Here is a 111,225-nt window from a genome sequence, read left to right as displayed (position 1 = left end):
TTTAGAGATTTTGTATTTCTATTGTTTAATATTGACTTTAAGCTTAGCAATAAACAGAGTAATTCACACAAAATGAAAGAAATGGAAAAAGATTCATGTTGTGTTTCTGCCTGATCAGTGTTTGCTGTGACTTCCTCTTATCAGCACCTGTGTCAGCTAACTAATGCTACAGCAGATCAGGGGTGTGTTCAAGATGACAGAGTAGTTATGTGTGTGAGCCTGTGTGAACCTGGAGACCCACGGCCACTGCTTAGCTTGCCAAGTAGAGGGGCAAATATTCCTAGTGTGAGTAAAGTCTTACAAAGTCTCCAAGTAAGATAATTCTATTATCATTAATGCAATATCTTCAGAAATTTTATAAACTGGTCCCTGAAACAGACCCCACGGATATAGTACAGCATAGCTCTTAACTGTACTGTTTTATATCCTCTGTGCTGCTACTCTCTTGAGAAACTTATGAAAGAAAAATCTAATGACATTATATTTCATTAATTAAAGCCAAATGTGTAAAAAAAAAAAAAAAGAAAAGGAAAGAAAAAAAGAAAGGAAAGAAAAAGAAAAAGAAAAAAGAAATGAAAAAAGAAAAGAGAACAAAAAAAAAAGTACCATTTGATTTTAAATCTAAATAATCAGATACCCTTTGAAAATTATTTCGTACATGCATGAAATTTTATCAAACTTGAATCATTTTGAACTCTCTTGATCAGAATCTTCCACTGCATTTTGTTTACATTTCAGCTCAAAGAACTGGTTTAAATGTTTTTTTGTCAAACTATCTTGCGCATAACTGAAAGACAGTTCTTGCATCTGTAGCCCCAGCTGTCGATATGAGAGTGATTATAATTTCACAACCCTCAGAGCTTTTTTTCCCCCAAAATAGCTAGAAAAGCTGCAATGCTGAAATGAAAGAATGTGGCTGTAAACTACATTTGTTTGAAGTTTTGCACAGGCTGCATGAATGGCTACATAATCCTGTAGGTGTTTTACACAGTGTTTTCTTCCCACATGCACAAGATGTCAAACCCAAATAAGTCCATATGGTGCATTTACTTGGGCTATGCATACAAAATTACCCAATAAATTTATATTAAATTATGTCTCAGATGTGATCATTTCTTTGTTGCAGATTTGTGGTAAAGATATACATATGATCCATAAGGATGAAAGACTATATTGCCATATACTTCTTTGACAAGCTTTATCTCTACACTAAACACATAGCTGTCTTTAGCACCTTTTGGGGTATTAAGAGAGATTGTGCATCTCTGTTGGCTGATAATTATGTTCAGTAAACTATGGCTCATGGTGCAGTGGTGGGTGGGGTGGAGGATGTCAGATGTTGCTGCAACTGGAGTCAGATAACAGACTATATTGAACAGGCTGATGGCTGCTGGCACAAAAGAGTGTCTGAAGTGTTCCTTTGTGCACCATGGAGGGATGAGCCTACAGCTAAAGGCAACCCTAGGCTGCATGCGCATTGTAGAGAGGCTTGGAGGAATTATCCAGGATGGAGTAGATCTTTGCTCTCATCCTCCTCTCTGCAACCTCTAACAAGCCATAACTATCCAGTCAAACGAGCTGGCTTTCTTCACCAGCTTTTTCAGCCTGTTGGTTTCAGTCTGAACACCTCCTCCCCAATAGACCACAGCAAAGAAGAGCACACTGGCAACATCTGACTGATAAAACATCCAAAGGAGTCTGTGCCTCCTTGGGAGGAACACTGGCTCTGTCCTGGCCTGTAGAGTATTTCAGTGCTGCGAGACCAGTCCAGTTTATTGGTCAAGTGCACACTAAGGAGCTTGTAAGTCTCCAACAAGTATCAGCGGCTTCCTGTTCTGCTGAATATCCATCACCAGCTCCTTGGTCTTGCCAATGTTAAGCTGTAGATTGTCGTAGCCCACAACAGAGGAGTCACCAGAGAACCTCTGGAGGTGGCATGACCCAGAGTTGTACCTGAAGTCTAATGTATAGAATGTGAACAGGAATGCAGACAGTACAGTTCCCTGAGGTGTGCTGATGTTACTCACTACCTCATCAGAGGTTTCCCTTAAGGCATATGTACTGTGGGCTACATACCCATGATCCAGGCCATCATGCTGTAGTCCACCTATATTGCTGAGAGCTTCCTCACCAGCAGGAGGGGCCAGATGGTTTTGAAAGTGCTGGAGAAATCAAAAATATGATTCTCACAGAGCTTACCAGGCTCTCCAGTTGGGAATATGCTCTGTGAAACAGGTAGATGATAATGTCTCCACTGGAAAAATGTAGGAAGTGTTCCACAGGGTAGGGACGCTTATCTGATGTGCAGAAAGTCTGAAGAAATGCTGGGGACCTGAGACCCAGAGACCTGAGAATTTATTCAGCCATACGTGCTGAACAGCAGTGCAGTGCAAGCACAAACCACAGGACTAACTAATAGTAGATAAAAATTTTCCACGTTATGGAATTCTCCAAAGCTGAATTATGAATAAGAGTTAACAATACCCCCCCCCCCCCCCCCCCCACACACACACACACACACACACACACACCACACGCACACACAGCTGCAGCTAAATCTAAATGCCAGTAGATGGCATAGTTAGTAATTAAGAACAGTAGTGTTGAACGATGGCAATCCACTCCTAGCATTTTTTCATTTTACATGTTACACAAGAACGGTGTGATTCAGGTGATGCTGATTTGTTGATGAATTAAATAAGGTCTGCTGCACTTTTTTTTTTTTAAATAAAGTGCTCGGCCATGTAACTCTGCATTCTTAAACACACTCTCACTTGATATTTATTACCTAAATGTGCTATGTCTAGCTATGTCACCAGATGGAGGTAGACAGTTGTATTAGTAATGAGCTTCAGAGAGTGACAAGGTGGAGCTCGATTAAAAGGAAAACATTTATTAAAAAAAATAGTCATTTGTGTGTGTGTGTGTGTGTGTGTGTGTGTGTGTGTGTGTGTGTGTGTGTGTGTGTATGTTAGGGTGGTTATACTGTAAATTCTTAATTGTGGGTTGTAAATATATACTGTAAATACTTGACCTATTCTTTGTGAAAAAAGAATATGAAATGCTTCACTTGTACACAAGACAATAAAAGCCATCACAGCTTTTCAACCTCATGAACTTTGAGCAAACCATGCTGTGTCTACTACCAAAGTGTACAACTTGCAAACCAGAGACAGTTGATGCTGTTGTTGATGCCTAAATCAGAGATTATAGAACACGTTACTGAAATGTTTTGATAATATGGATTCTTTACTCCACCAGCCCTAAAACGCATCAAAGAATATATAAAATGAAACACTGTCGACAGCACACATCAACGGTCTTTGGAAAGTGAGGGTAAATTACTATACATCCCCACAAAATGTGCCACCAATTCCCCATCTCTCAGTCCCACTGTGAGTTTTTGGATGCTGGCACAGCTGAGGGCTGTGATGTTGCCACCCTACACAGAGGCATGAAGAGGAATTCTCTTCATGCCTTTGTGTAGGGTGGCAACATCACACTGAGTGACAGTGAACAGAGACTGAGTTAAAGCCCCACAGGACTGAACCCACAAACACACAGGCTTCCGGCCATATACCCTGTCACAAGTTTCTCACTCTCACACTCTGTTCTTTCTTTCTCTCTCTCTCTCTCTCTCTGGAAGCCTCGCTCCAAAGGCCTTATACAATCAGTCACTTGACCACACACTCACACACAAATAGTCACATTCACCTTCGTTTACAGTCTCACGGTGGGACGAGTGCCGGATGTAAGAGGAACAGCTGACACACACATGTGATGGCCTGCTGCGGTTCAGGAGAGCATATCTCCAAAAGCATATTACCTTGGTTACATCTTGTGTTTCTGGTCTTGGTTAGAAAAGAGCAGTGGCTCTTGATCCAAGGACAGCTGACATTTTCTCAGATATAGGTCAGACAGGTGATTCTGGGCAGAATAACATGCTCTTGGTTGCAGAGCATATTACATAACCTCTGACTGAAGGGCAATAAATAGTTAGTTGTATGTATTGGTTGACAGCTGAAATCATACAGTCACTGTGAACCGAAATTAAGAATATCTTCTCAAAGCATTTACAGGCACAGCTCACTGGCAGTAAAGACACACAAGTCCTCTTTATTTCAGAGAGACGCCCTTTATGAATGTTTTGTACCTCTTTTAAATTGTAGACATCCTTTACTGATCAGTATCAGTGGCACAATGATTGCTGCGCAGCTAAATGACTCAAATTGCCATCACTGACCTTAAAAGCAAGCCTTAAAAATAACCTTAAAGCATACTAGACTACAAAAATGGTCATGGACTCCACTCTGGTTCATGTTCAGTATTTGGCTGTTATATGGCTTAGTTATAGACTGCTACACAAAGAGGGCAACAAACCATTCTCTTACAGTGTCTGAGCTGTTGTAGCGCTGTGTGAGAGGAAAGGCACAATAAAAGGGGGTGGGGGGGCAGCAGCGACTTGCTTAGACATCACCTATACTGGTAGCCTCCCATGAGCTTGGCCAAATGGAAGAATCAGTCTATGTCTCAGGGGCTGGGGACCAGGCTCTCTCTCTCCCTTTTTCACAACCCCAACCCCCCTCCACCCCTCCCCACCTGTTTGTGGTAGGATCTTCCCTCGGCCCTGTATCAGGGACATCTGCCGGAAGCTGGTCACCCACAGTGGGATGTGCGTTGCCTGAGGCAGGCCCCTCTCAGCATAGACGGCTGAAGCCACAGCACTTCAGGGTCTGTTCGGGGCCCCTACTCTGGCCATGCAGACTGCTGCTGTTGGCTGATAGGAACCTAGCGGAACCTGACACTCGCAGCAGACAGGCGTCACGGCAAGGCCGGTAAACCAAAGCCTAGTTATTTCTGTTGTATTTCGGCTTGCGGTAGACATACAGACAGGGAGCGGGCAGTCCACAGAGGTTGCCACCTGTTAGCACCAGCTCTCTGGTGTATAGATTTTTTTTTGATTTACTGGAAACAGCAACAGAGAGGTTGGTTGACCTCTACAGCCTTGTCAGGTGCTTTAACTGTCATCCACTGCCTTCAGGTAACTGTGATCAGATTCCAGCCTCTACTTACAGGTGAACCAAAGTTAGTTATTCTTTTTGGCAATCACAAGTTTGGTGCAAAAACTTTAATTGACATACTATTCAGACTCATTAACATCAAAATTAAATCTCAGTAAGTAGCTAAGAGCAGAAAAGAGACATGACGTATTACTAGGGTCCAGATCTATACATTGTAACAGTCTAATATCTAAACATATACTTAAATATGAATGTTGTATAATGCTGACATTGTGTAACCTGAACTGTACCATATTCTGATTAAATTAACTTTCACAGAACTATCACAGAAAGGAAATCTTTTGGTGGAGGGTCTACTTAAAGGTCTACTTAGAAAAGAAAGAAAGAAAGAAATTCTCAACACTAAAACACATACTCTTGCTTCCAAAATCAAATAAGCTTAACATTGGGGTCAATGATATGTGTTAACCACAGTGTTAAATAACAGGGAAGAAGCAGTGTGATATGTGGTTCAATATATAATTCATTATGCAATGGAACAGTTGCCAGTTCAAACCACCGGATATCCAATGGAAGTCTATACTGTCTTCCCTAGGCCCTATGTGGTTGCCCTGCGGTAGAGGCATGCAGGCTACTGCACACTGCCTGAGAAGGAGCTGTGCGCCAGTCAGTGGGGGGCTGTGAGAGAATCCATCAGTCAATGTATGAGAGCTATCTCCACAACTGGCAAAGTACCAGAGCTTAAGTTTATGGGTTATGCTTACTACACCTCTGAAGACCATATGCAGTTCAGCAAATATAAATGGACCATACAGTCAAAGGATAAAAGGCGTGGGGGGGATGGGATCACATGATCACATGGCAGTGTAACTAAAAAGTGTAACTAAACAGTGACACTGGGCAAGGGAAATGGAAATATGAGACACCCAAAGATTTTTTGCTGACTTAGACTCTTGGACTGAAGTTCTGAGACATTCCTGAAATGAAATGGAGAAACAGAGGAGAACGGCCAGGGTCACAGAAAGAGCATGATGAATTGACACTGAACAATAAGACAATGTTGAGGAGAATACGGGAGATACAGGAAAATCCCCCAACTCATAAGTTTTGTGTCATAGACTTGGATTACTGCTATGACAGGGGCAAACAGTTCAGAATTTTTTACAACAGACAATGTCAATTTTAACTCAGTAATTACGCATAATTTCTAGACAGGGGTCATATCTTTGTTTGGAGACTAAAAATGTGATCTATTTGTGGTTTATTCCATAACATTGCACACAAATTCACAGGAGGACAGCAAATGATCAGGTTTATGAACCATCTTCTCATTTTGAGAGGCACTTGGGTAATGGAGTTACATTCCTAATCCAGTTCCTCTTGATTTACTCAAGAGGGCGTAGATCTACAGGGGAACAGTCCTCAGTCCATTACTGAAGACCCTCCCAAACACCCCCTCTGGTGAAATCACTCACACACCCAGTAGAGTTCAGTCTCTCACACATCTTTAGGTACAGTCTAACTGGTCATTGTTTAAATGCACAAAATTTTCACTTCAAACTCTTTATTTTACAAATGAGCCATAGGAGGACAGTAACTACAACAGTGTTTTGTTGATCAATATGCACCTTATGAAACTATGTAGTGTTTTTGAAACTTGGCAAGTTTTCTTTTTTTAACCAGACTGTAATTATTCTCATTGCCCCCCCCCCCCTCCCCCCCATTCCCTTGCAGAACATGAATTCTTGTTTCACACAGCAGTTATAAGAGTGGGTTTAAGTAAGTTATATAATGTATTTAACATAACACAGCCTCCAGTAAGTCCTGTAACTGTCTCAGACAGTTTAAGACTGGGTAGTAGTTGCAGCGCTGCTGTCGCACTCTGTGGCTTAATGGACAGGAAATGAATGTTGACATGGGCATGCAATACATGCATGATTCACTGCGACGCTATGCAAATACACTGAGGCTCTCTATAGCTAGTCTTGAAACATTACTTTAACAATGTCGCTTCACTTATCTTACAACCCAAACTACTCTACTTGTCAAAACAAGCAGCGTACCTCCTCAGGTTGATAATGACGGAAGAGCTATGTGAAAATATACACAAGAATTGACCTGCGTTTAAACCTCATTCATGCCACACTGAAAAAAACGTGTTTATACGCTCAAACGTCGTGCCTGGTATTAGCCTTTCTCACATTCAATCAGATTAAAATTCTCTCAAGCATACAGGCTGATTAGCCCCAATTATACAATCATGCTTGTACTACTGCTAAAAGCTCTTCGGCAAAAATCAGTTACAATAGTTACAAGAGGTATTTACATTAGATTCCCAGATTCCCGCCATTTCATTTCATTGCATATGCTCCTTTCCCATGTGTAGTTTGTAATTCAGGACCAGAAAAAATCGCAAGTATCAGCCTTAAAAGAAAGTGTCGCACTCAGTGCTCAGAAAACAGAAGGATCAGAAACACGTTTCACACAAATCATCAGTTATTCTGTTTGATAAACACTGCCCTTGATAAACACATCCTGAGACTATATCGAATGAACAGTTGTCCCACCGTAAAAGTAAACAAGGCACTGTAATAATGAGATTAACCTACATTTGGTTATAAATAACAGCTCATACAGATGTAAAATCCAACCGCGAAAAAAGGGTCAGCCGACTCTTTGATTACGATCATTAAATAAAACTTTGACAGCCAAAAAGTTTTTGAAGGCCTATGGTGTCTTCACGCACGCAGAGTAAAAAGTTCTCTATGAAACAGGTGGAAGTGGAGGAGGAAGTAGAAGAAGACTAATTTCATTTGGATACAACATCCACCACAATATTTATTCTATTTGTGTTAGAGACGGTGGCAGACATCCAACTGTGACAGAAACTGACCAGATTGTGTTTGATAAGGCGCGATGGTGTTTTGGAGGCAGCCTGTTTTAGTACCTGTAGCCCAGTGCGAGCCCTGTGATCTGGGTAGTCGCGGCACTATTGCATAATGGGGCTAAACGTCCTGTACCTCCCTGCTTGTGGAATTGAGGAATTAACCCACATCACATGCTTGCGTTGTGTTTACGTCTCCCCATTGGAGCTCACGTGGCCTATGTATTGTCTGGAATTCAGCACTAAATTTGGCTATGAAATGCCGTCCAGTGGGGGTGGGGCAAGGTTAAATAAAACTAGCGAATTAAATATCACGTCACAAAACTTGCACTTTTTACAGTATCGAGAGAACAGATTTGGTCAGTCACTAAAACTGATAGCAATAATCAGTTAAGTCTTTCCTCCTTCAAGATTCTTGGCTGAGGGCATGTAGGACTATTACTTCCTTAAGCTTCGCGTGTGTTGCATATAAAGATGTGCCTACATTTCTTTTACAAAAATCTATTCATCAGTCATAATTTAGCCCACGTAGAGTGACCCGTATACCACCAGACATTCCATCAACAACATGCAGCGAATAGACAATATGCACAGGGAGTGAACGAGAGAGGTGGCAGAGCGTTGCATCTATGTGTTGTTAAACCCATTGGCCTCATACAGGCGCACAAACTGGCCTGATGGTACGGCCACGTGAGACGGGAGATACATGGTCGCTTCGCGTAGGCAGGATTAGGTGTCGGCTCTTGGAAATCTGCCAGGGGATCACCATTAAATTCTGGCCGCATTCAGCACAATGGGCAGCTAATGTGCGCGGCTCAACTTTGCATCAGAGCGACAGCACACAGCCATCGACCCACGGCTAAAATTAGGTCAGCTCCAAGCAGCTGCTTAGTGCTAAAACAATGCGGATTCGCAGTATGATAGTGTGTGGTTGTCTTAATCTGAAAGTCGAGACATCGACGAGTTTTTCTACAATGCAAAATTGATGAGCAGCAGTTTAAAAATGTTGGCTGTACATGAATGTTTGTAGTTCATCGGGATTTCCATGAAACATTGTGAATAGAGCATGTCCAAGAGGTTTTTTAAACTAATGTGGTACATTAGTTAACCGGTCCTTGTGTGGTAAACCAGGTCTTTGACAGAGGACAGTGTGTACATAGTCTGAAACTGGAGTGGTGTTTAGTGGGTGACTCACTGTTTACTCTGTCCGACGTCAGCAACCCCCATGAGGAGGGCACGGATAAAAGAGAGGAGAGTGAGAGAAGAGCAGAGAGAATTACAAGCTAAGAAGAGCAGCTGAATCAAACCTGAAATCAGGCCCTAAACATTAGCTGTAGCTGTAAACATTAGCTTTCACTTGAGTGGCCAATGCCACACTCTTCACCTCCATATTTCTTCTCTGTCAGCAGTCAGTCTGTCTCTCCATCCATCTCAGACAGTATGGTCTGCAATGGTAATCTGATTTACAACATATAGATAAAATTGTCCATCAAATGATGGTGTGCTGCTGGACAACCTTTTTTATTCTTGTTATATTTTCTCACAGCAAATGTAATAGCATATTTTACATCATTTGTGATGTATTATTTTACATAATATAATCACAACTGTTTCTCCACAAGGATAAATAAGGTAAGCATAGTTTAAAAGCAGACCCCATCTTTCATAATAGCTTAATAATGTCTATAAATGTAGTGGCAGTTGCTTTGAGTTAATGATTACTTGTGTGAGACATTTGCATCTAAATTATAGTGTTTTGTTATTTGTTCTATATTTTTTTCTTATGTAGAGACAGGTAGATTGCGGCAGCTGAAATATACCTTTCTACCAGCAAGTTAGAGTCTATTTTTTATACAATGTTAGGTTATTGTAATAAATCTCTAAGTGTTATATTTACTGGGGAACTTGCTGTTACCAAAATATAGTGAATGTTAGACTACTGAACAATTTTGTAAAACATAGTTTAGATCAGACCACCAAAGATCTATTGATGTAACCCGTGTTGCCTCTATGAATGTGAATGTTTTCATTGCACTACAGACCTATCAAATGTTAGTCAAATGATAAATGTTAATGATCATACTGGCCAAATGGATTTCACAAGGTATTTTATATTACCTCCAACAGAGACTTAAATTTCCATGTGTGATTCCGAATAGTCCAGACCTGACTCATTTTTTAATGACAATGAAAAAGCTGACAAAGTGGAATTAGAGAAAACTTCGAAGTAGAGATTGCATAGGTTAACAAACCCATGCCAGCAAAGAACATGATTCACTCATAAATTTAAAACTAAAAGCTCTTTGCTGTGACTAACTCTGCATTATTATCTTATTTGTGTTTACACTCAAATCTCAAGTTTTACCTTGACTAAGCTGGAGTAGTGCTGTGGGTCCTAACAGTTACCTAGAAGTTGGCTGCCAGGTTGCCATGGTGACCTGAGCCTTGCAGTTTGTCTTGGAAAAGATAGAGATGTGAGTTTGGCTTTTGAGTTTCATTTTGAAGCTCCTTAGCAGAGTAGAGGTTAAGAGGATCAAGCTAGATAATTGGTCACCCCCTCATATGGAGAACTGAACGACGATGACAAATGCAGTTTTGCGTCATTCAGCATCGCTACTGCACACTCCCACTCCTCATGGTTGCTGAGCAACACATCTTCACCTAGATCCACACACATGTGAAGATAAAGTAACATGGACCAGCTAGGGTGCCTCTCCAGGTGGCACACCTATTTTTAGCATTGAGTTCAACAAGGTTGTTTACGAAAATAAAGACTTACACTGCAACAAAAGCATCTAGAGACTAGTTTGCTGAAAACATGCCCCATCTCCACTACCTCGCAACAGCACCGCATGTAAAGCCTACCAAAAACAACAAAAGCAAAAAAACAAACAAACAAAAAAACATAAACAAAAGCAAAAACCTAGACATATGGACACTAAAGGGACAAATGTAAAATACTACTACTAGTGGTGCTACAACTACTACTAAGAATAATTATGATAATACTAATAAGAGTTACACTATCTAACATTAGATTATATACTCACTCACTCACTCTCAAAGCCACTTATCCTAATTAGGGTCGCGGGGGACGCTGGAGCCTGTCCCAGCGTACACTGGACGAAAGGCGGGGAAACACCCTGGATAGGTCGCCAGTCCATTGCAGTTAGATTATGTAATATATTATAATTATAAATTAATAATATGGAATGTGAAGGCCCAAGTCATCCTAGTAGTCGTTGAAGCCCTGGGTAGCCATTATTTAGAACTGAACAAACACCTGGGATACCCGCCAGTAATACACAAGGCAGCAACCCTCATCAAAGCAACGCTGCTTGGAAGCGGATACATCCTTCACAAGCTCCTGGATCTCCCAGAGGATCGGTAAGAACTCCAGAGGAACAACAACCAGCTCAAGGAAGTGTCATGGTGAAAGGACAGATAATAATAACAATAATAATAATAATAATAATAATAATAATAATAATAATAATATCAGCTGTTGTTGTGGTCTTTATTATTGTTTTTTTACATTAAAGCCAATAAAGTTTTCAATAAACATTGATTCTTACTGTGTCAAGAATGATAGTATTCACTGGTATGGTTGGACATACTGTTGTCTAAGTTTTGCCTTATTCCTAGATATACTCCATAAATGTGGGCTGCTTCTGAAAAGGTACACACTCTCTATGGGGCTTTATGCTATTACCTAAGTAAAGAATGTAGCTGCAACGATGGGGTTTATGAGTAGGATAATCACATTCCCCTCCTGTGTTACTCCTGACCTGTCAGCGTCAGATGAATCTGGAAAGTGTGTTAAGAGCAGAGGACACACAGGCACAGGTTTAAGTGATAACTGAGGTGTCAGATTTCACTGCAAGGCACACACTGCGCAACTCAAGTACAACAGAAACCCACGGTCTTCTTCTGCCCCTCCCACAGAAAAATACACTGCTGAGTGTGAGCTGAAGTAAAAGGGACACAACATATAAGAAATAAAGGTGCATCTTACATGCACAAACACAAATGGAGAGAGAGAGAGAGAGAGAGAGAGAGAGAGAGAATGTTCTATTAAGACAGTATAGCTGTGAGAGGAAAATAAAAGTACATGATTGCAATGACAAACTGAGGAATAAGTGCATAATCTTTATATTTTCAATTTCAGTCTCTTAAATCACACAACAATAACCTCCTGTGGAGCAACCACTGTTTAAAGGCATCCAGGAAGACCACACACACACACACACACACACAGACTGCACTTCCAGTTAAAAGGCTTTCTTGAAAATCACATGGGTTCAGTTACTCAACCTAGGGAGAGTTGCTGGCTATCTCTCCACCCCCACCCTTTCTCCTGGTTCTCTTAGGGCAGGAGGGTGGAGTTGCCTGCACGTGTTCCTGCGAGGTCGTCATGAAAGCCTGCTATTTTCAGCCGGTGGCCTCGGCAAGCCCAAGAATAGTGTGCACGTGAGGCAGGAGCAGCTGGACTGGGACTGAAGGCTCTGGGACTGAGGAATGTAATTCCACAAGCTGGGCCACAGAGCTTAGGCTGTTCCCTTCTCTCATTCTCCCTCTCAATCATGGCCTTACATTTCAGCCCAATACTTCAGCAACAGCTGCTGAGGTCCCTCTGCCCTCATGTATCACACACACACACACACACACACACACACAAACATGTATATGCGCTACATACCACATGCAATCACACACTTCTTGTCAAAATTATGTACATACTTCCCACACAAAAAACACGCACATACACACTCGCGCACACACACACACACACATACAGGGGTACAAACCTTATCAACAATAGAAAAAAAATGCAGTGAACAGACAGAATACAGCGAGTGACATAATACAGTGATGTTGTCATGCGCCTTGAGCTGCACATTGCTGCTCCAGGAAAAAATTCCATCATCAATGACAATGTTTTACATCATTTTGCTTCATGTGTCAGAGGATGACGTATTCTAAATCCCAGTCCATTCACAGTAAATCTAATCATTCATGATCTGATCTTGAAAAACACATTCCCCTTTTTATATGTGCCTTTGAATCTTACTCAATAAGCAGTGAGGTGGATTCCTAACTGCCAAGGGCATGCGGGAAATAACAGGGGTTGTGGGTTTGAACCCCAGGTATGACAGCTCTCTTTCCTAAATGCTCCTGAGCAAGGCATTTAAGCCCCAGGGATGCTCCAGAGGTTTGGTACTTTAACACAGTAAGTAACACTTGTAATTTGCTTCAGATCAGAGAGCCCAGCTAAATGAATGTGTGTCTGTGTACATATGCGGGGATTTGCTTCCAGAAACTTTGGTATATGCACATGTTCCTTGTCTTTTCCATACAGGAAACCAAATGCAGTTGGTGCAGTTGAAACTCAAACTATGCCTTTTCCTGTGTTAAACATAACAGTAGGACAAAGACAAACCGGCACTCCAGTCTTTTATGTCACACTGCCAAATCAACAATGTGCAATCTTCCTCTGTGAATTCCCGGAGTATATTTGCCTATCAGTAGCAATAAGCACAATTCTGAATTATGTGCTATGGGTGTACTGAGCATTCAAATATGTTATACGAAGTAGGTCATGTTTAAAAACCAAACAGCCACATTAGAATAAACAACATGGTTTATTTTTAGGGAGCTTCCTCACCTTTCAGGCGTGTCTTTGCGGAAACACTCTGCCATACAATCAGAGATCAAAGGTTAAACAATCAAACACACACACAAACATTCCTCACTCTTTCTTCAACACTCTCTCACGTGCAGTCAGACATATACACACACACACACACACACACACACACACACAAACACACACTTCACAGTCGTTTTCAGTTTGGCTGTGTTAGACTCTTAGGATCGGCTTGTCTTTATGAATCTCCTTTTTCCAGGAAGGAACATGAGCCATTTCATCAGCCTGGGTGAGGAGCACGTAGGCAGAGTCCTGGGTCCCAGGGTTTGCTAAAACATTGCCCTCCCTCCTTCACCCTGCTTTGCCAATGTAAGACAACAGAAAGCTTCCCCATAACAAAGATTTTGGATTGTTCAAGTGTTCAAACAACAGAAACTGCCAAGAGTCTCAAACACAATGCAACCATTGAGTGGGAACATTAAACAGAGCTCCGAGAGTGTGCTTTTGTATGTGTGTGTATATAAGGGCGTTTGTGTATGTGTGCGTGTGTGTGTGTGTGTGTGTGTGTGTGTGTGTGTGTGTGTGTGTCTGTGAGGCCCTCTGCTCTAACACAAGAGTGAAGCCCAGAATTCTTGGCAGGGTTATGTGCGTGTGTATGTTTGTATGTACATGTATGTACAAATGTAACGTGGCAGTCTGATGGTGACTCAATCCTAGCTGAAACAGAGAGCAGAGGGAAAGGGGGGGGGTGGAGGTGGAATTAGGGGAAGTTCAATGTGATGTGAGCTAACTACATTTATGAGAAACCTACATTACTCACACATCAATTGTTCACCAACCAGATGGATCCTGCTCTCTTGTTTAGACATCTGGTCTTATGAAACAAGGCAGTGATGTATGCATTGCCTCAGGCCTCTGTGAAGTCTGGAATCAGTCTTAAAATGCTTACCATGAACAGGAGGTGTGAGATCATAACTCATAAAGGAAGCCTGTGTAAGCAATACAAGACGGCCTGAGGTTTTTCTAAATCATTTAGAGCATTTAGTGTGATACAGATGTCTGGATTTGAAATGGTTCTGAATTGGTTTAGTTAAGAAAGTACAGAGCACTGTAACAGGTCCTACAATGTGCTCAATCCAGTTTTCATGCACAGTTTACGTATTGTCCGTCCAGTCATTTTTAATAATAATTGTCTCATACATCCACACTATATGATTGTGTATAGTAGGAAGGTATTTCCAATATAAGGAATGAGTACACATATCAGGTCGTTCCAGCACATACATCAGATATTAAATGTTTATAAAAACAGGTCAACATATTCCAGACTTGCATACGTTCAATTATGTTAGACTAGGAGAAAAACTAGGGCACACTCATCCAAAACAGGTCAAAGTACTAAAAAGTGTTTAAGAAAAAAGAACAGAGCTCTAAGTTAGCCATGAAACATTCCTTTTACCTACTTTCAGACAGGGCTGCATTTCACCCTGGGGAGATAACACACAGGAAACGACAAAAAAAAAACAAAAAAAAAACACAACTGATTGAAGCCCAGTCACAGAGTCAGCACTTCTTAGTGTTGCTCTCCTGGCCAAGGGTTACATGGAGAAAATGAACTGATTGTGTTGAAATATTTTCAGGGGCTGGGAAGAATGTGTAAGCTTTGCCAAAAAGACATGGGTGTTGTTATCATTCCTAATGAATAGCGCTAACGCACTAACTGACAATTTGTCACATTCCAGGGGTTTCTTGAGGCGTGACACAGCAGAACACTTCAACGAACAGACAATGGGTCTTACTGTACGTGAGACAGGGGACGGAAAACTGCAGCACACTGAGCTGACATGTATGGACATGAAAATGTCAAAAATGGGAAAAGGAACCTGACTAAGCCCATTTGGGTTAAGAAACTGTGGTTATAAAAGATATATGTGATGCAAGCTCTGGAGTGAAAACTTCTTGCTTCTGCATAAAGCTACACCCACACAAATCCCATTAAAGGATGTTAACTTCTCATTTATGGCATTACATTTTGTGTGAGCTATACCTTTCCAAACCGGTCTGAATACATCTAAAAGGATATGACAAACATACTTTTTGATGCCTCTGATCGAATGAATGAGAGTACACAACTAAGCTTAGAGAAATCCTCTGTGAATAATACATTATTACTCACCACAACACTTAGTCTATGGGACTTTTATCCTCACAGATAACAGCTCAGTAGGCTCTGTGAGTAATCACTAAAGATGCTCAAGAGAATAGCATACATGGCAAATCTTTTTTTTTTATGTTTCCTGCTTTCAGTGTTTATTGGGTAGGCATTACATCATTGGGTTAATCATTTCCAGAACGCAAGATTCTCACGGCACACTGTTGCCAGTGACCCTCGCAGGGGGTGGAGGTGGGGTTGGGGTAGCGGACTCCTACTGAATGACACAATGTCCCTAATGCTGGTATGGGGTTTTTCCTCTGAGCTGCTCTGTTCATGACAAGGGTTACCATTGGTCCTCTGAGTAAACAGCGTGGACAACATTTCCTCTGATGGCTAATTTGCTGAGGACACTCAGTTCAGCTTTTCGTTTTACACACTGCAAACAGGGCCAGGAGGCAAAATAAGAGACAGGTCTGTGGACAAGTCTGTAGCTATAATGCTTAACTACTTAATCCACTTCCTGTGCCAAGTATGCAACCATAAATTAATTGCAGATAGGCTGTCCATTACACAAAGAGTGTTGGGTGCTTGCTAAGCTGCTGTCAGCTTCCTGTGAAAGGGAAGTTCCTGTGACCCTCTTCACTGAAAACAAAACGAAGTGCGTCCTAATTCTGAGTTCACCTTTTAGTACGGGACAGATTCTGTATCCTAATCACTGTTCTATTCATAAGAGTTACAACTAAGCTCAGACTGGTGAATGTATGGCTGGAGATTTGTTTTATTATTTAACATAGTGAACATTAAAAAGCTGTATAACATTGCCTCATACTTTCACATATTGTTCTCTCTTGTTTTATTCACTTGCATCAGCTGAGGCATGGAGGCTTAGGAAGACATTATCTCACTTACTCCCTTAGGCCATGCATGTAATCAACTCCCAAAACAAAGTATTTCAGTGGCAGGATGAGACAGGTTATGAAAGAAATAGACTGTACTTTAAAATGTAAATGACCATAGGGTTCACTGTTATGTAGGTCATCAAAGTTTTTTTAATGCAAATTCTTGGGAGAGAGTCACAGGATATTTTACACGATATGACAGGTTTGAAACAATTCTTTATTGTGTCTATTTACAAATGAGCTCTGTAGAAGTTCATCTCACATACGACTAAACAGCGAACAGTGGAGGTCAAAATCTTTTGGAAAAAAAAAAAAAAAGAAAAAGATTTCTTTGTGTAGCATTAGTGCTCTGTTGTACATTATGAGTTATTACTTGTTATTATTCACTGAGTTACAGATAGAGATGCATTTGATGCAAAGTTAGATACAATCTCTGATACACTGAACAAACTGTGACATTTTACACATAGACAGCAGACTGGGACTGATAAACAGACATAAAGGCAGGTAAAGGCAACTAAAGAACTTGAAAAACTTCTTTTCCAAAAATGAAACATCACGCCAGAGAGAGAGAGAGAGAGAGAGAGAGAGAGAGAGAGAGAGAGAGAGAGACGGAGCTGTTCCACAGGTCGCGACCAGTCACAGATTCCGGCGTCTTCTTCCTTAGCTCATTAGTGCTGGCTCAGTCCACGTGAAGACCTCCACTGCTGTATCCAACAAGTGTGTTAGCAGAGCCTCGGCCCTTTTAGAGAAAGGACAGTGCTGTCTAGCAGTTCATGCGGACTGAGAGAAGCAGTAGAAGGCAATTTGAAGGCAGCGGCTTGTGATTGCTTTCAACTGGGCAGATTACTCTCCCTTATAACGAGGGGGCCTCTTCTCCTTGAACGCTGCCAGACCCTCCAGCCTGTCTTTCGTAGGAATCACCTAGGAAACCAGGGAAGGAGAAGAAAACTATTCTGTCCTCAGATATCCAGGTCTAGTCTTCATAACATTGTTTACCGTTTCACTGTCAATCACACATTATAAAAATTTATTAAAAAAAAAAAAAAAAAAGAAAAAGAAAAAAAAATTGTATGCAATAAGCATTACAGGGTGTATGCTGTTACGTAATGCCATAACTTCTGTTTGAAACGAGAAGGTGAACAGTAGCTAATCTGAACTTGTGAAACCTGAAGTGATAACTGTACCATGGAACTTTACAGGGATACAGTGCTAGACAGAACTAAAGGTCATACCTGAGCATAGCAAGCTTCTTCAATAGCCAACCCGGTAGTTAAATCCACCTACAGGGCAATAAACAACATCATTACAACACTAAACATTAACAGAATCATTTTATGAGGTGTAGAAATGTTTTTACTGTTCTTCCGTTGTGCTTTCAATATTCTATAAAAAGCAAGCAGTTCAGAGATGTTTTTTTAACACGAGAATGTTTAAACACATTGTGCAATAAAACAGGAAAAAATAAAAAACAATCTAAAAATCCCACAAAAAATAAACAAACAAACAAAAAAACAAGAGCATTCACTGTGACACTGGAGATAGGCTGGAGACCTATTTATATAGGTTGTCCTGGCATTTCACTGAACCAGAAATGTCTCTCTGTCACACTCCACGCAGGAGAAATAATCTCATTTATAAGTACATGGGCTTTGAAATGAATTTCAAGAAGAATCCAGTCCTCAACAGAGCCTCTTTTCAACCATTATTACAGCTCCAATCAAGAGGGTCAAAGACAGACCAGCCTATTCAGTGAAGAAATTAAAAAAGCAGGACCATATTAAACACATTAGTCAGTGTAAAATGACTGAGTTCTACAGTGTGTCTAAGTGAGGGAAGAGAGTGCTCTTTGCACAGTAAAACTACTGATAAAAATGACAGCACCTGACAGCAAAGCGGGTTTATAACCACTCTCTACTGGCCCCAGGTCTGGGATGCATTGGTTTTATGCTTCAAGGTGATGTCATTAGTCAAACTCCAACTACTATCATAAACGACTACTGGATATGACCCTGCACACAGCCACTTTCACCAAAAACGACTGTAACAGTGAAAGCATGATACGTGAGCATTCAAAGCAATGCCATTTAGAGCAAGCAAACAAAGACCACGAAATCTGGGTCATTAAATCAGTTTGGTTCTAGTAGACCTATCAAAATTGCACGTAATGGCTGGAGCTGATTTTAGGAAAAGAAGTATTTGAGAGCTTTAACGTTCAAATGTGATACAAATACATTAAAACCTCAAAAAGTCAACAGAAAAAATGCCCACCCAAAAACAGGACAAATAAAGGATAATAAATTTAATACTTGACTAACATCAAGAATATTTTAACACACTCACTCACTCACTAATATTTTAATGTTTAAACTGTCTTGAAGAGTGAGGGGAGTATAGTACATTCAGTAGTTTACAGACTTACCTCTATGCCCTGGTTGATGGCAAGCTTAGCCATCCTGATTGCAATAGGCCCCTGTAAGAACAAGCAGTGCTGTTCATTAGAGATGTGTGGCTCTTACTGCATTATCTATGAAATTCACAAGGCAGGCACCTGCAGTTACTGGACTGAGTCTTAACACAGATACAAACTGTATCACTCAATATATATACAGTATATATAGCAGGTCAACACATTATTTTCCACTTAATGCTCATTATACGCTTCTGTTTCACAGCCTTTGCAATATTATATTGTATACATACTTAATTGCACTGTGTGCCGCATTTGAAATGATACAGACTGCATTGTCTTGTAATCCTGTGTACCACACTGTATGTTTTTTGACTAGTGATCCATTCCACGTTAACTGTTTATCATAGGACCACTGCAAAGAGCCGTGCTGTACCTGTGGGTTGAACTCACGGGCCAGCTCAAGGGCTCTCAGGTATGCAGCATCACCGGAGTTATTCTGTTCTACAGCGTGATTCACCAGACCCAGAGACTTAGCCTCCGAGCCGTCCACCACACGAGCAGCAAAGATCAGCTCTTTCGCCATAGACACACCTATTGCACGAGGTAACCTCTGAGTCCCTCCTACAGACACACAAAATATACGCCAGTAGGACAGATGAAAAGAATGTGTGAGAGAGACGTCAATGGGCCGACAGTGTACAGGTGAACCTGTTGACCTCACATGTGAGATCACTCAATATGTCAGTAGACCGCAAGACGAAGACAAACATGGAGCGCGATGCGCAAAACAAAGAAAAAAAAGATTGTATAGTTTTATGTTTTAGATTTATTTTTGCAATAAAAAATGGTATGTGATGGCATCTGTGGTTGCTATGTGATGGCACCCGTGATTGCTCTAACATGGCACAATGGGCTTGGGCAAACAGACAACACGCTAAGGAAGTGTGTGGACAGCCAATCCCTGCCTGACCAAATACAACCCTATACTGTTGGGGCAGTCATGGCCTAATGGTTAAAGGAGTGGACTTGCAACTGGTGGGTCGGTGGTTCAATCCCTGGGATACGCAGGAAAAATATGGGTACTTAAAAACATGGGTACTTAGGTACTTAACCCCCCCGGGCACAGGCATGCTGCCCACTGCTCCTGCTCCCGGTGTGTGTATGCTCACTACAGGTGTGTACAGGATGGGTTAAATGCAGAGGTTAAATTCACTGCTCACAGTGTGTGTGTGCATGATCACAGAGATTCTAATTCCCAAAAGGAACCAACAAAGTCAATTCATCTTTACTTTTTCCATGCCGTTTCAGAAACAACCGATCAATTTCCTGTCATTCAGGTGAGCATTAAGCCTGACATTTAGATCAGTACACCACTAACATAAATTGCTACTGTGAATACAGCATTACATTAGTGGAACAGATCAGTAAAACTCCCAGTTGTGGATTACAGAGATAAATTGGCCTTAAGGCAAGTCAAGATTATCAATTTCTCACTGACTGAGACAAACAGAGCTAGGGAGGACTTCTCATTTCTTGGCAGGAGTCCCATAAAAATGGGGGTGAGGTCAGAATCTTTGGAGACAAATTTTGACTGTGAATGTGCCTAAGCAAGCATTACAACACGAAGAATTCTCCTTTATAACATACAATCATTTGTGTACAATCATTTTGACAGAGGGAATGGTGTTCTGAATGCAAAATTTTGGGTAAAGTGTATAGCATTTTACTTTTTGGTCAATCTGCACTCAGAACAACATTCACATCACTAAGAATTAGTGTAGTGAAGGAGGCACTGACCTTTAAACTGCTCTGCCTATCTATAAACACCTATTTAAGAGCCTGTCCAGGAATTTCAATTTTGGGATGATGGCCTGACAGAATCTAAAATGTGTTTACATGCTTTACTTGTTTTTCTGTAAATATTTTTCTGATATTACATCAGCACTGTAGCTTTTTCAGTGACGCATCAAACATCATGAACAGCTGTCAAAAATAGCACTGAAAACAGCTCTGTGGGGTGTTGTACAGTCTTTCTGAAACGCTCAACTTCAAAGCTCACAAAGAGTAAGCTGTTTCTTAAAGCTAACATATGAGGTGTCATAATAGTCCTACAAGGCTACTTGGTTTTTCTATCGTCAACATTCTTATTAAAACAAACAGACCAAATGTCATACAGCACGTAAAACATACAGCAGGACCTGAGAAAACATCATAATGGAACATAATCACAGAGTGAAATATTAAAGTCCATGCCTAATTTAGGATTTGAGCCTACATTATTTGATCACGACACGAATAACAAGAACAGATAACAGTAATGAAGAAAGTGCAGCTTGTTTCCCACGAATGTGGTCTTAAATTACCACTGTCTGACCGGCCTTTCAATGGGGGTCAGTCAGCCAATTTGCGCTGATCTATTCAGCAGCACTTTCACATCTTCATTAGTGCCAGTCCTTAGAGAGGTTTTATTTAGTTTAATCATTACACATTTTCACTTCCCACACTGAAGGCTTACGCAAATTCAAACTAATAAACAATTAAGGCAAGGACTGGCATGTACAGAAATAGCAGGACTCAACCTGACTGCAACGACTGCTGCTTAGCAATACTTCTAAGAAAAAGCCATGAGAAATCTCACATTGTCCAAATGATGATGTGTCTGGAACAAAAATATGTGCCCATGGAAAACACAGAAGTTAGTGAGTGTGTGCGCACGTGTGTACGCGTGTGTGTGTGTCTGTGTATAAGCTAGGAAGATGGTGTAGTGTTAGGCTAATATTTACTTCTGGTGACACAACTATTGTTTTGTTCATTTTCATATCAAAACCTGACCCCTCTCCCAATTCTTTCATGTAAAATATAACTTTTTTTTTTAAAAAAAACATCATCACGTAATGAATCTTGTCATTTACAAAAACTCTTGGCATTAACAGAAGAGACAGAGGCATGTTGACTTTCTCAGGAATTTCAATTCGTTTATCATCACTTGATTCACTTGCACAATTCTTACTCAAACTCTTGGGGGAAATGTGTTTACACATGAAGGAGCAGAGACATGTTGCATAAGAGGCCACTGATGAAGCAATTCCCAATTCTTCCTGTTTAGTGTTGGCTGTCTGTCTCTCAGCCTTCCACTCTCTCTGTCAACAAGTATGTACAACCCCTACCACATTTAAACTGAGGCCAAGCCTGACTGACTGACTGTTGCCTTTCCAGTTTTGACTGTTTCTGTCTGTGGATATTTTCCATACCTGCCGCAACATCTGAATTTGATGTAATCACATGCTTAGTTCAAATGCATCATCAAACACAATAATAATTCAGGCAAAGCAAGGCTGCAGAAACAAAAATCCAAAAGATTTGAACTTTGGTCAACTTTGGTACAGATGACAGCGATCAGAAGCCAAGGGGAGTTATGAGCTGAAGCAATGAGTGGAGTTAATCAAATATAGCTATACATCTCTATTACCAGCATAAAAACAGTCACAGACAAAACTAACAGCGATCTCATGATTTCTGGCATTCACAGTTCCTGGAGAGTTCATCGGGCTTTTGATGATCTCTCTTCCACTGAAAAAAAGTGCAGAGCTTCACAAATGGTGCCCTTGTGCAACACTGAGCAACAAACAAGTTTTTTTTTTTTTAAGCAGAAATTTTGTAAGAAATTCTGGGAAAGCCTTGCATCACAAAATTACGCTCACTGTAAGAAAATGGGCATGGCCAAATATAAAGTACAATTTTTTACTTTTTGGAAGGCAAACAGAATCACTCTGTGTCTTGACTTGCCCCAGGAAAAGATCAATGTTAAAACCATAAGAACTGTGTGCACAGAGGCCTCACCCTAAGGGTGAGTTTTGAAATCAGCTGGCTGGGCCATACCAGCCGAGGCCAGTGAAGTGGAACACGTTGCATTCCCAGAGAAGCTCAACCAGGAAGCATCTGGTTTTCCTCCATACATGTGCCAGAAGTGAGATTCCAGAGAGAAGCAGCTCTCGGGATCACAGCACAGTCCCTGGAGAGTTTAACCTCATCCTGCCCAGGAACAAGACACATGTCATTAATGCTGCTGTCTACTACAGCTTCACTCGTGTGAAGGTAAGAGAATGACGGAAGGGCAGTCTGTAGGGATCCCTCAGCATATAGGTCCAAATCCTGAAAACTAACCTAAATGCTAAATCCTGAATACCAACCATACATCAGCACTTAAGATCCTCTGCTCCTGATCTGACCACAAGGTGTGTGTGATGTCATCTCTCTCCACCCCAACCCCACACACAGTTTCAGACCTCACGTGTGCATCAGATTAGAGGCCTACATTCCAAAAGCCTTAGTGGACCTCGCCAGACATTTCGCAACAGTGTACAGTTACAAAAAAAAGTATGTGGTAGGGCAAGGCATATTTATACTATCAGTTTCTTAGTAGGGTACAGTAATTTTTAACTCAGGATTCACTATTCAGTATCTGCATACATGGACAGTTGGTCAAATTTCAGATTTTGGTAACAGTAGGTCTGTATGTCACAAGTACTAAAACATCAAGATTTCAAGATCTCTTTGAACCTGCCAAAAAAAAAGTAAAAAAAAAAAAGAGAGAAAAGTCTGCTCAGCCTAGGTTTCTGTAGCACAACACGCAGGGAGTAAACCATCCCTGTGTGACTGACATGAATCTGCAAACCGAACACCAAGTCTTTGCTGGTTTGCTAATTGATGTGCAACAATGCTACTTGTGTCCCGTGAGGAGGGAACATTCATGCTGTCCACAGCGTTACAATGCAGATATGTATTTGCCTAAGAGAAGTGTGATCAGTCGTTTGTTTATGCTACACACAGCGTGAGTATGGCCTAGTTTTCTGCTGTAGTTTTACTGTCCCCTTTTTATAGCTTTGGTTACCGACACTCATCACCGAGCAGCAAAGACCTATTCCTGGGAATCATTCACACTAGATTTATTTACACTTTGACCTCCTTAAACCAATCTCTTCTGCTCTCCAGTTTATGACTTGGTCTCGCAGGTGTCATGAGTTGCCATAACAAACCGACCGCCTCCTTTCTTAAAAGAGAAATTCATATTCATTTTTTAGACTGGAGATCTGATCACATGTTTGAAATTCCCTCCGACAACAATGTGATGTATTCCCACTGAGCAAAGAGTAAGGCAGGCTTAAGCATCTGGTCTCCTATTCACAGAGGGTTGAAATAAGTACTGCTTGACACTCTTCGACAAACCATTGAGTTTGTTTGTGGCGGTGTTTTCTGTGCAGAGGTAAAATGTGTGCATGAACAAAGGGCCAGCAGTGTGAAGGAAAAGCGCTGTAGGAAACATACAGCAGCTCTGTTTAGGGATCTGGGCCAGGCTAGTGGACGCGTGGGAAGGACTAGGAAGTGGGTCAGTGGGTCTGTACAGTCACACTCTGATGGGTCAGCATACAAAATGCTTTAGTTTCCTGTCTCAGAAATGAGGAATGCTACAGAATTCAGGGCATCCTTTCATTTCAAAAGAAAAGATGAACGGTCCTGTGAGTGTGTGGCGTGAGCACGTGCATGCGTGAACTAAATTTGTACTCAGGAGTACAGGTAGCTTTTCAACAGTTTGTCGAAGCAGCTGGCTCAATTTTATACTCTGTTGAGCTAGCTAACAGAGCAAAACAAGACGTGAAACACAGTATAAAGCCCTGATACTCTGTGAGGAATAAATTAAAACCCTGACAGGAATATACTATTTTATAGTCCAGAGAACACAGCATAATTCTAGAATTATTTTATGGAGGTGAGTATATTAGGTTACCAAAATTAAATTTTCGACAAAGAACCAAATTAACTGACAACGAAATGGGTCCAGCATTTACACTGCCTGTATTTTAGTTGCAAGAAAAAAAATGACTAAAACCATTCACAATCCTTTGAGTGGTTCTTAGCACTAGTTTTAGGTGCTGAGACATACTGATTTCAGCCTATTCTCTATGCTCTTTTGTTAGTCACCTTGGACAAAAGCTGGACAAAAGTAAATATAAATGCAACCAACAACTTCATGAAGCAGAGTTGATTTGTCCCAAACCCAAGAAGTCAGTGTTGCTTAAATCTGTGCTATATAATGTCATTTGATTATTTAATATTCAACCAAGGCCTGAGAAACCTATTAAGTTAACCCTTTTACCAATACTTAACAAATGTGCCTCAGTCATTCCTATAAGGAATGGATGGGCTGAGAGTTCTTAAGAGTTCTCCAGATAATTTGAACTCAACCAGGTCTGTTTTCATAAACAATGTATGACCTGCGAATCATGCACTGAGAACACACTTTTTCCTCAGAACTTTTCTGCTGAGTTAAATCAATCCTACAGTTAGCATCTGTGTTAAATTGCAAATGAAAATAGCTCTCATTCTATTACATAATTTCAGAGAATGCTGAAGATTTCCAACAGATATTGCATTTCGAGAACTTCATACCCCTGCACCTGGGATGATAAAATTATTATGTAACTGTAATTATTATGTAACTGGGGAAAAATTACCTTTTTCACCACACAAACATAACTGAAAATGGCCATTTCTAAGAAATATGAGTCATATACTCATGGGAAACATAGGGTGATTTACCAACCCTATTTCAAAACGTCTGTGGGCAACCCCCTCCAAGGCCAAGCCTTAGAGAAACTAAGGAGTACTTACTACCTAATTTTAGAGCAAAGGTCTCTTGCTGTTTGACAGGTTTAGGGATGTTAAAAATCACATTTTGCCATTCTCACAATCCAAAGCTATGGCTAATATCACAGCCTATTAAACTTATACGTAAAACATGATAAACGTACAACATTTTAGTACAAGTATGCATTAAAGTTTCAGGAAAGCTACACAGAGGACCAAGGACAGAGCTTTTGGAAACGTCTGACATCACTGCGATTCACCTAACTTGCTGTGTCACGGATAGCATCCTTCTTTGGGGCAGTCATACTTAATCAATTTCTTTGGTCAAACTGACATCATTGCTCCATCTTTTGAGGTGGAGGTGTGACAGTTCAGTCCTCAGTTTCTCACTGGAACATAATTTAACATTCATCATAAATCAAGACACCTTGCTGGCTGATTCGTCTGTTCAGAACATAAATCTGGTCTCTCAACACTTAGGGTTAGGGCTTAATCATGGGAAAGTGTGCATGGGGCCAAGAGGGTAGCTGGGGAAAAAAGGCCATAAGGCATCATGTCAACAGAGGGGCAAAGGTGACAGACATGCTTCTGCTCATTCTCATCAAACCCAAAGCAGCAATCCGCATTACTATCATGGTTTATCAAGCCAGTTTTACATAAACCAACAGTTCACCAAGCTAACTAAGACTTGGCAAAACAACTGGTTTTAAGTAAGCTAAAATACTGCTAAAATGAATGTATCAAATCACACATATGCCCACTAAGCCTTTCTGATGTTGCACCAAGCATTTGGGTCATGGCGTCTCGATGAGGTCTTCCTTTGAACGTGTTTCTGACCAACGACACCTGAACTGCTCAACTGTAGTCCTCCCTATAGATTTGAATTAATTTAGTGATTTCCCCATTTAAAAAAATCAATGCATTAATTATAGAAGTCCTTCTGAGATTTCCTAGAACAGAAATTTGGTGGAAATAAGAAAAAAAAAAAAGCAACCTTTCTAATTGGGCCGCCTTTGTTGACTTTCAGCTGTGCAAAGCTGGAGTAGATAAGGAGAAGGGGAGGGGAACAAAAAGCAAGAGAGAAGTGGCAGGTTCTTGGATCTACACATCTAAGGAAAAAAGCAGGGGCTCTGTCTTCAGACGGATAATGCTTACCAACAGGTCAGCGAGCAAATTCATTCCAGGGCACATTACAGAATGGCTGCCAAACAAAAAAATGTCTTCTCCCAAAAAACATCTCCGCCAGGTCTATTTCCAGGGAGTGGACCTCACTGAATAAACCTCGAAAAGCTGGCGCCACGCCAAAGCTTCAATGACCTATTTTCATCCAGGGGAGAAAGTCTAAAACCAGCTGGGCAAAGACCCACTCATGTCACACTAACCGACTGTGTACAGAGCACTACTGGCTGTGACACACATCAAACAGAACGCTCCAGTGCAGCTCAGCCATCTAACCCCTTGAATTTTACTCACATTTAGAAGAATCGATACAAAAATATGATTGATTTTCAGCACCAAAGCACCAAACCACAGTGAGTGTGAAAATGTGGTTTATCAGCTTCTCTCTAATGATTATTTCTGATTATTTTTTCAGAGTTTTGCCATAAAGAGATATGTTGGAAAATAAACAAAAGGGTGAAAAAGAAGGGATCTGTCTAAATGAAAAGGTACGACTCATCAATTTTAAGTGAGAAAAATTAAAATTCAAGCCATGAACTTTAAGAGAACACATAAATCTAACCACTTTGTCTGTATAACACTGTATGTATTAAAATAGAGAAAAATATATGTCAGTCTACAATTGCTGTTATTGCCAAACTCCCAGGTGAGATCAAGCGTTCAGAAAATAAGTCAAGAGAAAAAGCCAGTAAAATGTCAAGAGCTGAATCCCTTAGGCTGCACATGGGAGGAAAAGAAAGGTCACCTCAAGCCAAGTATAAGCACAAACACACAAGCAGACAAAACTTTTGCATCAGCTTAATTCCATCATAAAGTCCTCCCCAATCTTAACCACGTAACAATCCATCAGCACTACGTTGTGCAACGGTCACATTCATGCCCCCGGTGACAGTACACCCCAGATAACATAGAGATCTTCAGAGCATCTCAGACTCTGCATGTCCTCTCCTTCATTTTCAATAACTTATGCCTTTATCGCCGTCAACAATGTTCTCTGAGACAAATCTTTTTTTCCTACATTCTCCTGATTTGATTACCATATGCTTCCTGCATATATATATATAAAACAATACTGCAATACTGAAAATATTCACCATCTATTAAATACATAATGAATACAGAGAGACACTTTTGAGAACCATGCATGGTAAGTCATGAAGACTCAAACCAGAGATTACAAATAGCACTCTTTTTTTGTTCTTCTTTTCTTTTTCTTTTTTCCTTTTCCATCTTAATGACGCAGATAGAAAGCCCTTTGATGGTAATTTGAGATGTGGCTTTATTTTTAGAATGAGTCAATAGGACCAGTAATCTGATTTTATTAAAACATTCCTTGGATGGGCTTCAACTTCAGTGAAGTGCTGTCAGAAATGGAGTGACCTATTTCCCCCAACCCACAATCCAGGGCTCAATCCCTCCAACAGCTGAGGACATCAGATCCTTGGAAGGATGCCGTGAGAGAGGCCAAACTAAAAGCCACTTCATTCCCAGATGATACCTCACCCATGTAGAGTGGAACAAAGCCATCCTTTACAACGTGTGAGTTTAACTTAAGACACTGAAGTCATGCATTTCACAGTGGAAAAGTGTACACAGGGAAAAACAAGTTTATTTAGGAGGTGCATTAATTATAATTCTCAAAAGAAAGGTATGGCATTACATCAGTGGTACCCTGTCTTGTGTTATGTCTTGAATTTTGGTACAGTGACTTCAAATGGACTGCATGTGCCATGAGCAGACTCATGTAGCAGAAAGTGAGGAATAACTCAATGATATGTGAAGCATATAAAGAATATAAGGGCTATTACAATAAAAACAACAGTTCAAACTGTTTTCACAACTAAACTGTTGGATTACAAAACTGTTTACTCGGATTTGTGATTATGTTAAATGTGAACGAAACCCGGGTGAGATAAAAGTAAAAGGAGCCCTAACGATTACATAGCATTATTATTTAAAGAAAGTGAATCTCACCTGCTCCTGGGATAATTGCTAACTTGGTCTCTACAAGGCCCATTTTTGCAGAAGTAGCTGTAGAAAAAAAGCATAGGCGGTAAGCTACATCTACATAATTCAACAACTGGTGTATTTTATTAAAACCACAACTAAACAACTATCTGAAACACATGCACATATAATATACTGTCTTTCAATATGGAGGAGTAATTCAATAATACATAATTGACAGCAAGGTCTCATCAAACTTCTGGGCTTTGACGAATATTTTAATGCAGCAGATACATCAGGAAGAAATGTTATCAAACCCTGGCCAGCCTTCATACTCAGGATGACAGTGAGTGCTGAATCTATGATTAATAAACGTGATGTCTTTATCAGAACTGACTAATTTATGCGGATAAACTTGTGATTTGAAGTTCAAAAAGGATTTAGATGATTCATTCAATAGCACAAAGAAATCCATATTTGTATTCCTAATGAACCTATGTCACAAAAATTTGGTTTAGCTTGGAAAGTTACGTTCTGGGGAGGTGCGCGTCAGGCTATAGCATAGGGTACACAGTCACTGTCAGTAGTTCATGACAGAAGGAAAAAAAAAAAGGCTCTAAATCATACTTGTCTACACAGTTTGCAAACACTCGTCATAAAAAATAAACACTTATATTCACCTTGATTTCAAGAATTACATATACAACATTTATGTATCCACAGCAGATCTTGTGCGACAACACAAACTGTCAGTAAAACAAATCAGACACAGATTTTTTTTTTTTAAATTGAACACCACATCTCTTTGCTCTTGCATTTTTATGGAAAAACAAACAAGGATGCCTTTGTAGGGACAATCAATGCAACGCTCCCTAAATACGTTGTTTAAAAGGCTGATTAGCCATTATGATTCATAGTAATTTGGTAGGTTCCATGTGAATCCTAAGGCTAAATACACTAATTCATTCAAAATATCTCAAAAGACTGCAAAAAAAATTATATTAATACATTTGTTTATACATATGCCAGAGTTTAGTATCCATCATGTAATGTGCATTAAAAAACAATTTTGTTTAGTAAAATAATTATCCAGCAGCATAATTTGAGTAATATGTAGTAAATGAAATGGAGGAATACCCCTGCACTTACAAACACAGACTTGTCTCTCATCTGTGCTTTCATAGGAAGGCTTGTCATAATTAGTTTCTTATCATTTTAACCATCATCTCTCACGTCTTGATGGTGTAAGACTTTTATCCCCAGAAACCATGAAAACAACAGATTTGACGAGATTAGATGAGAACAACCTGTACACTATACTGATGGTCTAGAAATACATAACAAGTTTTACTTTCATATTTTATGACTGGTCAACTCTGGTGCCAACCGTGGACTTACATCAATTACAGGAGTCTAAAAATAGCCTGCCACACTGAAGTATATGTCAGCAGCTTGTAGCATCACTGACTTGTGTGTGAAGGATAAAAGGAAAAGTGTGAGTTCAGAGGGAGATTTATCAGGATGACCTTGCCGGACAGAGGTGGAAAAGCTGAAGCAAAGACATCTGTCCACTTTATACGTAATGTGTGTTGCGAATTCACTCTATGATTAAAAGTGTTTCCTCATAATACGGTAAATACAGCTTCATTTTGAATCAGAGACTCTGCCCATCCAACAGTTACCAGCTACGAAGTGGGAATGCTGGTGCGACTGTTCACTGCACCAAGTAAACGCAATATCCAACTGGCACAGCTCTTTTACATCACTTACGAATGACACGTACCATGCAGCTTCGCATTCATTTGGTATTTTTAAGCCACTGGGAATGGGTTCTGCTGTTGTACACGTGATGAACCTCACTAACAGACATATAAGCTACACCAATACATCCTGTTATTAGACATGTACCTTATATCAATCTTACCTGCTACTCTTATGTCACAAGCCAAAGCCATCTCAAGCCCTCCCCCAAGAGCAGCTCCATCTATAGCAGCAATAGTTGGCATGGGCAGACTGCCTGAAAAAAAGACATATCGATAACACTATGAAAAAGTGAAGCTGTGTTTTATATGCATTTTTCTTTTTGTTTGTACCTGCTATTGGAGCACAAAGCATCCATTACAAGGTCAAATGTCAGTAGCGAAATGTTGCTCACTTGTATAGCAAATCTTCATCAATTACACGGTACTATCCAACCAGTTCTCAAATTTTAGAACACGTGTGGGAAGAATACTCATGGCATATGTCAGCATATTTTATGTTGCACTTTCAGAAACTGTAAATGAGGGAGAAATAACAGGAAATGGAGACAGAGGACATGATAAGAGAATTCTAGCCCTCACTGTGGCAGATGGCTTCTGGTGAGTAGTGTTAAGAGACATATGTCTATGCTACGAGACATACCAGTTCTAATTGACTTTGGCAAACAGCCACTAGAAATTCTCAGAATTTAGGGGTTGGGCGTGCTGTTGTTTGCCACTCACAGATAATCTCAAAAAGGCTCAGGCAGCAAGACTTAAAGATTAGACATTCTGATTCACAGTTCAGGTGAACAACAACGGAAAAGTCCTTATTCCATAATCTATAATATAAGTACAACTACAACCACGGCATTTTAACAGAGTGCCTAATCTCTCTAATAAGAATAATGATAATGATGGTCAAGTACAGGTCAACCACTACTCATTACTGATAATCTAAGTAACAATTCATACATGAAGAAACTATTTGACAACATTGCTCCACAATAATGGCAATAATCTTTTTTTTTTTTGACTGATAAGAAACTGTAATATCATTTGTTAGTATATGATGACTATCTTGATGAATGGAAAATCACGCACCAGCAACTTAAGACACACCCCAGCACCGCAACAGTCTCCAGTTGCATGTTAGACAACTTACTTACCCAGTTCTGTTATAAGTGCCCTTGCTTTAGAAACAAAAGGTCCCACTTCACTCTGGTGCATCTTTGCCCTCTCTTTCAAATCTGCACCTGTCCAGACACAATCACAAGCAGGGCCATGTAATGTTAAAAAGGGCTGTTTGGGGAAAAAAAAACAAAAAACGGTAATGTTCAACTTTTCAAGTATGACTTCCATGAAACTCTTAGGTGAATTTAAAGAGAAGCAGAACCTCAACAGAAATTCTACATTTCTGGGCCACATCAAATGCTTCCCTGGCACATTCTTGCAGCTGACACCAATATGTCATTCTCAAAAATATCGCAGTTGATATGACATTATGGATGTCACAAGATGCGATAGATCAGTACCAGGTTCAGAGAATGTAATGGTACTAGTTCACAGTATCGGTAGAACCAAGCCTAAATCCTGACTGAAATCAGAGGAAGAACTTGGGTAGGCCACCGACACCTGAAAGACATGAGGGATAATAATAGAAGAAGAAGAGGAGAAAGTACTGTATTTGTCACACACAAAGAGCAGTGAGATGCAGCTTGTGCATTTAACCCATCCTAATACCAGTGGCACACACACTAGAGCAGTTAGCACACACACAGGGACCAACACCAGGCCCTTTTTGCCAGTACCTTGGTCAAGGTCACCGACAGGAGTACTAATCCTAGCATATGGTGGGAAGAAACCAGAGCACCTGGAGGAAACCCACACAAACATGGGGAGAACAGGCACACAGAGAGGACCTGGGACAGCCTGGATTCAAACCCAGGGCCTTCTTGCTGTGAGGCAACAGTGCTAACCACTGAGCCACTGTGAAGTTCCAAAAACAACAACAACGATTATAATAACACAGTACTGTTTCCTGGACTAACAGAGGAGATACTCTAAAGCTGCTGTTTATCGTCGACTGTTAAATTCTTGAAGGCTACATACCATTGTCCTAGTTTTTATTCGTTAATGTTAATAAAAAGTTTTTTGTTTAAGTAAACATACTGAATGGGATTTCTACTTTCACCTGGGTATCAAAAATCATGGAATTTCACTGCTATTGGTATTAACTACCAAAGTCTGGTATTGTGACATCCCTACATGGAATGGATTTAAAATGTAAGGAAATCCAAACATCATAGGAGGTATACAGGCAATGACTGGAACTATACAAAGTTAGAAAACTATCTCCATCTTCTATATTTAGAAAAAATAATTATATGCTACTTATAACTATGTGCAGCTGCTTGTATACAAATTGTAGGGCAAAGATATTCGCTGTACTGCACTGTCATGGTATAAATACATCAATCTCTGCTTGCTAAAAATACCTGCACAGAATATTCCAGGCACCAAACTGCACAAGATGACACTCCTCACTTTGTTGTTCTTCTTCACTGACTCAATGGCCTCAGACATCTAGCCAAGGAAATAGAAAGGACACCATAAACAAAAAAATGTTCCTCTTAGTCATTGTTTCTTAAATTTTCTACATTCTTTTAGATCATTAATGCATCAGGGGGTATTCCAGAAAGCAGGTTTAGTGAAAACTCTGAGTTAGTTAAATCAAAGTAGTAAACATCCAAATAGACCTATGGCTTTGTTTTGCTAGGAGAATGAAGCCATTAACTAACTCAGAATTTTCAATAAACCACCTTCCTGGGATACCCCCCAGATGAGATTTCTAAACAAATTGTGAGTATTCCATTGTGGAAAAAAGACTAGCCTAGTTTAAGTTTTTTTTATCAGTCTGTCAGCTGCATTTGTTCCAGTAGCACCAACTACTAATACAGAACTATTTACAGAGAGCAGGTGACTGCATGTCTGATGTAGCAGCATAGCTTTGTAGTACACTCACCATTTTAACGAGATTTTTGCTGATAGCATTTTTAGCTTTTGGTCGATTGATCCCAAAGACAACAATTCCTGGAATATATAACAGAGTATTCAAGTGAAGTTGAGACCACAAAGAAATAAAACATTTAACCTAATAGAATTAAGAAGATTAAGTGATATAATGTCATAACATATACCTGAGCAGAAGGTAGCAATCATTAGATGAGGACAATCTATTATATGCAGGCAGGTTGCCATGAGTGGGGAATCTTGGCAAGCCACCCTCAACTACATAATTGCATTTTTCCCCCCGATGCTTCTGAATCTAGTCTATGATGCTCCATGTTTTAGGCCTTACCTGTAGGCTACAGCCTGCAAACTCATACTCATACCAAACTACATCAGTAATACAGTAGCCCTGTGTCCAAGGCAGTGTATGACCAAGCATGCGATCACTGGTCTGTATGACACAACCTTGACAAACTTGTCCACCAGCTATCAGTGGAGTCCAAGAGGTCAAATGCAAGGAGAAGAAGGGGTTAGGTTTAATCTGAACTGCAGACAAACTGACCACTGCAAAAGTGAAAATACAAGCAGGCTGACGGTATGGTGTGCTTTTGTGTGACTTCGAGTTTATGGAATAGTGATGCCCGACACTCCATTTGAATGGAGTGAAACGACAGGTCGAGAAATGTCAGGCTCCGTACAAATCTTTGACAAGGGATATAAGATTCCATGGGACGTAATTACGTAACAACCCTCAAATATTTCATAAAATGACCTCTTAACTTTATGCCATAATGGTGGTCCAAGACACCATTATGCATTCTGCAGTATGACCACCGAGCACCTTTATTTGATGAACGGAACTATAACGCACTTTAAACATTTGCATGAAATGCATACTAAAAAAAGCATGTGGAGCAGAAAATTCGGCACTATTTCTGATGACTAACACACACCACCGAAACATTTCTCTAATGTCTTTGTACGTCTATTAGTTGTATCTGCCGAGTCCGTAACTTCGCCTTCCTGTCACCGTCTGACGTTACTGGTGATTGGGGCTAAGGTCCTGATGAATTTAGTATAACGCTTGTTCTCACATAATGATTAATATTATGTTAAGGGATGCTGAGTCGATCAAACTACTATCTACCTGAGTCTTCTCCGTCCAAATACCTAACGCTTAGGTCATCCCCCGACTTGAAGTCTGAGCTGTATTGTCGGATCCCTCCATTAGCTGTCGGGCGAACATGTTGCAGTTTCTTGGTACGGGCATGAGGTATAAAATCATGCAACCTGCGAGCCCCTTCAAGATTCGCCGTTCTTGGTCGAAAAGCTTGAAAGAAAACTCTGCACCCCACGAGAACCGCCATAATGCTAAGCTGCAATGTTTGTTTTGACTTTCAACTTTGAACTTCGAGTGACGTAATTCTAGACCATGTGCTCCCGCCCCTGCTGCGGTGCAAAGATCCCTGCACAGGCGCGTAAACAGCCCGCTTTAGCTTCTAATTAGTTCAACTTCTCCAACGATTGGGGTGACAGGAATTGCTCTGCGATATATAAATCTGGTTAACCAGAATATTTGGTGATTTGTGTAGTTAAGTTATTTCATTATGAAATGACAGTCCGTCGGGTCATTATCTTGCTCATGCCTCAAACCGGCGGTACTCCAGTATAGGTAACCACAAAAAAGTAATTGAAATATGAATTTAACTGCTATATAAATCAGAATACATCACCAGTTTATTATCATTATAATAGAGTGAGACATGATATTCCAAATATTCTTGCTGTGGACAGAAGTAAATGTTATTACACATTAATCAATAGAAATGGTTAAAAATAAGATCCAGAGAAAGAGATTTATCTGCTTTTGAAAGACGTTTGAACAAAACCTTTTCAGTCAGAGTGCATGTCAGTCTCAGCCAGGGTCTTTGCCTCTTATTGCACAATAGCGGCCTTTCTCAGTGATGATACAGACCTCTGGATGCGGTACATGACCTCACTTTACGACCAATAGTATAGACGCGACTGGTTTAATAGATGGAGGAAGCGCGTACCTCTTCTGGGGGGGGGGGGGGGGGGGGGGGGGGGGGGGGGGGGGGGGGCATAATGTTTTTAATTGTACATTCTAAATTTAGCAGAATCTAGGACTCACAGCTGTTTGCTAAAGTTAAGATCAATGACAAAGGTAACATTGTTTACATATCATAACCCTGAACTGGTCCAACTGGTAATACTCTTTGTTTACAATTACATCTGAATAGAAGGTTCTTTGCTAATAATATTTCATGATTCTTGTTACACATGATGCCACATTGTTTTTAGAATCATATTTTGAAATCTTAATTGTCTGCAACAGTGCTCACTTCAACTTTCTCCTTGATACCTTTTCATTTCAAACTTGCCTGTGATGGAATGTCTTGCGGGCCTATAGGTCTTTCCAAACAGTTGAACAACATTACATGTAGTGGCAAGTTACTCTTTTCAACAAGATATAGCCAAAGACCAGTACATAAAAATATCAGATAGACAATTTGGATTAATATATTTTGTTCCCAACCCATCATGATAGAGAACAGTCAGAAAGCTATATTTTCCCCAAACATTGTAAGGAGAATAAAACACGGAACAGTCTTTCAGTGCTTACATACATTTATTGTAAACAAACAAACAAAAAAACTTACATTGTACAACAAATCTTAAGAAGAAGATAACAACAAATTTGCATGTACAGTAGCCTGTCATTTTGGCTTCTGGGCTACAGATGGAGTTATCAAGAGGACACGCCAAACTACAACACAGTAAGTGCACAAAACACCATTCATCTCATCTAACTGCAGCTTTTGACACCATTATCCACCGCACAGTGCTGTAGCAAACACAATGAAAACAGGTGCTGTGCAAACAGAGGGCCCTCAATTTGATTAACATCCTTTTACCAGGTCATGTTCCGTAGTGTTTTTGGTGGACTCGATAACAGACCCCTGCCGTGTTGTGATGAGTCTTTTCAGGGAGGCCACCTCTGCTGACAGGTCAGCAATGCCCTGTTTCAAGTACAAGTTCTCAGAGTCTGCACTGGTGTAGGAACCATCTTTAAGGTCAAAAATGAGTTTATTAGTAATGGGGACTGGAGAATCGGAGCACAGTCTTTTCTTTGAGTCAGCTGGTACTGCCTCCCTGTGGTCTTTATGCCAGTGCTCTGGCGGGTGGGCCCAGTCTTGGACATTAGTGACCTGCAGGGACAGAGGGCTAAGGGATGACTGAATGTACTCGGGTGTGGTGCTCGGACCCATCTGATAGCAATCCCTTGTAGACATATCGATGGGAGAGGAGGACTTCCCTGAGGAGTCATAGTCAGGATCAATAGCCTCCACTTTTATCTGGATTGCCCGAGCTTTGATCCGGAGTTTGTGGGGGAGAGCTGACGCGCTGGCGTCTGGCACTTTGAGAGTTGAGACAATGACACTCTTTGGGTCAACTGTTGTAGTCATGGGGCCTTTCGGAACCTGCTGTTCATCCTCTCCATCTGAGGACTTGCTCACAGCCCCATCATCACCATCTGAAGTACGAGGTGAGTTGCTGGATGACCTGGTGATCTGTAGGAATGGGGAGGGCTGGGAGTAGCTTCCAGTAAAAGGGCTGGTCAGGTAGTTCCTGTACAGTTCATATGGGCTGGATCTATCTCTTGCATAACTACTGCTCTCCATCGGCTCCTGTTTGATGACCTCTGGAGTCCTGCAGATGTTCATCAGAGGGCTGCTTTGGGTTATAGTGCTGGCATCGGACCCATCTGATAGGGTGCTATGAGGTGAATGCTTAATGACTGATATGCAACTACTGCCCAGTCTTGCTGGCTCCAGCTCTCTAGGAAAAGAACATTTGGCAGTGCCCGGTGAAACAAAGTCCTGGTAAAGTGAAGCAGTGGAGCTGGAGATCTTCTGCACCTCCTGAGCATAGGCTGCTGAGCTCACCAGTCCAAACTTAAGCTTGAGGGAGAGTAGCTCTGCTTTGAGAGAGGCGTTCTCCTCACCTAGGGCCATAAGCTTGTTCTCCAGCACCATATCATTGAGCCGTCGCTTCTCCCGCGAACGCTTGGCCGCTTCATTGTTCTTGCGCCTCCTCTCCCAGTACAGTTTATCCTTCTTTTCCTCTGGGATAAACTCTCGTTTTCTGCGACAGGCTGTGGTCTTAGCCTTGAAGGGAAGGGTAGACAGTTTGTGCCCTATCAAGTCTCTGTCTGCCCCCTGCAAGGCCACTGCCAGAACCAGGGCATCCTCACCACTGTAGGACGCGCTGGATGAAGGCTCTTTCTTAATGGCCTGCATATTACACAATGGTGTGATCTAGGTTACATAAGCTCATTAGTGCTCACTCACAATGAGCAGACATTTCCTTATCGTATGCCCAGTGGTGCAGATGTCATGTGTATCCTTTAACTAAGAATATATCCGGTCAGTGACTTGTGCCTTGTGGAATATCTGATGAGAAAAGGAAAAAAAAACATTGTTAAGAAAGTAGACAGAACACCACAACCACTTTTAAGTAATACTAATCTGCCCTCGCGATATTTGTGTCGGTAAGGTTTTGTCATGGCAGCCACACAAATTACAAATAAGTATTGGCAAATAATAAAATGTAAGCATCTTTTATCTGTAAACGCTTACAAAAGTTGACATGTTATGCATATTTTTCTCAACAGTTTCCAGTACAAAACAGCTTCTGGTGCCTTTCATTAGTCACAAATTTGACTTGGTCTGATGGACCGTCACTATCACTTATAAAGCACGCATAGACAAGCAGTAAGGAAGCTTGAAGTGTAGCTTACTGGTTAAATTTAGTTTACAGCAAGGTAGAATAGCCTTGAGCAAGAAGATTTTTGTTTGCTTAAATGCTTAGTATTATGTATGCTAGACCAGATGTGGATATCTAACACAGTCAACAATTTATGCTGGTGACAGCTAAATTAAAGGTCTAAATTATCATCAACTAAGTTACACAACAAAGACTAGGGTATGAAATAATACATATGCTGACACTGGCAGTTCTCATATGTGAGAGCTGATGTGTGTATTACAAAGTTATTAAGTAAATAATAAACACATCTATCTTATTTGAATCTTCTTTTAACCCCCTAGTCTCTCTCTCTCTCTGAGCCAGGTGCAGTCAGCACTACACAACCCCAGAGGACAAATCGATGATCACAAACATCTTTCAGTTTCTCTAAGCAAACACTTAACAAACTGACTTATGGCTAAAAGAGTACAATCAAAGACCCTGTGAAGAACATCTGAGAGGAGACAATTATACATCACACTTTGAGAGAAAGTATGTGCACCAACTGAAGCACATACAACATGGCATTCTGGCCCCAGACATCCACAAGCCATGAGCCATAGTTACCCAAATCACAGTTCCAAAAAAAAAAAAAAAAAAGGAATTTGAGCATGATGAAGGGAAAATAATAGCCACGGCACCGGTAAAAGAAAAACAATTAGATACATATCATGATTATGTCCACTATCATATGAACGTGAATCAGGCTTAGGGCATCATTCATGTGGTTTTCTCCAAGACAGTGATTTGTGGTCTTGGAGCTTACATTTCCCTGTCCTTTTGAGCCACGAGGATTTGCTGTCTCTCAGATACATTCTTTCCATTTGATTACTTTGTGATCAGTTGCTAGTTAACTTATAATTTGAGACTCATTCATAAGTTAATGTTAAATAACTAATGCCATTTTCAGTTTCATTACAACTAACTGTGGGCAACTGGCAAAAATGGCCATTTAAAGTTTTGTCAGAATGGAATCTCAGAGTTATGTTAATTTGATTATACTGATGAAGGAAAACAAAAGGACTTTTCTTATCAATATCGAGGCTCAAAGTCTATCTAGGTCTATCTTTTGCATCTTTGATTTGTAGACTATACAAGCACTTAAGGTAATTCGTTTTACTGTGTGGAAGCATTATTTGACATGCCAAAACACGCTAGCCTATTGTCAAATGAAACTGTGCATAGAAAGAAGACCTCTTAAAAAAAGAAGAGATAATGTTGAGCCAAAATACTGAGTTTATTTCCTTTCCGTTAATGATTAATTAACTTGGGTTTTTGAAGAAACAAAAATGACACGCCTTACTGCTAGTAGTTCAAACGGGGCTGCCACAGCACGCGGCCACATTTAAGCTTTAGTCAAATGATGTCATCGCCGGCCAGTTACGCAGGAAGTAGCTATAGCAAACAATACATGCTTACGGACATTTAGCAAAAGAATTAAGCCAAACAATATTATTATTCTGTGCTGCATAAAAATGAATTATGCCCTTGGTGTTGCATAGAAGGCACATCTATTATTTATGGACTAGGTCAGTCAGAAGAGCCGAAAACTAAGATGACTGGTTGTTTGGTTGGCAATGACCTTCAACATGCTATTCGAAAAGAATCAAACGGTTTCTAGATCATCGGCGGCAGATGGAACCGAACTCTGCGGTGGTGTGTACACGTATTTTTGCCTAAACGTATTTTAGTGAGGTGTTTTCGCCTAACGGGACTTAGGGAGTATGAGTCCGCATCAAATTCACAATCTGTGCTCTCTTAACTGAGTCTATCAGGCTCCCGTATCCTACCTCCCAAGCACAAGGAACAAAGGAATGCGACCAGCCATAATCATCACACGTGGTTGAGCAGAAACAACAAAATCAAAACAAATAGGATTAACACAGAAAAGATCGTGGGACACACTAAAATGAAACTGTCTTGTAGTGCTATATTAAGGAACAACGAGCAAGATAATGTTTTTAACACCTCTGGAACACGCTCAAGTCTATTACATCGTAGTAGGCGAAGTGAGGTTGCGTCTAAGACAAAAAAATACCCAGTGGGAATGAGTGAATATTTACAAATCCGTAGCTTACCTTACTTAACCAAATGGTACGCACTTTACATGGTTTTAGGTCTACCCGTCAAAGAGCCATAAAATGCGATGAATTTTCTGTTGCCCTCAAATCAGGCCCTTCGGGAAGGTTGGTGTGTCAGAGCGTGCAAACGTTGACAACGGGGCAAATTACTGCAGGTGAACAGGATATTCGGGCAATGGCAGCTCCAAAAGTTTGCCAAAGATCAGTATGTTATAGAGTGTCTCGACAGACGCGAAATAGCTCGGGCGGAATGTTCACCGTCATGTCTAAATGCCCCAGATTCCCTTATTGTGTCAGGATTATAAAATAAGCGTGATCAGCCGCCCTCCCCTGACTGCCAGCAAATTGTCTTACTGTGCATGTTACGCAAGGTTAACTGGAGTAGGCTAATTATTTAGCTCAGGGTTTCCGTTTAAACATAAATGAAATAACAAAAACAATTCACGGTAGTACGAGACCAAAATCCGAGGACAGATTTAGCTTAAAAAACACTAATGTCATAATGTAAATCTGGCCCCATTTGAGAGATCACATGTAGATTTTCTGCTCCAGATTCACAGAAAGCACAGGTTCACTGAACTATTGTAAACTCACGATCAACTGTATAAATATGACTATGAACATAAATTTCAGTAAGCATTGACTTTGTCCAGTCACAGAGCGTCGGCAGCACTGATACACCCACCCACACCGAATTCTGGGTCACTATGCCATCCCGTTTGTTTTATGAATAATGCTTAGAAGATCTGATATGTAACCAGAGAGCTGATATGGAGGAGAAATACTGGAGATATATTTTCCAAGACAGCAAATACCAGCAAACCCGTAAAAAGTCAACAAATTTGTGAAACTAAAGATGTTATCGGAACGTTGTTAAACTACACAGATGAAATACTACGAAAAGTTCTTGACACAAAAGGGAATGCAATCCATTATGAACAAACTGGATATATAGCAACCTAGACATTACGGCTACCAAGCCTCGCCAGTCACCAGTGCAAACAGTCCAAACAAGTCACTATCCCACAATACAATATTTACCTTTAAATAACACCAGCCTGAATTTGCAGATGCCTGTTTCAGGAAACGACGTGTCAAACATTTTACGTATGATGGACAAGTCTTTTTCACAAATGAACAATTCCACTGTTCTTTTCCGAGGTTTCTTTTCCCAGTTTCTCCTTAGCTTTTTCCTCCCGGAGTGACTGTTGCCTCATGGATCTGTGTTAGTAGGTCAGTGAAGAAGTGTATTGGCAGCATGCAGTTAGTGACACCCCTTTCAGCCAATTGGAATCCAGCATTTTCTGATTTGGGCCAATGATTCGTTATTACAGCAGACATATCAATAGTCTGATGCAAACGAATGAGGTCTGCTTCGAAATACACAGAGCCCTCGATCTAATGGAGTCTATCAGTTGCATAAGTCGTAAGGACTCTACCAGCTACCCTTTCATGTATGGAACATAATTCGCGTCACATTTATTTTTTGTTCACCGAATGAAATGTTGCCCTCATGTAGTAACCTGAATACGACTCCCCCCAACCCGCCACAATATCGAACGAAGACTGTAGTTTATTCATTATCCTACAAACCAGAGTTAATGCACTGTTCAACAAACACATCGTTGTCGATGCTGATATTCAATGAGTCAAAAATGTTCGCATGACGTAAGATCTTGCAGTTTCGTAAGACAGTCTTGTTTTTTCAACGTTTTCAGATAGCATTTCTGATGGAGGTGTAAACTTAACTAAATTGACTAAATATACCTATTCAGTGGATATGTCTTTCTCCATAAAATGATTTTAAAAGGCTGTCGGACCACCGACTATACAAATGTCACATGTCTTAAAAATTTGATGACGTGTTTGCTACTCTTACAAAATAGCAATACTGACCCCCTCTGTCCGACAGAGTCAGATTACATTTTATTTTAAAGAGATAATCGCGTTAATAAAAAAGACATTGGGGATGCACGATTTGCTCAAAAATCATATCGCAATTGTTTTGACATGTATCGCGATTGCGATTTGAACTGCAATATGATAAACATTCAAGTTAAAATCTCATATTGCTATTTAAAGGATAAAAGTGCTTAAGGGCATAAAATTACAATCAAACTGTTATTTTAAAATATGTATTTGTCAACTAGATGAAAATTTAAATAACTATTACTGAATTACAAAAGGATAGAAAAAGTTTAAAATTTGTAAAAAGGGTTTCTCATAAACCGTTACGCTTACAAAGACACAAGCACTTGTTTGTTTTGGTTTAGGCCGACTTTCGTCTGTGTCCTTTTTACTTGAATGGGCCTTTTGCCATACATTCATCACAAAGTTCTTTGTGTAGGCTGAGATGTAAGGGATAATGCCCGAGGAGCCGCTTTGCGACGTAGTTCTTTGCCTGCCCTTCGTCCTATGTTTTCCTGTATCTGGACACCTCCGAGGCCATTATCCCGCTTATATCATGGACACTTACCAGAGATTAAAAACCAGCCCTGAATGCGTTTTATATATTTTGCTTATTCGTAATTGAAAGTATTAATATAAAAACAGAGAACAAACCCTGTGTTGTCATGGTAACAGCTTCCTGGTGCCCCCGCATTACGCCCTTAGCTCAAAGGGTATGCGGACATGGCCCAATTAAAGTATCCTGCAGCATCTGTAAACATGACTCTGCTTATGTAACGTAATCTGTCATAAAAATAATTCTGAAAATAACTTCATGCCTCGATAGGGGTGATAACGTTTATTTTCTTGACAGTACTTAAACTAGTCGCAACGTTTCTTGCGATGTGAATGCGGGACATGTCTAGCACATAGCCTATTTAGAAATGTAGCCTACACTCATTGAGTGACCTCATTGAAAACCTTTGCCAAAATATCTACGTTTTGTATCCCCCAAGAAAACTACAACTGATGTGAATATCCTTGTTCATTTTGTTAATCTCGTTTGGGTGAGGTACCTTAGCTTAATTTTATATCAAACAGCTGTTATTTATCACTGTAGTAATGATTAGGCCAACATGCCTTTTAATGAATGAGGGACACTGATTTAGAACGGTGATTAAACTCATTAGCCTACCTGATCAGTGTTTAAAGTGTCCCGACATAAGCCTACGATTTTTACGGACACTTGCTAGTTAATAAAAAACGAGTATTTTCTGTGGCCAGAATATAAATAGGCTACATTGAAATAAATCGCAGTCTTTTGTGGTTTAGTAGGCTAATTGCACGTGGCCATGAGGTTTATATTCTATTAATTTTACAGACCTAGAAGACACGTAGCCTATAGGCTCTCACAAAAAGCTTGAGAACAGGTTTAATAACTATTTTGTACCCGTCATTTAATGAAACAAAAACCATATGTAAGAGACATGGATGAACAAGCCTATAGTATGGATTTGCTAAATTGGGATAAAATTTCATCACAATCATGTGTAACTGAAACAAGCAAATAAACAAAGGCTTCGAATAGAAACAACCACAAAACTCTATAGCTGTACAAGGAACACATTAAAATATAGAACATGTGACATTTTTACGTTACGTCCCCTGTGCACTGCAGTAGGGAAGTATTCGTCCTCAGCAAAGCACTTTGTAACTGTGTGTTTTAAAAAGCGCTATACAAATAACGCTTATTCATTTTATTAATATCAGAGTGCTCTAATTTAACATCTGCTCGTATATTTCGGTATATTTAGAGCTATAATCAGTTAAACTGTCATCGATATGCTAACTTTAATGAAGTATGACAATTTTGTGGTACATGATATAATTATTTTCAACGTGATATAACTGCAGCAATTGCGTGGCGTTCACACAACAATGATTGCAGTCTGTGAAACACTTTGAAAGAGCGACATCCTGTGGTGTATACTTACACAGGGAAGCGCAACCACGAGTGAGATAAAAATTTACCAATAAGGTCTGTTTCGTTATAATCGAGATCCAGCTGCTGGATTTTATTGACAAACAGATAATACGTAACTTATATGTTTAAACTGATCACCCATTTTTGAGTGCGCGGTTTTAAGAACAATTGAGTCGGTTTTGAAAGCTCGGGTTTTTACATGTAACTGCTGGTCAAATGCATTTTGACATTTATGGATAACATTGATAGGTACTGTGTATCTGTTTTAAAGAAGTCTTGGAGAAAATGAGGCATATTTTTCGCGAAGACCAAATTAATGAATAGACTAAATGAATATAAAACACAAGTTAACAAATCACTATTCTCTCCGTATAATGTATTCTACATTCAGACAAAATAGGATGTCAGCACGACGATCTTGTTAAAAGCATTTGTTTCAAGTTATTCACTTCTGTGCAAAGAGACGCTAATTGATATCTTAAAAGTCCATTTTCGTTCATTTCCTCCAACTCAGAGGGAAATGTTGCAACTGAACCTCTTGGTGATCCAGCTGCACCTGATGGTGAGAAGACTCCTGATGAGGCAGGCTCAGGTGCATGTAATGGGGTTGTGTTTGAAAAATGCCATTGTGCCTCAGCTCCAAGACCATTTTTTGCGTCGAGTGGCTCCACTGATTTTGCACGTTGCCATTGCGCCTCTGAGTAGGAACATGTGTGTCCTTTGGTTGCATTCGAAGACTTTTCATCAGTTGTTACTTTCTCGTATGTTTCTGTCGGAGTAGTTTTGGAGTATTCGGCACGTTGCGCCCTAAATTTGTATCGCAATTTGTGAGGTAGAAGTGACAAAAACGCGTCAAAATCCGACTTTTTAGTGGTTGGTTTCACAGCTCCAGTTTCGTCCTTCTTGGTCATTTCTGATATCTCTTGAAGAGGCCGTGATGTCGACCCGTGTGCGTACTCTGTTGTCCCTGGGTGTCGTGAGGAATTCTGAGGTACTTCATTTGGCTGCATGGAAGTAAAACTGTCGCTTAGTAATGAACTCCTCATTGGATATGCATGGTCAGTGGATCCATCTCGACTCGAATTGCATTCGAGAAATGTGTTTGCACAACTTGTGCCGTTACACAAGGTGAATCCTAAGTGGCTATCAGCATTAGGTTGATATGTGTTATCCAAGACAGGTATGTGCGTAATATGTGAAACAGTAGGTAGATTGCTTTCACCTGGAACACAGATCTTAGGCAGCATTTCAGAGACCGAGTTCAGATGGTTCGCTTGGCAGATGGTTTGTGGGTATACTAGCCCCCATCTATCAGAAAATCCTTTCTGAGAAAAACATTCAGCACTTGAACCGGGGCACGCCGCAAGTGTAGCTATAAATGGTATCGGAACAGGTGAGTGAGGTGTCAGATCTTGAATTGTATATTTAGACAAGTTTCCGACAGAAGAGTTCTCTGAAGTAGCGTCGTGTGTATTTCTCGCATCCATGTTATTGTTTTGAACTGCTGATAGTGCTGCCTTCAGCTGCTCGTTTTCTCGCAGAAGTTCAACTGCTCGAGTCTCTAAAAGGTATTCCTCCATTCGCTTGCGTTGGCGAGATCTCTTGGCTGCCTCGTTATTTCGATTCCGCTTAAGCCAGTAATTTCTGTCTTTCTGCTCTTCGGGTGTGAACTCCCTTTTCCGTCGAGTTGCACCTGTCGCACTGACTACCGAGTTCGATCTAAACGCAAGAACGGATTTTGCATTAAGCGTGTTAGAGTTCCGACGACTGCCTCCGCTTGTTTCGTTGTACTGCGCGCAATGGGCCAGTGATGGCATTAGTAGGGACGCCGGGGACCACATACGTCTCTCGTTAAAGCTGGCCGTTGATATCCAAATGGCTCAAACTAACCTCCAGATAATCTCTCAATGTTAAGTGAATTCGGCGGGTCACCCCAGTGAAAAAATACTTGTCAGGTGTCAAGTCACGCCTACTGCACATCTCTAGCAACGCACGAAGACACCCACTCAGCACTCGCTGGTTAATAGCTTTAGGAATTAAAAGTGGTCTCGCAGGCACAGAAGTCAGTATGTCAGAAGAATGTATCAGAATTATAAAAACAAGCCAATAGCTTCTATATTAACTTTATGAATATATGCGTATACATGAGTGTTTCATATGTACACGTGTGGCAAAAAATAGTTTGAGAACCGAGTACTTCTTTTCTTAAACATACTTCTCCTGTTTTGTACAAAAAGAAAATCTGGTCTCATCAGTACCTCTTTCCACTATTTTTTTTATACCATATCTATGTGACGTTTTAGTCTAGATCTGCCTGTGGTCACGGGGGGAACAGAATTGTCGTGGTTTTACCCAAGGACACTGCGTATTTTTTGCGTCTCGGATTCTTCCTCCCCATAGCTATACCGTATATTGTTGCTCCCCTCACCTGTACCAGATCACTCTCTCTGCCCCGCGACGCACACATCCTCACATATGCGTATATTAAAATGCGGTAAATATTTTGTACCACATATCAAATAAAATTATTCCAAATGTGCAGTTTAACATGTTTATCGCGGAGTTTTATTCCCGTGTCAAAACAACAGAAAATGAACGAAAACCTGGATTTCGCGTTTAACAATAATGTAAACTAAAACAATGTATCTCTTGTGCTTTCTTTACATGGATCTGAAATAAATTTGGATGGTCAACATGCACAACAGCAAGCCAAACGTACACTTCTGCACTTCCTGAAATTTTTCACCTCAGTTGCTCCTTCTTCTCAAAGTTAAATGTTATTTACCACGCTTTACATGCAATGTTACAGCAAGCATAGCTTGGCAAATGCACCATACCATTTTGACTTCCTGAGGACTTCAACATGCAGAGAACTGGCTGGTAGGACCTACTGCAATATTTATGAAGATGTATGGGTTGCCAAAACTGTATAACCTCTGACAAGAGCAGCATAGCTCAAAGACAGTAATTTAGTTCTCAGTTGTAGAACATGTTACAATGTACTTTGAGAAAAATGTGTTCTTTAAAAATATCAGAAAGAAGAACCCTTCTAAATATTTGGTTATGTATCGCTTTATTTGATACTCCATCTGCTTGAATGTACACAATATATGGTTAACTTCTATCATAACATTTTGGCAAAAAAGCAAGTATCTGGTTGTAAGGACATGAGAGAAATACCTTTCACTTAACAAAGTTTGCCTGAAAAGAAAGGCAAAATTGGGAAAACAAAACAAAAAAAAAATAAAGAGAATCAATTACATAAATTACAGAGCTTTACAAAAGGATATCAATGTTGAAAAACTTCTAACAGGAGTTTCAACAAATATCTTGAGGGCTATAATCAACCTCTAACTGTCCAACATTTGTAGTTATCCATAAAGTTTTTGTCAGTGATACAGAGGGTTATATGCCCATATTCTGGAAGCCAGTGATCCGTTTTGCCAACCCACTGACAAGAAAGAAAGGATCTCCGTGGATAACAAGCTTCAGTGAGTTTCAGAATCGATTTAGGCAATGCGTTGATGTGTTTAACGTCATAAAAAACAAGGAAAAAATATTTCAGACAGAACCATAGCACAGTACCTGGAGCATTAAAACGAAAGTTGTATAAATTTCAAACTGCAAGTTCCGAAATCCTTGACAAAAGCAAAACAAAAATGCTTTGTGTTGCACAGCAACAGTAAGAACATGAATTCTTCTGAATGGCTTTGCAACAATGTGAAAAACATGTCCATGTTTCACGGCAACACACATCAATAACAGGTGGGCCAAAACTTGATTTTTCATTGCAGACCACTGACTGACTACTTGAAGGGAATCATTTCCCAAAGCCTGGACATGGACATCCAAAAACAACGCTCCCATGTTTCTTGTCCCCATGTCACTGTGACCGCTGAAAAACCTATAAATAACATTCATTAATTGTTTCATTCAATGGTTTCCCTTCACTTCATTTATTCTGATCTGGTTTAAGTTAAGATGTCCCATTTCACAGAGCATTTTTTGTTCATACTTAGTCCAAAAGGCCTATGCTTCTGAATGAATTTCATTGTCCTCTGACTGCAGAATGTCGTTGTCTCCCAGCAGCTCCGTCTCTGGGACAGACGGGTCCTCACTGTGCAGGCCTTTCTGGGATGACCCATCTGCCAAGTCCTCCTCAGCTGCTTTGGATTCCTCATTCAGCAGGGCTGCCCGCTCAGTGCCAGATGCATTGGAGGGTGCTGTGGTGACATAGCCTGTGCTAGTGGAGCCACTGCCACTGTGGTGTGAGCCAGCTTTGGCCACCATCTGTGGGTGCATTTGCTGTGGGGGCATCTGCATGGGGATCTGCATGGGGTAGAAGTTCTGGAGGTAGGGATAAGCTGGCATTGGTTGGTAGCCATTGACAGGGATATAGAGTTGTGGCGGTACCATGGGCCGGATTTGACCTTTCATGGGGATGAACTGGGACTGAGGGAAGGGTGAGGCCTTTTTGGGGCTGACGTAACGAGTAGCACTGATATTACTGACTGGGCTAGTACTGAGAGAGCTGGTCTGGGTGGTGTTACTTGTTCCAGAGGTCTGAGCAGAGCTGTTGTAGTTGGACAGGCTCTCCCATGTGCGCAGACGTGCATGTATATCCTTGAAGCGAGGTCGACGTGCTGGGAACTCACTCCAGCATTCCAGCATGAGTGAGTAGATCCAGGCTGGGCAGTCATCAGGACAAGACAGCACTTGCCTGCCTCGCACCATCTCAATCACATCCTGGTTGGAGTAGCCACAGTAGGGTTGCAGGCCATAGCTGAAGATCTCCCACAGTACCACACCATATGACCAGATGTCTGAGTCTGTTGAGAACTTACCATACATGATGGCCTCTGGAGACATCCAGCGGATAGGGAAGGGGCTGCTGCCCATCAGCTTGTAATAGTCAGCTGAGTAGACCTCTCTGAAAAGACCAAGGTCCAAGATCTTCACATTGAGCTTGTCACACACCAGGATGTTACGTGTGGCCAGGTCCTTATGCACCACATGGTGGCTGGAGAGGTATTCCATCCCAGCTGCAATCTGTGTGACAATGTGCAGGAAGTCAGCCTGCTCCAGAGCAGACTTGACTGTCTTGTCATCATCAGAGCTACCCACGTCTGAGTGAGGGGAGCGCATCACCAGGAATTCATGAAGGTCTCCATGCCCAGAGTAACTGAAAATCATGCTGATTGGCTGTTCCTTGGTAACCACACCCAGCAGACAGACAATGTTGGGGTGTTGCAGGCGGGAGCGGAGCATGGCCTCATGGCGGAACTCCTCACGCAGGGTTCCATCGTCCTTGTCCTTCACAGTTTTTATAGCCACTACCTGCGTTTGTTCTCCAGGGGCTGTGCCATAAAGGTGACCCTTGTAGACCTTTCCAAAGCGGTCTTCCCCAAGCTCTTCCATGAAGCGCACAGCAGAGAGGTTGACCTCTCTGAGCTTTGTCTGAGGATCACAACAAAGAGGATCTAATCATATAATCAATTTTGTGACTAATAAATACATTTGTGGATGAACACAGAAAAGTCAAGTGAAGTGGTTAAGTGCAACAAAAGTCCAAATGGGCTGTACCTGATGCTTGTGCTGGTTGAGTAATGGCAACTCCATGTCCTGACTGGGAGATGCTGTGAGCTGTCGGCGAGGGGGAGTATCTGAGGATTCCTTCTGTTTGTTCCGGCACATGCAGACCAGGAAGAAGAGGCAGGCTATGACCAGAGGAATGGCGATACTAGGTATCAAAATGTATAAAATCTCCTTTTTCACATTCTCTGGTGGTTCTGGAAAACACAGACATATTTCAAAAGTTAACATTTGCATTCTCTGAAACATTAGCAAAATAAGTCAATATAAAAACTATGTTTTCTGTGCTCTTTATGATGCTAACTGAAAGCCACGACAAAGTTCTTTTAAATGAGCAACTGTCAAGAGACCACATGAAAAATGTGTTTGACATGATGACTGTGATGACGTGATGATAGAGAGATGAACCGTCTGTACTCACTGCAGGGCCTGATGTCACAGAGATCAACTCTAACATGAGGGTCAAGGGTGAAGCACCAAGGAGCCTCCATTTGTCCACCAGGGTTCCTGCAGAAATTGTGCCCACCTCTGAGCTCTGGGTACTCCATGGGTGTCAGGTAATGGTTGTGGGGAAACTGGGCAGTCCAGGGCTGGCACTGGTAACCTGATTTGGTGACACTAACTGTGCCCCTGTAGTTCGCCCCACTACCATTGTAACAGCTATGATCTAGAGGAGAATCTTTCACAAAGATTGACAATTAGTGGAGCTGCGAATGGAAACTAGCTTATCATCTATATCTGAATTTTTCATGGTTGAAAAGTAGAACAGTTTGGTCAATTAAGACAGACTTTCTGGTTCTTATATAGTGTCTGGTAAGTATCATTTAGGTAACACTTGTACCATGAGAGGGCACTCTTGATTAATTTTGCATTAGTTTCCATAAACTTGCTTTCTATTATGAATCTAAAGGAGTCGGTCGAATGATAATGGTATAAGGAGGACAGTGGCTGATGCCATATTATACAGTGTTTTTGGTATTGAGGTAATTCAGCTTTTATCACAGATCAATTTTCATTCAGTTGTGTAACTGTACATCTGTCACTGAAAAGAAGGCACTCATGTAATACTCTCACTCATGCCATAATGTGCTTTTCCACAGAGGCACAGGAACTTTTTCAGTTTCTGAATGCGTTCATGTTTGCTTTCCCACCGAACAACAAGAGCCATGAAGATTATGTAAAGTGACGCAAAAAGTAAGCTCTGTTTGCACAATTAAGGTTATTGTGGTCTTTTTTTTTGTAATTCTGTTTCTTTTTTAAAATTTTCTCAGCCCTGCTTTACAGTATGGTCTATGCCCACTTCAGCTGAATGCAATGAATTTTTTGAATACACCTTTTCTTTCCAGGCTGACAACTCAAACTCTTTAAATCTCATCCTCCAAACAGATACCAAATAAGGTTTAAAAAATGGAGGTGTGAAAATGGAGGTCATTGGTCATTCCGTGAGGCATGCATTTGACCAGAAATGTTGTGCTGCAATCTCCATCCAATAGCTCTTGAACCATTGAAAAGTACCTACTCTGCAGAGGTTACTAAAAATGGTTCAGGAACTATGGCTTAGAAACCAAAATAAGGCGTGGTTCTTGCAGTTGAAAAGGAGGGAAAAGTTCCTGGTTCCACAAAACATTTCAGAGGTGGAAATGTACCTTTACTGTTTTGATCCTACATCTTTGATTCACCCTAACAGATTTTTTAGAAGTGGCAAATTCTTTATTACTAAGAGATGAAGATTAAGTTAATGGTAGAGTATAGCTGTATGTCCACATACATGTCTCTAGTCGGTCAATAGGCACACCAATACGCATGCAGCTGGCAGCCTCAGGGGAGCCAGGGTGTGGCAGGAGGTGGCATGCAGGCAGTTCCAGCTGCATGAGGATAAGGGGGTTGGAGCGAGCAATGGTGTACTCAGCATGGCACAGGTCGTTCTCCAGCGCCTCACACTCGTCCCGGCAAAGCTGGCGCCGACGTGGGCCTCTGGCCCCCTCATCACACAGGGGGAAGACATAGTGGCAGAAGGATGGGATGGCAAACTGGGAGCACTGATCTGACAGCTGCGTGGATGTTCCGATCATAGTGAAGGCAGCTGTGGAAGGGTGAGAATGTAGAGTTAAATTATGTAAGAGAGTATTCTGTTAAAGATGTCACATTTCAAGTCTGATGTCCAATTTGGCAAAATTGTTTGCTCCGAATCTGGTAACAATGACTGTATATAAATTGTTGCACAAGTCACAGATGAGTAAACAGAAATGCAATCAAAATCAAAATGTATTTTTTTTTCTTTTAAGACAGCAGTATTTAAAAAACAGATGGACACACTGAACCAAACTATTTTGCACTTCACATTCACCCCTGAATCAAATGGCACTTCAGTGATGTCAGATATTCCTTCCCTTCCAAATAACTTGAGTCAAACTGCCAAAGTCTAAATGAGAAAGGTTACTGCAATAAAGGTCATATTGCTGTTATTGTTATTTAGGTGTTGAAATTGTCAAAGAGAAATGGCAATTTCATCTGGCCATTTATGCCAGCTATTGCACAGAGATGACTGTGCTGCTCTCTAGTGGACTCACTGCACACAACAACTACCAAAAAAACCCCCAACTTATAGGTTGCAATTACAGTTATCTTATACATTTTGCTGAGCTTTTTTGTTTAGGACTTTGATTTAAATGCCAAATTGGACATTACGTAAAAGAGGACACGCCTAGAATATATTTTAGGCCACATGACAACAAAGACAAACAAATATTTCTGATTGCTTAATCGATTTACTTCGGTTCTGGCTGTTTCCCGTCGTCTGTTTTAGGGATCCCTTGCCAGCAGCTTTTCTGAGAAATGTTAACCATCTACATTATGCCCAAAAAGGCGTAATATGGATAAATATGGATAATGAGTGTGGATGTAGTTTTTCAGCTTTCCTCTCTGATATTCTTCAAAGGGACATAGCTGAGTCAAGAAAAACACTCTCACACATAAATTGTGTCTTGTTTGGGGCATTTTTCCACTTGAGGTAAAGACACTGAGCCTTCTGCTGAGATTACATTCAAGTCAACGTAATGAAATTAAATGAACTCAATTTCCTGAGAGAGCAGTAGCCAGCCATGACATCAACAGAATCATTTCAGAATGTTGGGACAGTGATGTTCTTTGACAGAGCAACCGCTGAGAATTCATTTAATCCTGTGGCTTGGTGGTAAGATTAAATTTCTAATGGTTTGTTTCAGTGTTTGAAAACCGGGAAAATGATTGGTAGATTGCTTTCTTAACAGGTGAGCTTGCTATCGTGAACATACAGGATTAGTGTGATTATCTTGGAGAAGATGACATTATCAGCCTCTCAGTGAATAAGAGGCATTGTAGTGTATAGCCAGAGGAGATAGGGGAGACATTTGAGAACACTCTGCTCAGTGGCTGCCCATAGGCATTCTTCTTACAGCATCAAATGTTTAAAAGTGTTCAAATCTCTATACATCATGATAATGCTCTACTAGCATGTGAAATGTGTTGTGTGCTATAGTCCTAAAATGTATTTTAGACATTGGTTTCCCAGAAACCAGTGTGTAAATTTCCTGCCTCTAATTGCAGAGGCTGTATTTGCAGCTGTAGTATGAGAATAGCACTTAAATTTAGATTTAAAATAGATTTGTTACGTACCTGTGATACGATTTTCGCTCTCACCCTGCATTTGCAGAGACTCCACATATATACTTCTGTTGCCAATGAAGCGGGCACAAGCGATGCCACGGTATGGCTGGCAAAAGCCGTTCTCATGTGTCCTGTTAAGAGACAAAAAAAGGCACTGAGTGTTACTATACTATAATTTAATCCTCCATATCTAGCATCCAGCTTGTGTAATATGAGAAAAGGGGTACAGGTCCTGTCAAAGAAGGTTTTTGGTTACATTCTACAGGCTAGAGATGCATTCAGATGCATTCAAACATGAAGTGGTGGTCTTGTCTGTCTGTTAAACATCAATATCTGAACTCATTAAAATGTTTGCTTGTCTCACAGAGGTTTCATCCATGAATTCCATCAAGACAATAAGTAACAGCACAGTATTCTCTTTCATCTTGGGTTTACATTTAAGTCAAGGTTGTCAAGAACCGGCCATGTCTAAACACTAACCACTGTGCCAAGATGAGAAGGGTAATTTGCGTATTTTTCATGGCTGTAGTAAAGTTAAACTTCCCAGGTTTCCCAAATAACAGCAAAGGGATTTAATCCATATACCCCTGTGAGAATAAACAATTACTCTCTACATGTAATGCAATCTCCCATCTAAGAAACCACCATCAAATTGGCACCAGTTTGGTATTTTAATTAAACAGCTTGCTTAACAGGAAGTACTCACAACAAGGCCCACATAAAACTAAAGCAGAAAATATACAAACATGCATGAACACACATGAAACATAAGCACTCAGTCAGTCACTCACCAACAAACAAACTAATTTCCTCTAAATTGTTTTTGTCATGTTTTACACTATGGTCAAACAGACACTTTTGGTTAAATAGGAGCTACTGCACAGATTCTGAGAGCTAATCAAACAATGGATGCAAATGAAACAGATACACCCATAATCCACACAAGAGGTTCTGTTTTACATTCACTGAAATTTATGAATACCAAAATAAATGAAAGCAGACTTGTGGTCTAGGACCAAATGTGATAATGGGTTTAGGTGGCTGGTATACTTTTAACCAATTAGGACCTCTCTGAGGGGCCATTTTAAAGAGGGGTATGGAGAAACTGAGGCAATATTAGAGAGGTATATAACATTGTACATTATATGAGCATTATGTAAGCATAATATGACTTAATAATACTCTGGCATTTCTATGTCCACTAACACTGATTCACTTTTAATGAGACTGACATACTGTGCTTCCTATGTCACTTAAAATAATGTCAGTATGCCAGTGCTATCTTTGTTCTTTACTTTCTCATTTATAGGACAGCAGACGTAATGAGAATGCATTTTAAATGCCTTCATTCCACTGAAGTTATGAGCATGGGTAACTTGGGTGTCCAAAGAAAAAGTGAAAAAAAAACCTTCTCCTGCATACTAGTCCTATGACTTTTGCATGGTTGAACTGTGAGACACATGTGTCGTTTACAACAAATTCCCTAGTGAAATTCTGAGAAGCCTACAGAGTGATTCACTTTCTATTTAATGCTGAAGCACAGCATGAGCTGCGAAAGATGGTGAAAAGGCTTAAAGAATAAGTAGAGAGTAAAATAGGTAAAAGTGACTTAAAAATGAGAGTGAACAACAGATATGATGGCTGTACACAGATGCTCTCAGGATCTAAGAGCCAGAGCACAGCAGGCTTTCGGCTGACCACCCGGACGCTGAGACAGCAGCCCGCAGCCGGAGGGAAGCCACAGTGACGTACAAAAAGACTCCGGCAAGCCAGTATGTCTCATGACCTCCTCAGAGCAGGGAACTTATTCTGGGATGATGGTAAGAGCCAAAATGGTGGAATGCTGAGGTCACTGGACTGATGTTTGCGGGCTAAGCTGAAGGTTCCAGCAGGACTCGCGTTAGTTGGCACAAGTTTGCACTGCGCTCGGCTGTTTCTCCCATCATGCTGCTATCGAGTTCACCCAAACACAAATCCTAAGCCTTCGGATAGGAATAACCGATACTAATCTCTACTGACCGAGATTCACCAGCCATGGACGAAATAGGAACTGGAATGATGAGATTTAACTTGGAGTACACAAAAGACCATCTAAACACCATCAGTCAAGCTAGCAAAGAGAGGTCTGGTGGAATACACTGAAGAGCCTGGTGTTGACTCTCTCAGTAATTATTTTAAGAAGGCATAGGAACCTCTCTGTGCAGTACACTTCACAATGAAAACAGAATCAAAGTGTAACAGAGTGGGCATATGCTCATGGATCTGACTGTATCATGCATCACCTGGGGTTCGCAAGTCTTGAGAACAGAATTATATTTTTCTCTCCACCCTTTAAAATGTTTCTCTTATGCTTCATGGCTTATAAAAATTAAAAATCGAAGCAGGTGAGAAACAATTCTTGAAACCCTAAATGAAATAAGGAATATATGACTAATTCTGCACTGCACTTACACAAGACTCATTCAGTTTTATGGTATTGTATCTGGCTAGTTATGGAGAGGAGGAAACATAAAAGTAGATTTCAGAGATCAGCTGGGAATCCAATCAGAACGCAAGGACAGCTGAACTCAACATGCTCCTGCCCATGGGGCCGCATCTTACCTCTGTCTTTAGTGGAGCAGAAGTAGGTGACTTTATCAGAAACAGATTGATCAAAAATACATGGTCACATCATGGTTTTTAATTGCATTTAGCAAAACATTTTCTATGACATGCACAACCTTATGCTTCCAATTCCAAGACTGTAACTTGTGAATGAACACTGTATGGGAGTTTGAGGGAGAAAAAATCTTTCCAAAAGAATTCTGCATCATTCAGGTTTCTTTTTCATGAAGTCAAACAGTGGCTCTGGGCCAGAGGAACTGTCAATAGCCAAAACCCAAATCCCTTCCACACCAATATCGCATATGGTTACAATTTCATTGCATTCTGGATTGACTGCACAGTTTTTTTGTCCCATCTAATGTTTGGAGACTTGGGTTTAGCAAAGATTAGATTTACTTTTATGGTCAAATATGACAGAGGGTGAAAGCAAAATAACAATAACAAACAAACAAACAAACAAATTCAAGAATACATGCAAAAGAATAAATGTGTTCAGAACACTGCTTGAGTGTTGAAAAGGTTACTTCCAAATAAGGTGAAGTAACCCTTCACATAACAAACTAAAATAATGGGAATATTAAGCAGTTCCAAAGAACATCTTTTACTTATGAGGGAATGGAAGAAACACAAACCAAATGTTTGTTGTAACAATGACACAACCAATGTCCTATCTATAAAATTTTCACCACCGTCTCTTACCATTATCTCCTCACGGCGTTCAAAGGTCACAGCATGTGCTCAGGCAACTAGAAGTAACATGAACTCAACCTCTCTAAATGTATGCAGACAAAAGACATTCCTCTCAAATATGCCTTCATGTGGCCCATGCATTTTAAATAGTATATGCTGAGACAATCCACTTAGACAGCTATGCTTTTTTTCCCCCTGACTGAACTGTTTACTATCCTTCTCACTGTGAAACATATGTACACTCTGTAGCCCATACCTCCATAAGTCTTGGACAGAGAAACTTCAATGCATTCATTTAGCATGCATTTTTCTGCTCCACAATATGACAGCAACAAAATCCTCAGAACATCCCCAGCTGATACTTTTGCTGTTTTCATGACATTCCACACACAGAAACAAAAACAAATTTGCTTTGCAGTAAAACAAATATCTTATTCATGGAAACAACTTTTTTTTCTTTTTTTTTTAACCTGACCACAGGACATATGTTGGAGAGTAGCGTTGATGCTCATTCCATGTCATGCTTTTCTCTGAAACTCAATGCCCAGAACTAGCATTCCAAGATTTCACAGCAAAGATTCAAACCGCTGTTAAACAGAGAGGCTCTTGTGTGACTGAAGGAGGGGTGTGTGAACAGGTAAACAGGGTGCACACCAGAGGCCGGAAAAGCACAGATGTACTAGGCTGTTACTATCTGGTGACAGTTCACGCTGGAGAGGTACAGTGACCAGGGTCTCACTCAAACTAAGTACATGTCTTATTCTAAATTTTGATTATACTACCAAAACCATATTCCTAAATATGCATGAAAGTTTGTTATTCATCAAACTGGCGTACACAACCCCAGCACATTTTTCCTCTGATGAACTGCACACATCCTAATCATGTGCACGTGTGTGAAATTTAAAGGCTCTCATAGTGTACTTACACGTATTCCACTCTAATCAACAACATGGGTGTAAATGCAAGGCTGTCTAAAGTCACGACTACACGTTTGTTAGAAGTGAAGTTGAAAGTTTCAAGTTGAATTACACATCTATAACAATAAAAATAGTGGAAAACTGACTAAAACGAGCAAAAAGCCATGGCTTATATTCTACAAAGAAATCTGTGCAGTCTTGCTACACACTCACATTGCTCACAGCATCCTCAAGGAGCAATGATGTAGTCATGTCAGATAGAGAACAGCACAGGGCTAGCAGCGATGCACTGCAAAGCTGTTTTAATTGAATTCTTCACACCAAAGCAGTCCTGTATAGTGTCTGAGCCTGTCTGAGTCATCAACAACAATTAAATCGATCTGTCTTCCAGGACATAGCCTTCAACATTACCTCATTTGACCATCTTAACATTACGGTCTATTTATTTACTTGCGCTACTAACAAAGCAAGCATCATGTATACATGCTTCTGAATTTACATAAAGATAAGCATGTACTGGGATAAAGTTGAAACTTTATAATGCACGATATCAGCATGGGTTTAAGTGTATGTACCAACTAATGCATACATATGCGTGCTTGATGAATAACCACAGAATCCCAGAACCTCATCAGTATCCACCCTGCTATTGTGGCGACAAGCTTCCAAATCGACTGACAAATTCCATATTAAAAAGGAGGAGGTCTGGATTGCTGTTTTTTTGGTTGAGAGCCTTTTGAAACTTCAGCCATTGGTCTATGTAATATAATTAAAGATGAACACAGTGCTTGGAAACAGAATGATGTTTGGAAAAATACGGCCAGAAACAAACATCTGAGGATATGATTGGAGAAAACTCCTTCTGGGCAAGCGTTTATGCTCTTCAGAGCAGAGTGAGACGTTCAGGAGCCCTGACAGCCTGCTGTTTAATATCCACTGATAGAAGCACAAAGGCCTATATTTTACAACAATCTACCCTGTGTAGGCTGGTCATGATTTACAATATCATCAACAATGTTAGTTTCTCATTCTCCGTGTTAGAAATATCTCAGTGAAACAGATTCACTAAAATCCTCCACAAACAACAATTTCTTAATTTCTTGGAACCTCTGTGAAGATCAGAGGGCTCTGTAAGGTATGATCAAAAAGACTGTGGTTATTGAACAAAGCACAGCCTGAGTTAGGGTGAGTGCATGATTGTTTTTCTCCTTGCAGCACTAAAGGGAAAAGCCGCTGTGCTCAAGAAGAATGATCACCATACTTCACCAGATTTGAGTGTTGATTTTACATAAGGATACTTGGGAAGGGAGAAACGGACAGAGAGGGAGAGACAGAGGAGAAGGTGCATCGTGCCAACTGGAGGCTGGAGGACTATATTTACACTTAAGTCTTGTTACATGGTATAGTCCTTTGACAGTACGAACTTCAGAAATATGAATGGAATAGTGGCTCAAACTGTCCACAAACTCAAGCAACATTTATTTTGCGGGTCTGAGGAACACCATTGATTTACACCACAAGATGGCGATAATCAACTCCAAAATAAGGGTTAAAATTCCAATCCATTGAAACACTGTATAGCAATGAGTAAGTGAGATGAGCATTTTTGTCACTTTCAGAAGAGTAAAAGTGAGTTTGGGATTTAGATATAAAATAATGGACTGTGTGAAACTGCCATCTATAAATAAACCCGTAAGATTTCAACTGTCTTACTGAGGGTTAATGCCCTACAGAGCACAGGTTTTTTGTGAAGCTGCACTAGATAAAGGGGCACTTCGACATACAAAGGCACTCCTTTGGGCTGGAATTTATGACATGGGCCTAATCAGTCTGAACGACCTATGTCTGAGGACTGGTGCAGCCTTGGGGACTAAAGTCATGGAAATTACATCACTATCAGGCGCCTGCGAGTCACCATGTACATGACCCCTCTCATCCCCCTCCTCTTCTCCATACCCTGTGAATGTGGGAAAACCTTTTTGGAGCTACAGCCAATCACAGCTTTCAGCCCCTCCCTCATAGCAACACCAGTGCTCCAAAGAGGTAGTTCATCTAATCACTCCACTGGATGCAGATTAAAAGGAAGAAGTCTTTCAGCAAGCTGGAGAGGGTGAACACTGAATCATGACCTTCATCAGTATTTCAAGTTGAGACAAGGAGGATTGCAAGATTACTTAGCCACATTGCTACCTAAAAACAATGGCAGCAACTGAAAACACCCAGCTGAAATTCAAGCCACTAGTTAAAGAGCTGCACTCCTTATTCTTGAATGGTGACTTTCAACAAAACATCTAAAATCCCATGGCAAACGTTCAAATCTGGCAGCCAGTTGCATGCCAGGTTAAGATAAGCAGGGTCCATTTAAATTCACAACTATCCAAAGAAAATAATTAATTTCCCTCATGCAAACACATTTTAGAAATACTCTGGCAAAACATCACCAAGTGTCCGCATCTGGCAATCTGTTCTAGACCAATACGGGCCCCTTAACCAAAACCATTGAGAAATGTTTAACAACTCCTGTCCTTCCTCTACATCCTCACTTTAAATGGCTGCTTCCTGAATGTTCAATCAGACATTGTGTTCTTTATGTGAACTAGTGGAAAGGACAATTTGGACTATGCCAAACCCTTTTTGCTCCCAACCTGAAGGTGACTGCCAGGTTTCTTGGGCACTCTGGGAAATTAGGCTAAAGACTGAGCTGTGCCAGAAAGGCTCTGTATCTGGTGAAAGACAGCTCTAGTTCAAGACCCTGCTACATGCGGCATCTATGGTGGTCCTTACTCACTAAGCAACTTATTCTCCCTCTGCTGTTGTTCTAGTAAAACACAACCGTGGCCAAAAAATATCAAGTGCAACATGGTGCCAAGTAGAGAAAGAAAAAGCAAGGAAAGGAAAGGAAGGCATACAATTAAGATTATACTGATTTTAATGAAACTTTACAGAAATGATTGCAAGAAGAACATACGCCGCAAAGATTCACTGCATTCTTAAGCCCTTGTTTTAATAGCTGTTTGGTGGGGCAAGCTGCTTATATACAAGGACTCTAAGGGTTAATATCAGAAGCACACACAGATGACAGGTCATCCCTGCGAATGACTAAGGATTTTTCCCAGCTCTGCCCACATCCCCATGAACATTTGACTCTCCTGTACAAGAATTCTCTCTCAAGCAGTTCTGTCTCTAACTAACCTCCCACGGCGGGAGGGGGGGGGGTGCTCTTCTGAGATAAAGATGTATAAATATTTGTATGTGTGTATTTTAGTGTTCATAAAAAACTAATGTCAAATATTTTGAAATAAACAAAGGAGCAAGCAGATATTCTTCTAGAAGGAACAGAAAGTTCAACTTGCATGTCTGTATACAGCTATGAGGGGAAAATAATGATTCCCAGACAACCATGCAAAACTCTCTTCAAAATCATATGCACAGATGCAGGCGAATGCACACAAACACATACAGACCAAATGCAACTACTTACGGGTCATCTGGGCCATGGGTTGGAGACTGTCCTGTAGGAGAGAAGAGAACAGGAGAAAATGTATTATAAATATGATACTTGGAACTATGTCTAACCCTTCCTAAAGATGATGAAAGGAGCTGGGATAATACATTCCTCTGCCTTCCCATTTTGAGCTGTTCGGCATTAACATTAAAAAAAATGGAGACAGGAATGGAGTGCATAAGTCGGCGCTCAAAAACTATACTCGAGTGAAGTATTTTAAAAACAAGTAAAGCATACATACGTCAACACGAGTCGGAATAATTATCATTTATAAAAGCATGTAGTAACACATTGCATTACACTTTTCAAATGATCGATTTTATTGCGCTCCATTCACCAAATCGAGCGAGAAACGGGAAACGGATCCCGATAAGGCAGAACGATACGCGGTGCGAATCTGCGAAAAACTGTACCCATTACAAAAAACTGACTGTTTCATGATGATCGGGGTGGGAGTTTAGTCCTGAAAATTTCAAACTACGGACAATCTGAAATTGTAACTTTCCAATAGTCGAGGCGTCACATTAGTTGCAATTTTCAAAGATAAGTTGCAATTTTAAACTGGTACCTCTGCAATTCACATTCTTTGTCAACAACTGTAAATGTGTTACATATATGTCCGTGTCGCAAATGGCTATGGATACTAAAGAGAGCGCAATGAGCATAAATTGTGCCCAAAACCGCCTTCAGTAAGACTGGACTCATACGTTTGAGAAACCAAATAGGCATATTCAGAAAAGTTCGTTTCCGTCCGCTTAATGCCGGGATCAGCCTACACGATATTTTTTTTTTCACGATGGTCACTATGTCAGATTAGGCAATCATGCTGCCATAAACTGTTGCCGTGTCTTGGCCGGGAGACTGGCAACACTAGTATGACCCCGATTAATCATCGTATGCTGCCTTTGACGACTTTGTGCGACTTGATATGTCGTCGGGGAGGACGACTGTCATTCCTCTTTCTGCTCAACGTCAAGGTACACCTCGTAGGAGATGTCAGATTAAGCAGGAAAATACAGAAAAATTCTGACATGCCAGACTTTTCGTGTCGGGTGTCGTGGGGCGTCCCAGACGACGCACCGCTGTTCTTAGATTATGTCACACTACACGCGGTAAAGACGTCGTTCGTCGTTCCCGACGTTCATATTCGGGCCGGCGCTGGAAGTTTGTCCGCGACGACAAAATCGTGTCAAAATCGGGCTGAGATTGTGTAGTCTGAACCCGACATAAGCGCCACTAGCCTCAACGTAGCACTCAAGTTTGGGTCTGTCGAGGGAGCCGGGGAGCTGGTCCAAACGTCCTGCTGCCAACCGGAGTAAGCAGGTGTGGAACAAGAACTTGGCAGGCTGACTCTTACTGACACTTTCCGTAGTGTTTGTAATTGCTTTTGGACTTCATGGTCCATCAGCAGTAGGTATCGGCACTACCAGCAGCCGCAGTCGCCATCGTTCGTGGCGATGGTCTTTTCTAATGTCCAATTGACAGACAGCAGCTGGAGTAAACAAAAATATTGTTGCTCCAGGAAAACAGATGTATAGTACTACTAGACACGTATTAAAATTTACTTACTAATACGTTTATAAATAAATGAAAGTTGTCATTATGTTTCATTGATCAAAGGGAGGGGTGCAACCAGTAGTGAAACACGGAGTGAGAGGAAAATGTTGGAGAAAAAAATGTAGCGAGAGGAGCGTAGCTGATTTTTTTCTTCTTCCATATTTGATACTCAGGCAAAAGTGTCAGAAAATATCAAGAAAAGTACTCATTTGGTCACATTTAACTTATAAAACGAGTATTTCACTTGTCATGTGGAAGAGTAAACCTACCTGAGGCTATACATACTTGACAACTCCACTGACTTGCTATAAGATTTTGAAGTGCTTTAAATTAAACTTTGATAGGAAAGTTTACCCTAAAGCCTACACTTGGTAAACTCATTACTGTGACCAGTTGTTTAATCATAAACTTTCCACGCCACAGTGCAGTACTGCATCAAATGTGTCCGATCTGAAACATGCATAATTAATCATGAATGTCAGGGGAAAAAACACATCTGTGCCCAGATAAATGTTTTCAGTATCCCTAATCTCATGTTTCATTTTAGGGAGGTAACAGCGTTATTACATAAAGATGACTTTGCAGGAAAGAGAAGAGTTTCACCAAATAATCCCATAAAAGTGTCAAGGGCATGCTGTAAATATCCAGCCCTGAATATAGCAGACGGTTTACCATATGCACACAATACAACTATTTTTAATGGCCTTTTTGGAGGGCTCCTCATACACGAACATGGAGATTTATACTGGTACCCGCCATTAAATTCACTGAGATGGCAGAATGGCTTTTCAAAACAGTGCTGCTTTAGTTTCCTCTCAGTTAAGTGGGCACCCCCAGGACTCCCCACCCCCATCCAACCGCCCACCTCCTGCCACAAAAAAAGCTAAAATAAATGGACAGGAAAGAAAACAGAGAGGCTATAACTTGGATGATAAACAGTGCAGTGGCAGAATAGCCACATTGATTGTGATGGGTTTAAAGCACTGAATTCTTACTTTGTAAATTCTGAACAGTGTGTGTTTCACAAACTGACACTGGCTTTTCTTGTACCACAGGTCATTTTGACCATTCATATTCTTTTCTCCCTCAAAACTCGGGGACAAAACAACCACACTGTAGTTAGGTTAAGGGAAACGATTGCTTTGACCCTCCCTCTAACAAAGAAATCATGCATTTATGAAATGTGAATTAAGTCGCCAGTTTAGTCTGATCCCCAGATCCAAGCCAAAATGAAAAACAAGGCTTTTAATAAACTGGAGGGAAACGTAGGGAAAAGGGCAAAACAAACTGACAGCACAACTGACTGTGACCCTCCTTCCTTTACCTAGTCGGACATAGAGCACGCCGGTGGCCGAGATGACTTTGACAGCATTGGATGCCACACACTGGTAGTAGCCTGTGTCGGTGGTGTCCAAATCCTGAATACGGAGCTTGGATCCAGCCTCTGTCCTCCGTATGGAGATGCGACCCTGTTCCTGTACCACGGGCGCGTCGTTCTTCAACCAGCGGATGCTGGGCCGTGGGTGGCCAGCCACCTTACAATGTAGCGTCGCCGTCTGACCCTGTACTATTGTGATATTGTTCAGCGGCTCCAAAAACTCCAGAAAGTAACCTGAGTGAAAACAAAAATGGATCGGAAAGGTTAAAAAAAAATGAAGATTGCACAATATCAAACATCAGTTGGTATTTTCAGGACAACATCAGCAGAGCAACTAACATTAAAAATATAATTTGGGTGACTGTGGAGAAGCTTTGGAGGACAGTGTTTGGGCATGAGCATTCATACTCACTTAAACAGAAATATTACATGCAGTGAAAGAGAGTGAAAACATATTGTTTTATTTTTGCTTCCAGGGAATTTCAACCCATTAAAATGTGTGTGTGTGTGCGTGTGCGTGTGTGTAAATGAACTCATTTCCATGTGTGGAGGGTGGTGGAGTGCGCATTCTTCTCCAGATGCCTCTTGTTCAGATACAGAGATAAACAAAAGTTGACTGGTCAGAGCCACGTTGACGCTTAAATGACCCCACTTTTAACGGTCGAATCCCAAGTGACCCACTGAACTCTGTTAGAACACTAGTCACCACATCTGGATTAAGTAACAGCTTTTCCATGGAAAAAATATCATCCTCAGAGCAGACATCTCTTTACTGGTGGAGACCGCATGTGATGGATCACAAAGAGATCTGTTTATCTTGGCAGTCACACAATGCAAGGGGATCTTTGTTCTAGAGAAGATTACAGAAAATGCACAACTTTTTGACAACTGCTCTGCCTTTTTTGAAAAAAAAAAAAAGAAAAGATAATTGAGGGGAACTGAATACGAAAAACAACTCGACAATATGTCTTTCGTGGCTAACAGACACAAACGGGAAAACAACATAATTTGTTAAACCTATCAAGATGAAAAACCTTGTAATCTTTTCTTGCTTCTTTTGAGAAATAGAGTCATGATGAAGGACGTCAAAGGCATCACGATGCTCACTAAAATCTCATTTCACAAATCAGATTCCATGACATTTTCAGTTTAGGAGAGGATTGTAGCTCTGGCTGGGAAAAGCTGTGTTTGTTGATCTGACTGATGTTGTGAGCTTGTCAGTGTGCTGGACTGCTTTTCCCTACTCCCAGTGGAGTGAGAGGTCACACAATGGTGTGAGGGTGAGGAATGCGACAGAGTTTTTGGAGAGGGGGGTGTAGAGGAGGAAAAGAAAGAAAGTGTTTGTGTCTATGTCTGTGTTAGAAAGTGAGAGAGTGAGAGAGAGGTGACAGGCCCTGTTCAACCTCAGCTTCTAAAAGGTGTGACCTCACAGCATGTGAGCAGCCAGACTGAGCTCAAATAAACACAACCCTATGGAAACGAGGGCAAGACCACTTGCCTTATCTTCCAGATAGGACAGACTAGACTAACATCAGATACTCCCTCTGCCCTCCATCCAGAACGGCCTGCATGGTTGGTTTTGACTGTATGCTATGTTGTTTGTTGTTCTAACTCGTACCAACAGAAATATTGAGCCCCAGAGGTTTTATCAAAGACCCTGCTGGCTGAACACTGACGATTTATCAAAGACCCTGCTCACCGAACACTGTGGTTTTATCAAAGACCCTGCTTACTGAACACTGTGGTTTTATCAGAGACCCTGCTCACCGAACACTGGGGTTTTATCAGAGACCCTGCTCACCGAACACTGGGGTTTTATCAGAGACCCTGCTCACCGAACACTGGGGTTTTATCAGAGACCCTGCTCACCGAACACTGGGGTTTTATCAGAGACCCTGCTCACCGAACACTGGGGTTTTATCAGAGACCCTGCTCACTGAACACTGTGGTTTTATCAGAGACCCTGCTTACTGAACACTGGGGTTTTATCAGAGACCCTGCTCACTGAACAGTTGCAAAGACAAGCCCCACATAGGCAGATGCACTGACAAGTATGGGCCAGTGACTGCTTTAGCAGTAAAATCATGAGGCTGTGGCAGGCAATGTATATACACAAAGAATATTTTGCACTATGCAAGAACAACACTCCCCCCACCCCCCAACTATCAGCTTTTTACCACTCTGTTGCAAGCTACGTTTAAGCAGATGTATTTCTTGACTTTAAAGGATAGCTTTAACATGACCACTCACAAAACTGTTCCGTATTTACATGAAAGAACTAAATGAAAAAAAAACAAAACAGTACACAGTGCATTTTTATTTCACCTTTGCTGTAAACATCTAAATAAAAAATAATAAAAACTGTCAGTGAAATTACATTATTAAGGAAAGCTGGGCTTATACATTCCTATCAAGGGAACAAAGTGTAACTCCTGCCTTTTTAATGGATTTGTTTGATGTCTTTCATAGAGGTGTACAGAAACTACTGGTTGAGAAGTGATGACAGGATGTGCATCACTTCAGCACACAGGCACAGCTGATAGAGATCTAAGAGAGAAGGATAAGATGAGACATGTTTGTATCGACAGGCGCATGCTCCTTCAAGGACAAGTCCTCACAAGCTTCTCACAATCTCTCATCAGCATTACAACTTGAGTGCATACTCAGCAGACCATTCTGGGCACGCTCAGTTACTATTTATGATGTTTAGAAGACCCAATGGCGTTCTGAAAAGACCCACGGCACATGACACAACTCTGCGTCACCTCCTCTTATTGAACAAGAAGGTTTAGTCCAGTTTCAGCGGTTCTAACCATCTACCCTTGAAGAAATCTCTAGTCTTCATGGATGCAGTAAGACAGACCTGCAGGAGTGACAGCCTTACAACAGGCTGTCAGTGTAAGTGAGGCTGTAGTGCACTGTTTTTAACTATTTTACCAATTCATACAAAAATAATTAGAGGGCCACAGGGTGGAGCACAGCTCCCTCAACCCCAGACCAACAGTGAGCACACAAGACTGTGGGGTTTTTTTTTTTTTTGTCTCTTTCTTTGCATAAGAACACACGATTTAGCTACTCAATGCTCTGTGATGACTGGATCAATCAGACTGTTGTATTTGTGAGTAGTAGAACCAAAAAGAACAGACTTGTGGATCCCCTATAGGAAAAATAGCTAAGACATGGGTAATATCAACAGTCTCAAAAACTATGCTCTGTATGGCCAGAGAGGGAGAGAGAGCAGCACCTGTGGCTAAAGTTAAGTATACTAAACAAGCTCAAACCTGTTGGGAGATGTAGATGTAGAAAGTGAAAAACTGGAACAAAAATGCTCCATTGTTTCACTATGAGGTTAGTCTGCCGTCATTTATGGTGCATGCATCAGATGTAGCATTCAGCATTCAGGTAACAACAGGGCAACGAATGCAGCAGGCTGTCGACATTATTACTCTCAATTCAGCGTCACTACCTGTGTCCAAGCTGAATGTAACCAGTGAATAACTCATAGTAAACTGAAGGCAGCGAATGCAATAAAATTCAGATACCAGGAGAGTGAAGGTCAAGTCATTCCAATTATCCACAGAACCAGTGGTATCTGTACAAACATTCTTTTGCAAACACACATTGAAGAACTCTGTCCTCCGAACAAAAAGAGAAAATAGCTATATTTTCATCTTGGGTGGATGTCTCAAGTCAATGCAAATTGACTTGACATGCAACTTCACAACAAACAAAACCATCAGAGAGCAGGGTTTCCCCTGTTGTGACCACTGTCTGTTTACTGCAGAAAAATAGCGAACCACTACAGTTCTAATGTGAACGTAGTACATGATGATGGTAGAAACCTCATTAAAATTACTGTGTGCAGCTGACTGATTAAAAACACTACCATACTCTTAGGTATTAGACTTGAGTTCACAATGTTCTTGTGAAGGTGCTGTGCTAAAATGCTTTAAGACTAACCTTAAGAATGTCAGTAGAATGTATTTTTAGCCACTCTGACCTCAGCTGCCCCTTTACAAATTACAGTCAATGAAATCAGCAAAGGAATGCACACAAAGCCCACAGCTTGGTCAGAGAATACACAAACACACATTAACATGAACATCCACCGAAATTGGATGTGTCTCCTTAAGCTGAGCACAGGAGCCTTATGCAATGGAAACTCTGGGAGCAGTGCCCATCACCACAAAGCAGGACTCCGCAATGATGTCACCACCTCCAGGTTTAATTAAAGCCTCCATTTGGAACGCATCCTCTCACTCTGTTGCTCTCTCTCTCTCTCTCTCTCTCTCTCTCTCTTTCTCTCTCTCAGCTTGGGCAGCTGGCACGCAGGCAGGTCCAAGTGGATTCGACTGTTTGTGGGCAGCCATGACTGGGATGATAAACAACTGGAAGAGTGCTGACAGGCCACTGTAGCCTAACATGACCATGCCATCAGCCAACAGCCTCCAAAGAGTCCTCAGACAGACGATGTCAATGGGGAATGGAAAACAACAGGCATGTCAAAGCATGAATAGGACCATCAGTACGGTCAAGTCTATTTTTGGCCAGTTCTCGACTGGAATTGACTGGAATTCAATTCGCGAACTGAAAAAATCATTTGGTAGAAAAGGATGGGTGATGTTTACATTCGGTGACCCGAATTAAAATTGAATCAACCCCAACTTTTTCTGGGATGAAATACTACAGACACATTCCTGTCTATGCAGCACTCCCGAACAGAGAATGAGAAACGCATTTGTGAAGATAATTCACAGTGGTGTTTTTTCTTTCCGTCCCCAAACCCTGAGGCACTGAAACGGAATACATTTCCAGCTGCTCTGGCCTATGTGCCTGCTACAGGGGCTTGATTTAGTAATCCACAGAGCATTTATCCTTCATCAATACTGGTCAAAATCCAAACTACTTGCTACACCCAGACAGGGGTCATTTCGCTGACGCAGGGGTGTCGAGTATCACAGCAGGAGAGGCTGATTGATTTTTTTTTCTCTCTGGAGATATAAATCATGAGGAACAGCTTCCTCTTGAGCGAGTGGCACCCGTTCAACAGATCCAACAAACACTCAGCTTTACAAAAGGCAACGAAGCCTGGAGCACAAAAAGCATTAAATGGGTGAAGAAAAATTAAATCCTTTCTGATGCTTTAAGTCACTGTAGATTTTGGCACCAAGCTCACACTTTCAAGTGAGTGCATACTAAAATAAATTCTCAATCCTCATTAGACAGATTATTGGGGTTGGGTAAAGCCATTTATTCTAAGTTTTCCTCTATCCAACTGAATGGTACTTCCCTCCCAACATAAAGGCTTCATTCTTGAATGATGTGCCTAATGATGCTGGTACAATCTATGAATGTGGGCACATAGCCTTCATACTAGAGTGTTCCTACTACAACTTTGTAATTCCCATTCTGACTTTTATGAAGATAGACAAATCTTAAGAGATTAGGTGAATGCTTTAGATTTTCCATTCTGTTTTAAACCAAACACAGTCCATTTGAGAGCCTGTTGGCTGTCCAGTTATAAAACCACGGCTGGTCATTCAAGTCCCCAGACTCTCTTCTAATGGCCAACAAAAATGCTCTGAGGTGCAACCTACCATTTTCTTGCACTGCTAAAAACAGACATCCTAGGGCAAAGGGGTAGGTTCTTCTGAAATTACGGAATGATTTATGCAAACAAAATGAATTTACACCCAATATCACTTAATACTTCTAAGCCTGATATCGAGGTCCTGATTTTCCATGCAAAGCCTTGTATGCTGTGACAAGGGGCCAGGAAAACCGAACATCACAAATTCTTAAAAAAGTCATTAGCCCGTCTAATACTATGGCTATAATGAGTAGTTGTGAGTGCCATTGGTAAGGGCTGTGTGTTTTGCCTCTGGCTTCAGGTTAGTGGTTGGTATGTGAAGTAGTCCAAGGAGGCAAGGGGAACGGAAGGGTTGAGTGCACTATCAGGGCTAATGCTTCATTTTGGCTTTAATTACTTCCTTGGGTTGTAATCACAGTGAACCAGTCAAGCATAGGGAGGGCTGGAACTAACAGGCAAGCGAAGTGGGAGTGAAGAATTTGAGTAATCCAAGGTGAAATTGCAGATGTCCTATTAAGGGGAACTAATTAGCCCATTTCTTGTAAAACAAGGAAAGACTTGGGAGAACGTGAGATATCAGAGGCCAGTGAAAAGTGGTGGGGCTGGACAGCTAGAGGCAAGAATGGCCCAAAGGGTGGCAGAACTCAGAGGTTCTGGAACATTTTGTCCAGAAACTCTCAAGTAAATTGTTACACACGTGATGGAGATTGAAGGCAAAGTTAGTTCAGATGACGGTAAGCAACAGGAGATTATCATAAAAAAGAAACAGGTACATAGTGTAGCTCCTGCTAGGCATGAATCTTTCAGTGTCATATAAGACTTGGATGATGGTTTTGTGTGAGTGAGTTAATGTGTGTGCATTCTGTGGGTGTATGAGTGAGAGCGAGCAAGTATGCATGTGTTTGACTGAAAGATGGTGCTGCTGTACCTTCGGCTGTTGGCAGACCTCCACTCTGGGCTTCAGCCAGCGCCTCAACCTCCCCAGATTCAGACAGGTTCACATCGGCTGCTGAAACAGAATGAGAGAGGCATTTAGCGGATTTCTCACTGACACAAGCTTGGACTCACTTAACATATCGGTTGTGCTTTCTGAATAATTGAGAAGTGATGACAGTAGAAATAATAAAAGAGAGCAGTCATGTCAGACTAATGCTGTGAGTTCTGTCAGTTTGAATTCGATAAGGGAACAGCAGCCCTTTCTCCTCAAATTTATCTTTACACTTGCAGACAGATATGAAGAGGGATGGAAACTCAGCGAATGGCAAGAAAATCAGATTCTGTCTGAATGGAGCCAGAAAACATTTCAACAGACAATGTGCTTGTGATGGGCTGTCATCTGCTCATGAAAAATAGCAGTGAAACCATGTCAGATAAGTCTGTGGTCCCAAAAACATTCTGGGCACATTTAGCTAATGTGACCAAAAGTGTAAATCTGGATTTTGTGCTGTTCTTAAATAATCAGCACTAGAAATCCATAATAAAATTAGAAAATAACAATGGAGTACAAACTGGTATGAATATGCAGAGACAGAATTCAACACCGTGAGCTAAGAATTCTGCAGATGCCTGGCTTCAAACATTTAGTCCAGACCGATGAGAAACAAGACCGCCAAAAGACAAGGATTTGCGGGGCAAACATCCCTCTGAGTTACTATGAACACAGTGTATTCATCATAAAGCACAGTGGGGAGTGCACAGAGGAGAGGGTAAATCATGCAGACCTCATGTCGTATTACGCTGTGTCAATCCCAGTCACCAGAGTTACTGTACTACATCAGTGATCCAAGACTGTGTAAACTTAATTCCTATGCATGCCATCATCAGGGTAGTTCCATTGATTTTTTGGGGAGTGTAATGACTGTGTGCTTACATAACCATTTAACACTGAAAAACAACTACCCTCTGACAAATAATTTGTGAGAACTAGGCCCATTACATTTCTGCATGACAGAGGATAATTTATACTATGAGGTTTAAATATTATAATAACATGTTTTGTCTGAAAACAGCAATGTAAAAATGTGCCTTTGCTTTTATGCTCCCTATCATCTGACCCATGAAACATTATAAAAAAATAAACACACCGAGCGAGATTTACACCATTGCTTTTTCTCCTACTAAGCTTTACAACAGTTGAGCTAAAGGGTCTATAAAAGAATGTTGGAAACCACAATTGGCCCAAAGAAAAGCAGCTGGACAGAATGAGGTTGTCAGTGGTAGACTAGATGGGGGCCTGTTAAGGTCGAGGGGTCCAGCATGTGCCACTGGCTAGGCTATTAATTTGGTAGCAATCCACTGATGGTGAGCACTGTTTCTATTCCACACCTTTGCAGAACTACACTGAACACACATCCAGTCTTAAACCCACAGTCACCTGAATATGTACACTCACTACTGAATGTAAAAAAAAGGAATCATTCCAAGGTATGGTTTTGACATTTCCATTCAAAAGTAAAAACTAAATATAATATACATAAAAAAAATCTTAACAATGCACATATTGTGTGTACTCTTTATGTAAGTTGCTTTGGATCTGCCAGATGAATAAAGGTAAATGTAAATGTAATCCTTACTGTTGTACACATCCAGCACAAAGCACAGTCACTGAATGTGGTTTGTCCTATGTGTTTTTATTCATTTAATGTATACATAAATTTGCACTGGGATACAAAGTAGGCTAATGACAGTACCCAGAATAGTTTGGGATTCCTGTAGTCAACACAAGTGTAGCACTAGCCTAGCACTGGTCTAGACAGTACACATTATATCTGTGGGTATCTCCTGACAAAATGGCTTTGAAATGACCATACAAAGACATGTGCTGTGATGAACAATCAGTGCGCTAAAATTCTTCAAGCTGTAAATGGAGCCGATGAGCCCCTCTGTTCTGACATCAAATCCTGCTGTGTTCAGTCACAGAGCACATTATGAAACAATGTGATGGAAAGGTACTTTTTCAGCCTAAAAGTTGCTTCTGCACTCTATGTGGAATAGTACTGAGAAGTGATGTGTGATCTTGGAACACAGATTCATTCTCAGTATAGATGTAATGAATCCACTCAACGTTATCCAATTTGAAAATTCATTCTCAATCCAGGTGTTTAAATACATTTAATGTGTTGTCCCTACGGACTACATTCATCAAATAAATGATTTGAGGATCATAATTTGGTAATCATTTGCTTTAATAGGTACACCATATCCATTGCAGATGTACAAGATAAGAAGGAGGCAGGTTACTTATGAAAGAGACCAATTCAGCTTTTAAAGTATTCAAGTTTTATGTAGACTGAAATGGTAAGCAACTGAGCATGACACCACTCAACACTTTAATAAGACACCACATAAACTACTCAACTCCAATTGGAAAGTGAAAGTGGTGAAGGGCAGTGTTTCTAGATTAGTAAAAAACCCTGGGCGTTCCAATTAAATTAGCAGCAAGTAAAGTGATTAAGCCACTGAGCTGTTAGTGCAGGAGATTAGAGGTTACTGCTTTGTGGCGAGACCTACTGAAGACAAAGCAACAGCGCAAACATAGATAGGACCTTATCCATATGTTCTAAGCCGAGGAGGATAAGTACAGACTCCTGCTGAAGCCAAAGCAAGCAAAAAACGGGTTAGTTCCCACGTCAAATTATCATTCCATTGTCTAGGTAAATCCCAGAGGGATTTGTTTTACAATATGTGCTTACTCCCTGTTTGGGTGGGTTCAGGCCAAAAATGTCACAAGACATGTATAATAATCAAAATGAAAGCAAAGAGATAAGATAAATTACCAGCACATTTAATTTACCACCTCTGAGCTGCAAGAGTCAACACACTCTGAGGCACTGAACATGCAATAGCTTCCAGTTCCTGGGGTGGGTTCCAGGCAAATGGAGAGGATACTAAAGAGAGCTGACTTTGGCATGGAGTTATCCCATGTCCCTTGAGGCAGTGATCTAAGATGAATGAGCTCTGTTATTTGGCTAAGAACCAAAGTAATCAATGTTCCAAGGGCCTGACAAATGAAGACAAAGATGTTAATTGTTTCAGTGTTCACAACAACTGCACAACTGACTTCAATTTGTTGAAATTTACCGTCTAAAAAAAAAAGAAAGAAAAAAAACAGCCCATCAAAGGCCTGAAGTGAACAGCTACTTGATTCAAGGTGTGAGAAACAACTTTTTCAGCAAACCGTAACTGAACAGGCGGTTAAGGTCAGCTAATGCACATCACAGCAAACTAACACCACAAGTACCTTGTCAGGAAACCATTTTAAGGTAAATATGCCTAGAGGAATGCATATCAAATTCTTACTTATCAATTCTAAAATTGTATTTTAGAAAAATCGACACATGTAAACACAAATGCAATTTCCCCAAGTACACAAATCCCTTTCCCTTGTGTGACACAATAACCTCACTTTCTTGGTAGGCCTTACAGACCCAGTTCATTCTGAGACAGAGAGAGAGAGAGAGAGAGAGAGAGAGAGAGAGAGAGAGAGAGAGAGAGAGGGAGAAGAGCCCAACAAAAGGGTTAGTGTGGAGCCCACTGAGCCTGGGAGGCTGATCTGATTATTTTGGCTCAGCGTGCCTATGAGCCCTCAGGCCCCTGAATCACTGCCTTTCAGCCAGGATTCTTCTTTTTCAGTATGTGCTTCACCTGGCAACCATTGGTGAGCGGGCTTCTCAGGGTGCTTGTAAAAAGGTGATGGCCAGCAGTGTGGAGGCAGGGCAATGAAAGCTCCCCCTGCACCCCTAGCTTCCCCCAAAGTTAGCCAGTCTCCAACACAGAGGGAGGTAGAACACCCTTGGCCAACCTGAAAATGTAGAAGCTTGTTAACACTCCATCCTGTCCTCTGGAGGGCCATTCTGACTAGATTGGATGCCAGAGTAGTAAAATAAAGGAAATAAAGAGTGGAAACTGTGAAGTAGCTGAATGTCTTCTTACAATAATGCAGGAACAGTATATGGTATATGAAGCACTGGGATCCTCCAGTTGAGAACATTACTATGGAGGTTCCTTTGCAGTGATAATGCTGCCTTCGCATAAATCATTCTGTTAGGAGGGCATGGCTGCACTAAATTTTCCATTTTCATAAATTCTGGAACAGAAGGCATGACCTTCAAGAGCAGATCTCACTAGGTATTTTTTTTATATTCACAAGCCTATAATAACAACAGGCATGTTAAAACATTTATGGAAAAAAAAAAAAAAAACAGTGCACACAAACTTCTCTGCAGTTACATAGAGGTAAAGTCATGGGGGACATTTCCTGCTGATATCTAGTTTACAAATGTTGCAGCCTGGAAGAGAAATGTCAGAAAATGTCCCATTTCCCAAATTTCACATTTCCAGCAGAGCGAAGAATTAATTTTTCACTAACAAACACATTTCCCATGTCCCTGCCACTGATAACCGTTGCAGCCGACCACAAGTGAATACAGTTCTAAATGCTACTGAACAAGCTTTAAAGCATCTCAGATTTTTACTGGCTGTCTGCCACTATTATAGCAGTGGAGTCAGGGCTACACTGGAGTTCTGATTCACTTCAACATCAGCACAAAGTCTCACACACTGGCAGTGGGCTTTTGGTTACTAGTTGGACTGTGCACCATGTACTATGTGGGCTGCTGGATTTCACTTTGTAAAACAAGCCCCATAATTACCCATGGACCTACACCATGTGTGCTGTAGATCATTTTCCATAGTTTCACCTCTTGTTTGGCTTCTCAGTGTCAGAATTACACACTTCATTTCCCAAGCAAGAGCCTCATAACAATTGAAGCTGAGGTAATGTCATGCCACTTCTTAATGCTTGTTATTCTAGGGACTCTGTGTTAACATAATACATCCCCTTGAGAGGAAAGCCAAGGAATATGCATAGCGACCTGTGGCCTCTTCTGTTTCTCTCTTCTGTATGTATGATAGTTCTATTTATGTAAATGGCACCCCAACTGGTTTACTGAAAAGTTCACAGTTTATGGCATGCAATAAGGATTCTTACATGGATGGAAATAGCTCATTTTTACCAGCCTGTAAAATACATCTTTAAAGTCTTAACTGTGCATGGATGACCATACTAGGGATAATCATGGAATGCAACAGGTTGATGTTCAAGAATAAACAAGAAAATTGTTCATGTGTGAGGATAAACCTGTGACCTGTTCTTTCAAAGAACTCAAAATAATAGACTGAGCTCTGAGTCATCTGGCATGAGCTAATGCTATTTGGTGCAAACTCATTTGTTAACCTCAAACATCTAAAAGTAATGACCAGAGTGCTGAAATCTGAGTCTTGGCTCTAAATGTCGTCATACAGCAATTGTTGTAAATTACCCATTACAGAGTGATTTAAAATAAAGCAGATAAAACTGCAGTGGGAAAGTTGAAACAAGGGTGACAGGTTTGAATCTATAAGCCCTGTAAAAATGTACCCGTAAATGGAGTAATGATTGCTAAATTTTGCATGTACTATTAAAACGCTGATTTTCATATTCAACTCTAACAATGCCGAGTTTTCAAAAGTTCATTTGTCACTTCTGATAAACAAGAAAACATTAGGTGGCACAGCATCAGTCCAGGATCTCACAATAAGCCCATATAAATCAATTAGTTCTGTAATTAATACCAGAGGCTCGTGAGAGACCACCATCACTGTACTTCAAGTCCGTTTAGTCTACTCATTGGCAACAGACACTGGGTGAGACAGTGAGATGTGAAAGGAAGGATTTGTAGGGTCCATTATACTGGAGGTTACCAGAAGTGTCAGTGAAATCTTGGGACTGATCCCTCACGTGCCCGAAGACACGAGGGAGCAGCTCTTTGAGAATATGCTGACAAATCACTTTGAAAGATCATTTCTGAACTGAGACTACCGTGAGAAAGGTATGACTTTGTAAAAGTAAAAATTGTCTAGTTCAATTTGGTTAATATAAAAATAATAACTAATAAAATTCAATTTTGTGCTATAACCAGCACTATTTTGTTAGGTATACAGAGTGTAGCTTACAACACTTTGCTGAATATAGTGATGGTTTATTTTTGTAGGAATCACAGCGTCATTGCTCATTATGTTAAATTCCATACTGTGAGCAAATCATCCCAGTATCTGGACGTTGTTTTGTCATGTAGATTTTTTGGCGAGTCCTTTGGCTTTAGACTCTCAGAAGAGAGTTAAAGAAGTGTTTAACATGTAACATGTCATAGCTACTATTCTAAAAATACTAAAAGGAGAGAGACAGAGAAAGAGATGTTTGACTCCTCCGCAGTTGTGTGTACTTTTTTTTTTTTTTTGGCCAAGCATAATTACATGGCAGTGCACAAGCTCAGTTCCTCAGATCTTCCACACAAATTATAGGGTAATAACAGCTCTCTCCATAGACATAAACTCCACTCCACGGAACTCTCTAGGCTCTTTGTTTATTTGCTGGAATTTTGGTCGTCATAACAAGGCTGCTAAATATAAAAGTGCAACAGGTCATTTCATAACATAAAGAACATGTAATGAAAAATGCCCCTTTTCCCTCAATATACACATATATCCAAATCTTTATTTGTATTGTGTTGAATTTATGGGAGCTACATGCTGTGGGCTACAAATCAAGCCTTATGCTGCTAGGTCTGATGTGATAAGTCGGCTATCAGCTGTAAAGTACCAAGAAAAACATGGGCAAATTATCTCTGTCCCACAGAGTTGTTTGGGTTTTAAGGCACAAAACATTTTACACCAAAACACAGAATCCGTGTCACTGAGAGAAAACTCCATCCTCCCACAATGCAAAAGAGTGAAATAATTAAAATGGATTTGGTTTTAATAATTTGAAAGGACTCAATATTTAATTTTTTTTTAACATACTTGAAAATCAACATTGGTTAAATAAATGACGTATGATATTACTTATTAACAAAAATCAAATTTCAGATCACTCCATCTCGAAGGACAGGTTTTGTGTATGAAATCACTTCAAATGTCATTCATAAAAAAAAATGAATGTCTTGTCCAGGACACGTGAGGGGTCCCAGCTTGAACTGATGTGAAGGCTCGTAATGATCTGTTGAAATTCTGCTCCACGGGGAAGTGGGGGCATACAAATGAACCTTGTAAAATCTCCTGGTTCCAGACTAATTTCCTTTTTTGCATGTTCATCAATGAGGGAGTGGCAATAACGCGGAGTTGATTATGGTGTTTTTGGAGGGGCTGTGTTCATCCCTTCTTCAGCTAGAGGGCAGGGCTGGAACTACCCAATGGAAAAAAGCTCCAGCTTATACAGCATAAACTGGCCCAGACATTAAGCTCCTGCAAGCCTTACTAATAGACCAAAACATAAGACAACAGGAACCATTTCATTAAAATGGTTTTGCACAGTAATTACATTGTACAGTAATTACAATGCCATAAAACCTTAAATTGGTTGTAAAGGCTGCACATGGTCGACTCAGAGACTGTGTGCTTTAATGGCTCTTAAAAGAGAGGAGAAAGAAACCAGTAATGTCTAGGAAATGCAAACTGACATGTCATTTTTAGTATCAAGATGAAAAGTATATCAAGCATAATATGGTTTTCTGCAAACAAATCTGTTTCTGTGAATGAACCTAGACAGTTACAAAAGAGAGCCCCTGTTTGTTTTCATAATCCAATGGTAAACACAGTTTTGCAGACTATCAGATTATCGCTAATCACATATACCATTTATCTTAATCTCGAAGAGACGGTCAAAGCATAGGGTGAGCCAAAAAGATTTATATGGGTAAAAAGTTCACAGCAAGCTTATTGAACATTATAATGAACACTTTTCAATGCCCTCTAGTTTGGCAATTTTGTTACTTTCAAACAATTCCATCAGCACACATTCATAAATCATCATAGTTTAATCTCTTGAAAGCTCCCAAAGTTAAAAAAGCGGCACCCTCTTGCCAGAGAAAACACTGAGGACATGAGTTATCTGACTGGCTGGGCTCCGAACAAAGCCTTACACTGCCACAATTCTCGGCTGTGAACACTCCCTGTAGGCAAGGGGGGCAGAACTGGTGCCTGACAGCTATGTCTGCAGTCCTTCATTAATCACAACCCATGTCCAACTCAGAAATGGGGCAACACCACTAAATATAGTATTCGGGGGACCACTGTTTGAGAAAACAGCTGGTGCAGCTTCATTTTCAGGTTAATAGAGAAATTTCTGGGGTTTCACAGATAGTTTCCATACTATCTAAAGTAATGGAACAACCAAATGTTTATATACAGATTTACACATCCACTTGAAATAATGGCACAATGGGTTGATGCAGTGCATTAAATGTGGCCAGGATCTTTTTTTTTTCTTTTTGGAGGAGCCCTCAACAGTCCATATAAGGTCACAATCAGAGCTACGAAATTTAAAACAACTTCATCCAGTCCAAGATTCCTGCACACTGGAGCTACAACTGAGAGCCCTTGGGGTTGGACCTACGTCCGTCAATTTTGTTGCACTATATCTTTTCTATTTGCAGTTACCTAAGCAACAAAGCTCCTGGTCTGGAGGTGGTAGACCATTAGTGCAAGGAATCTTTAAGACCTTCCACAGAGGATAGCTGTGTGGGTTTGGTTTCTCTTCATCCACCAGAAAACATCATTTCACCATCAGTAATGCCAGTTAATCAAGTAAATTGGCTACTTTTAGTTGACGTAAAAGAGGAAAATGTTAAGACATTGTATATGATAAAGAGATTGTGACAGTCAATAAAAAAATTGTCCATGCAGCTATGAAAATCAGATTATAGGCTTGATGTATCTATAATTAATTGTTGAAATTAGATAAATATTCTGAGCTCCACAGATGAATCATTGTAGTAGGGAAGGTTAGACTGATCAGAAAAAAGGGTAGGTAATAATATAATACCTTTTGTGGGAGAGCAACAAACATGAATTTTACTCCTTGTTCCCTTTTTTACTTTAGGACATATAGGAAAAATAGATATATCCTGGAGAGAGCACCTCAAAGTGTGAAGTGTGACCATAATCAGCTAAAGATCCCAACTGAGCTTTTGCTTTGTTTATGTTCTGCATGGTGCAACAATTATGAAAATTCTTTGATTATGACCTCTGTCAGTGCTAATATATTACAACATATAATGTTATCATAAAATATATCATGACCAAGAACTTAAAAAACACTGAGTATAAGGTGGTTGTATAACAAGACCACAGATTTACTACAACAACCAAAAAAGAATTGGTATTTCCCTCTCTTGTAGTGACAACAGAAAAGATCATTTTATGTCCTCTTGTGACCTCTGATTTTAATTCTCTGCTCCAGTTGGTAACCTCAGCTGAGATTAGTAGGGAGTTTCTCATTCTAAGATTACTACTTACTGTGTGCTTGTGGCATGTTAAAAAATATTCAGTCAACAAACCTTCATAATTATCCAAGAGCTTATATAAAAATAAAATCAGGTGAAGGTTTGGAGGATAGTCATTTTACAGTAGTCAACGAGAGACGGCCCTTGCACAGTGTAAAGATAACACAACTGTCATTCATGCAGAACTTCTTTTGTGTCTTGCTTGGGCTTTCATGAGGCTCATAATGATACACTGGCAACAGGCAGACAGTGTGATGTGGTTGGTATAAAAGAAAACGGTATTTGGGAAACAGGCAAGTCCATGGTTTTATAAAGGTGCTATTCATATGACTTGTTCTCACAAGTTGCCTAAGAGTAGACATTTTTCTTCAAATCTCCTATATAAATACTGTAGTAACCTATTTCAAAATATTAAATTTGTGCACGGCTGATGATTCACAAATCTTGTCTGCTCTAAGATGCAGATATTTGGAAGGCATAACACTTCCTACCATTCCTTCCAACTTCTTACCATTTTATTTTCCATTCGTTTTCAAGGTCTGGCAGACCTTGAAAACCAAAAGGCATTTCCTGTCTCTGCTAAGAGAAAATACAGAACACAACTAGTAGTTAGTGCAATTATAATGTTAGAGTGTATCTTCCAAATTACTTATGCTTCACCCCAAATCATTTTGAACTAACAAGCAAATTACAGGATTTATTAATGTGTACAAATTGACAGCTCCAGAAGTAAGAGGATGTGAAATTCCTGACATGCATCCAATTAACTGAGCATGAAGGGTCCTACGCCTGAAGGGAAATTTACCACTTACTACATCATTTCTCCAAATGAAAAGGTATTTTAAATCAGAAATAGCATGACGTCCTGAAATTATTTTCAGGAGGTGTGAAAAAATGTGACATTAAAATGAGGTCTTTTTTCAAACATTTATAGCCTGAATTATGTGAGTTACAAAAGGACAGAAAGAAATGATTTACCGAGGTTTAAAAATCAGAGCATGTACCATGTACCATGCTTGTTTGTTAGTTTGCTAGTGTTCCTACACTGACAAACTAACAAACACAAAATTCAGATCCTTATTCAGTGTGGTCTCTGTCTGATGGTGTCCAACATCAAACACCTCCATAAGGCAACAACCACAGCAGGCCCAACTGTCTCTGTAAAAGAGTACACTGTTCCTACCTTAGCATGCTAGGGGACATCATAAAAAGACATAGGATCTAGGGTCTGTATACCAAGTATATCTGTGTTTGAGAGCATATGTGAAATTATAGAATGCTCTTCAGGAGAGGGTGTGGTGGTCAACAGTCTAAAAAGCATGCATCCAAATATCAAGCATCATCACATTTGCCCTCATGTACAGAGCAGTTTAAGGGGCAATGCCCTAATACAAATCATTTAACTACATAACATGCATAACAAGCCACAAAACAAGCTACATAACAGGTAGCTAATGACTCATGAGGTCCCATTAAAAGGGGAAAAAACTGAGAGAAAAATCTTGTGTGACAAGCCCTCTCCAACAGAGGTATATCATGGGAGATGCACAAATACCTTTAGCTGTTTGTGTTTTCAGAGAGCTGAGATTTCCTATAACATCTAGTCATGCGTATAATGTCCATTTGCCACATTTCAACGTGTAATTAGTGTCTAATCAACCTGACATCAAGCCCTAAGATGTTACTGATGAGACCCTGTGTAACCCAAACGGAGGTCTTCACGCCCAATTCGAGGGGCCTCTGTTTGAGGTTGCTGCTGGAGAGCCAGCTGAGCTGAAATGAATCAGCCACTTGTCTTTTTTAACGAACAGTTTTCCTGCTGCACTAATACTTACATACTGGTGCTCCTCACAAAGTTCCACAGATGAAGGATGTACAGGCCTCAGAAAATTATAGGCAGTTCTCCAAACAACTTTAACACAAACTTGGAGAGATTTTGCTGTTTTGATGGCCAGACATGTTCTGTGAATTTCCACACATGACACCAGATAAAAATTATGCCATTCAGTTGAAAGGGATTTATCATATCACTGGCAGGCATCAGACAGAGCACCACCACTGGAAAAAGCTGGAATCCCACTGGAGTCACCACATTGAAGGGGCTAGAGGAAAAAATACTGCCTCATCATACAGTATGGTATGCTTGACAATCATATGGTAGCTAGGGCAAACGTCCAAAAAAACTGCTGTCCTGTTCTTTGACTTTTATGGGACAGGGATGGAGAACTCACATAGTAATATAATCCTCTGTGTTACAGGATCATGGTAATACATACATTGACTTGATCTCATGGGGCCATGGCTTCCTAGACCACAGCTTGGCTGGTATTTCATGATCCTGCTGGAGGACTGACAATTGTTTTTAACCATTTTAACCAATTGTCAGTGTGCTTTATCTGAGCTCAGTGGCCTACACTGATCAATCAGTTGTAAACTATAACTGTTGACATATGCTTACGCTAAACTTTCCATGCAGTGGAGTAGTCTCTGTAGTCTGTAGCCACACTGTGCCTGTTTGAGTGATGAGTTGTTTGTAATAACGGCCAAAGCTGGGTGGTAGGCAATGCTGCATGGGGAGTGGTAAGTTGAGAGTGATTCAGCGCTGAGATCTCACAGATCTCAGTTTTCAAGATACATTTGTCATCTCTGGATCTCCTTCAAACAAAGTCGTTTACTTTAAAGAAAAAAAAAATCATTCTGTTTCGAGAGCAAGAGATAAATTCTGTTTACACAAAATGGTCTTTTCTGGGTCATGCATACCATCCTCAGTGCTGTTCCCTTTTAAGTTGTCTCTGTTGGTCTTGGAGGAAAACAAACTGACAGAGAAAAGAGGTGCCACAGAACTTGCTGGAACAGACTGCTACCTTTTTGAAGCAGTAATAGAGTTGGCTTGCTTTTTGTGAAAAATTGTCTGCCACCTATTTATAAATAGAGTATATTGTCATAAATATAATTTCCCTAGTGACTGTGAAACATGCATTAGCAAGTCTGAGCAATTCATTCCTATTTAGTTGCCTATGGGTCTGGGACATGGAGAAATCCTCCTGTTATGTACAGCCTAAAAGAAACTCAAAGCAGATATGCTCACTTGATGAGTCATGATGAAGCAAACATTAAACCACATGTTTAGTAATATGAACGGCAGAGCAATCAGTACCAACTGTATATCTGGCACGAACATTACATTGTTGCTAGAGTAAAAGGAAAGAAAACACAATGAAGAAGGTGAGACTCTTCCATTCTTTCAAAGAATGACTGCTTTATCCCTGAAATTCACTGAAGTTCCTTTGTAAAGTGAAGTTGTTATAATCAAACCCAATCTACCTTAACAATGATTACTTAGAAAAAATGGCAGAGCCATGTGATTCCTGTGTTCAAGAGGTTTTTGTGAACATACAGCGACACTGTCCGGTGCATGTTCGTGTTTTGGTGAATATTGGCCCTTTGCAGTGCTGCGAAACATCACTGCAGCTAGGGACCTTTAAGGCAAAGATTAAATCTGATTGCTCTCCAGATATTTGTTCTCTGAAATTGAAAAATCAAGTGCTTGGAGGTATTTAAATACTCTCTCCATACAATTCTGTGCAGTACTATGTTATGAGTTTTACCATACAAGATTTGATTTTGAGGTGTTTGAATATATCAGCTGGCTACATCTGGTCAAGTCATGTCACAGTGTCCACAGTGAAAAGCACTACCAAATTGTGCCTTTTACCAAACATCCATGATGTTGAATCAGTTACCACCACAGTGTGGAATGCATTACAAGTAATTTCTGGCTCTTTATGGAGTTTAGGGGAACAAGGATTCCCTCTATACCAATAATGTAATATGGAGTAATCATGTAAGTAACGTGCAAAATGTCTTCAGATAGAAATACAATATTTTTGCCCCTTACATTACATTATCCCATCTGGCACTATGCATGACAGATAGGCCAGCATACTGCTAGATAACTCAGTTGGGCTTTTTTCCATTTAGAATTAATTATTGTGGGAATTTTTGTCATGTCAAATATACTAGCAACTTCAGTGACAGTATATCAATATAAATTCTCTTGCTTTAAGAAACAGACTTTATATAATTGCTCACTATAAAGAACTATGTTAATTGTGGTTGGTAGGATCTGTTTTTGGCTCATTTAAATATGAATTCTTAAGTCTTGCGATTTTCAATTAATTCAAGAAGTTGTAGAAACACATTTTTATCTTTATCAGTTTATAATGTACATGTTTTTCTCAGATACCATTTTTTTTTCCTAAGAAAGTTTTGCAGTGCCTTTGCCTCAAATCTGTCAGAAATGAAAATCGGTTGAAAAGCAAAACAAACCTTTGCATTCATCTGCAAACATCTGTCAGTCTCTAAAGAAAAAAACTAATATTGTCTTAAACTATTTTAAGACAATATTGCCTGCATAAAAAGGTGAGGGAATGACATTGCTTGAATAAGAGGCCCTACATCCTTTAAACCAAAGATTTCTTCAGGTTTCTGTTTGGATAACATGCTTCAGTGCCAGGAAATGGTGGCCTGATTCTATGCTAAACACTTTTCTCATTAAAGCTCCTAACAAAAAGTGATATGACGGGGGGAAAGCTTGAAAAGGCTAAAAATAGGTCAAGTGCCTCCTTGATGTGGAACTCAACTTCAACTACAGGTTTAGGAGAAACATTTCCTGTGATTCCAACATGACTGTGAAGGACAAGCGATGTCTGAGGGGAATATATGATCTCTACAGTGGATGGAAGATGTGTTACAGATCACATTTATTAAAAGCATGAAAGTTCAGCTACTGCATATCTTATAGCAAATAAGCTGCTTTTTACATTTTAATGTATTTCTCCATGGAAGGGAGCAGTAGAGGCACATTGCTGTCACCACCTCAAAAGTGATCTTTCAGGACTGTGATTGAAAACAAAACTTGGGTAGCCATCTTTTCCTCCCTTTTTGGAGCACTCTCCCCTTTAAGCATTTCAGTATTCTTGTGAGGACAGCAGGGGTTTTGCACTAAAAGCTAATAGAAGTGTTGAGTCAAACCCAGGAAGTGGGGGTGTAATTTGCCTGAGACAGTGTCAATGGAGTCCTGAGGGGGCTCTTAGCTTTTAAGGCCATAGAATGACAACAGGCCCCCTGTACAACCAGGAGAAACATGGCAGGGTGACTGGAGAGGGGGTCTGACCTGGAGCCAGGTCTCACAAAAAAGCCATTCTTCAGCCATTTCCTTAATTCTAGGTCTTGAATAGCCCACCAACCCCCCATCTTAAGACAATAATATAGACACAGAGGATTTGTGACACAAATATGAAACAGATATATCACTTCCCTCTCACTGGAGGTGCTGCTACCATACTCACTAATCTGCGCCGATGTTAAGGAAGAACACGTTAAGAAATGTAATTGCATGGTATGCTTTGAGACCTCTTTAAGGACCTCCAACATATTTTCAGTTTTGCATTCCAGTCTCAGTTTTAATTCTGGTGTGTATTTAAAAGATGTCATGCATTCAGTTCTGAAGGTGCACCAATAAGCATGAGTTTATTTGACAAAAGGTCAACTCAACTCTGCTTTAAATCCTTTCAAGTAGCGAGTCATAATCAAATAAGTTTTGTGAACCTCCCTGCCTCTTTGAAACAAGCCTCACTTGAAGTCAAATAAGCCAGTAAATAAATGTGTGAGACCCGATTGGAAACTGCAAAAAACAACCAGTGTCATTGGTAAGAAATTTGTCCAGTAATGGAAGACAGCACTAGCTTGTGATTAACTGAAAAACTCAAAAGCCCTCAATGTGATAAAACTTCAGTGTTTAATGTAGAGCCATTCATCACAGGCAAGAAAAATCCCTTTTGAGATTCATTAATTCGGTCTTGTGAAGTCCATCCCATGATAGGGAATTTAAGAACGTAGTCAGAAGCCCAAAAAGAATGAATGTACATGTGTTGTTAGCACTGCTCTGTCAGTGTAAATGGAGACCAAACCAGCTCTGCAGTGAGTCCCTATAGTCAGCATGAAGGACTCATACTGTCCAAATCACTAATGACTAGAGAACTTTGTGGACCACAGGTCAGTGGTGTGTGAATGGGAACTACATAGGCCCTTTCCCATCAGAGACTCTGTGCTGTACTTCAAATCCCGAGGGATTAGGGGGTTGAAAACATGGGTTGGCTAAATTGTGTATATTTTAAAGGGAGGTAACCCATAGCTTCCAGGTAAGTGTGAGTGAGAGTGAAAGACTTGTAGAAATGAAGTGGGTCAAAAAACTTCTTCCAAGAGCTTCCAAGCCAAGGGACTTTACCCTGAGCACTGTCATAGTACTGTTCTCAACTTAATTTTGCCTGTCTAGAGATATTTATTTTATGGCTTGCTTTATACTCTCATGATTGGGCAGATCCTCATGGAAATTACAAAAAATACCCCGAAGTTTTATTATGCGGCTTCTTTTTGATTCAATACCAAAGCATTTCTGTCCAAGTTCCACACTGAGCGCTTAAAAGTGGGGGAAGGGTTGTGTTTCATGCTTGTGACATTGGAGTATTATGGAATGGTTTTTGAGAATGTCAGCAACCCAATTCAGAACAGTTTATTTATGTTCTCAAAGAACATCCTCCATGTCAGTGGCTCAGTATGTATATGTTGCTGGGTCCATCCTTAGCCTGATGGTTACAAGTAATTCCCAAACAGGCATATAATATGGTGAGCTGTGATGTGGCCAAGGAAGCCCTTAGAGGCACTGGTGTTTAAACAGCTCTTAAACTCTGGAGCCAGGAGGACTGGCCAGTCAAAACTGAAAATGAATGTAAATACTATTTTCCTTAATAAACAAACAATGACCTCATAAAAAAAAATCACATATATAAACATTTCACCACAACCTGCATATAGAAGCGATGAAGCACAGTGTGTTTCTTAAAGACATATCTTTCATTAGAGAACAAAGGGACAAAATGTCTTAGTACTATATGTGGTACTTCTTTAAGTATGGGCCCTGCAAATGCCAAAATAACACTACAAACCAAAATCAACATGGGTAAAACCATCTGTAAACAGACCTCAAGCACCACAACATTCAGGGACTCTGGAACACTGCTAAAACATGATCTCTCTGACCACAGGGTAGCAACCCCTACCCCTCAACACACAAACGTTTGCCAGCAACAGTTATTGGAGAGGTCCTTAAAAATCTGCATTGGAAACGATACAAATAAAAGCTACAGATCTGGGTTTTTTCTCTCAGACTCATCCATCTCAGCATCTCCTTTGGAGCACAACAAATCAAAGCTTCCCTTTTGTCCACACAATGCAAGTCAGGAGAGGCCAAGATTTTATGTACTCAAATAAGAGATGGGAGAGGCAACAGCAGTTTTCTATAGGCAAAGGAATACTGCAGTCACAATATGTGGTGGTGTATGGGATGCCTCTAACGTCTATCCTCAGGCTCAGACAAGCCCACATCACATGTGCTGACAAACCTTTACTCTGAAAATGTGGGTGTAATTATGCTTTCAAAGCCCTTGTTGAACAGTTACAGTCATCACACTTCTGAATGCTTAGAGTTTCAGTTTCACAATTTGTTTGTTATGAAAGCCACTATCTGAGTACCAAAGTATGCTGACACAACTCTATGCAGACACGCAAGGAGCTATCGATCCAAGAGGGAAAGGGGATGTTATCACCTTTGCCATGAAGGGAGGAAGAGTTAATTTACCTGAACTTGTCATAATGACACAAAAAAGGCATTTGGTCAAGGATGGTCACATTTGTACATTTAATCCATCTTTCAGTTAGAAGTGCTTTAACATGTTAAAAACTGATTTTGGGAAGAACAAATGATCAACAACCAGGACCGTCTGCAAATATATATTTCATACTTTCATATTCATTCCTATTTCATACTACTTTTACCAGTGAAAAGCCTGTCCCTTCTTCTCATGCCAGTACAAGCGCAATGTTTACTTTTCTCATTGCAACTGCAGTTGCTGATAAATCGCAAGCGGAGAAAAACTGAGACAAACAAACATCACAATACCAATACACAAAGGGTGGTTATATTGGAATAGTGTTCTGCATACTTCAAAGCATGCAGTTCACTGCATGCAAATCATGAAAGGATCTAAATTCTTACTAGCGCTTGAGTATTAACTTAATCATATCAAAAACTGCGAGGGGACAAATATACTCAAAGAGTCTATTTTGTCTCACCAACTCCCACATCAACCTACTCACCTCAAGCAGACTCAAAACCAAACATTCTTTGGTGTTGTTTTTTCATCCCAATGATGCACATGTGTGGAGCTGCAGCCCCTGCTCATTAATGGGAAACATATCAGAGAGGGCAACATCAAACGGGATCCTGAGGCCTTGGAGGAGGGACTGATCAAAGCCTCTGTGCTCAGGGCTTCTGTGTGTGGGACAGTCTGCTTGGGTTTAACTAAAGAAGAGGCCAGTGAGAAGCGAGAGGACTATAGTATGCTAATCCAAAGCAGAAGAGTGATGGGATAAACTAGCTATGTATGGCTAGGGGAGCGTGCCAGCATGATTGTCTCCAGTGACATCCTGAAACCATATGCTGCCAACTCCAGTCACCATCAGGACTCAAACAGAAGAGTAATTGTCTTAGTAAAAAAAGTCTGTTAAAAGCATCTCCTAGGAATCTATCTTCAAATAAAAACTGATAAAAAAAATATAATACTGTTCATACACAGACATAAAGAGTTATGACAGTTATTATTTATGACAGTTTTTATTTGAAGATGGATTCCTAGGAGACACGTTCATGAGATACAATGCTGTTCTGCAGAATCGATTCTGTGTCTTGTGTTGATACATTCACACATGTTCAGAAGTATATCAAGGAAAAAAGTATTCACTTTAAAAGAAAGCAGTGATATGCCATTATTTAACAGACACACTGGCCACACCTCAAGACAAATTTGCAAATGATAACTTGGGATATGAACATATTAGGTATATGCCATCATTATAATAGATTTTATCTGTGGTTCCTTTGGGTTGCAATGAATGCACCGTGACTGTGGTACCCTCATGAGTGAAACTCCAATCACCCACTCTTTCCTGTGGCACTGCCATGTGTTCAGCAGATGTGGAAGGAACGCACAGCCTTGTGCTTTGTCTTTGTATCCCAATCCTTGTTCTGTGTTGTGGTTTTGCTGACAACATCCTGACTATGAACTTGGAGCTCATTAGCACTGCTCCCAGTATAGTATGCTATGATTTTATTTAGAGAACAGGAACACACATACTCCAGCTGAGGGATCTGCATTGATGTTTCAAGAGTTAAATCAGTTTTGGGAAAACTATGCTAAATCTTTCTGGCATTTGCATTACCATACAAATGCAAATACGTTGCACATGATCTCTTAAATAATTTAATCCACCGAATTAATATTCAAGACCCATGTTCAACATGATGTTGACTTCATGTAAAAGTTTTGCTGAGTACTTTAGATGAATATCAACCCTATAACACAGTCTTAGGAACACAGACTTAAGTCCATTTTGTAAAGCATTTAGACAAAGCAAAGTAGTCCACCCTCTGCAGATCTGGGGCAAGTGCCCTTTCACCTCTCCTTCTGGGTGTAGGGTAGGGGGGTGGGATGGATGTCAGAGAAATATTCTTCCCCCCCCCCCCACTGCCATTCAATCTGTCTTTTCTGTCAAATCATAAAACAAGACCACTGAGGACTTATTTACTTTTCTAAAATAGTTGAAATATTACAAATCACCAGTAAATTCAACAAGCATGTCAAAGACTTCCAAGGAAAAGTTCACACGCCGATCCATACCTAACTGCACAGCTGAGGGCATATCGCTCCCTCTTTTCAAAAGATTCAGCTCTCTTCCTCCGTACGCCTCCCCTGTGTCCTTTCTCCATTTAAGAACAGTCAAACCAGATCAGATAAGCCCTGTTTCCACTGATTTTATCCAGGATAAACGGGAACCCAGCAGAACACTTTTTTTCTATCCCAACTTACTGAATTACAAATGAAAACCAAAATCGGAAGCCTGGAGTGGCAGGAAAACATTTATAGTTAAGAAGTCACCAGAGGAAGTCTTTACTGTCTGTGAACAAATGCAATTAAACTTAAAAGAGTTTGGAGCCCAAAGACCATCCAGAAACTGGCCAAAAAAGTGGACCGTTGTAAACAACTTTCACAGTTACTTTGCAGTATTGGAGCTAAAATTTAGAAATATTGCAGTTATATTTGAAAGTCATTCCAATCTCATTCGTACTCAATTCAAAAGCAGGGAAGGCTTGAGTTCTTTTAGTCACAAAATCTATGCATGCTTTCCTGCAGCTGGGGGGCACTGACCATGAAAGGACCCTTTAATAGAAGGCGGGCCAGACTGCTCCATCTACTGGGGCAGGAGAGAGGGCCGTCTGGTAAGCGTCATCCTTCTCTTTCTCTCACACAAAATGCTTTAAGTACTGCTTTCTCTCACTGTCTGACCCAGAGAGAGAGAGGGAGAGGGAGAGAGAGAGAGAGAGAGAGAGAGAGAGAGAGACTCCAGACAACCAATTCCTTTTTAGAGGTGTTCTCTCTCTGAACCCCACCCTCCCTCTCCCAGCCTCTCTTTGGTCTTTGTTGTCTTCCATCCTCCTACACGCTGGGCCCTGTTAACGACTCCATCCCAACCCATCAATTCTCTTTCAGCCCTGTGCTGCAGGCCTTTTGGCCTGGGTAAACTGCTGTCTAACAGGGGTGATGACCCTGTAACTGCAGAGGATCTGAGACAGAGCAAATGATGAAAGCAAGTATGAGACTTGTGATTCTGTTAAACATTTCAGTATTTAAATATAGGGATTCATACTTTCAAATATTTAGGAATCATACATTAGATTTAACTTCTAATGTACAAGCAAAACCTTGAGAAGTACAAGAGTCACAACACAAAACCTCGCATATAGAAACAGGAAGTCGTGCAAATGTATTTGACTCATGTCTTTGTGAAATCATTTCCTGGTAAAGTCCTGAGTTTTTCTGACTCACTGATGTGTTACTCTCACGCTCAGAGCAGACAACACTCTGGTTGTTTGTGGCCTACTATGATAATACTCTGGCCTGGAATAAAACGTTTCAATCCAACTAGTGTTCTCAATGTGCGATATCATAATCATTTCAGTTTCCAGATACACTGAGCTCTGTCATCTGTTCGGGTTTTCTTTACTCCATTGTCTTCAGAACACGTCTCTCCTCTTATGTATCTTTCAGTGGCTCAAGTAGGTTCATAGCAATCTCAAACCTCAAAGGGATCTAGTGCACATATATGCAAGGACTGAGTCAGTCCAGCGGGGATAAGGATGCAATCTCTATTACTTGCTAGCTCCAACATTTAAGATAAGCTGTGTCTATTGCTGCTCCTTCTACTTGTACCATTCTCTGGTACTGCACAATATTGGATTTCCCTGCACAATAAATAAACCAATTTCCAACAGCAAAGAAAATGGTTCACTTTCTGCTCTCTGGGGTATAAAGAAGGGAAGAAACAAACGGGAATTGTTTAGGCAGTATTAAGTGTGTCATATTCTTCGCATTCACAAAGCAATATTTTTGTGGCATCACATAGAATTTGCATAAACAGACAAGCACTATTCAGATTTTTGGAAAAATTGTTAATTGTTCAGTAATTTCCACTCTTATTTTTTAACGGTTCTGTGTTTGGAGTTTCCCCAACAAAAAATAGACAACTTATTAAAAGTAATCTTGATTTCTTTGTAGGCCTCTTGGAGAAGACAGAAGTAGTGAACCATTTCCTACTCTGCCTTTGTGTAGCAGTGTAGTCAGTCAGAGACATGGCCGCTTCAGTGTTCTCCTGCCTGTCAGGAACATAACTTGAGGATGAAATACTATGGAACTAAATCCTATTGCAATGCTGATCAGACATTTACTAACGACAGGATTAGTTTTCCATAGCATTCAGCTATATTCTGCTCCTAGAGGGCCGAGCTTTAACAAACAGGAAAGTTAGAGCATGGAGAATCAGTTGACAACGCTGCAGAACAAGTGGTCCATAAACCATGTTGTTTGGTTAAATGTGTTAGAGTGAGGGAGAGAACAAAGGAATGGTTTGACTCCTATCACACCTTTTTACCTCCTGCTGTGGAGCTTTTGTTTCAAATGACTTCAGCAACTTCAGAAGTTACACCACAGAAACAAGGGGGAGTCAGTTACTCTTTATGTCATAAGCAAGTGGTGTCATTTTAGAGGGCTGTACCTTCTTTGTTTAGAGCCGACACAGTGATAAAAGACACACGAAAAATCTCTGGCTGGTGTGGAAAGCAGAAGAACCCTCAGTCACAAATGGATATGATAGGAACATTGTGAGCCACCTGAAAATGTGTGTTCATGTGAAGCACCACGGAAAATTCCAACAGATTACGAGACTCACAACACCTGCTTCAAACAGGCGTGTTCACAATAAGTCTCTGTGCAAAAAACAAGGAGTCAGAGGAAAAAACGCAGATAAAGAAACATGCAGAGGACTTCATCAAATCATGCTTTTGATTTTTTTTTCCCAGAATGAATGAATTTAGCTGTGGAGAAGTGAAGCTGACTTCTGGGCACATTTTCAAACTTTGATTCAGACCTGGTTCTTCTCAATGAGACATCTGGTTTCCATTTTGACTTTTGCAAACTGCTTTTTAATTGTAGCATCAATCAGATGTCCAATACACCATTACGAAGGTCATCTCATAAACCAGGTGTTTATTTGATCAGTCCTTGTCATATCAGGAAATAACTGTTAAGATAGAGAGGTATAAACTCACAAATCCTGGATCAGTGATTATTGTGCAATTAGCTCTGCATAAGAAGAGAGAAAGGCTAAAATATCTACAGAATTGCCATCTCAAATTAAGACTCTAATCTTGTGTTAATGGTCCTTTCCTTAGACATATTATTTACTGACCCAAAACCAATCTGTGTGAGTCTCATACTAATTCTTCACATAGCTAACCAAATCACAGGCCCCTTTTGTATAGGTTTCCCACTAGACAGAATACTTAATATTACATGATAACCCTTCCCATGGAAAACAATCCATTCATTCCTAATAAACTTGGGAGAACAGCTAAAGCCCATGTCAAATGTCTGTGGAGGATGAATTTCACGTAGCATTCGCTTATAAATCCCCTAGGGAGCTTTCAGTCATAGACACACATACCTTATCTCCAGTGCTGCTTCAGGCAAAGAGACTAGGGCATTCTACTGGGAGAACCATGGGGGGTTTCGACTGATTGTACATTTAAAAGAGAAACCAGGAAACCAGCAGAACTCCAGAGGAGAAAACAGTCAGAGAGAGTGTGCCAAGAGTAAATCACTATGGTGACCTAAGAGCAGGTGTGGTTAGTGACTGGCTGATTTACTGTGGCCTGTTTAATGGCTACATAGTGAGTGGATCTGCAGGGCCCTGCCAGTGTTTGCAGCTGCCGAGGTTTCCATCAACTTGGCTCACTGGCAATGCCTTGAAAATACCTGTAAAATAAATAGACCATGGTCCGAACTGCTGAGTGCTTTAACAGACATCATAAAAACAGAACATGCCAGGATGCCGGACTCCTGTGGGCATGGGTTCCACAGAGATGGAAGGTGTGAAGTTGGAAATGTGGACAAGTTTGGCCTTTCCATGAACCCCAACCATGTCAGACGTCTGGACTGTTTACTTCATGATGTTGGCCAGAAACCAGCATGTGAGACATTCAGTGTTAGTTATTTTGTCAGTGAAACTATCTGTGAATATTTTTTTAACAACTTAAACAAGACATAAGAGAAAAATGGAAACCTGTGGCCAGAAACATCCCTATTTTTGCTGCCAGATAATGAGACAAAGACACAGGTGATGGATACATCGCGACTAGAGGGGCTAGTATTTCATAATGTTAGTCGGTTAGTAATGGCATGGATTGAAGTTAGTTAGTTAGTCAGTTAGTTAGTTGAGCATGGGGACTGACATGCAGGAGGAATGCAGGTCTACAAAAACTAACAAGCTGCTCAACATCTGCTAAATTAGTCATTCAGCAACAGCCACTGATATCGAATCTATTCAAGCACCAACATACATATGAGCTTCCATCTGCTATCTATTTCTTAATTTATCTTAATTGGCTAAATCAGTTAAGGATTTGAAAGGAAAATGTCAACTATATTTTATAACAAGGACTCCCTAGCCCAGGGAAGGGAAGTAAAGATGTTTAGCAGGCCTAAGTAAAGCTGAATGTGTGACAAGGTCCGTATGATGATTTTATAAAAACAAATAAGTAAATGACGCCAGTGCGACTGAAAGCAGACTAAAACTTACCTATACTAATAATGACTGAACAAACAGTAATGACATAAATTACGTGTAACAAATATTAACAAACTAAAAAAAATTACGACAAAAGTCTTAAGACAAAAGACTGAGACAAAAACTAAATATAAAACAGCTGCCAAAATGAACGCTGGAGACATCTCTGTGGAAAGAAAGGTATACGTGATCTCTCCCACAACGTCCAAATCCAGATTTTCACCTAGACCTGGTTCCTATTGGTTGCGTGTGTGCTTCCCCACTCTGTGTCAGTGGTCTTTAATTACGATCAAAGGCAGTAACCATATAGCACACAAATCCGGGTGCTGCTGGGCAATAATGAAAAGGTGATGGCACTCACTGGAAACCGTCGGCTCTCGTGCCCTCCCTTAAGCCCACGCTTCCTGTTGAGTTTATCCTTGTGCTGGGCTGACTTGGCCCGTTGTTTGAAAAGCTTCATAGAAATTTAAACACAACACTGTGAGTGAGGGGGACCTGGTCATATTTGCTCAAGAGTCTGCACACTCTGGAGTGTTGGGTCTGGAGCACAGCTGCTTTGGGTTACCTCACAGCAGAGGCAGCCAATCACACAGCTCCAGAAACAAAGGAGTTGGGGTCTCATGCTGGCGTTATCCAAACAGATTAGAGCGTTGAGCGGGGGAGTGGACCATAATTGGCCTAGATTCTGACATACCTTGGAAATGAGCTGCCATGGTCTGGAGAATTTCTGAGCTCTGATTTATCAGAGTTTCATATCTGTCCATCTGTTAGCAGGCTGCTCATAGAGGTAGGGGCCCCAGCAACAAGGCCCAGTCCAATGTCTGCTCCACTACAGAGGCACATCCTCTCAATACACCATTATTCGCTACAGCACAAGGCCATGCTTTCAACCAAAGGAAAAAGGTGATTTACTGAATTAACGCCTCATGTGAAATTATGACCTGCACCCTGAGAAATCTGAGAAATTACTTAAGGAGTGCAAAGTAGTATTAAATATACAAGTTTCTTAGACAGTTCTCACTGCACAAACCATAAAGTTCCATAAAGTTCAATGGAGCTATGTTTTTTCACAAGAATCACTATGAAGATCAGATTGTTTTTGTTTCTTCATGCTATATAATAATAATAATAATAATAATAATAATAATAATAATAATAATAATAATAATAAACAAACACTCACCCTCTCTCTCTCTCTATATATATATACATACATACATACACACACACACACACATATGCATGTGTGTGTGTTAATAACCGAAGAGGATATTGTTCTATTGTTCTGACCAGAGTATTGTTCTATTAAGAGAATATTCATACTTTGTGCTCCCTATGTTTTTGTGGAACGCTAGAGAGGAATCAAATCTGTCCTCAGCAACACTGTCTCCCTGTGACGAATTCAGTGAAAATAAATTCCATAGGTTTGTCCCTCCTTACAGAAACTTCATGCACTTACATATTAGTCTCTCTCATGGGACGGACACAGACATATGAATATCAGAGTTCATCCAAATCAGCTCAGTTGGCCTTGTCGCAATTCAAACCTTCTGCAAACTTGTCTGTTTTGCATCATGGAGGAGCCCTGAATAAGCATGATTTCATCTGCATAATTTAATTTTTTTGGGCGATCTATTTTTGTGCAGTCAAAATTTGAACTACACATATTTCAATTAAATACATTTTGAGCAAGTACTTCATGTTTTGATGTAGCCTACTTTATGAGCCTGTATTGTTTTTTTTTTAATAACAAAATAGCTGTTCATGTGATTTTGCCAAGCTCTGCTTAGAGCTACAGCATACTCAAAAACGTTCACTTTAATCAAGCAGTACCTAGTTATTATTTATAATTACTTAAATTTAGCTTTCACAGTATTAGTTGAAAATACAAGATAGACTACAACAAACTAGATACTTCTGTTCCAGAATTATGAAAAATAATCACTGACAGTTCTTACATGTTCTCAGTTGAAGAACCCTAGAGATAAGATATACTTTATTCATTTACGTGGATTCATCTATTCCTAAATAACTTCTGTTATTTGTGGTCTAAGTAATGACATCATGTGTTTCGTTGTTATTTACAAATGGTTACCTGGTAAACATTTACATTAAAGCAGTTATAACCATTCACTCAGTTAAAGCATATGTGAGCTGCATGACAACCACAACTGATAACCTTTAACTGCATCACTGAGAAATGAAAAGAAAAAAAAGAAAAGGCATGCTGGTTTCAAATTATGATTAAAGTTATTTTCAATGATCAAAAGCTCAAACTGTGGAATGTTTTCTTATACGAAGAATATGTTTTCCCTGTGATCTGGCATCATATTCAAGGCAAAAAAAAAAAAAAATTCACTTACAACAGCTGAGGTGGAAAAACATCTACGGACCACTATACACATATCATTAGTGGAGCCGAGGACTACAGAACCACAGTTTTTTGTTTCAGTACAGAACCATAATACCCCTAGTGGCCAAAGAGCATTTGTTGGTGCATGTTGGCTACATCTGAATGTTTTTAACTTCTAGCCATTTGTGAAATTACATAGAGAAAAAAAAACAGTATTAACTGGTTATCGAAAATGTAGCTGCTTTGATCAACATTCATTTCGCTGTCAGATCGTAAGGGAATGGTACACATCATGAAAAAAATGCCTGAATCAGAGAAATTATTATGACAACAGAGAGACAGAGAAGAAAATGGGGGACTTGGAGTGCAATGCAAATGAGACAGTAGATTTGAACTCAGAAATCCCTCTTTAAAATCCTGAAAGCAGTCATAAATCATCCTGCTCTATGCAGATGCAAACGTGCACGGTAAACTGTGCCTTGTGTTCAGTTGTTTGTAAATTGCGAGGGTCAGACGCACAGAGTTTTGTGACTGATTATGTTGGTGTTCAACAGTTTGTGCAATAGGAGGCGAAAGCCCTTTTAACAGTACTGGATTAAATGGGTCACAGCAATAAATTCAAATATCTCAAAGTCAGGCCAATTATAAACAAATACAGGATGCCTTTTGTTCTACTGCAGATGGAGGACATATCACAACAGAGTCAACTTCTTACAGGGACATATAAATGATGTGTCAAGCTAAAACTAGTTTTACTGTACATTTGTTAAGTGCAGCAATGGGGATTAATAAATCTGCATATCTTGACACCTACAGGAGAAGGCTTTAAAAAGACCCTTAAATGCAGCATGGAACATTGGAAAAGGAGTCAAACCAAACACAAGGATGCCAAAACTTTTTTTTTTTCTTCTCCCAGGAATTTAGTGGGTTCAGTGAGTGTTTTAATAATTTCTTTAGAATTATGAGATGTTGTGATGTACATTCAGTGTGCTGTCAGCTTTCCAACATTAACATAATGGGAATATTAAACTTGGATGAGCAGCAGAACTGACAGCAACGGTCAGCTCTGGAACTGTTCTCGACTTTAATGGGAAAAGCATGTCTTCTCAGCATCAACACATAAAACATTACATTCAACTAGAAGGTTTACTTACAAGTCTTATTAGGTCTACATACACGCACGCTAGACAGCCAGTCATGTTCCACCACACAGCAAATGTCACAGTGTAACATTTTCATTTGTTCTCTGAGCATGGTTAAAAATAAAAGGTTCATAACACCACTACTTTCAGCTTCAGTAAAATTAAATTACAAAACCAATCAAAAACTGAAGAACAGAAAGTTGTCCCTCTTAGCTACTATTTTGAGTATTTACTTTTGTTTTGAAATTTTACTGCTACATAGAGGCTTTGTAACTACAATACACTTTGGCAAAACAGCCATTGTTCTGGAGTTTCTAGGGGGCTGTACATTTGATATGACTATAATGGACCAAAAAATGAAAGTATGGTATATGTGCACTACTGGACCAACAGGCAGTAACGCACATACTACACTATGACTTTTTTATGAGGAGCACCTGGTCAAACTCACCATCACTCTCTCCTGACTGACTCCACCTCAAGGTTTCATTTCATGACACTGTGTTCAAGCACACATCCTCCAACACTTAGAGTTAAAGGCACTGCGGTAAAAATTCACCCACCCCTCCCCTCGCCTCTCTAGCAGTCTGCCAACCTTAGGCTGACAACGCTTACAGTTAAAAAAAAAAAGTTCACTCCAGGGAATCAGGACAGTGATGGTGCTCAGCTCCTCATCTGCTTGGCATGACAAACACTGCTTTTTGTGTCTCTGGTGGAAAAAACACGAACCATCCGGCAGAGTAGTTAAGCACCCACCAAAACAAAGTGTCCTCTTAACTGGAGGGAGGAGGTGTAGATAAGTCCTCCTTGTTATCTGTCAGACATGTGTCCTCAGCCTTGGCATGTTTTTTTTTTTTTTTTTTTTTTTTACAATTCCTTCCCTTACAAAACTGTGGCTATCAAACAGAAATGTTCCTGACCTAAATGAAGAGAGTTGAGAAGAGTGAAACCTAATCTATCTTGCACATCTTTCAAACAGAAACGGGGCGGGGTGAAATGAGGGAGTAATGGAGAACATGCTGGTGAGAATCATGTGGGCTGAGGTTATATCCATCCTCGGCACTGATGAGGGATAGTGATTGTGGAGTGACAGTAAGGAGTGGCAGCCATTTTAGAATCCGGTAAAAAAATTCACCCATGCCTCCCCCTGCCTTTAGCACTCTCACAACCCTAGAACACATATACTGGTTTTACCACCAACCTTACCTTCTGTAACTTCTCTATAAACCTAGAGAGACCTAACAGGCTGCTTTTCTTTTTCTTGGCTACACTTACACTGAATACTCTTGCAAAAGTACTTAAAACTTCTTCTGTATCTTAAGACAAATGGGATAGTAGAATTTATTATGATTTTCCACAGTTCTTGTAAATGAAACTGGCTATCAAACCCAATTTATACGTTTTCTGATGACACCCCTGAAGTCTTCATTTCTAGTATGTTGAGTCACATAATCAGTTGTTGGCTAGGAAACCACAGTATATTCCAAAGCTCAGGGGAATGAACTAAAAGGGAAATCTAATTTCACTGCTCTAACATACTTGCATGAAAAATTAGCCAATCTAAACATTGTCAGGACACACACAAAATCATTGCCATCCAGCAATATAGAAAAAGGTGCCACAGCTAAATTAACAAATATATGATAAAGGCTCTTTACCCCCACTGACTGGAAAATACAGGGGGCCTTACATTTAACTACGTAAATGAGACATAGTAAAATGCCCTTGGAGGGAACTGGTAGGCAAGCTGAAAGCACAATTGAGGGGGATTGGATGTCTGTGGGAGCAGGGAGAAGGTCTGAAGAAGGACAAGGTGACAATGGAGCCCTTCAGCTGCTGGCCTCATGCCAAAGACTGCCCAACAGGGGATCTTTAAGTATCCCCTAGAAAAGACTGGAGCCCTGAGCTCTATGGGTCAAGTGCCAACTTAGCAGCCTGAATGTGGCCATTGGCCCTAATGCTTTTAAAGAAGGAGGATGGAGCTTTTAAGCTGACAATACTGGCCTAAGATCCGACTGTGCAATGTGAAACTGGGAAATAAGAAGGATAACTCAAGAGAGTAAGCATTAAGAGGTGCTGACAGATCAAGCTAAAAGGTGCCGTTTGATTGCACCACTGTGGCCATTTCAAATAAACTGTAAAGTTTTATGTAAAACATGTCCTTTCCTAAGCCCCTCCTGATTTCATAATACAGCTTGTTCTGGCATTTCTCATTAGGTAGTGAAATACCAGTTATGCTGCAGTTGTGGAATGCTGATCTTTACCTTTCGAGAGCAGTTTTACTTTTCCAGCGTATAGAAATACAAACATATTTGTTCTGTCAAACTGCCTAGCTAATATAATTAAATGTATTATTGATTTTGAAGTCAAATTTATAATTGAAAGAATTCCTCTTTTTCTGCAGGTAAGGGAAAATCTTTATATTCATTTGTAGATTTTGGGAATTTTTTCTGTGAACACCCTTGTGGCTAAAACCAAAAGCACTGAAAAGGAGAGGGAAGGAGAAAACATAGTGAGAACAGGAATGGAGTGAGAGAGGGCCTAAAAAGTCTCAAAGTTACAAAGTCAAAATGACAAGAGCAGCAGTAGTCTTGTCAGACTTGACAAGGATGAAAAAATTTCGGAACTAATTGAATGGACCCTTTTGATCAAAGTCCCCATCTGTGAAAGAGAAGCTCCATTCACTGCATGTGCATTTCAGCTCTCTGTTAACATGAAAAGAGTAGTCACAAGATGCTCTGTAAAACGTTTTTTTTTAAATATGCTGTCTGGAAAAACGCTCTATCCATAATCCTGTTATCCTGATTCTTTTTCCAAGGAAAGTCAGAGCTAAGATTCCGGGTGTCTTGGGTTCTGTCATTCAATTAGACGGGTTACTTGCATTAGGGCTATGGATCACCTCGCCCCGTCATTTCTACATCTGTTTTAAAAAGCCAAAAAAACAAAGAGAGAGAGAGAAAAAAAACCCACAGTAGCCCTGCATCTCTCCAGCCCCAACTCTGGCTCCTCAGGCTCCGCTCAATCTCATCTTGCCTAGAGGCTCCAGACAGAATCTGATTGAACGGGATTCACCATGATGCTGAAACAAGATGATTAATTTGGCTTCTATCCATAAGTGTTCTGTTTTCCTTGTTTGGAAAAAACGGAGACGTAGTCTCACGTATCAGAGGTATTTGGCATCTCAGCGGTTTGGACAGGTGGATAAGAAACATAAGCGCCCATAGCGGTGGATGCCAAAATAAAGCTGGGATATGGCCGTAGGACATGCAGCAGGGGGTTGGGGGAGTAGGAGGGAGATGACAAGTCTGACTGTTTAAAGTCTTAGTCAGCCCTGATTCAACGGTAATGGTTTTACACATAAACCAAATGGAAGCTCTAATGTCTGAAGTACACACTGGCTGCCCTGTAATTAACTAGCCTGAGTCACCAACATGGATGCCATGCCACACACACAAAGTATTCAGGGTTGACTGCAATTGTATTCAGTGTGCTTCCGGGATTCAAGGCAGTGAAGACATTATTCAGGCTCTATGTAATTGCAATCCAGAGGTAAGCTCATGAACCCACAGATTCATTTGCAAGACTTAAGTTTTTTTACTCGATTTCCAAATTAAGAACGGACCAACAAACGTGCACATTTTGTTGGCTCTGATCTGAGCTGTACTGTTCATGAATGAACAAGATCTAAAGTCATAAATGGTGCAAATGCTTTACACACAGACATGTGCATTCATTATTTCCCATGATTATAATGTAGTTTGACCTATAAAAAATTCTTTGATTTCACATGCAAGACCAGATGAAGGTTTGGCAAATGACTAAAAAAAAACAAGGTTCAAGTATTAACTGGAAAATTAATAAGAGGCCTGGACTGATGAGCAAGTCTGAGCTGTGGGTGAGTCTTACAGTGATGACAAATCACAGTCCCCATACTGTAGTTCTCTGAAAACTTTAAAAAACACTATATGGACCTCATTTATCAAAGGACAAGCTTCACTGCTTGTATTCCAGGATACAAAATCCCTTATGAGATTATAGTCCCAAGATGTCAACAGAACTTAATATACAGAAGCTTCACAAACATAACATGCCAGAAAAACAAATATTGTTTCTGTTGATTAACAGAAATAAACTTGCACCAGCAATCCGGGATTATGGACTTATGATGGATAACGCAAACACTGGAGGAGGTTAGCTTTCATTCACAATCTGCATTTTTGCAATCAAAAAGAAAATGGTGTTATATGAAAAAAAAGGCAGCTACACTTCTGCTACATATATAACCTCTTGAAGAGTTGGTTGAAACATCAGTGTTTTATTGGTAAAAGTCAGGACTGAACGCATCACATAGCACAGCATGATGCTAAGCTTCAAAATACTAGAAAGAGCAGCAATGTGAACAAAGTAAACAAACACAAATCCATGATTGACTGCTCAGCAGTGACCTGCGGATCTAAAATTCCATCTAGTAAATCTGGCAGGAAACTGTGAAAAAGGTAAGTGTGTGCATGTGTATGTTTGTCGATGCACGTGCGTCAATGGACAGTTGAGACATTTGAGCCTTGATTCCAGTCACAGTGGGGGGAACTGTAAACATCATGATAGAGTGAGAGAAGGAGAGCCAGAGAAAGTTTGTGCGAAAGAGAAAGAGAAACAGACTCCTCCCTCAGCTCATAATACTAACCATGAATGATTGCTGAGAATGGGTAATTAAAAGCAGATGTCATGGAGCTCATTTTCTCACAAAACCAAAGAGGACCTTTGTGAGGAACGCTTTGTTCCTAAACAGAATGGGAGAAAAACTCAGTAGTTCAATCAATGCATGTTCGTGACATTTTCTACATTATCGATGCACACAACTCCTCTTTCTCTGTAGGCATCTGAATCAAGTGTTTATGAAAGTTTAACATTTTGATACTCTGACAGTTCTCTCTATGTTGAAAAAATCAACACAGGCATTTCTCCTGGTAATGCATTTCTCAAACAAGGACTCTTAAGATATCACACTTAAGATATCACTAGAGCTTGACCAGACACAATAAGTCATATCATTGATTTCCGTCAGGCATATCTGAATCACAAAAGACATGTTTTCGGTCACTCAAAACCATCTGGCTCTGACAAAATGTTGCAGACAAAACACTGCAGTTCTGTCTTTTTCTATATCAGGGACATCCATAATATTGCTAAATGCTGTGAGAATTACAAAACTCTGAGATTCTAAATTGTGCTCTCACTCAGTTCTGCAGACAAGCCATGATGAATTTTACAAATTGAAAGAGGTATTATTGTGATTGTGATTTCAGTGATGTTTATGTTTTACCAGGAATGTAATCATTTGGTTACAGATAATCCGTTTCTGTTTTTTTTCCATAACAGTCACCTCTAAATGATAGTGTCAGCAATTAACATTTAGATGCTTATATTATTTACATGTTAACTTTAGACAACTAGATTTGGACAAGTTACATTGTCCACCATAAATTTTCAGCTACAACTGCAAAACTTGATTTTCTTTCCCCCCACTGTATCAGTAGAGTTTTTCTTCTACTGAAAAAATGTTATCAGTTGTCTGCATACAGATGGAATTTTTTGCCAAAAGCAACTCAGATGTTATCTCTCACCAGCAGAGATCACTCCCATTGTCAAGACAACTAACAAATGGTAATTCAATCTTAATGGCCGTGTTCAAACAACAGTACTCATCTCTTAAACACAAACATTTCCCTTGAAGTCTGCACCATTTGGAGATTTCAGGAAAAGATTTTAGTGTGGTAAAAAATGAAAGATATGAGGGAGATCTCAGCTCAAGGAACGTCACACTTTCCTGAATCATTCCGGTGCACTGCTGTTCAAACAGCGGTCGACATATCATGAGCGCAAAATACTAATATTCTGTAACTAAATTCACAAATTTTATTTTTAAGCATTCAAGTTGTATGAGCTTAAAAAGATGCTTGAGTGATAATGTGTATAACTGTTACACTTATTTAGGGACGATTTTGGAAAAAACACCAAATGTAAAAATAATAAAGTGTGACTTCAGACTTTAAAAAGTACTAGAAAACCCTCCTGAAAACTCAAGTGGAAACTGAACACATTTCCTCCAAGTTCTTGTTACAGCTTCCTTCCCCATGGCCTCAGTCACCAAACTATGAGTAGCAGAGCATTTGTGTTAAGAGAAACAGACTTTACCTACTCACACAAGCAGAGATTTTAACTACTCTGTGAAAAAAAAACAACAGTGCAAAAGATAAAACTAGAGAGTACCAGCTTTGTCATACCTATGTATTTCAAACAAATATTATCAAATATGTACATGGTTTTCAGCATCATACAATATGGCATTACTCCCCTTTGTTCAGGTTTATTTAAACAAGGGTGCTTTTCTGTGTAAGTTTTATCCTCTTATTGAGACAATGTTGACATCAAAAGGCAGCAAGGCAAAACTACATGTGTTTGGAACTAGGCCCATTTGTTTTAATTACATTAAGGAGGAAGAAGAAAAGGGCTCAGGGCATAAGAAGAAAATATACATAAAGACTCAAAAGGGGCTGCTCATCTGAAACATGGTTACACACTTGTGAAAGTATGCACTGTCAAACCTGAGACAATGCACTGTGGTTGTTTACAAGGAAAAATTCAATACAGATGAGAATGCTGCCTTGAGGCTTGGGCCAAACAGCACAGCCTTCTGAACATCACCAAAAGCACATGCAGAAAATATAACCGTTGGGTACATCTAACAGTGTCAAATTTGAAGTTAATACAAAATAATACGATTACAGGCTCATTCAAAACTGCATAAAGACACATTTTGAGCGAGAGGACCGTGCATTTAAAACGTTGTAACAATAAGTCAGTACTGTGGGCTATGTATGATGGCAAAGTCAGTCTGAATGAAACCCTGCATGAGTGGTCTCCTGGAAAATATTATGTTATCTTCAGCAGCTGTCAGACCTCATGGCTGAAAACAGGCTCTAAGAGTCTGCAGTAGATTCTGGAATGTCTTAAAATAAATAGCAAAAAAAGGCGAGAGGCAATAAAATATTACTCTTTTCAAGAGAAGAAATTTTCAAAAGCTGGTTGGAATTTCAGAGAAAGATGTGGAGGTTGTCTCCCCAGTCCTGCCTGTAGATTAAAACCTTTGCATAAACAAAACAGATGACAAACATAACACCTCCAATGCCCTTAAGGGCTCCATTTACGCTTCACCAAAGTCCAGTCCTATTTAGTCAGTCTTACAAATAACAAGAGGCCGTATTGGGAAAATTCCTCAACAGGACAGAGGAGCTTAAAAATGCATAGTTTTCATTTATAACTTTCCCTGAAGTTTTTTTTTTCCCAGCATAAGCCTGTATTTTAATCTTGCCCTTCATCCTCTGAATTCCTTACAGATTTTAATGGAAAGCTACTGAACCTATAGATGGAATGCTAGCTCTCTAAAGTGAACATCTGGAGAGCCAGTGTCAAATGAGGCCTAGCGTTAGTGAAGACGGATCCATAATGAACATTAGTAAAACCCTCTTTTGTAGTGGATCCAACTCTAGCTGCATTCCATAATAACCTGTTCCACATCTCAAACAGCCGACATGTATGATTCTGTTCACATCCTTAACCTCTTTGTTTCAAAAAGGTATGTAGATGTCAGGCATCAAGACTGATAAAGTTTTCAGTTATACTGCTGCTTGGAAAATACACTTCTGAGTACTCCTCCCATGTGCCTGGCTACAAACACATGAGGTATGATTCAACTGTGTGTATCTGCCAGTAATTGCTGTATTTATGCTGTGGTCAAAATCTTTAACAAATTATTGGTGAACTCTCTCACATGTTACTTTTTATCCCACAAAGTCTGTGTATTCTTTGTGTGTATGAGCATAAACTTGATTCCATGACATATGATATGATACATGGTAAGAAAGATTATGACAAATTATACAAAACATGACATATATGCTGAGCATTTAGAAATGATCACCATTATTAAAAGAAATGCATTAGTCAGTATCTTAGTTCACCCCCTTGGGTGCACATATGATGAACAGCTAAGAGTAAAAGGCACCAAATATGGTTACTTTCAGTATTCACAAAGAATACTCAAACACACATTCTCACATTCAAGGGCAGTGCATATCCCTCCAAAAAAGCATACATCTCCAACACTCATGGTAAATGTTAGATCGTGTTAAATGTTAATCTGGATGAACCACCATTTTTAACATTGAACATATACAAAAGCCTCGCCTGGATGCTAGTTGAAGATCTCTGTGTGAGAAGTTGCACAATCACACCTGGTTTTACAGCAGGAACAATTATTAACCAGCACACTGCAAAAATTCACATAAACCATATCCAGGCAACCAAGCCTTTGATTATCAACTTGAATTTCCCTTTTATGTTCTTAGCAATGTGCTTGAAAGGACATTTCCTCCTTACTGAATTTGTTCTGAACTAATTTTTACCCTAGAGCCTAGAGCCTTTTATCTGCATTTCCAAGTCACACCCATGCCCTTGGAGTGTAACATTTCCTCATCAGTTCATTTCAATGCAACATTAGTTGGGCTTTGAATCTGTAACTAAAAAGGCACTGGATTAAAACAGTTTTTAAAAGAGTCTGAACTCACATCAAGATACATTGGCCATCTCCTCAACAAAGTGGAAAATGGTGTTTACTGTGGTGTACTGCTGGTGTTCTAGGTCTTCTCCCCAGTAGGGTCCCTCTCAGACTAAATGAAATTAGTTTGATGTGTGATGTGTGATGTGTTTTTTGCCTGCAGTTTTGATAATTCTATTAAAACAAAGACATTGATAAAGGTCCACGCTAAAAAAAATCTGAAGACAACCTGTATGGGCTACAGCAATTATGTTTGAGGTCTGCAAGCCATCCCTGGAAATATTCTGTCATCATTAGTAGAACATTCTGGGCCAAACAAACAATGCCTTCATTTAGAAATGGATTTTTCAGATGTTTTTGAGATATACCTGACAAAACTATAAATTAGTCTGGATTTGTGCTGCATGGACACTTAGAAAAAAAAACAGTGGAAAGCCAAACCACATCTATTAGTGAAGTGCAGACAGATACTGAAAACCAAGCATTCCATATTGAAGAAGGTTGCACAATCTAAATTCTGATGTTGGGTGACTGATAATCACCAATGTTTAGGCAGCAAGCTGTCTTCTTGAAGGACTGCATACATCTATTTTAACAAGAATTTACACGTCACCTCACTTCACAAAATGTTTTAACTTGTGAAACCTGAAAAAAAATCAAAACAAAACAATTTAATAATTGTTTAATCGGGCTTTTGTCTCATCTAATTGTCTAATCAATCAATCAATGAATTCATTCATCAATGGTTCTTGTTCAAAATCAATTCCTAAATATTGTTTTCTAAACGACCTGCTCCTCTCTAAATTTCAGCTCCTCAGTGGTCCTCCACATGCAGTCAAATCAAGTTAATTAACACCAGGGTATACAAGACGTAGGCCCTGTTTAGACCTTGCATCAGATCCAATTTTGGTGATCCGATCAAAAGTGGACGGCTCTAAAGTACATACGTTTATACCTGGCTTTGGAATCCGTCTCCACATGTGTCTTGACTGACCACTTGCAATCGGATCTAACTTCCCCACTCTATATGCAAATAAACAGGTACATCATTTCTGTGTGCAAAGACCAAATGCATTGTTGTTTTTAACCAGGGGGACGCAGCAATGCATTTCCCGGGCCTAGTCTGCCAAATTAAAAGAAGAAGAATTGCACAAAAAAATTTGGCGTGCGGGCAAAACAATACAGACTGGGTCTATTCCTTGGCGTGTTCCAGACAATCCTTGTTGTATCACACTTTAATATGATGTCGCTGTCGCACGAATAAGTACATACTTCCACGTACACAGAGGATAACAGTTAAGTAGGTGGTCGCTCAATGTGGCAGAGATCACTTTTGTGTTTACATTGCTAAAAGAAGGGGTCATATGCGGCCCAGGCCACCTCAAAATGTGGTCTGAGCGATCGCATCTTGATGTGACCTAAATGCGTCTTGGGTGCATTTACACCTGTACTTTAGAGCTGACCACTTGTGATCGGATCACCAAAATCAGATCTAATGCAAGGTCTAAACAGGGCTTTTTACAATGGTCCATTAAAAAAAATGTCCCAATGCCCCATTTGGAAGAGCATCTTAGCTGTTTCAGATTCTTCCCTGTTCGAGACTAAAACAAAATGACTAATGAGAAAATCAGAGCCTGAATTGCTGTCGATGCAAGACGAAAAAGTCTCTCTGTAATTTGAAGAACAGAAATTTAGCAGTAAATTAGTAACTTAGAGGATGCATTTCTTAAAACAAAAGAGCCTTAACTCCTAAGGCCCCCAAGCTTAATGAGACAAACACAGCTACAACATCTACCAACTTTCTGCCACAACATCTTATGGCCATCTTAGCTATTATCATGCTAGTCAACACAACTAATTCTGGCCAAAGCAGTTTTGCATGCACGAGAACAGTACCTTTTCCTCAAAATCAGTACGGCCCACTTTTACGTGTATCATATGAAAACATACTTCAAACAACCAAGTTCACATCATGGAGTAAGACATAATAAAGCCCTATGAACAACAATTCATCTTAGCCATCATGTTCTAAAAAATGCTGTAACCTTAGATTGGACTAGAGTAGGTCAAAGACGCTTTCAGCAAAATTATTGTTTAAATAAAATATTGTAATTATTGATTTGCAACGAGCTCTGGTTATGCTCTCCTCCAAGATCCAATGAGAGTGTTGTTGAGCTAACTGTGGTGGGTGCCTGGAAAAATGTCACTCTGTGGTTTTATTGTGGAGACTGCATGAACTGGGGCCCTTAAACTGTCAAAGGAACTAAAAAGTTCAGGAGTCAGCAGAAATTCCACAGACTTAAGTCATCTGATGAAAGGCCAGGAGAGGAAAACCTTAAATGCCAGAACATGTTTGGCACAAAGTGTCTAAGTTGTCATTTACACCATAAAATATATGTCAGACATGCTGTAAAATAAGAGGTGTTATACCAGTCATAATGGACACAAAGGTATACAGTTCTGGAAAACGTAAGAGGGCAACTAGAGTAGTTAGCTTTCACTTGTATTTCTGACAAAACAAACTACTCTACATTTCTTCTGAAATCTTCTTCATGCTCCTCTGTACTTCCTAAAAACTTAAGTTATCTTTGTTTGCAATTTTCCCCCTGTTGTATCTCTGTAAGAAATAGTAATGCAATAGTCCTGCCACCAAGCACACAAAGGTATTCAGTTATTCCTATTTTGCCTCAATACTGCTCTCTTATTGGGATGTCTCTCAACAACATCTAATGGCTTGACAATGAGAATTAGTTTCCAGCAAAAATTTCTGGATTACTAAGGGTAGTCCTTCAGCAAAGTTAGGTATGCCAAAGAGTCCGCAGCACAACTCGGCCACCATCACTGCCAAGCTTGGTAAACTGGTCCCTCCAAAATAGACACTCCTTGTGCTGCCTTGATATTATTAGAGATTTTTGAAACTAGCAGTTGGAGAAGCTAATAATGTTAGAAAAACATACTTCCACTCTATCCCCTGCTGCTGACCACAGTTTTCGTAATTTGAAGTCCTCTATAGCGGTGAGCAATCACTGCTGACTTTCATCATTTTGACATCTCTTTCCATGAGCAGCTTTATTAGTATGGCAGCTTGTACTGACGAACACACACTGCTGTACTCATACATTCTAGGCCTGTTTCTCACTTCTCATTCTCTCTGTCTCTCCTTATTTCACTACTGGCACTGAGCAAGAAACACATTTACATCAATCAATCAGTGCACTTTGCTTATTTGTCACCAGCTTGTAACTACACATAAATGGAGAACAAAGGTGTATTTATTTCCTTCCTTGTTCTGCCCCTTTCAACTGATGTACTCCTATGGGTACCTCAGAGACCAGTGATACATAAAACCTTTGACATGCTCTCAAAAAAGTGCACACCAAATGCATCAAGCAAAATTGGAAAAGCATGCATTGTTTCTGAACACAAGCAAAATGATGGACTCATTCCCAAGCTAAATTGCCTTTTCAAAGGTCTGTACAGATCAAGTGTTCTACTCTTGGCTTTTACTTCCAAGTCTCTATTTCTGTTCAGGTCAGAGAAGTGCTTTGAAGATTTTGGTCTTGCCCTGGTTAACACGGGATTAGCAGAATGAACTTTGGCTAACTTTTTAACCATGTCATGTCCCCTCATGTCTACTTCACTTCACAGCTCAGCAAAAGGGCAAGAGGCAGGGTCTGAAAGAGGTGGGGTCTGAAGAAGGTGAAAGTTGCACCCTTATGCTTTGTTCCATCATTTCAAGAGTCCTGTAACAATACATTCCTTCATATATCATAGCAAACTGACCTCCTTTTTAATGGCACTGGTCTGGATTGGTAAAGCTTGTTTTCATCTAAAACTGGGGGTAGGGCTTACATACAGTACATACTGCAAATATCCCCCAGATGTGGTCCATTCAGCCTGGCAGTTCCAGTATTAAACTTTTAACCTAATTTGATCATTGCATTAGATGAGACCTCTTTGCAAGAATGGTTTAGAGGAAACTTTGCCAAGAGAAACCAGACACCAATTATGTAGACTAGTTGCTATTGTTCCAATTTGGCTCCCTGAATTAGGCATGTGTATAATGGAAAATTTAAATTTTGTGTTAAGTATCTATCGCATTCAGCAATAGTCACAGAGGGCAAGGTAGAAGGGAGAGTCAGCAGGCCTTCAGTCTTATTGGGAAAAGCTAATGAACAGGGTTAAGAACTCACCCTTTTTACATTTACATGACAGTTATTCATTTTGCAGATGCTTTCATCTGATGCTTTTGTCTTCCAATACAGGCAGAGTACAAAACCAAAGTTTATTCGTTCTCTAAACTCTCTGTGGGCATTCATGACAAAAACATACCAACCTGATTACCTACAATGACCGGCAAAAGGGTCGTTAAATATGAGTACATAAGGAACAAAGTATTGCTATTTAAAAGCTTAAAACATTAATAGCCCTTAAATGGTACACATTTGTGACAGCAAACTACTGCTTTGGGACTGGTGTGAAGTAAAGAAGGTTTCAAAGTAATATCCCCGCATCCACCAACATGCAATAATACTTCCGAATATTAAATGAGGAAAGGCAGACACCATATACATACCTTAGGCACAGCCTCAAAAGTACAATATCAACATTTATTGAAAAAATCTTAGCAGTTTAAACAAGCAACTCAGACACCCACAACCAAACCTCCCCATTTATTTTGTTTTAAATATC

At 40.2% G+C, this 111,225-nt stretch overlaps 3 protein-coding genes across 4 annotated transcripts; all 3 read right to left on the bottom strand.

Annotated features, from left to right (window-relative positions):
- Positions 1 to 16,763: 16,763 nt before the first annotated feature.
- Positions 16,764 to 34,908, bottom strand: auh (AU RNA binding protein/enoyl-CoA hydratase). 2 transcript variants are annotated; one of them, XM_030768504.1, is made up of 10 exons: positions 34,689 to 34,908; positions 33,555 to 33,622; positions 33,028 to 33,115; positions 31,695 to 31,785; positions 30,715 to 30,803; positions 28,818 to 28,874; positions 19,453 to 19,640; positions 19,029 to 19,079; positions 17,842 to 17,889; positions 16,764 to 17,530 (listed from the first exon to the last, which is right to left on the bottom strand). In XM_030768504.1, exons 1-10 carry the CDS (start codon positions 34,906 to 34,908, stop codon positions 17,453 to 17,455), a joined length of 978 nt encoding a protein of 325 aa, XP_030624364.1. In that variant the 3' UTR covers positions 16,764 to 17,452. The 2 variants fall into 2 exon arrangements, with proteins under 2 accessions (XP_030624364.1, XP_030624363.1); XM_030768503.1 differs by having other exon boundaries at positions 30,715 to 30,807; positions 31,699 to 31,785.
- Positions 34,909 to 36,297: 1,389 nt separating this feature from the next.
- Positions 36,298 to 41,596, bottom strand: nfil3 (nuclear factor, interleukin 3 regulated). The gene is made up of 2 exons (XM_030769578.1): positions 41,494 to 41,596; positions 36,298 to 38,016 (listed from the first exon to the last, which is right to left on the bottom strand). Exon 2 carries the CDS (start codon positions 37,861 to 37,863, stop codon positions 36,463 to 36,465), a length of 1,401 nt encoding a protein of 466 aa, XP_030625438.1. The 5' UTR covers positions 37,864 to 38,016; positions 41,494 to 41,596; the 3' UTR covers positions 36,298 to 36,462.
- Positions 41,597 to 48,352: 6,756 nt separating this feature from the next.
- ror2 (receptor tyrosine kinase-like orphan receptor 2) lies at positions 48,353 to 74,656 on the bottom strand. Its single transcript, XM_030767854.1, has 9 exons — positions 74,449 to 74,656; positions 70,733 to 70,813; positions 64,161 to 64,448; positions 61,256 to 61,286; positions 53,570 to 53,691; positions 51,684 to 51,998; positions 50,337 to 50,582; positions 49,907 to 50,112; positions 48,353 to 49,780 (listed from the first exon to the last, which is right to left on the bottom strand). The coding sequence occupies exons 1-9, from the start codon at positions 74,654 to 74,656 to the stop codon at positions 48,353 to 48,355; spliced, it is 2,925 nt and encodes a 974-aa protein (XP_030623714.1).
- Positions 74,657 to 111,225: the final 36,569 nt, after the last annotated feature.

This window comes from Chanos chanos, chromosome 3, assembly GCF_902362185.1.
Source record: "Chanos chanos chromosome 3, fChaCha1.1, whole genome shotgun sequence".
In the NCBI taxonomy this organism is placed as follows: domain Eukaryota; kingdom Metazoa; phylum Chordata; class Actinopteri; order Gonorynchiformes; family Chanidae; genus Chanos; species Chanos chanos.
Note: the sequence above shows the minus strand (reverse complement) of the source record. Positions and strands in the feature narration are given on the sequence as shown.

Bases quoted from the DNA above. Each gene is read 5' to 3' on its own strand.
- auh (XM_030768504.1), bottom strand. From the start codon at position 34,908: ATGGCGGTTCTCGTGGGGTGCAGAGTTTTCTTTCAAGCTTTTCGACCA. The intron at 33,623-34,688 runs GTAGATAGTAGT...TATATATTCCAG, and splicing joins TTTGGACGGAGAAGACTCAG to GAATTGTTGTCTTTGGGATC. The intron at 17,531-17,841 runs GTATGACCTTTA...CTGGTTTCCTAG, and splicing joins AAGAAGCTTGCTATGCTCAG to GTGATTCCTACGAAAGACAG.
- nfil3 (XM_030769578.1), bottom strand. From the start codon at position 37,863: ATGCAGGCCATTAAGAAAGAGCCTTCATCCAGCGCGTCCTACAGTGGT.
- ror2 (XM_030767854.1), bottom strand. From the start codon at position 74,656: ATGGCCCTCCAGAGGACAGGATGGAGTGTTAACAAGCTTCTACATTTT. The intron at 51,999-53,569 runs GTACGTAACAAA...ACCCTTCCACAG, and splicing joins GAGCGAAAATCGTATCACAG to CTGCCTTCACTATGATCGGA. The intron at 49,781-49,906 runs GTACAGCCCATT...TGTGATCCTCAG, and splicing joins TCAACCAGCACAAGCATCAG to ACAAAGCTCAGAGAGGTCAA.